Source organism: Cuculus canorus, chromosome 22, assembly GCF_017976375.1.
Source record: "Cuculus canorus isolate bCucCan1 chromosome 22, bCucCan1.pri, whole genome shotgun sequence".
NCBI classification, from domain to species: domain Eukaryota; kingdom Metazoa; phylum Chordata; class Aves; order Cuculiformes; family Cuculidae; genus Cuculus; species Cuculus canorus.
In genome coordinates, this window is record NC_071422.1 from 3,846,285 (window position 1) to 3,987,569 (window position 141,285).

At 51.2% G+C, this 141,285-nt stretch overlaps 4 protein-coding genes across 7 annotated transcripts in view; 1 reads left to right on the forward strand and 3 right to left on the reverse strand.

Moving 5' to 3' along the window:
• The window catches only part of LOC128854320 (AT-rich interactive domain-containing protein 1A-like), a 132,963-nt gene extending 112,644 nt beyond the window's left edge, over positions 1-20,319 (forward strand). Inside the window, exons 34-36 of the mRNA XM_054086730.1 lie at positions 18,759-18,892; positions 18,979-19,088; positions 20,056-20,319. Coding sequence (XP_053942705.1) covers positions 18,759-18,892; positions 18,979-19,088; positions 20,056-20,244 — 433 coding nt within the window. The 3' untranslated portion in view covers positions 20,245-20,319. The remainder of the gene's footprint in view (positions 1-18,758; positions 18,893-18,978; positions 19,089-20,055) is intronic.
• Positions 20,320-24,910: 4,591 nt separating this feature from the next.
• LOC128854321 (AT-rich interactive domain-containing protein 1A-like) lies at positions 24,911-42,660 on the reverse strand. The gene is made up of 9 exons (XM_054086744.1): positions 42,389-42,660; positions 39,403-39,463; positions 33,638-33,829; positions 30,045-30,182; positions 28,161-28,401; positions 27,533-27,677; positions 26,627-26,772; positions 26,431-26,540; positions 24,911-25,263 (listed from the first exon to the last, which is right to left on the reverse strand). Exons 1-9 carry the CDS (start codon positions 42,634-42,636, stop codon positions 25,186-25,188), a joined length of 1,359 nt encoding a protein of 452 aa, XP_053942719.1. The 5' UTR covers positions 42,637-42,660; the 3' UTR covers positions 24,911-25,185.
• A 1,826-nt stretch (positions 42,661-44,486) lies between these two features.
• PIGV (phosphatidylinositol glycan anchor biosynthesis class V) lies at positions 44,487-53,619 on the reverse strand. Of its 3 annotated transcripts, XM_054086743.1 has the most exons (5): positions 53,269-53,343; positions 48,488-48,634; positions 46,929-47,089; positions 45,941-46,100; positions 44,487-44,890 (listed from the first exon to the last, which is right to left on the reverse strand). In XM_054086743.1, the coding sequence occupies exons 2-5, from the start codon at positions 48,572-48,574 to the stop codon at positions 44,591-44,593; spliced, it is 708 nt and encodes a 235-aa protein (XP_053942718.1). In that variant the 5' UTR covers positions 48,575-48,634; positions 53,269-53,343; the 3' UTR covers positions 44,487-44,590. The 3 variants fall into 3 exon arrangements, with proteins under 3 accessions (XP_053942718.1, XP_053942717.1, XP_053942716.1); XM_054086742.1 differs by lacking the exon at positions 53,269-53,343 and adding an exon at positions 53,514-53,619 and having other exon boundaries at positions 44,488-44,890; positions 45,941-47,089; XM_054086741.1 differs by having other exon boundaries at positions 44,489-44,890; positions 45,941-47,089.
• Positions 53,620-56,248: 2,629 nt separating this feature from the next.
• ARID1A (AT-rich interaction domain 1A) lies at positions 56,249-118,182 on the reverse strand. Of its 2 annotated transcripts, XM_054086727.1 has the most exons (21): positions 117,102-118,182; positions 94,085-94,297; positions 92,980-93,438; positions 91,907-92,020; positions 86,050-86,187; positions 76,630-76,870; positions 76,168-76,257; positions 75,309-75,476; positions 74,419-74,734; positions 72,548-72,693; positions 72,352-72,461; positions 69,601-69,810; positions 68,425-68,632; positions 64,512-64,644; positions 64,026-64,198; positions 63,696-63,846; positions 63,407-63,538; positions 63,201-63,297; positions 60,392-61,268; positions 59,970-60,100; positions 56,249-59,230 (listed from the first exon to the last, which is right to left on the reverse strand). In XM_054086727.1, exons 1-21 carry the CDS (start codon positions 118,167-118,169, stop codon positions 57,509-57,511), a joined length of 6,897 nt encoding a protein of 2,298 aa, XP_053942702.1. In that variant the 5' UTR covers positions 118,170-118,182; the 3' UTR covers positions 56,249-57,508. The 2 variants fall into 2 exon arrangements, with proteins under 2 accessions (XP_053942702.1, XP_053942703.1); XM_054086728.1 differs by lacking the exon at positions 86,050-86,187.
• Positions 118,183-141,285: the final 23,103 nt, after the last annotated feature.

Below are 141,285 nucleotides of genomic sequence, written 5' to 3' on the forward strand. Positions count from 1 at the left end.
CATCACTTTACATGTATCAGAACCCCCTGTACACAACTGTGGCTCCAGCTCGTCACTCGGGACAGGCTTTGGTGCCTTTATTGCCGTGTGGGCACTGTTGGGAGGCACAGGAACACCAGAGACTGCAGAAGCAGCCCCTAAGTCAGGATAAAGAGCACAAGGCCCAGTCAGACAACTAAAACTGTCTTAAGACTGATGAACAAGTCTTCAAGGAGGGCAAACCTTCAAAGAAATGTATGTTAAGTCTTACTCCACAGATGGTTGCTATTAAGGAGCAAACAGGAGAGGGGTTAATCACAAAAATTCCACACCACAAAGCCCACGAGGCAAGAGTATTAAATGCCAGAACTACAAACAACTTGGGGAGCAGGCTATGTTAGCCACAGCGAAGGAAAACAAGAGCAACATCAGTCACGCTCACCCAGCGAGATGACAGTGCAGCTTTACCAGCCTTCTCACCCATCCTACTGCATCCTTTAACAGTTAAAGGCATTTTAAAGCCAACAAAGAGATCACAGGACCTCAAGAGCCACACAGCACTGACAGGGGCCAATTCCTCCCCACTGGCCATTGGAATCCACTCTCCAGCTGCACGAAGCAGCCCCGCCAGAAGATCAACACGCGCCAAGCAGCATTACCTGGTACTGCAGCAGGTGAAAGCGGACCCGAACGGGACTGAGCAACGCTGGCAGGAGACCCGACCGGGGATGGGGAGGGTCCTCTGATGCCTGGCAGGTGAGGAGACGTACACGGAGAGAAAGGAGACTCAGCTGGGTTACTCTGCTCTCCTTGAGTGCTGGATATCCCTGACATGCTTACTCCAGGGCTCAGGGCTCCTTCCGTCCCCATGGGGACATCATCTATTGAGCCAGACAGGTCCTACAACACACAGAGAAGCAAATCAAGCCAAAGGAAAAAGACACGGGACTGTGATCTCCCATATCACAAGGAAGAGCGCATTTCTCATAGAGTCATACAATGAGCTGTTCAAGAGCGAGGGTCACCCATGAGGTGTGTGCTTCAGCAGACATGGCACAAGGAGTGGCTCCATATTCCCAGGCTGCAGCAGCGCAGGGGATGTGTGTGACAGAGCACAGGGCTATTGTTCAGGATCCCAGACCACAACTGGCCATCGTACAGCAATTTCCTGATTGAACACTGACCCGCCTTCTCACGCCAGCCCGGCTTGGAAGAACAAGAACCCGTCCACTCTTGAGCAAGACGTCACACATCCCTTCTGCACGTCTCCAGGTGGAAATGAAAGGCTGAGGGTTAGGGGAATCTGTATGAGGTGTGCAGGCACGAAGCAGAGCTGAGCCGCTCGCGACCAGAAGAGAAAGAGGGAATGAGCCCGGCATCGCGCATAGCGCAACGGCACAGGCTCCTGTGAGGCTGCATCGGCAGCTCCACGCAGCAGCATCTTGAAACAGAGGCTGATTGGTGGCAGAGGGCTCTGCGTGGCCCGGATTGGGCCCAGGTGCTGCAGCACGAGGTGGGGAGTTTCCTCCCGGATCACCACGGAGAATTAAGCTCAGTTCAAACTCGGAGAAAGGGGTGGAAGGAGAGAGAAAATTGCCACATGGACAAATAGCTGAGCAACTCGGAGAAACAGGCTGCAACATGAAACACGTCAAAGGGTGTCTGGAAGGGGAGGGTGACTTTGCAAGCGGCAATCCGAGCTCTTCACTGCTGTAGAAATTATTGGTAAAATTACGAATTAAAACAAACACACACACAGCCTTCCCAAGAAACCACACAAAAGTGATGGTCACAATCACACACACAATGATAAGCTCTGGCAGTGAAGCCTCGGCCAGGAAGAAGGGAATTCCAGCTCCCAGTATCACCACACTATGGGAGAGAACCCCGGTGATCGCACCCGGCCCCGGGGCCGCCACCGCCGGCGGGATCTGCCGGTACTCGCAGTCCTTCATGGCGCTGCCGCGCCCGGAACCGGAACCGGAACCGCCCCGAGATACAGCGGGACCGCCCCGAGCAGCGCCCATAAATGGTCAGGCAACGCCTACAAATGGACAAGCCAGGCCTCTCTCCAGGCCACGCCCCCTTCGCCTCGTCGGGCCCCGCCTCTCGCTCGAAACCCATGGCTGCGAACGCACCGTCCGCTCCTCGCCTGGCCACGCCCCTCGGCCAGCCTGGACACGCCCCCTTTGCGCTGATTGCTCTCGCCGCCACTCATCCCTCTGGCTCCGCCCCTTGCCCCGCGTGGCCACGCACTCATTTAACCACGCCCTTCATCCTGACTGGTCCTGCCCTTCACCCGGCGCTGCCAATCACCCGCTTGGCCCCGCCTCCTATTGCCCTCACCTGCCACCTTCCCGAGCCGGCAGTGACCACAGACCCCCCAAACCCATCACCTGACGGCCTAAAGACACGCTGAGGTTTGCCTATTCCCATTGCACTGATGGAGAAAAAAAAGTGGCAGGTTAAAAACTGCAGGAGAGAGCAGAAAGTGAGTCCCCAGCACAGCAAAAAGACCCAAACAGGCTTGTTGATACTTCCAGACCCCAACTATGGGATTGTGCTTCCTAGTGAGCCACACACAAACATTCTGGGATTGCTCGTATCCTCCTCCGGATCCAGAGCATCCACAGCTCCAGCTAAAGCAGCTGGTGGGAGGCACGTTCTCCTGAATCACGGAGCTGCAATCTTATTTTAAGAGAGGGGATACTTCAGACCAGCTGTAAATTCTATTATAGCACATTCACAGCTGCAAATCCTATTAAAGCACTGCGGCAAAAACGGTCCCAGTGCTTTAAATATTCTTTAAAAAGCAGAAAAGAAGCCTCATGGCAGGAATGAGGCAGAAAACAAACAGCTTTGAAAAGTCTGTTCCTGTCACGACTTGACGCACCTCATAATGGAAAGCGTTGAAGTCTACAAAGAGCTCAGCCCGCAACCACTGTGCCGGTAGAGAAGATGGTGCCAGGGCTGGAACAACCCCGGAAAGCACCAATGGAAAAAGGACATGGAAAGGCAGAAACAGGTTAAAAATATTACAGTAGAAAAAGATGCAAAGTCTTAATTCCTATTAGAGAGGTCCTTCTCTCCATGTTCTGCCTCTCCCTTTGCTCTCAGGTACGAATTCTGTGTGGTTCACTCTGGAAACTGGGCTGAAAAAAGGCTGTGAATGGGAACAAAACAGCTGCTGCATAAACGATGGTGTGAGCGGGAACACAAACTGGGCAGGTCTGTACAAAGGCAGTGGAGAGCGATTACCAGCCGGTGGCAGCAGGCGCTCGCCAGAAAGGTCCTGTTCCACCAGCTGGGCCACAGGAGTCCTACTGGGAAAGCTGCTCCTTCTGCATCCCAGAGGCACTTGGAGAGCATCAGGGTGGGCACCTCTTGGTGCTCCTCCAACCTCCAGACGTATCTAAAAACCCGTTCTAACCAGGAAGCCAAAGAAATAGGTGGGAATTTTGGAAGCCCCACTGGCTCAGCGCTGTTCCCATGGGCCTGGGAGCACTGGGACTCGCAGCTGCTTTTGCTCCCCCCCAGTCTCAGCTGCTTCACCTGCACCTGAGCAGAAAGGGGGACGTTTCCATGCCTTGTGATGGCTCACGGCTGTGAACCAACCCTACACTGGAGCCGAGCACAACCTGACGGACAGAGCCCCCAGAGCTGAGGTATCCGTAGAGTCATACAAGAGTTTGGGTTGGAAGGGACATTAAAGATCATCTCGTTCCAACCCTCTGCCATGGGCAGGGACACCTCCCACTGGCTCAGGCTGCCCAAGGCCCATCCAACCTGGCCTGGAACCCCTCCAGGGATGGGGCAGCCACACCTTCCCTGGGCAACCTGGGCCAGGGCCTCAGCACCCTCACGGGGAAGAAATTCTTCCTTCTATCAGCCTCAATCTGCCCCTCTCCAGTCTGTGCCCGTTCCCCCTCGTCCCGGCCCCACAGGCCTTTAGGAACAGCCCCTCTGCAGCTTTCTCGCAGCCCAAGATCAGGCCCAGGCCCAGAGCCGGGAGCCGAGCAGGAGGACGCGCTGCGCTCACTGCCTTTGCTGTCACTGCACCAAATCCCACTCTGGGGAGCGCAGCCCAACATCTGCCGAGGTGCTGGGGACCCACACGCCGGCTCTGCCGCCTCCTTCAGACGGGCACGGCCCTCACGGCCGGGACGAGCTGGAGAACAACCTGGACTGTGGCTGTTTGCTGGAAACGCCCTCCTCTGAGGGGAGAGTCCACACCAGAGTCCCGGCGCTGCTCGGGGCGGTCCCGGTGTCTCTCGGGGCGGTCCCGGTGTATCTCGGGGCGGTTCCGGTTCCGGGCGCGGCGGCGCCATGAAGGACTGCGAGTAGCGGCAGATTCCGCCGGGGGTGGCGGCCCCAGGGCCGGGTGCGATCGCCTCCCCGCCGCCGCCCCGCCTCGGCCCGGTGCCGCCCGCGGGCCCCGCCGCAAGTGGGAGGTGTTCCCGGGCCGCCCCCGGTTGTGCTGCGGCGGGCGGCTCCTGCTGGCCCGGCACAGCGGTGTCTTCGCCCTCACCCTCGGGCTGATCGTGGGCACCAGCGGCCTCTTCTTCGCCTTCGAGTGAGTGCGGGGCTGGGGGCTGGGCCCCCCCGGGGTCGGGATGCTCCGCAGCGCCGGGGCCGTTCCCAGCCCCGAGCCCCGAGCCCCGAGCCCCGTTCCCGATGGGGGAAGCCGGGGGGGGAGCTGGGAACCCCCCCGCGCCGTGGTGGTGGGAGGGGGTGGGATGGGGACCCCTCTGTACCCCCTGTGTGCCCCTCGAAGGACCCTCCCTGTCATCCCGGGACCCCCTTTATCCATCCTCCCCCCCAGGAATCCACCGCTCTCCCATCTCCCACCATAGAAGGTACTCCTTTCTATCCCCCTCATCCCTTGTGAAGAGACCCTCTGCTATCCCCTCTCCTGCCCCCTGATAGTCCCCCCTCCCCTGGGGACCCTCCCACTATCCCTCCATTTCCCCCAAGAGACCCTCTGCTATCCCCCTCAAGGGACATCCCCTGTCCCCCCAAGGTGACCACCTTCTTCCCCCCCAAGGGACTCCCCGCTATCCCCTCTCCTGCCCCCTGATAGTCCCCCCTTCTCCCTCCCTTCTCCCACCCCCCAGATGCCCCCCAGCCCCACTTTGTGGCAGTCACTGCCTCCCCTCTGCCTGCCCTGAGGTGGGTTTATACGGAGGGCAGAGGCCTTCTTTGCTCCTCCTGGCTTGGGGAAGGGGTTTAACATCCCCCCCCAGGATGTCCGTCCCCCCTGGTCTCTAAATCTACACCACCACCACCCAGCACCCCCCCGGTCTCTAAATTCCCCTCAGTCTCCCCTCCTGCTTCCAAGAACCGGTCTGGAATGGCAGCCAGGAAACCCCCCGGGCTGGTGGGGTTTGTCCATAGTGGAGGCAGGACTGAGGTTCCTGCTCGATGCTGAAACCTTTTTGGGTCCTGAGGAGCTCTGGAGCTTTGCCTTGTGGGGAGGAGGCAGCTGCTTCTCCCCGAGCCCCTTTTCCTTTGGGAAAGCTGGTCCAGGGGTGCTCCTGGCTTCTGCATCCCAAGGGAATGGAGAGTGAGAGCACCCCGTTACATCCCTAGAGGAGCTGGGGAAGGAGCACTGTTGGGTTTTGACACCTCGGAGGGTTCCTGCTGTTCCTCCTCTGCATCTCCATCTCCCACCCTTATGATCCCCCTGCAGTTCCCCTCATTGCTCCCCCGAGGAACCCCCACTCTCACCAACCCCCTGCAAGTCACTCCTGTTATCCCTGGACCCCCTTTATCCATTCTCCGCTCCTGAAGGACCCCCATCAACCCCCCAAAATGCAAATGTGATGCAGAGCTTTCCCAGCTTGTGCTTTTGCTGAGCAGAGGCAGTCTCCAGCTCCCTGTCCCTGGTGAATAATCAAGTGCCAGCACAGCCGGTGACAACTTCGTGTCCCTAAAAATGCTCAATGTTGACCTTGAGGAGGAGGAACCTTCTCGTTCTCCTGACAAACGCATGTCAGGTTTCCCTGACCTCTGCCTGGAACACAGACGTGCTGTGTCCTCCCCTGCTGGGATGGGAACGAGTCCCTGGAGCTTGGTGCTGCTGCGGTTACCCTGATTTCTGTAACCCGGACACTTAGAGCAGAGCAGGAACCACCCGTGCGTTTCCAGATGTTGTTGCCCCCTTGTGTTGCGCTCCCTTAGGCACACGGAGATGAGTTGGTGTTACTGGCACTTGAACTCTGCTGCTTTTATGCTCACTATTTCTAAATGGCTTTATTTGCTTGAAGCGTTGGGCCAACAGCGCTTCCTCTTGGCATCGCAGCAGCATTGCCATTGAGCAGAGAAGGGAAAGACCCCAATAACGCTGCAAGGAGCTGACTGGAGTTCCTGGCTGCCCACCCTGCAACGACTCCTGGAGGCTGAGCTGCCTCTGAGCTTCTGGTTAAAATCAAGAGAGCCCGTGCCAATGCCGTCCCCTGCCAGGAAGCCGCTCGGGGTGATGCGGGGCTGGTGCCGGTTTGACCGTTCCTTCTCGCCCTTGCAGACAGCATGGGGACCTCTACTTACCGCCCGCCAGCCCGCACGATGGAAGTGGTCATCAACAAGTATGTGGTGAAACTCAAGTACTGCTACATGTGCAAAATGTTCAGTCCTCCGCGCACCTCACACTGCAGCGTCTGCGACAACTGTGTGGGTAAGCTGGAAAGCGGGAAGGTACTGTGTCTCGTGTGTGTGGCCTGTTCTGTTCCTGGACAGATTGCTTTTGGTTCTTGTGAAGGGAGATACTGAGCAGTCTTTCTTCTTGCCGCTGCAAATGAAAGTGACACCAATGCAGTGGGTCGTTGTCCAAGACTCCGTGTCTCTGCTTTCTCCGTTTCTGGGAGGATTGCGCCATGAATTACTGAGTTCAGTTCTGGAGTCCTCAGGACGGGAAGGACTTGGATCTGTTGGAGTGAGTCCATAGGAGGCCATGGAGATGATCCAAGGGCTGGAGCCCCTCCCGTACAAGTACAGGCTGAGAGAGTTGCGGTTGTTCCGCCTGGAGAAAGGAAGGCTTAGGGGAGACCTTAGAGCAGCTTCCAGTCCCAAAAGGGGCTCCAGGAAAGCTGGGGAGAGGCTCTGGATCAGAGAGGGCAGGGAGAGGACAAGAGGGGATGATTTTGGCCTGAAAGAGGGGAGATTGACGTGAGGTCTTAGGGAGAAATGTTTTGCTGTAAGGGTGGGGAGGCCCTGGCCCAGGTTGCCCAGAGCAGCGGTGGCTGCCCCATCCCTGGAGGGGTTCAAGGCCAGGCTGGATGGGGCTTGGAGCAGCCTGATCTGGTGGGAGGTGTCCTTGCCCATAGCAGGGGTGGAACTGACTGGGCTTTGGGGTCCTTACCAACCCAAACCGTTCTGTGATTCCATGAAATGTGTTTGAAGCCCCACCAAATGCAAGGTTTGGTGCAGGCTCCTCGTTGTCTGTGACCTTGGTGTTGCCAGGCTGGTAGAGCTACCACCACAGCTGTGCTGTAAGGACACATCCTGCAAGCAAAGCACTGTTCAGCGTTAATTGGTTTGAAGAGCATCACCAAGAGTGTTGTTTGGGGAAGCCCTGGGAGCCGAGAGGTGTTAATAGTATCATTACAGAGCTGTGTTTGGCCAGGGAGATCCCATTCCCTGGATGGCTGCTGGGAAAAAGCTTCCTCATCTTGTTTCCACTGCTAGAACTCGGTATCTTTCGTTTGCAGAAGATCTACCCAAAGGACCTATTGGGACAAAGGTGTGGTGGAGGAAAGGAGCAATGTTTAACTGGGCTGGCTTTAAGTTTACAGGAGCACCAGGTAGTTAGAAGTTGGTGGCTGAAGCCATGAGAAACTGTCCTGTATTGCTGTCAGGTTTGGGTATGTCGAGCTTATGGGCGTGAGGCAGAGCAGCCCAGCCTGCTTCTACACTGGGGTGCTTGTTTCCCACAGGGATGGCTGTGAGGAAGGTGACTGCTGGGTGCTAAGTGGTCCCACTGCAAGCTGCGTGTATTGTCTTGCTTATTCTGAGGGACCAGAGGAGGCTGCTGGATATCTTGAGTTTAAAAAAGGAAGAGGCAAAGGCAAAAAGGAAGCCCGCACCTTGATGGGGACGTTGTCAGCCACACTTGTTGTTGAAAGTGCCCTGGTGAAACCCTTTGTGTGCATCAATGTGGTGTTGGCTGTCTGTCTTTTGGGAGCATCTTCATCCACCACAAGAGGATTTTTTGTTTTCTCTGAACTTGAATTTCCTCTCGGCCTCTTCCATCTCTTTAGAACCAGACTGTCGTGGGAAGAGAGGCCATGGAGTACGACCCGGAGCTGGCCCTTCAGGAGGCTATAAAGGGCAGCGGGCTTTGGCTGGGGTGTTGACCTCGGCACAGCCAGTTGCACCTTCAATAGATGAGATGGAAGTGTTCCTCCCTGGAGGATGAGCAGTGTTTCCTCATGAATGAGGATGGAAAGGTCTATGCTTATTTATTGGCTTGAACTGTCTGGACTGGTGGTGGAGGAATTGGAACCACTTGTGCATTGAGTTTTGGGAGATGGGGACAGGCATGGCGAGTGTCTAAAGTGTGAACTTGAGGGGTGAGAGCAACCTGCAGCTGCAGGTAGGGTCAGTGGAGCCCCCTGCGATGCCTATTGGTCGTCGCTGTGTTCTGTGCCCGCCCCCCCAAAGTCAGTTGTGGGCGTTGCCCTGCTACCCTGGGGATGCTCAGGAGGAAGGGGCAGTTAGACTGTCAGTTCGAGTGAGTCTGTCAGGTGGTGTGGTGGTGGCAGCCAGGCTGGTGGTGGTGCATCTGCACAGTTTGGTGGCTGCTTGAAGCCATGCCTCGTACGCGCATGCAGTTTGACTGTGTGTACCCATGGTGCATCTGCAAGAACCGCCGCCATGGGCCAAAGGAGCAGACACAGTCAGGAATTCGTAGACCTCGCACTCCAGGATTATGCAGTCCAAGGCCTGGTACACCGAGACCTCGCACTCCGGGAGCACACAGTCCAAGGCCTCGTACCCCAGAAGCGCATGCACGGAGAGAGCGCTCCGTGGAAGCGCATGCACGGAGAGAGCGCTCCGTGGAAGCGCAGTCTCGGAGAGAGCGCTCCACGGAAGCGCATTCTGGGAGAGAGCGCTCCACGGAAGCGCATTCTGGGAGAGAGCGCTCCACGGAAGCGCATGCACGGAGAGAGCGCTCCGTGGAAGCGCAGTCTCGGAGAGAGCGCACTCCAGAAGCGCAGTCTCGGAGAGAGCGCACTCCAGAAGCGCAGTCTCGGAGAGAGCGCACTCCAGAAGCGCAGTCTCGGAGAAAGCGCACGCCAGAAGCACATTCTCCGAGAGCGCATGCTAAGAGACATCGCGTTGAGAGGATTATCTTGGTCAAGGTACTGGTACCATGGTAGTGCAGGCAGTGTAACTCCAGTAGAGCCATTTGAAGAGTTGGGAGAGGTTTTGGGCTGGGGAAGGGCTGAGAGGTGGGAGGTTGAATCCTGCGCCCGTGGAGACAGTGTGGATGCGGTGTGTTGGTGGTTCTGGATGTTGGGGCTGCCAGGATCTGACCCAGCCTGAGCTCTTGGTAGCTCCGGAGGATGTGGGAGGGACTAGAAATAGCAAAGGTGAGCGCAGCCTCTCCACTTTGAGGGTTGCTTTTTGGAAGCATTTATGCTTGGTTGATCGCGGCTTTTGCAATCAAGACACGGTGTTTTTCCTGTGTTGTTTTCCATTTGCCATGACTCCTGTGTAGAGGTTCCCTGCCTGCCTTGGCATGGTTGGTGTTTCCCAGCAGGTTGAAAGGCACTGGGAAACAGACTGGGAAAGCTGCTGACTTGGAACCCGGGTCCTTTCCCTGAGTCGCTGTTGGTGTCACCAGCCTGTTAAGCTCCTGCTGCTGTCACCAATTTCCAGCTTGTTGAACTTGGTAGAAGGGGTACAGAAGGGTTAGGGAAGGATGGGTGGTTTTATTCTCTCCCCTGATTTCAGTGATTTATATCCAATATGACCATGATTGCAGCTGAATGATTCCTAGGGAAAATGACTCCCCTTTCCCAGCGTTGTCTGTCACTAATACCAGTTTTCTAGCCAACATAGTGATAGGATGAGAGGAAATGGCCTCAAGTGAGAGGGAGAGGGATTCCAGCACGCTGCCCCACCCCTTCGCCTTCCACCTCCACCGCTACGTCACCACAACACAACCACACGTGTGCTCGTAGTGTTGATGTCATTCATTCAGTGCCAAGATTGCTTCAAAACATTCCTTTGGCCCCAGTTCCAACAGGAGTACAGCTGGGATGTGTTAGATTTTAGGCAGTCTGCCCTCAATTTGAGATGAGTTATAAATAGCAGTGCCGACTTCCTTAACTACCCCTCTCCCAGGTAAAATGCAGGTTAATTACTGTGGGAATCAATTAGGGCTTCTCGTGCTTAAACAGCCGGGAATGCTTTGTATTATTTTTTATCAGAAAAAATGGACAACAAATCTGGTCAGGAGAAGATTTCAGACCCAAGGCGAGAGCTTAGGGCTTTTTTATTATATATGAATTTTTGGCCTTTCTATTTTTTGGGGCAGTTGTGGCCAGTACTCACAGTTGCCAGTAATTAAGCGACGCTGATTTGAAACCAGTGAGTTCCATAAGTGGCTTTTTCCTTTTCTTTTTTCTGACATAATAAATACAAATAGGTAATAAGATGATTGGGAAAATCAAAATTGCATTTTTCTGCACTCAATCAGACAGGAGAAGGAAGGAGGTGTCTCTTTGGGGGTGGTGAAGGAGAGGTTTGGCTTGCCAAAAGCTGGGAAGCACTCCTGGTGGCACCGCTTTTACGTACCAAAGAAGATAATGTGGGGAGGGAGGAGATGTCAGTGATCTCAGGTGATACCCACAAGGCGAGGCTTAGGGACAGTTGCTTGGAAGATGTACACAATTTGCATCCCTTGGGGTATGGAAGCTCTGCATTTATGCTCCCATTCAGGAGGAGAGTCACTGTAGTTCTGGGATTCAATCTGCCACCATCAAAGACATGGGTTTTTTAGCTGACCCCCTGAGTGGAAGCTCCTCTTGAGAGCATGGCACAAACCCCTTTGGGTGCATGGCATGGGCTGTGGGGGACAGCAGGGACCGAGGGCTCCTCCAGGCTCCCTCCTCGGGGGTCCTGCAGCCTCCCTCCATGTTTGTCCTTAGCAGCAGCATCTGTGATAACCTGAATGTAGCTTTTTAGTATTGGTATGGAGCAAAATGGAAGCATCCAGCCCAACTGAGTGTGGTCGAGCATCTCAAATCCTCCGCAACAGAGGATTGTCCTGGTGCCACGCACACGGTTGTGTGTTAACAGCTTCCGTAGGGCGGCAAACGCCGTGTTTCCAGGTGTGTCGAGGCTGGAGTGGAGAGGAGGAGGGGACGTGGACCTGGTTCTTCATTGATCTGTGCCATATTCATGCCAATTGAAGGAAGCCTGCTTTGGTTTGCAGGAGTAGCCCCCCTTACCAGCAGCAAGGTGCTTTTCCCACCATCTCCTTTACATTCCCTCCTGTGCTCCTGTTGCCCCACAAGCGCCCCATGAGCTCCCCGTGGCGCCCCTGGTCCCGTCGGTTGGCGCGGGGTGGTTTTCCTGGCAGGCGCAGCAGCCAGCTGGTCAGACAAATGTTTTCAGGGTCTGTGCGTTGGGACTTCAAGCTGTGCTCCCTTGGCAGTTGGGTTGGATTTTCCGAAGTTTAGAGTACTGCATGGACTTTTTTTTTTTTCCCTTCCCCAAGGAGGGTGGATTCTGCAAAGACAACTGAGAAACTGTGGTGGTGTCTGGGCTTCTTTGGGGTTTCCAGCGGGAGCTGGCTCTGTGCTCTTTGCCTGTACAGCCCTGCAGTGCCACTCCTCAAGCACCTGAGCTGAGCAAGAGAGGGTGGATCTGTACAAATACCACCGCGGGGCTGGTTGCAGGAAGGGGTGGTGTAAAAGAGTCCATTGTCCTGGAGATCTGGTGGAAGACAACTAATTGGTATTAGTTAAGTCATCAGGACATCAGCGACCAATCTGTATTCAGTCCGAGATGGGGGTTAAAGACTGTGCCTGGGATTCATTTAGAGGTCACTATGCCCAAACCAGTCCTTGCTTTAGGTGGAAAACTGGCATTTGGAGGTTTGTAGCATTTTCAGGAATTCTGGTGGACTCGTGTCCTGGCCTGGCTCCAGGCAGGGGTAGTGCAGGTCAGGGCGTCCTTGGAAAGTTGCATTCATTCACTCATCGCATCCTGCCTGCTCTGAAACCCAGGACCTGGCTTTCAAGCCTGACAAATTACTTTTTCATGGATCTGGAGAAATTTGATGTAGAAACGTTTATTCTACAAAAGGCCACAGACACAAAGCACGTGTGAAAAAAGGCAAAAGTGGAACTGCAGTCTGGAATGCTGTGGGTGTCAGTGGCTCTGCCCAGTGTTACTGCATCAATATGAGTTAACTGAAACGTGTAAGTGTAAATGAACTGCCTGTAGTGTCTTGGGAGGCCTTGTTATATGTTTCATATATGTTCATATAACATGTTCATATGTTCATATAACATATGTTATATGTTTTATATGTTATATAAGCAGTGTTTCTCGTGAATATTTAAGTTTTCAGCCTAAATTTACCTTGTTATGGACTGTCTGGACACTGAACTACCAGCTACTATGGGGAAAAGCCGCTTACACTGATAATCCATCTTCTTACTGATCCTTCCCTGGTTCTTGCCTGTCCTGTGGCCACAGGAGAGATGTCGGCATTCAATGACTTCTCGTTCGATGTGTTTTGTGAAAGGTCTGTAGGTTCTAGGAAGAGGCAGATGAGCTTCTGCTGCTCTGCACCAACGTGTTGTGAAGCTATAGTAGCCTTCGAGTGTGGAAAGGGGCTTCAGGAAAGCTGGGGAGGGGCTCTTGATCAGGGAGGGCACCGAAGGGACAAGACGGAAGGATTTTAAGCTGAAAGAGGGGGAGATTGAGATGAGATCTTAGAAGAGATGCTTCCCAGAACAGTGGTGGCTGCCCCACTGCTGGAGGTGTTCAAGGCCAGGTTGGATGGGGCTTTGAGCAACCTGACCTAGTGGAAGGAGTTGGGAACTGGATGGGCTTTGAGGTCGATTCCAACCCAAACCATTCTACGATTCTGTGATTCTATGAAGTTTTCTTCTGGGGTTTTGGGATTTTGTGAACAATTCCTGTGTGTAGCTGGATGTACCTCACATGTCACAACTTGCCTTGCAGCCTTCAAGCGCCACAGATCAGATGGGGAGGATGAAGCCTCAGCCGTATGGAGGAACCAACGCCCCCCCACAAGAGCAGGGAGCTCAGGCGGGGCCACAGCAAGGACACGGCTCTCCAGGACAGCCCGACGGGTCACAGACTGCTCAGCAGCAGCAGTCTGCCTCCTCCCAGCAGCGCTTCCTCTCTCCTCAGGTAGGTCTGCTCTGCTTTGTTTCCATCTGTAAGGAATCCTTAAAGAAACTTGGGCAAATCCTTTCCTTTGCGCGTTCATGTTAGTTGAACTAAGGTCAGCGAGCTGGTTGGAATGATGATGGTAGTGACTGTGCTGCCTTCTCTCCTGTGTCGAGAGCTGTATCTCAGAGATGTGGTGGTTGTAACAGGTTAAGCTGTGCTAATGCAGCAGTTTGGAGGACTGGTGTTGTGTAAATGCTGCCGGTTGGCGATAGCAGTCTGAAGGATTTTTGTACTGGAGTGGTTGTGGCTGTGAAAGTTCTCCAAGGGCTGTAGAGAACTGCTTGGATTAGCACAGTAGCAGAGCACAGTTTGCAGAGCAGCACAGAGATGGTGATGGGAGAGTTTGCTCTGAAATGTAAAGCTCTGCTTTAGGGAGGAGAAATAAAGCAGCAAATGCAGGGAATTGAGAAGAAAAGAATGAATCAGTTTTCCTTGTGTATGCGTAAATTGCATTTATTTTCAACAAGGCTTAATAGTGTTTTAATAGTTGTTCCTGGTTGTGTGAAAAGCTAGCTGGGACCTTTCAGCAGATGTTTTAATGCAGGATTAAAATGGATGTTTTAATGTACATGCCTTGTTGTGCCGTGAAGCGCTCAGAGCTGTTGTAAGACCTTAGAAGATCAAGAAGCTAAGTGGGCAGCCTCCCAGGACAGTCCGTGTCTTTCAGGATCTGTAAGAAGGGAAATCCAGAGCATTACTGTTTTGTCATGTTTTAGGGTTCTGCTCCCGGCCCTTGCAGTAGCAGCCTGGTGGCGTTTGTCCTCCTGTGGAACCGTAGGCGTTGCTGCCTTCAACTCTTTGCTGTCTTATTTCCTGTTTTGGGCAAATTCCTCCACAACACAAGAATATACCAGAGCAATTCCAGCAGAGCCTTGATTTTATTCTCATTTGTGATTTTTTTGGTGTTTCTTCTTGTTTCAGGAGTTGTCTCGAGTGTTGCTTGTGTCCCAGGCGTCATCTGCTCCCTCAACGGCTTCCAGCAGAGGGCCAGAAGATATGAACGTGAATCTTCAGTCCAGGCCTTCAGCCCCGTCGGTGAGTGGAAAAGAACCTTTTAGTGGTGAATTTGCTGGTCCCTTCAGGCTCCTTTTGCGCATGGGAATTTCTGCTTCTGTTTGGTTTGGCTTTGGCCTTTTGAGCTTGTCTTCTTGCTTGCCTTGAGCTCGGATTGCCGCTTGCAAAGTCACCCTCACCTTCCAGACACCCCATTGATGTGTTTCATGTTGCAACGTGCTTCTCTGAGTTGCTCAGCTATTTGTCCATGCGGCGATTTTCTCTCCTTCCACCCCTTCGTCTGGGTTTGAACTGAGCTTAATCCTCCCCGTGATCCGGGAGGAAACTTCCCACCCTGTGCGGCAGCACCTGGTCCCAGTCTGGGCCACGCGGAGCCCTCTGCCACCAATCAGCCCCTGTTTTCGAGATGATGCTGCGTGGAGCTGCCGATACAGCCTCACAGGAGCCTGTGCCGACAGTGGGTTGCGCTATGCTCGATGCCGGGCTCATTCCCTGTTTCTATTCTGGTCGCGAGCGGCTCAGCTCTGCTTCGTGCCTGCACACCTCATACAGATTCCCCTAACCCTCAGCCTTTCATTTCCTTAGGATCTAACTTGGTTACGGAGGATACTGAAAAAGAAGATGGCGACCTCCACATGCAAGCAGGCAGAAGGGATGTCTGGAGTCTTGCTTAAGAGTGGACGGGTTCTTGTTCTTCCAAGCCGGCCTGGCGTGAGAAGGCGGGTCAGTGTTTAATCGGCATGTAGGATGGCCAGTTGTGGTCTGGGATCCTGAACAATAGCCCTGTGCTCTGTCACATGCATCCCCTGTGCTGCCACAGCCTGGGAATACGGAGCCACTCCTTGCGCCGTGGCTGCTGAAGCACACACCTCACGGGTGACCCTCGCTTTTGAGCAGCTCATTGCTGTAGAGCAGGGAAATCACTTTTTCACTTCCTTTTTGCTGCTGACTTGATGTCATTGGAGACACTTGAAAAGGTGCCAAAGCCTCTTGTCAGTCCGATGTTGGACACAGTAACCTCAACCTCTTCCCTTTCTATCCAAACTTATCCTGCCAGAGGTCCTGCACCATGCAAGGGAGGGAGAGCCCATGTTAGTGTGACCTTCAGCTGCCGCGTGGGGCAGTCGCAGGGAGAAACGAGGGTGTTTAACTGCAGCTGACAACACTGCGTGTGTTTTAAATGCTGCCACACCTGAGCTTTTGGTTGATGGGAATCATTTTGGGTGAACCAACAGATGTGATCTATCTGGACTCCTGTAAACCTTTGACACCGTCCCCCACAATATTCTTCTCTCTAAACTGGAGTGAGATGGGTTCGATGGGTGGACAGTAGGGTGGATAAGAAACTGGTTGGGTGGTCGTATTGGAAGAGTAGTGGTCAATGGCTCAAAGTCCAGATGGAGATCCGTGATCTCCATCCTCGTGTCCCTCAGGGGTCTTCATTAAGGCTTGTTGGGACAGGACGAGGGGGAGCAGATATAAACTGGAGAGTGGCAGATTTAGACTGGACATTAGGAGGAATTCTTTGACCATGAGAGTAGTGAGACACTGGTCCACATTGCCCAGGGAAGTTGTGGCTGCCCCATCCCTGGAGGTGTTCAAGGCCAGGTTGGATGGGCCTTGGGCAGCCTGATCCAGTGGGAGGTGTCCCTGCCCGTGGCAGAGGGGTTGGAACTAGAGGATCTTTAAGGTCCTTTCCAACCCAAACTCTTCTATGAGTCTTACGAGAAATGCGCTCTTCCTTATGATATGGGAGATCATAGTCCCGTGTCTTTTTCCGTTGGCCTGATCTGTTTCTCTGTGTGTTGCAGGACCTGTCTGGCTCAATAGATGATGTCCCCACGGGGACGGAAGGAGCCCTGAGTCCTGGAGTAAGCACGTCAGGGATATCCAGCAGTCAAGGAGAGCAGAGTAACCCAGCTGAGTCTCCTTTCTCTCCGTGTACGTCTCCTCACCTGCCAGGCATCAGAGGACCCTCCCCATCCCCGGTTGGGTCTCCTGCCAGCGCTGCTCAGGTCCCGTTCAGGGTCCGCTTTCACCTGCTGCAGTACCAGGTAATGCTGCTTGGCGCGTGTTGATCTTCTGGCGGGGCTGCTTTGTGCAGCTGGAGAGTGAATTCCAATGGCCAGTGGGGAGGAATTGGCCCCTGTCAGTACTGTGTGGCTCTTGAGGTCCTGTGATCTCTTTGTTGGCTTTAAAATGCCTTTAACTGTTAAAGGATGCAGGAGGATGGGTGAGAAGGCTGGTAAAGCCTGCACTGTCATCTCGCTGGGTGAGCGTGACTGATGTTGCTCTTGTTTTCCTTCGCTGTGGCTAACATAGCCTGCTCCCCAAGTTGTTTGTAGTTCTGGTATTTAATACTCTTGCCTCGTGGGCTTTGTGGTGTGGAATTTTTGTGATTAACCCCTCTCCTGTTTGCGCTGTAGGCAATCAGATGCCACCCCGGCCACGCAGCGGCCGGTCGGACAGCATCCTGCATCTCTCCGTGCACCCGTCAGGCAGAGCACAAGATCAAGGTATGTGACAGGAGTTAAAAGATTTAGTTGTAATGCAAGGTGTGTGACTAAAAACTACCTGGCCTGATCACACGGATTCTGTGGTGAGGTAGCATTTAAAAGCTGCCCCAGGTTTTTAAACTGGGAGTGTTCAGGCACCTTGCAGTAAATTCAGCTGGTTTTGGTTGTTTGGCCTCTTTACTGTTCCCTCCAGGCTCATAGGGTGGCTTCTAAGATGTTTTCTCTGGCTTCTGACTGGCTTTTCTACAAATGCTGTTTGTCCCTGACCTTAAGCTTCAAGATGAGGGTCGTTGACAACAATATTGCATGTTTTCCCCCTAAGAGAATAAGGTTGATGTGGGCGGAAAGTCAGGTAAAAGCTTCAGTTCTCCTGGCTGAAGGGTGTCACCCTGCAAAGGCAAACTAGCAAATAAAAACCAGCAATGACGAGAAGCCCCGAGGATTTAGGGGGTTGTGCTATCTGGGTTTTTTTCTGGTTAAAACAGGAAATTGGATCCGTTATCTTAGGAGATAACACTGGCTCCTTAATAGCAACCATCTGTTAGTGATCTATAAGTATTTGCTGATAGGAGATTTTTATGGTGATTCATAAACTAACTGGTAGAGCGATGTTTTCTGTGTCTCTGTATCTCCTCAGGAGGGTCTCCTGGGCAGCCAAATAGCAATGAGATGCCCAATGCCAACTATCCGAGTCCGGGAACAGGAGGAAGCCTGAGCCGAAAGAGAGCACAGGAAGCAGCTGCCACTACCGTGCACACGGCTGCCAAGTCCGTCCAGAGCAGGTGAGGAACGAGGTTTCCCCTGGTCCTTTTCCTGTGTCGCATCTCTGTTTCTGAGCTGTGGATGAAATAACCAAAAGTGGAGTAAGACTGAACATACATTTCTTTGAAGGTTTGCCCTCCTTGGAGACTTGTTCATCAGTCTTAAGAGTCTAACGCTTGGACGAGCAAGGTTTTGGAATCCATCATTAATAATATAGTTGGGGAATATTTAATATTCAGGGAGGTGATTCTGCCCCTGTCAGGGAGGTGATTGTGCCCCTGCACTGGTGAGGCTGCCCCTCGAATCGTGTGTTGAGTTATGGGCCCCTCGCTCCAAGAAGGATGTTGAGGCTCTGGAGTGTGTCCAGAGAAGAGCAGCGAAGCTGGGGAAGGGGCTGGAGAACAAGCCTTGCGTGGAGCGGCTGAGGGCCCAGGGGTTGTTTAGCCTGGAGAAGAGGAGGCTGAGGGGAGACCTTATTGCTCTCTACAACTCCCTGAGAGGAGGTTGTAGAGAGGAGGGAGCTGGGCTCTTCTCCTCAGTGATAGGGACAGGACAAGAAGGAATGGCCTCAAGCTGCGCCATGGGGAGGGTCACACTGGATATCAGGAGAAAAATTGTCACCAAAAGGGTCATCGAGCCATGTAAACCATTGAAGGTGGCTGGAGTTCTGCACTGCATCTCTACAAAGAAATTATTTTCACTTAAATGTGCGGAGCTGAGGTGTTTGCAGGTCTGTTCTTCGCAAGCAATGTCTACAATGAAGTTTGTTCTGCGAGTGCAGCAGAACGAGACTGAGGGTGAAACCATTCAGAACTGAACTCCTCTTCCGAACTAGTTTGCATCCCCTTTTCTGTTGAGAAGGAGACTCGAGCTCTAGGGTAGCCGAGCTGTCGGAGAGCACCCACTCTTTGGCCTTTTGCTGGAAAAGGGAGCTGGGGAAAGTCCGTTTTCCACTTTCTTTTCCTTTCTTTGAGCAAACCTGCTTCTTTGGAGGAGAAGATCTTAATGCTCAGCATTTGGGTAAACATCTTTCTTCCTTGATTTCTCTAGGCCTGCTGGTTATCCGAATGTGAACCAAGGAGGAGTGACGGGCACTGGAGCTGCTTCTGGCCAGGGAATTGACAGTCTGGCCCGCATGATGAACCCCCAGGGCCCACCCTGTGCGATGGCTAACAACTCTGCAGGTAAGCCAGGGCCGGCTGTCAGGCATTGCGTTGATTTCATTGTCCCGGACTGAGAATGAGTGTTAAAGATTCTTTTAACTTCCTAGGGATGGCGGCAAGCCCTGAAGTGATAGGCCTTGGGGAGGTCGAATTACCATCTGCATCTAAAACGAAGAATGAGGCAGATGGGACACCAAGCGCAAAATCCAAGTCAAAGGTAAGATGTTTTGGTTTTTTCTCAGGAGTTCCATTCTTTTCAGCATCCAGGGAGATAAAACTGTGACACGGTAACTGGAACAGTGCATCTGTCTGGTAGTGAGTGTGGTTCCTGAGAGAACTTGATTGGGATCCTCCTCCTTACCCTGGAGAGACTTCTTGCTGGAGAGAAGTTGTCCTTGTAGCGTGTGATCTGATTGCTTCTTGCCACTATGATTTTAACTTGATTTGGATGAGCAAGTGGGACACCCTGTTTAGGACTAACGAAATAATGGTCTTGAAATATGTGTTTTGGAGAGGGCTCTGCAGTAAACCACTAAATCCATGTGTTGCAAAGTTCTTCAGGATTTATCAGGGAACAAGGGAGGGGTTTGTTTCTGGCATTCAACCTTTCAGAAATGAAGAGGAGTGTTTCCCAGTCCTTTAGGAGTAATCAGTTATACTTGGAAGAGGAAGGAGAATCCTTCCTGCTGCTTTCAGGGTTGTCTTTTCGATCTACAGGAAAGGAAGAAGCAGGGAGTACAAGTGTTTAATGGATCTTGGTTAACGCTTCAGCACAAACCTCTTTTTTCTGGGAAATACAAGAGAAATGAGGTCTGATGAAATTCCAGGATGTGAAAGTAAATCAGGGCCTGTGTGCAGTCTGGTTTGTGGTGAACGTGTGGTAGAGCTGAGTCTTTCCTACAGGAAAGTCCTTTCTGTGGGCAGACTCCTGCCCCCCGGGCTTCCCTGTCAAATCCACAAGGGAACGACCATCCAGCCGCAAGGAATTGGTCTTGGCTTGTGACACTGAAAGACGGATCCAGCTTTGCGTTGGACAGGACTAACGATGGGACGAGTCTTGCCGTGTCGCAGGCCATGCCGTGGGGCGTATCCTCTGGCTCTGAGCAGCTCTCCCCGCTGAGGTTTGGGTTGCCTGTTTCCGAGTAGATCATCTCCTATCTGTGGTGTTTTTCTTCTCCTTGTAGAATTACAAGCGGCCGAGGGACGACGACTACAGCCCACCCGCCAAGAGGCACAAAGGGGAGATGTGCAACATCCCATATAGCGCCGGGCAGGAGCAGACGCCGCAGCAGCTGCCTCCAGCGCAGAGCCAGGAGCCGAGCCAGCAGCAAACGGCGCAGCCATCTCCGCAGGAGGACCTCCCTAACCAATAGGGGAGCACCTACCCCGCTGCTGGTTTATTTGTTTCTTCGTTTTTGTTTTCTTTCTGATCGAGATTTGAAAAAGTTCCACATGTTAAGAATAAATGTACGTTAAATGTACGTTAATGTACATAATATATAATAAATACTTTACGCCTGTGAGGTGTTTGTCAGGGTTTTTTATGAGCAGGACAGGGAGGTGACTTTGGTGCTGGCAGGTCTTGGTGCTGTGATGATGTAGGTCAGCAAGGCATGGAGAACCTTCAGGGTCCTGTGCTTTGGGGCCGCTTTGGAGGCTGATACCACGTGGTCTGGTTTTGCTTTCTCCCTTTGGTTTGTTTTGGTGATGGAGGCTTTGTTTTGTGCTGTGTAGGCTCAGGTAGGAGCAGATTTGCAGCAGGAGGTGAAGCTGAGGCAGAGACGTGTGGTGCGCAGGGTGGAAAAGGCTCAGAAACCACCAGCCCTGCCTGCCCGCCACGAAGATGCCCACACACACACACACACACACACACGCACACACAGAGCTACCACGTGATGCGTTGCGTCAGGGTCTCGGCAGAGACAGGGTCTCAGTCCTCCAGGATCCACTGCTCAGCAAAACATTCCTCCTCAGATGATGGGAGGTCCCTTACAGTCTGGTCTGGAGGGCCCGCAGGAAGGCGCTATGTGGCAAGGGCGTAAGGAAATAGGGTACAGCTCTCTGGACCGGCAGAGCACATGTGGGTGATGACCTTGAATTGTTGGACATGTCCTTGAGGAGTGAGGAGGCAGGGTGTGGCAGAGCTAAAAAGGAAAGAGAAAACACCAATTAGCGGAGAGCTCGGGGCATGTTAAACTAAAGCTTTAAGGCATCATCGAGTAGCTGAGAGTGTGTGGACCAGCACGGGGACAGCAGAAAGGGTATATAATGCTGCTACTTGCAACAGTAAAGGTCTTTGGCTAACCTCACACCAGAGTCCGTGAATGAATCCCTGCATGGTACTACTGGCCACCTTGGCAGAGGGAACAGCCTGGCAGCAAGAGCGATTGCTGTGCAGAAGGGCAGCATTGGCAACTTGCTGGGCTTCTTGGAGGACAGCCTGGCCGCCACGCAGTTCCAGCAGAGCCAGGCCGGTTTGATGAACATGCAGAACCCACCCTTGGACATGATGCTCGCCCTGGCCAAGGTGGACAAGAACCACTCGGAGTTCACGTTACATGACTCGTGGCTGTTGGACACCTCCGTGTTGCCTTTGATGAACTCTTTGGTTTCACAAGTGATTTGTGAAGTACTGTTTTTAATTGGCCAGTCATGACAGCTGTGGGATCTGAGACCCCGTGTGCGTGTGCGTGAGTGGAGAACTTAGAAACTGACTGTTGCCCTTTATTTATGCAAAACCACCTCAGAATCCACTGTCTGCCCTGCGCTGTCCTGCTTCTCCCTTGGGGAAAGACCTTCCCCCTTCCCTCTCTCTTTCCACTGCTCTTCAAATTTGTCCTGAATCCCTTATTAAAGGAATCAAAGTTCTGTCTACATAGAAGACTTTTTTTTATTTTAACCAAAGTTACTGTCGTTTACAGTGAGTTTGGGGAGAAAAGACGACTTGCCCTGTTATCCCATTGACAGGCACCGCTTTCCTAACTGTTTTTAATGGTAAACTCTGAAGGACAAAAGTGACTGCTGAACTCGGTGAGGTTTTATTGCTGTACATTGAAAGGGAGGCGCCTCCCTCTGAGCTCTGTCAAATGGACCATTTCATCTCCTTTGCATTTTCTTAGACGCGTGGTGTGGACTTCAGAGGAGGGGGTTTCCAGCAAACAGCCACAGTCCAGGTTGTTCCTGTCCAAATCTGCCCATTTCCATGGGTGTTTCACCGAGCCTGGAGCTCTATGGTCAGGCAGTCATAGGAGCCGACTGGCTGAGCCGCACCAGGCTCGGTTAAAGCAAAAGGAGAAGCTTTTCTTTAAAGGCAAAGGGGATTTTTGTTCAAGCAATGCCCTTGTTTTGTCCTGCTCGTCCTCTCCGAGGAAGCTCTTGGTTCCCAGACCCATCCCTGGGCTGTGTTCCTCAGCCTTCCGCTTCCTCCAAATTATGTTCTTTTTCTGAAGGGTCTTTGTAGCAATGGAATTTCTGGAGCTCTTTGCGGGGCAAAATGAGAGTCCTAAAAATGGATTTCTGAGGAGGCAGGAACGGTGCTCGGCGCTTCCTCGGCTTTAAAACTATTGAATAGAAACCAGGTTGGAAGAGAGGAATTCTTCTGGACTGTGCTGTTCTGCCACAGCGTTGATTTAAACGCATCAGAGTAAGTAATTAAGGTCGTTATTATTGGGCAGTCGCCACAGCAGGAGCCTCACGCTGCAGCCCGAGCGCTTCCCCTCAGCCCCGGCCCTGACCGCCCGCCACAAAGATGGCGCCGCGCGGGGTCTGAGGGGAGGGGGGGGGGGTTCGATGTGGGCTCGTGTTCGCTGCGTCCCCGCAGCCGCTCCTCAGCCCCAGCCCCGTCCCTGTTGGCACCGCAGCCGCTGCTGGAGGCTGCGCATCGCCACGGGCCCCTCGGCGGAGCCATCCTGCCCCGCTCCCGGGGTGGGTTGGGCTGGAAGGAACCTCAAACCCCACCCAGTCCCACCCCCTGCCCGGGGCAGGGACACCTCCCCCTGGATGAGGGGCTCCGAGCCCCATCGAGCCTGGCCTGGAACCCCTCCAGGGATGGGGCAGCCCCCACTGCTCTGGGCAGCCTGGGCCAGGGCCTCCCCACCTGAACAGCAAAACATTTCTCCTTAAGATCTCATCTCGATCTCCCCTCTTTCAGCCCCAAGCCGTTCCCCTCATCCTCTCCCTGCCCTTCCTGATCCAGAGCCCCTCCCCAGCTTCCCTGGAGCTCTTTTCAGTCCTGGAAGCTGCTCTAAGGTCTCCCCACAGCCTTCTCTTCTCCAGGCTAAACAACCCCAACTCTCTCAGCCTCTCTCCAGCCCTCAGATCATCTCTGTGGCCTCATATTTTCATTTGTAATTACATTACGATGCTTGAGGTTGCGTATCTCCCATCTCATGAGATCTCTGGGTTTTTTTCTCACCTTTTAAAACGTGGTCAGCACCACCGGAGGCAGAGGTGTGAGCGTTCTGCTTGCGCATCTCCGCCAATGAACCCCCGAGTGCTTCCCGAGCTGCAGAGGCGATGGAGTGATGTAGAGAGGGGGCCTGGAAAAGAGCTACCGCCTTCTGCACCCATTTTCTATTGGAAGATGCTTTTCTCTGGTTCTGTTCCCTCTCCCTTGTACGTCAGCTGCGACAATAACCCCAAATCCAGTAGAACAGGAGGCTTAGCAGTGCTGCAGGGTGAGCATTGCAGTTAGATGCAGCTGCAGCTCAAACACCTGAGTACAGGGACGAGCAGCCTTTCCCTCTCTGGGTCTGTGGGGTTTCGTGCTGGATGTGCTCCAGAGCTGTATTTGGTTCAGGTGTAAATGCAGCAGTTCAGGTGTAAATGCCCCAAAAGAGGCTGTTGGCCCCTTTTCACAGTTTTACAGGCATCCTTGCTGCACAGCCTCTCAGCCCGACTTCTGTGCTCCTCTTGTCCCCTTTGAAACCTGGAAGCCCTCCTCCTGCTCTTGACAGGCCACACGACAACCTCCGCTGCACTTCAATTCTCTCTTCTCTCCGCAGGCTCTGTTCAACCTCCTGCTCCCAGACCACGCTGCAGACGCCTTCTCTCCCCCTCGCCTCTCGGAGCCTGGCCCGTGGGATGTGCTCCTGGAGCGGCTGCTGGGTGGCCTCTCGCGCTGGGATGCGGAGCATTTCCTCTTCATCGCCGAGCAGGGTTACCTGTATGAGCACAACTGCGCTTTCTTCCCGCTGTACCCCCTGAGCCTGCGCGCCGTGGCCGAGGGAGCCCTGTGGCCCCTGCGGCGGCCGCTGCGGCTGCGGAGCCGCCTCCTGCTATCAGCCGTGCTCCTTAATTCCATCTTTTCTGTCCTGGCAGCCGCTGCCCTGTACAAGCTGGGCTGCGTTGTGCCACGCTGTCGCAGGCTGGCTTTCCTCGCTGCTCTTCTCTTCCCCATCAGCCCTGCCAACGTATTTATGGCAGCTGCTTACTCCGAGAGCACGTTCGCCTTCCTGGGATTCGGTGCCATGTGGCAACTGGAGAAGGGACAGAGCTGGCTCAGTGGGCTGCTCTGCGCCAGTGTCTCACCACTCTCACGGTGAAGAAATTCTTGCTTGTATCAAGCCTAAATCTGCCCCTCTGCAGTTTATAACTGTTCCTCCTCGTCCTATCAAGAACCTGGACTTTGGCTGTTTGCTGGAAATCCCCTCCTCTGAAGTCAGAGTCCACACCACGCGTCTAAGAAAATGCAAAGGAGATGAAATGGTGCATTTGACAGAGCTCAAAGGGAGCAGGTCCCTTCCGAGCCTTTTCCACCCTGCGCACCACACGTCTCTGCCTCTGCCTCAGCTTCCCCTCCTGCTGCAAATCTGCTCCTACCCGAGCCTACGCAGCACGAAACAAAGCCTCCATCACCAAAACAAACCAAAGGGACAAAGTAAAGCCAGACCACGTGGTATCAGCCTCCAAAGCGGCCACAAAGCACAGGACCCTGAAGGTTCTCCATGCCTTGCTGACCTACATCATCACAGCACCAAGACCTGCCAGCACCAAAGTCACCTCCCTGTCCTGCTCATAAAAACCCCCCTGACAAACACCTTACCAAGATTTAATGTATATTTATTCTTAACACGTGGAACATCAGGAACTTCAACTGAACCTAGAACTTTTTCACACCTCTATTAGAAAGAAAACGAAAATGAGGAAACAAATAAACTATCAGTTGAGCAGCAGAGTGACGGTCAGCAGCGGAGAAGGTGCTCCCCTACAGGTTATACAGGTCCTGCTGTGGAGATGGCTGCGCCGCTGGCTGCTGGCTCGGCTGCTGGCTCTGCGCTGGAGGCAGCTGCTGCGGCGTCTGCCCCTGCCCGGTGCTATATGGGACGTTGCACATCTCCTTTGTGCCGCTTGGCGGGTGGGCCGTAGTCGCCGTCCATCGGCCGCTTGTAATTCTACAGGGAGAAGAAAAACACCACAGATAGGAGATGATCTACTCGGAAACAGGCAACCCAAACCTCAGTGGGGAGAGCTGCTCAGAGCCAGAGGATACGCCCCATGGCATGGCCTGTGACACGGCAAGACTCGTCCCATCGTTAGTCCTATCCAACGCAAAGCTGGATCCGTCTTTCAGTGTCACAAGCCAAGACCAATTCCTTGCGGCTGGCTGGTCGTTCCCTTGTGGATTTGACAGGGAAGCCTGGGGGGCAGGAGTCTGCCCGCAGAAAGGACTTTCCTGTAGGAAAGACTCAGCTCTACCACACGTTTGTAATTGGTGACTCCTAAAGGATTGGGAAACACTCTTCTCCATTTCTGAATGGTTTATGAATGCCAGAAGTAAAACCCTCACTTGTTCCCTGATTAATCCTGAAGAACCTTTCGGAACCACTATTCCAACACGGATCTGTCCTTGGGACAGTTCAAGCCCAGCCACATCAAGCCTAATTCAATCTTCCTACCCTGAGCACTTCAACAATGTGGTTTTTACCTTCACACTTTGGATTCAAGCCACATGCTGAGTACCTCTTGGTAGGACCTGGGGACTTGGGTAGGTGACCCAAAAGGTCTATCTGCATAGGTACCTTCTCCCCAGTTATTCATGGCCCATAATTGCAACGAGAATGCAGAACTATAGCATGCCGGGCATCTCTCGGGAATTCTAGAGAGGCTTGAACTCGTGAGTCACAAAAAGGGGAGGACACAAAGAATCTGATAGTGAAGTCCCTTTCGTGGTCGCTGGGTCTCTGCAGGGGATGGCAGCCCCACCATCCAGGCTCCTCCACACAACTTCGTAACACATGGATTTAGTGGGTTATTGCAGAGCCCTCTCCAAAACACAGATTTCAAGACCATTATTTCTTTAGTCCAAAACAGGGCGTCCCACTTGCTCATCCAAATCAAGTTTAAATCATAGTTGCAAGAAGCAATCAGATCACACGCTACAAGGACAACTTCTCTCCAGCGAGAAGTCTCTCCAGGGTAAGGAGGAGGAACCCAATCAAGGTCTCTCAGGAACCACACTCACTACCAGACAGATGCCCTGTTCCAGTTACCGTGTCACGGTTTTATCTCCCTGGATGCTGAAAAGAATGGAACTCCTGAGGAAAACCAAAACATCTTACCTTTGACTTGGATTCTGCTTTTCGTGTCCCGTCTGCCTCATTCTTCGTTTTAGATGCAGATGGTAATTCGACCTCCCCAAGGCCTATCATTTCAGGGCTTGCCGCCATCCCTAGGAAGTTAAAAGAATCTTTAACACCCATTTTCAGTCCGGGACAATGAAATCAATGCAATGCCTGACAGCCGGCCCAGGCTTACCTGCGGAGTTGTTAGACACGTTCCCACCCATCGCACAGGGCGGGCCCTGGGGGTTCATCATGCGGGCCAGACAGTTAATTCCCTGGCCAGAAGGAGCTCCAATGCCCGTCATTCCTCCTTGGTTCATGTTGGGATAACCAGGAGGCCTAGAGAAAGCAAGGAAGAAAGATGTTTACCAAAATGCTGAGCATTAAGATCCAAAGAAGCAGGTTTCCTCAAAGGTGCTCCACTACACAGGAAGTGGAGGACTGACTTTCCCCAGAGCCCTTTTCCAGCAAAAGGCCAAAGAGCGGGTGCTCTCCGACAGCTCAGCTACCCCAGAGCTTGAGTCTCCTTCTCAACAGAAAAGGGGATGCAAACTAGTTCGGAAGAGGGAGTTCAGTTCTGAATAGTTTCACCCTCAGTCTCGTTCTGCTGCACTCGCAAAACAAACTTCATTGTAGTCATTGCCTGCGAAGAACAGACCTGCAAACACCTCTGTTCCGCACGTGAAAGCGAGAATCATTTCTCTGTAGAGATGCAGTGCAGAGCTCCCGCCACCTTCAATGGTTTTCATTTCTTTCCTTTTTGATACTCATCACTTCACATGTATCACAACCCCCTGTACACAACTGTGGCTCCAGCTCGTCACTCAGGACACGCTTTGGTGCCTTTATTGCCGTGTGGGCACTGTTGGGAGGCACAGGAACACCAGAGACTGCAGAAGCAGCCCCTAAGTCAGGATAAAGAGCACAAGGCCCAGTCAGACAACTAATACAGTCTTAAGACTGATGAACAAGTCTTCAAGGAGGGCAAACCTTCAAAGAAATGTATGTTCAGTCTTACTCCGCTTTTGGTTATTTCATCCACAGCTCAGAAACAGAGATGCGACACAGGAAAAGGACCAGGGGAAACCTTGTTCCTCACCTGGTCTGGATGGAGTTGGCAGCTGTGTGCATGGCAGCAGCAGCTGCTTCTTGTGCTATCATTGGGTTCAGGCTTCTTCCAATTCCCAGACTGGGATAGTTGGCATTGGACATCTCATTGTGGTTTGGCTGCCCAGGAGAGCCTCCTGACGAGATACAAAGACACAGACAACATCGCTCTACCAGTTAGTTTATGAATCACCATAAAAATCTCCTATCAGCAAATACTTAAAAAAGATCACTAACAGATGGTTGCTATTAAGGAGCAAACAAGAGAGGGGTTAATCACAAGAATTCCACACCACAAAGCCCACGAGGCAAGAGTATTAAACACCAGAACTACAAACAACTTGGGGAGCAGGCTATGTTAGCCACAGCGAAGGAAAACAAGAGCAACATCAGTCACGCTCACCCAGCGAGATGACAGTGCGGCTTTACCAGCCTTCTCACCCATCCTACTGCATCCTTTAACAGTTAAAGGCATTTTAAAGCCAACAAAGAGATCACAGGACCTCAAGAGCCACACAGCACTGACAGGGGCCAATTCCTCCCCACTGGCCATTGGAATTCACTCTCCAGCTGCACGAAGCAGCTCCACCAGAAGATCAACACGCGCCAAGCAGCATTACCTGGTACTGCAGCAGGTGAAAGCGGATCCGAATGGGACTGAGCAACGCTGGCTGGAGACCTGACCGGGGATGGGGAGGGTCCTCTGATGCCTGGCAGGTGAGGAGACGTATGCAGAGAGAAAGGAGACTGAGCTGGGTTACTCTGCTCTCCTTGACTGCTGGATATCCCTGACGTGCTTACTCCAGGACTCAGGGCTCCTTCCGTCCCCACGGGGACATCATCTATTGAGCCAGACAGGTCCTGCAACACACAGAGAAACAGATCAGGCCAAAGGAAAAAGACACGGGACTATGATCTCCCATATCACAAAGAAGAGTGCATTTCTCATAGAGTCATAGAATAGTTACGGTTGGAAGGGATCTTAAAGATCATCCAGTTCCAACCCCTCTGCCACGGGCAGGGACACCTCCCACTGGATCAGGCTGCCCGAAGGCCATCCAACCTTGAACACCTCCAGGGATGGGGCAGCCACACCTTCCCCCGGCAACCTGGGCCAGTGTCTCACCACTCTCATGGTGAAGAAATTCTTGCTAATGTCCAGTCTAAATCTGCCACTCTCCAGTTTTTACCCATTCCCCCTCATCCTGTCCCCACAAGCCTTTATGAACTCCAACTTTCCTGTAGTCCCTTCAAGTACTGGAAGGTCGCTATAAGATCTTCTCTGAGCCTTCTCTTCTCTCAGCTGCTCCAGCCTCTGATCATCTTTATAGCCTCATCTGGACCCGTTCCAACAGCTCCATGTCCTTCTTACGTTCAGGACTCCAGAACTGGACACAATACTCCAGACGAGGTCTCACCGGAGAGGAACAGCTTTTGATGCAGCTCAGGACACGGTTGGTTTCTGGGCTGCAAGTGCACATTGCCAGCTCATGTTGAGCTTCTCATCAACCATCACCCCATAGTCCTTCTCTGCAGGGCTGTTCTCAATCACATCGTCTCCCATCGTCTACTGAAAACAGGGATCGCCCCAACCCAGGTGCAGGACCTTACACTTGGCCTTGCTGAACCTCAAGAGGTTCTCAGAGCCCCACTTCTCCAGTCTGTCCAGGTCCCTCTGGATGACATCCTGTCATTCCAGTGTGGCAACTACACCACCACAAACTTCCTGAGGGTGCACTCAATCTTGATCTCAATATCGTTGATGAAGATATTGAACAGCACCGGTCCCAGTACGGACCCCTGAGGGACACCACTCGTCAGGATCTCCATCTGGACTTTGAGCCATTGACCGCTACTCTTTGAATAAGACCATCCAACCAGTTTCTTATCCACCCTACTGTCCACCCATCGAACCCATCTCACTCCAGTTTAGAGAGAAGAATATTGTGGGGGACGGCGTCAAAGGTTTACAGGAGTCCAGATAGATCACATCTGTTGGTTCACCCAAAATGATTCCCATCAACCAAAAGCTCAGGTGTGGCAGCATTTAAAACACACGCAGTGTTGTCAGCTGCAGTTAAACACCCTCGTTTCTCCCTGCGACTGCCCCACGCGGCAGCTGAAGGTCACACTAACATGGGCTCTCCCTCCCTCGCATGGTGCGGGACCTCTGGCAGGATAAGTTTGGATGGAAAGGGAAGAGGTCGAGGTTACTGTGTCCAACATCGGACTGACAAGAGGCTTTGGCACCTTTTCAAGTGTCTCCAATGACACCAAGTCAGCAGCAAAAAGGAAGTGAAAAAGTGATTTCCCTGCTCTACAGCAATGAGCTGCTCAAAAGCGAGGGTCACCCGTGAGGTGTGTGCTTCAGCAGCCACGGCGCGAGGAGTGGCTCCGTATTCCCAGGCTGTGGCAGCACAGGGGATGCGTGTGACAGAGCACAGGGCTATTGTTCAGGATCCCAGACCACAACTGGTCATCCTACATGCCGATTAAACACTGACCCGCCTTCTCACGCCAGCCCGGCTTGGAAGAACAAGAACCCGTCTTCTCCTGATCAAGACGCCAGACGTCCCCTCTACCCGCCTCCATGCTGAGTTCGGCATCTTCTTTTTCAGTAGCCTCCGTAACCAAATTAGATCCTAAGGAAATGAAAGGCTGAGGGTTAGGGGAATCTGTGTGAGGTGTGCAGGCACGAAGCAGAGCTGAGCCGCTCACGACCAGAACAGAAACAGGGAATGAGCCCGGCATCGAGCATAGCACAACCCACTGTCGGCACAGGCTCCTGTGAGGCTGCATAGGCAGCTCCACGCGGCATCATCTCGAAAGGGACGCTGGTCTGTGGCAAAGGCAGAGGGCTCCCCATGTCCCAGAGGGTGACTTTGCAAGCGGCAATCTGAGCTCTTCATTGCTGTGGAAATCTTTAGTAAAATTACAGATTAAAACAAACACACACACAGCCTTCCCAAGAAACCACACAAAAGTGATGGTCACAATCACACACACAATGATAAGCTCTGGCAGTGAAGCCTCAGCTTTCAGGAAGAAAAGATTTCCAGCTCCCTATATTACCATAATTTGGGACAGAAACCTTCCTTGCCAGCAGAAAGCGCAATTGACTGATCCCGCTAAGCCTGGTGTTCCAGCTCCTGCTCTCCCCAGTGGAGCCCTGGCTGCTGGCAGTTCTCTGCACACCCCCGGTCATGCCCGGGACCCAGCGTGCAGCCACCCTGCTCTGAAACACACACAGCTCTAATCCCTCTCAAGGCAAGCAAGAAGACAAGCTCAAAAGGCCAAAGCCAAACCAAACAGAAGCAGAAATCCTCATGTGGAAAGAGGAGCCTGAAGTAACCAGCAAATTCAACTCTAAATGGTTCTTCTCCCCTCTCCCAAAAGAGATGGTCAAAATGGTCAATTTGGAGCTCAAATGATATCAAGAAAGGGTTCCTTTCCTGGGCTGCCCCTCCCTCGGCAGCACTCAGCTCTCTGCGGCGTTTCTGCCTGTTGCGTCGATTAGTTCCAGGTCAGGGGACGCAGCTGACAGAGCTCAACTTTATTCCACTCCAAGTACCTACAGAGCACACAAGCTGAAGTGACCACTGTGGAAGAAGAGAGAATCCAAACGGTGCTTCCCCAACAGCCTCCCAAATGCCCAAACTCAGAACCTACCTGGCTGAAAAAAGGAAGAGTCAACCAAACACAGACATAGACCACACTGCTGGGGATACGCACAGGAGGGCTCCTTCTGCACCAACCAAACCCCACAACCTCACCCTTCTCCCCTCCCAACAAAACCCAGTTTTGTTAAACCCATACTGTGAAGATCCGAGACCAGGACACACGTTTGGAAGTTAAATCTGGATCAGGAATTTGGTTGCAGTTGGTTATACCCCTTCCTGCCATTGCCAAGACACTTTAGGGCCTGAAACCAGAGATGAACCCAAGTGAAACGCAGCTGGATAAGCACAAGCACTTTCCAAATAGTGCAAAATACTCAGAGTAAAACAATTCCCATTCCACATCCAGATGAAAATAAGTTGCCCAGAGAAGGGATGAGGTTTCTCCCCTTGGACTCTTCTGCTGTTCAAAGTCTGAATATGGGAACATCATCAGGAAAACTTTAGGTAGTGACACAAAAACCACCCCCAGGAAGATACCTGAAGCCCCCCACCCAGAACAACCAACGTGAGGTCTCTCAAGCAGATCCTAACCAAAGAGCAAGAGCTCACAGGACCTGAACAACCTGACATGTCCCCATCCAGATCACCACTTCACGAGATGGAGAAAATTCCCCCTTCACTACTTAAAACTCCAACATTGATGTTGCTGTACAATATTAACATGTAAAGGCCAAAGACTTGGTCTTGTTCTACCAGATCGCAGCTGGAAAGCAAGGAATGAGGAAACACTGGCAAGAATAAGGGCTCCTTTTTTCATTTAGCGGGCAAGAGAAGGCCCAAAAGCACAGCGGGGCCGGCTGAGCTAAAGAGCACCTGGCTGCTGTCTGGGGGGCCCTGCCCCACTGTCTGTAGGGTCACGGAGATGACCTGAGGGGCTGCAGCACCTCCTGTACAAGGACAGGTTGAAAGCATTGGGCTTGTTCAGCCTGGAGAAAGCTCCAGGGAGACCTTAGAGCAGCCTCCAGTACTGAAAGGGGCTCCAGGAAAGCTGTGGAGGGGCTCTGGATCAGGGAGGGAAGGATAGAACAAAGGCAAGCGGGTTTAACCTGAAAACCTGACCCAGTGGCAGGTCTCCCTGCCCATGGCACGGGGTTGGAAATGGTTTTGAGGGCTTTGAGGTCCCTTCTAACCTAAACCATTCCGTGATTCTATGATCCTCAAATACAAATTACTTGGTGATAAAGCCAAGAAAACAAGATGACTGGAAAGAAAGCCTGTTTGAAACAGAAACAAGCTTTACAGCCAAGCTATTCTAAAAGCTGCACTCATTTTGTTGCAAACTTCTATAACACACTATCAAAAACTGGGTGCTATTTAAACATTTAAAGTGGATCAGATTCCCTCATTTCCAGGTTCCTTCACCCTTACAGTGGAGATGGCTCTCTTTTCTTAAACTGTTTGGGAAAGGGAAAACTCAAAAGGGGCCAAATATATTTAACCACAAGGCATAAAACAAACTCCCACTTGGTACTGAGAAAGAGCCACTTCTGCTAAGCAGAGCGACTAATTCCTATCATCTGAGTCAGAGGGCGCTGATTGGTAGGATTCAGGAAGGCTCCATCAACAATGCTGCTGAACAGGACTTCCCACTGTTCTGAGCTAGAGCAATTGCTTCAATTACTTCAGCGGCTTCGCTTTTCCTACGTTCTTCACCAGAAGATGAGTCACAGTAATGCTCTGGATTTCCCTTCTTACAGATCCTGAAAGACACGGACTGTCCTGGGAGGCTGCCCACTTATCTTCTTGATCTTATTCTAAGGTCATATGACATGTCACTCTGAGCGCTTCACGGCACAAACAAGGCATGTACATTAAAACATCCATTTTAATCCTGCATTAAAACATCTGCTGAAAGGTCCCAGCTAGCTTTTCACACAACCAGGAACAACTATTAAAACACTATTAAGCCCTGTTGAAAATAAATGCAATTTACGTATACACAAGGAAAACTGATTCATTCTTTTCTTCTCAATTCCCTGCATTTGCTGCTTTATTTCTCCTCCCTAAAGCAGAGCTTTACATTTCAGAGCAAACTCTCCCATCACCATCTCTGTGCTGCTCTGCAAACTGTGCTCTGCTACTGTGCTCATCCAAGCAGTTCTCTACAGCCCTTGGAGAACTTTCACAGCCACAACCACTCCAGTACAAAAATCCTTCAGACTGCTATCGCCAACCGGCAGCATTTACACGACACTAGTCCTCCAAACTGCTGCATTAGCACAGCTTAACCTGTTACAACCACCACATCTCAGAGATACAGCTCTCGACACAAGAGAGAAGGCAGCACAGTCACTACCATCATCATTCCAACCAGCTCGCTGACCTTAGTTCAACTAACATGAACGCGCAAAGGAAAGGATTTGCCCAAGTTTCTTTAAGAATCCCTCACAGATGGAAACAAAGCAGAGCAGACCTACCTGAGGAGAGAGGAAGCGCTGCTGGGAGGAGGCAGACTGCTGCTGCTGAGCAGTCTGTGACCCGTCGGGCTGTCCTGGAGAGCCGTGTCCTTGCTGTGGCCCCGCCTGAGCTCCCTGCTCTTGTGGGGGGGCGTTGGTTCCTCCATACGGCTGAGGCTTCATCCTCCCCATCTGATCTGTGGCGCTTGAAGGCTGCAAGGCAAGTTGTGACACGTGAGGTACATCCAGCTACACACAGGAATTGTTCACAAAATCCCAAAATCCCAGAAGAAAACTTCATAGAATCACAGAATCGTAGAATGGTTTGGGTTGGAATCGACCTCAAAGCCCATCCAGTTCCCAACTCCTTCCACTAGGTCAGGTTGCTCAAAGCCCCATCCAACCTGGCCTTGAACACCTCCAGCAGTGGGGCAGCCACCACTGCCTTGGAAAGCATCTCTTCTAAGATCTCATCTCAATCTCCCCCTCTTTCAGCTTAAAATCCTTCCGTCTTGTCCCTTCGGTGCCCTCCCTGATCAAGAGCCCCTCCGCAGCTTTCCTGAAGCCCCTTTCCACACTCGAAGGCTACTATAGCTTCACAACACGTTGGTGCAGAGCAGCAGAAGCTCATCTGCCTCTTCCTAGAACCTACAGACCTTTCACAAAACACATCGAACGAGAAGTCATTGAATGCCGACATCTCTCCTGTGGCCACAGGACAGGCAAGAACCAGGGAAGGATCAGTAAGAAAGATGGATTATCAGTGTAAGCGGCTTTTCCCCATAGTAGCTGGTAGTTCAGTGTCCAGACAGTCCATAACAAGGTAAATTTAGGCTGAAAATTTAAATATTCAGAAGAAACACTGCTTCCTTCACATATAACAAGGCCTCCCAAAACACTACAGGCAGTTCATTTACACTTACACGTTTCAATTAACTCATATTGATGCAGTAACACTGGGCAGAGCCACTGACAGCCACAGCGTTCCAGACTGCAGTTCCACTTTTGCCTTTTTTCACACGTGCTTTGTGTCTGTGGCCTTTTGTAGAATAAAGGTTTCTAAATCAAATTTCCCCAGATCCATGAAAAAGTAATTTGTCAGGCTTGAAAGCCAGGTCCTGGGTTTCAGAGCAGGCAGGATGCAATGAGTGAATGAATGCAACTTTCCAAGGACGCCCTGACCTGCACTACCCCTGCCTGGAGCCAGGACAGGACACGAGTCCACCAGAATTCCTGAAAATGCTACAAGCCTCCAAATGCCAGTTTTCCACCTAAAGCAAGGACTGGTTTGGGCATAGTGACCTCTAAATGAATCCCAGGCACAGTCTTTAACCCCCATCTCGGACTGAATACAGATTGGTCACTGATCTCGAGCTTCTCATCGACCAGCACCCCCAGGTCTTTCTCTCCAGTCTGGCCAGAGGATGGGGACCACCCAGCCCCTGGGGCCTGGAAGTCAGCAAGTGGAGAAGATGCTGACCAGTGGCAACGCTGGTTGACAGCATCCTGCAGGCTCAGAGAACCAACTGCTCACTCCCCTGAGGCTGAAGCTGGATGAGACCTCACTGAAGTGAAGAAACGAGGTCTTGCTAGAAGAGAGTGCTCTGCCCTCCTGTCTCCAACCCCTCTGTGCCCAACGGCAAGGGCAAGCAGTCTCCACAGCCAGGGAATCACACAATCATTAAAGTTGCAAAAGACCTCTAAGTTCATCCAGTCCAACCATCAGCCCAGCACCACCGTGCCTGCTCAGCCATGTCCCAGAGTGCCACGTCCACATGGGTTTGGAACCCCTCGAGGGATGGGGACTCCATCGCCGCCCTGGGCAGACTCTGCCAGTAAAGCAGCTTTCCCTGATATCCAATCTAAAACTCCCCTCGAGCAACTTGAGGCCATTTCCTCTCATCCTATCACCACGTTGGCGAGAAAATTGATATTAGTGACAGACAATGCTGGGAAAGGGGAGTCATTTTCCCTAGGAATCATTCAGCTGCAATCATGGTCATATTGGATATAAATCACTGAAATCAGGGGAGAGAATAAAACCACCCATCCTTCCCCAACCCTTCTGTACCCTTTCTACCAAGTTCAACAAGCTGGAAATTGGTGACAGCAGCAGGAGCTTAACAGGCTGGTGACACCAACAGCAACCCAGTAGAAGGACCCGGGTTCCAAGTCAGCAGCTTTCCCAGTCTGTTTCCCAGTACCTTTCAACCTGCTGGGAAACACCAACCATGCCAAGGCAGGCAGGGAACCTCTACACAGGAGTCATGGCAAATGGAAAACGACGCAGGAAAAACACCGTGTCTTGATTGCAAAAGCCATTATCAACCAAGCATTAATGCTTCCAAAAAGCAACCCTCAAAGTGGAGAGGCTGTGCTCACCTTTGCTATTTCTAGTCCCTCCCACATCCTCCGGAGCTACCAAGAGCTCAGGCTGGGTCAGATCCTGGCAGCCCCAACATCCAGAACCACCAACACACCGCATCCACACTGTCTCCACGGGCGCAGGATTCAACCTCCCACCTCTCAGCCCTCCCCCAGCCCAAACCTCTCCCAATTCTTCAAATGGCTCTACTGGAGTTGCACTGCCTGCACTACCATGGTACCAGTACCTTGACCAAGATAATCCTCTGGACGCGATGTCTCTTAGCACGCGCTCTCGGAGTATGTACTCCTGGACTATTTGCTTCTGGAGTACGCACTCTCACAGACTGCACTTCTGGAGTATTTGTTTGTGGAGTGCGTTCTCTCAGAGAATGCGCTTCTGGAGTCTGCGCTCCTGGAGTATGTGTTCTCGAAGTGTGAGCTGCTGGAGTATGCACTCTCAGAGTGTGCACTCCCGGAGTAGGAGGTCTCGGAGTACAAGGTCTCGGAGTGCGTGCTCCCGGAGTGCGAGGTCTCGGTGTACCAGGCCTTGCACTGCGTAATCCCGGAATACGAGGTCTACGAATACCCGACTGTGTCTGCTCCTTCGGCCCATGGCGGCGGTTCTTGCAGATGCACCATGGGTACACACAGTCAAACTGCATGCGCATACGAGGCATGGCTTCAAGCAGTCACCAAACTGTGCAGATGCACCACCACCAGCCTGGCTGCCACCACCACACCACCTGACAGACTCACTCTAACTGACAGTCTAACTGCCCCTTCCTCCTGAGCATCCCCAGGGTAGCAGGGCACAACTGTGACATCACCGGCAACTGACTTTGGGGGGGCGGGCACAGAACACAGCGACACCCAATAGGCATCACAGGGGGCTCCACTGACCCTACCTGCAGCTGCAGGTTGCTCTCACCCCTCAAGTTCACACTTTAGACACTCGCCATGCCTGTCCCCATCTCCCAAAACTCAACGCACAAGTGATTCCAATTCCTCCACCACCAGTCCAGAGCGTTCAAGACAACAAACAAGCATAGACCTTTCCATCCTCATTCATGAGGAAACACTGCTCATCCTCCAGGGAGGAACACTTCCATCTCATCTATTTAAGGTGCAACTGGCTGTGCTGAGGTCAACACCCCAGCCTAAGCCCGCTGCCCTTTATAGCCTCCTGAAGGGCCAGCTCCGGGTCGTACTCCATGGCCTCTCTTCCCACGACAGTCTGGTTCTAAAGAGATGGAAGAGGCCAGGAGGAAATTCAAGTTCAGAGAAAACAAAAAATCCTCTTGTGGTGGATGAAGATGCTCCCAAAAGACAGACAGCCAACACCACATTGATGCACACAAAGGGTTTCACCAGGGCACTTTCAACAACAAGTGTGGCTGACAACGTCCCCATCAAGGTGCGGGCTTCCTTTTTGCCTTTGCCTCTTCCTTTTTTAAACTCAAGAAATCCAGCAGCCTCCTCTGGTCCCTCAGAATAAGCAAGACAATACATGCAGCTTGCAATGGGACCACTTAGCACCCAGCAGTCACCTTCCTCACAGCCATCCCTGTAGGAAACAAGCACCCCAGTGTAGAAGCAGGCTGGGCTGCTCTGCCTCACGCCCATAAGCTCGACATACCCAAACCCGACTTCTGGAATATGAAACAAGCCTGGTTTCAGGGTTACAGACACCCTTTGGAAACTTGGAGGACAAATCTCATTTGATATAAGCCACACTAAAGCAAAATTGCCTCCTCCCTCACCCCTTGAAATCCTAGAATTAACTTAGATTGCGATTCACAACCAAGAGGCCACGTCTCATTGTCATCTCTTTACCCACGGCCAGTGCAGATTCAATTCTTGGTTGCCCAGTTGTTCAGATAACTGACCTCTGCTCAATGGTTTCAGTTCCGCACCCTGGCTCTTCTCACTTTTTCCAGTGGGTCAGAGTTGGACCAAAGACACTTTCTATTCCTCTAATCTCCTGGTAACACCCAGACCTCGGAAAGAGCTGACAGTATCAATGCCGCATACAAAAGGAATACAGGACAGTTTCTCATGGCTTCAGCCACCAACTTCTAACTACCTGGTGCTCCTGTAAACTTAAAGCCAGCCCAGTCAAACATTGCTCCTTTCCTCCACCACACCTTTGTCCCAATAGGTCCTTTGGGTAGATCTTCTGCAAACGAAAGATACCGAGTTCTAGCAGTGGAAACAAGATGAGGAAGCTTTTTCCCAGCAGCCATCCAGGGAATGGGATCTCCCTGGCCAAACACAGCTCTGTAATTATGCTGTTAACACCTCTCAGCTCCCAGGACTACCCCAAATACCACTCCTGGTGATGCTCTTCAAACCAATTAACGCTGAATGGTGCTTTGCTTGCAGGATGTGTCCTTACAGCACATTTTGTTCCTGACTTCTAAAGATGGAGATCTAGTAGGGAATGGAAATGATCCAGCTGTGCTCTTTGACAGAGCCACGCTCCTCACCACACCACATCATCTCACAGCACATCCCACACCACGTATCTCTCTCAGGACCCCAATAGAAGATTTCAATCATCATCACATCTAAAGATGACACGCAATTGGTTTTGCTGGAATCCTCAGGATCTTACTCAGAGGCAAAGAAGTGTGTCCAGCAGGTCGAGGGATGACACTCTGCCTCTCTGTTCTGAGGCTTTATGTGAAGCATTGTGTCAACCCGCATCTGTGGTGGTAGCTCTACCAGCCTGGCAACAGCAAGGTCACAGACAACGAGGAGCCCGCACCAAACCTTGTGTTTGGTGGGGTTTAAAGACATTTCTCAGAATCACAGAATGGTTTGGGTTGGAAAGGACCTCAAAGCCCAGCCAGTTCCACCCCCTGCCATGGGCAAGGACATCTTCCACCAGATCAGGCTGCTCCAAGCCCCATCCAACCTGGCCTGGAACCCCTCCAGGGATGGGGCAGCCACTGCTGCTCTGGGCAGCCTGGGCCAGGGCCTCCCCACCCTCACAGCAAAACATTTCTCCCTAAGACCTCACCTCAATCTCCCCTCTTTCAGCCAAAACCACCCCCCCTCGTCCTATCCCTGCCCTCTCTGATCCAGGGCCTCTCCCCAGCTTTCCTGGAGCCCCTTTCGCGACTGGAAGCTGCTCAATCCTCCTAGAACTGGAGGAAGCAGAGACACGGAGTCTTGGACAGTGAGCCACTGCATTGGTGTCGCTTTCATTTGAACCAATGAGAAGAAAGACTGCTCAGTATCTCCCTTCACAAGAACCAAAAGCAATCTGTCCAGGAACAGAACAGGCCACACACACGAGACACAGCACCTTCCCGCTTTCCAGCTTACCCACACAGTTGTCGCAGACGCTGCAGTGTGAGGGGCGCGGAGGATGGAACATTTTGCACGTGTAGCAGTACTTGAGTTTCACCACATACTTGTTGATGACCACTTCCATCGTGCGGGCTGGCGGGCGGTAAGTAGAGGTCCCCATGCTGCCTGAGGGCATAAAAGCAGCAGAGTTCAAGTGCCCAGTAACACCAACTCATCTGCGTGTGCCTAAGGGAGCGCAATACAAGGAGGCAACAACATCTGGAAACGCACGGGTGGTTCCTGCTCTGCTCTAAGTGTCCGGGTTACTGAAATCAGGGTAACCGCAGCAGCACCAAGCTCCAGGGACTCGTTCCCATCCCAGCAGGGGAGGACACAGCACGTCTGTGCTCCAGGCAGAGGTCAGTAAAAACTGACATGCATTTGTCAGGAGAACGAGAAGGTTCCTCCTCCTCAAAGTCAACATCGAGCATTTTTAGGGACACTAAGTTGTCACCGGGTGTGCTGGCACTTGATTATTCACCGGGGACAGGGAGTTGGAAACTTTCTCTTCTCAGCCAAAGCATAAGCTGGGAAAGCTCTGCATCACATTTGCATTTGGGGGGTGATTCATTTATTGAAGTTACTCTTGAAAAGAGCACCTTTCCAACTCTGAAGGCTTTGAAAATAGAGACGTAACCGTGAGCGTGCTAAGAGGAAAGTTGGTGGGTTACATCCACAGGCCCAGCTGGCACAGCAGGCAGCATCTGCAGCCAGATTGCTGCTTCAAGCACATACAAATAGAAACAGAAATAATTGCTCTGAGGATGTTTGAAAACCATTTTTTGAGTCAGATGGAGGATTATCACTTTGCAACTGTCCTCAGCAGGGCGATTCAAGCCGTCTCACATCAGCTCTGCTAAAGCAGTTCTTACTATGGGTCACATCCACAGATCCGGGATACCCAGGGATGCATCAGAGGACCTTCTTGGCCACCACCAGAAGAGCGTGACAGAGCAGATTTAGACGGGGACAAGCATTAGCATTCTGTTAGGGACCACGACAGCAAAGAAAGCCTTGTGGCACAGCAGGTTCAATGGCCAATCATAATCTTAAAGAGAAAACCTGCCTAAATTCATTACCCTGCCTTCTCACCCCCTGCATTCTGCGGAGCAGGACTCTTCAGACACTGTCAAGAATCGTGATCCGAGATTCCGGCCTCTTTTCCAGAGACTCACCGAGCCCAGAATGTCCATGGCACGCACACACACAGAGGTACAGACCACCTCACACACAGAAGAGGGAACAGAAGTCTCACCAATCCGCTTTTCCAGGTCCCGGAGCAAGATCCCGGGGTCTCTGAAGCTGGTCTGGAGCAGGCAGCTGATGATGAAGAAGAAGAGGAGGGCTGCAATGATGGGGATGGCCAGCGTCAGGTGGCTGGCGAGGAAGGGGCAGCTGTGAAAGAAAAACAAAAGGCATCCTTACCAACCATCGCTCCAGAACTGGCTCTCAGAGACCATGCTGCACACTGAATTACCACAGGGAGAGGGGATGAAGCACCTCTGCTTTGCAAAGACCTTTGGAAAGGTCTTAGCAAGAGCCACCCCAGGAAACACCGGAGCACAATCTCAGAATCGTTAAGACTGGAAAAGACGTCTGAGCTCACCCAGGCCAACCATCAGCCCAGCCCCACGGTATCTGCTAAACCATGTCCCAGACTTCCACATCTACATAGGTTTTGAACCCCTCCAGGGATGGAGATTCCACCACTGCCCTGGGCAGCCTCTGTCAGGGCTTCACCACTCTGCCAGTGAAGAAATTTCTCCTGATATCCAATATAAACCTTTCCCGGCGCAACTTGAAAGCATTTCCTTTTGTCCTATCATTTGTTACTTGGGAGCAGAGCCCAGCACCCACCTGGCTCCAACCTCCTTTCAGGAGCTGCAGAGCCTGATGAGGTCTCCACCTTGAATCCTCTTCTCTGCCTAAACAGCCCCATGTCCTTCAGCCGTTCCTCATAACCTCTGGGCTGCAGACCCTTCCCCAGCTCCGTTCCCTCCTCTGGATGCGCTCCAGCCCCTCAAGGTCTTTATTGGAGTGAGGGGCCCAAAACTGAAACCAAGATTTAGGTGCAGCTTCACCAGTGCCAAGCCCAGGGGAACACTTCCTTCCCTGCTCCTCCCGCCCACACCGTTCCCGATACAAAAAGCACCCGGAAGACAACGTCTTCGGCACAAGGACGGCAGTAGAACCCCTGTATACAATTTCTTTGCCCTTCTGAAGTCCCAGAACTGTGTTTCAGAAGCCAGTCAGCTGCCCCAAAGCCTGGCCACCTTCCACAACAGCATCAAGAGCACCTGCAGAAACACCCCAAGCCAAGCAGGGATCAAAACCAGCGCAAACGCAATCCCATTTGCTCCAACACGCGAAGCTGAGAGAGAACTTGGCTTCGATCCCACACTGCTTCGCTGTCTCTGGATGCTTGTGTGCCCTTCACGGTGCGCCAGATGTTTGGATGAGGATGCTTTCCAGTGCTGGCACTGCTGTGCCAAGCCACCATGGACCTCCGCAGATAATGGCCGCGCCTGGGCTCGCTGTATTGTGACCTGGGGCTGGTTTGCGATTACACACCGGGGACAGGGAGCTGGAGACTTTCTCTGCTCAGCAAAAGCACAAGCTGGGAAAGCTCTGCCTCACATTTGCATTTTGGGGGGTGGATGACAATGGGGGTCCTTCAAGAGCGGAGAATGGATAAAGGGGGGCCTGGAGTGCAGGAGTGCCCTGCGGGGGGTTGTAAGAGAGGCGGTTCCTCGGGAGGGCAATGGGGGGAACAGCAGAGAGGTCTTAAGGGTGTGAGATGGGAGAGCGGTGGATCCCTGGGGGGGAGGATGGATAAAGGGGGTCCCGGGATGACAGGGAGGGTCCTTCGGGGGACACACAGGGGGTACAGAGGGGTCCCCATCCCACCGCCTCCCACCACGACGGCGCGGGGGGGTTCCCAGCTCCCCCCCCGGCTTCCCCCATCGGGAAAGGGGCTCGCGGCTCGGAGCTGGGAACGGCCCCGGCGCTGCGGAGCATCCCGACCCCGGGGGGGCCCAGCCCCGCACTCACTCGAAGGCGAAGAAGAGGCCGCTGGTGCCCACGATCAGCCCGAGGGTGAGGGCGAAGACACCGCTGTGCCGGGCCAGCAGGAGCCGCCCGCCGCAGCACAACCGGGGGCGGCCCGGGAACACCTCCCACTTGCGGCGGGGCCCGCGGGCGGCACCGGGCCGAGGCGGGGCGGCGGCGGGGAGGCGATCGCACCCGGCCCCGGGGCCGCCCCCCCCCGGCGGGATCTGCCGGTACTCGCACTCCTTCATGGCGCCGCCGCGCCCGGAACCGGAACCGCCCCGAGAGACACCAGGACCGCCCCGAGATTCACCGGGACCGCCCCGAGATTCACCGGGACCGCCCCGAGCAGCGCCCATAAATGGACGCCCCCCCCGCCCCTCGGATAGAAAGAGCAGACCACGCCCCAATGAACAAGCCAGGCCTCTCTCCAGGCCCCGCCCCTCGCTGCCACTCATCCCTCTGGCTCCGCCCCTTGCCCCGCATCGCCACGCACTCATTTAACCACGCCCTTCATCCTGACTGGATCCGTCCCGAGATACACCGGGACCGCCCCCTTTGCACCGGCACCACCAGCACCGCCGCACGGACCGGAGCGCCGGTACGGTCTGGCGACGCCTCCAATGCTCAGGGCATGGCCATAAATGGGCAGGCAACGCCCACAAATGGACGCCCCCTCCCATATGGACAGAGCAGACCACGCCCCAATGACAGGCCACGCCCCCAGAGGGTAAGCCCGCTCCTCGTCTGGCCCCGCCCCTCGCTTGAGCCCAATGGCTGCGAACGCACCGCCCTCTCCTCGCTTGGCCCCGCCCCTCGGCCAGCCTGGCCACGCCCCCTGCTCAAACACACCCTTTGCTCTGATTGGTCCCGCCCTTCGCTGCCACTCATCCCTCTGGCTCCGCCTCTGGCCCCGTGTGGCCACGCCCCCTACTGAACCATGCTCTTCGTCCTGATTGGTCCTGCCTTTTATCCGACTCTGCCAATCACCTGCTTGGCCCCGCCTCCTACACATCCTTTCGTCCTGTCTGGCCCCGCCCCTTGCACGCCCACGCCCGGGTTCGCCCCGCCCCTCTCGTCAATCACCTACCTAGCCACGCCCCTTTCTGAACCACGCCCCTCGTCCAGATTGGCCCCTTCCCCAGCAGGGTGCAGCCAATCTCCCCTCTGGCCCCGCCCCCTCGGCCGCCCCCGCCGCTCTGCGCCCTCTGGCGGCCTTGTCTGGCAGCGCCCCCGCCGCCCCGAGCGTCCTCGCGGGGGGGGTTTGGGGCTCGAAGAGACCGGGAACAACCCCAGTGCGACCCCTGCGGGGCATCTTGAGCCAGAGCAGGGCGCTCAGCTTCCCCCAGGAGACACACGAACCCTGATGCAGGAATTAGCCTGGGCTGCACCCGAAGCAGCGTGGGCAGCAGGGAGGGAGGGGATTCTGCCCCTCTGTTCCTCTCCTGGGACACCTCAGCTGGAGTATTGTGTCCAGTTCCGGAATCCTCAACGTAAGAAGAAGATGGAGCTGTCAGAATGGATCCAGAGGACGCTACAAGGATGATCCGAGTGCTGGAGAAACTCCCATGCGAGGACAGGCTGAGAGTTGTTCAGCCTGGAGAAGAGAAGGCTCTGAGGAGACCTTAGAGCAGCTTCCAGTGCCTGAAGGGGCTCCAGGAAAGCTGGAGAGGGGCTGTTCACAAAGGCTCGTGGGGACAGGACGAGGGGCAATGGGTATAAACTGGAGAGGGGCAGATTTAGTGTTGATATAAGCAAGAACTTCTTCACTATGAGAGTGCTGAGACACTGGCGAGGTTGCCCAGGGAAGTTGTGGCTGCCCCATCCCTGGAGGTGTTCCAGGCCAGGTTGGATGGGCCTTGGGCAGCCTGAGCCAGTGGGAGGTGTCCCTGCCTGTGGCAGGAGGTTGGAACTGGATGATCTTTAAGGTCTCTTCCAACCCAAACTATTCTCTGATTCTATGATCCTATCCAGCAGAGATGGGGGCAGGATGCATCCCAGTTGAGAACAAGCGCGTTGGGGGACACAGCCAGGCAGCACAGCCCCGTCCACATGCGGTAACACGGGGTAATCTGTCTGTGACGGAGAGAACAGCATCCCTGCGCACACACCAGGCGTCAGCAAAAGTGACCTTTAATTCCAGGCAGTGCTTCTGCCCCATCTGCCCCCAAATAGACCCAAAACAGAATGAAATCCAGTTCCCAGCTACGTCCATGGCAGGCAGTTGCAGTGCAGGGCCAGTCCCAGCAACCAGTAGCCTAGAAAGAATCCGATAATGCATTTGCTGAGGGGTGTAATTAACCTAAAGTTCAGCAGCAGCCTCACAACAGGGTTCTCAGGAGTTCTTTTCCCACTGGGTTTGCCCAGGAGACATTTCTCAGAGCGCGGTGCCACGGTTTGGCTGTTGGTGCCTTTGCTCCAGAGCAAAGGTTCGTATTCCTGAAGCAGGTGAGCGGAGAACCAGTACAGGACGGGAGAGGAGGAGCCCAGGAACCGGGTCAGCACCTGAAGACAACAAGAACAGAACATTCCATCAACTGAAGGTCTCCGATGGCGACCAGCCCTGATCCGAAAGCATGGAAGGAGGCATCTCTGAGATAACGGGGCTGAAGCAGTTCACGGTGCTGGATTATTACATTGAAATGAAACACTGGCTTTACTTATCACATCCGTTCCCAGGTTCTGGACAATCATGGAAGTGAATTGTCACCATTTTGCTGAAAATCTTGTCACATCCAGCCCAGGGCTGGCACAGGCAGCAGCTTCCCAGGAGATCTGAATCTCACTCCTCAATTATTTCTCACCTGGGACCCTAAACAGAGCCTCAAACACTTTTTAAGGAGTGGCGCCAGACTCCGTGTTCTCTCCCTGCCACCCATGAAGCTCAGCCCAACATAGAATCACCAGGTTCGAAAAGACCTCTGAGATCATCCAGTCCAACCAACATAACAACCTGGATCCTTGTCCTCCAGCAGCCGATGAGCAGGGCCTGATCCCCATCCCAGTGTCCACATCGCACCGAGCAGTAGATGTGGAACTAACTAGCAGATCAGTGGAAATCAGTGGAACTAACTGGCTTGGAATCATAGAATCACAGAACCAGTGAGGCTGGAAAAGACCTCTAAGCTCATCCAGTCCAACCATCAGCCCAATCCCACCGTGCCCACTAAACCATGTCCCAAAGTGCCACGTCTACATGCTTTCTGAACCCCCCCAGGGATAGAGACTCCCCCCCTGCACTGGGCAGCCTCTTCCAGGGCTTCACCACTCTGTCAGTAAAGGCATTTTTCCTAATATCCAATCTAAACCTTCTCTGGCACAACCTGAAGCCATTTCGTCTCATCCCATCCCTACTTAGTTGGGAGAAGAGACCAGCAATAGGCTAACCCACTGGCTTTGGAGACTCTCTGTGGGAGGAGCTCAGAAAGAGGGAAGGCAAAGCTTTCCGTTTGCGTTATGCTGTGCTGCCCAGCAGCTGGAGCAACTTCCAGCTGTGCCCATCGCTGCCGCGACCACCACATTCCATCTCCCCGTGGGTTGCTATCAACATCCTACCTGCACGTGCATGCAGAAGAATCCAAACACCAAGAGGACAGTGGCATGGACCACGTAGACAAAGACAGCAGGGCAGCAAAATCCACCTCTTGGTTTATCCTCCTCTTCGCTCTTTCTTCTCTGTAGACCAAGAGTCAGGCACTGCCGGGGGTTGGCGGTGCTGTAGGTCCAGGCAGCCCAGGAGCCCAGGATTGTGACAGGCAAAGCAAGCAAGAAGTTTGGTATCTGCCTGAGCTCAAAATACCTTAGAAAGCCCACATTCCAGTAAACGTCTTGGATATAGGAATAAACCACAGGGAATTGCTGGGAGCACCAAGGGGGTTTAACCCCATGTGTGGCTCCAAGACGATAGCCCTTATCCAGAGCCAGCTGTCGCAGCGGCTTGGGCACAGCCTGCTCCGGGCCAGCGCTGGGACCACAGAACCTCACATAGGCGTAATACTGAAACAAAGCAAACGGCAGCACAACCCCAGCACACATCCCAACTGCTGAAGCTGCCGTGCTAAGGAGTTGCTTCCAGAACTTCCTTAGCGATCCTGAACCCACCTGGAGCTGAAAGGCAAAGTTTTTACTATGGGAGTAGAGCAAGAAGCCGGCATTAACAATCCCGTTGGCACGCGCCCCAGAAGCAAGGGAGAAGAGCAGCCCACTGAGCCAGCTCTGCCCCTTCTCCAGTTGCCACATGGCACCGAATCCCAGGAAGGCGAACGTGCTCTCGGAGTAAGCAGCTGCCATAAATACGTTGGCAGGGCTGATGGAGAAGAGAAGAGCAGCGAGGAAAGCCAGCCTGTGACAGCGCAGCACAACGCAGCCCAGCTTGTACAGGGCAGCGGCTGCCAGGACAGAAAAGAGGGAATTAAGGAGCACGGCTGATAGCAGGAGGCGGCTCCGCAGCCGCAGTGGCCGCCGCAGGGGCCACAGGGCTCCCTCGGCCACGGCGCGCAGGCTCAGGGGGTACAGCGGGAAGAAAGCGCAGTTGTGCTCGTACAGGTAACCCCGCTCGGCGATGAAGAGGAAATGCTCCGCATCCCAGCGCGAGAGGCCACCCAGCAGCCGCTCCAGGAGCACATCCCACGGGCCAGGCTCCGAGAGGCGAGGGGGAGAGAAGGCGTCTGCAGCGTGGTCTGGGAGCAGGAGGTTGAACAGAGCCTGCGGAGAGAAGAGAGAATTGAAGTGCAGCGGAGGTTGTCGTGTGGCCTGTCGAGAGCAGGAGGAGGGCTTCCAGGTTTCAAAGGGGACAAGAGGAGCACAGAAGTCGGGCTGAGAGGCTGTGCAGCAAGTATGCCTGTAAAACTGTGAAAAGGGGCCAACAGCCTCTTTTGGGGCATTTACACCTGAACTGCTGCATTTACACCTGAACCAAATACAGCTCTGGAGCACATCCAGCACGAAACCCCACAGACCCAGAGAGGGAAAGGCTGCTCGTCCCTGTACTCAGGTGTTTGAGCTGCAGCTGCATCTAACTGCAATGCTCACCCTGCAGCACTGCTAAGCCTCCTGTTCTACTGGATTTGGCGTTATTGTCGCAGCTGACGTACAAGGGAGAGGGAACAGAACCAGAGAAAAGCATCTTCCAATAGAAAATGGGTGCAGAAGGCAGTAGCTCTTTTCCAGGCCCCCTCTCTACATCACTCCATCGCCTCTGCAGCTCAGGAAGCACTCAGGGGTTCATTGGCGGAGATGCGCAAGCAGAACGCTCACACCTCTGCCTCCGGTGGTGCTCACCACGTTATAAAGGCGAGAAAAAAACCCCAGAGATCTCATGAGATGGGAGATACGCAACCTCATGCATCGTAATGTAATTACAAATGAAAATATGTTTAAAGAGAACCCAAAACCTCGAGCGGTTAAGTTGTGTCGCTTAATTCCCCAGGGATTGGGATGAGTCTCCTGCAATGAACCCAGCTCTGGCAGAGAAAAGGCCCTGCTGAACAAACTGGGACTAAACGCCGTACAAAGCTGTCGCTTTACCACCACGCACACATCTGGTCTAGCCAGGCCTCTGGCATTGGTAACACGGAGTCTTTCGTCCCAGCGGAGGGTTCCGCTCAGCCCTGCCCAGCGGTGACCGGGGTTGCCCCCAGCTGCCAGCTGGCCGGTGGCCCTGCTCCTGCGGAAGGGCTTTCCCAGGCTGATTCCCTTTCCGGAGAGCCAGGGCTGCAGCGGGACTCTGCGCTGCGCACAGGTAGGAGGGAGGGAGCTGCCAAACCCTCCCTGTGCTCAGAGGACGTCATCTCTGGGAATGAGATTTGGGAGGAATGTGCAGGAGGGGATTATTGTTCCTTTTCTGGGGATAAACAGACACTTCAGCCTCTTGTGTTGCCAATCCGGGCGCAAAAGCAGCGCAGCTTACAAGAAAATGGATGGAATTGTACTTCACAGCAGCCTGTGACCCTGGATGCCGCTGGTCTGCTGGTTCTCCAGAGGAGAAGATGGTTTCCCAGCCAAGCAGAACCAGTGAGCTCGGGCTGCAAAGGGCAGGACCGAGGAGAGAAACCTCAGAGCAGGAACCAACCGAGACTGCAGCATCTTTGGTTCAGGACTCGCCTGCAGCAGAAGTGTCAGGGCCCTGCAGCGCACCGCAAACCACACCACCTCCCGGAGGCGAGGGTCTTGCCCGCTCACTGCCTCCATTCCAAGCTTGGAAGTTGCCTCAGTTGGTCACCGGGAAATTCTCCCTCTGGTTTTGGAAACCTGAAAAACAGAGAGCATCTGGTTTCAGCCACGATGGTGAAGGATGCACCTTTATTTACTATTGGGCACTTCAAAGGGCTGCAAGTCTCTACGAACAAGAAAGTCACTGATGAAAGAGATCACAGATCTGGGAGGTGACGCAGAAAACCTCACTGATATTGTTCCTATTCCAAAAACTTCTCCTAACTCTTTAGCCTTAGCCAGGATGCAGAGGAGGAGCGGTTATAACACACGCACTCAGCCCAATTCTCCCTCAGCATAAATCCCAGCCGCAGCCGGGCTCAGCGGGCTCTGCAGCAACGCCAGCAGCTCCAGCCAGGGCTCCAAGCAGCCACACTCGCATTCAAGCTCCCATGTGCTGAATGGGATTCAAACCTTTTTGATTTTTGGAATAGAGACAGAATCCAAGTGTGGACTCTGAGCGTAACATCCATAGGAGCAGTTGGCCGGGGCTCACAGTCAGCCAGACGCTGCCAGGGATGCTCGCTCCTGCTCACTGCCTGGCCTTTGCTCCTGGGAAGAACGGCTTTGCGCAGCTGCCTCTGTGGCACCAACCCCACAGCTCCGTCAGAGCAAGGCTGAGGTGCCTTCCTGGATACGAAGGCTTCCCCTCAGCCTTTCCAGTGACCAGAGGCAGCATCCCCAGGACATGCTGGAGAAGTGAGCTCATGCGAACCTCATGTGGTTCAGCAAGGCCAAGCGCAAGGTCCTACACCTGCGTCAGGGCAATCCCCAGTTTCGATCCAGGACGGGGGATGATGTGATTGAGAGCAGCCCTGAGGAGAAGGACTTGGGGTGCTGGTTGATGAGAAGCTCGACACGAGCCGGCAACGTGTGCTCACAGCCCAGAAACCAACCGTGTCCTGGGCTGCATCCAAAGCAGTGTGGGCAGCACGGAGGGAGGGGATTCTGCTCCTCTGTTCCTCTCTGGTGAGACCTCATCTGCAATACTGCATCTAGTTCTGGAATCCTCATCAAAAGAAGGAGATGGAGCTGCTGTAACAGATCCAGAGGAGGCTACAAGGATGATCCGAGGGCTGGAGCACCTCCCATACGAGGACAGGCTGAGAGAGTTGGGGTTGTTCAGCCTGGAGAAGAGAATGCTCCAGAGAGATGTTTCAACGACCTTCCAGTACCTGAAGAGGCTCCAGGAAAGCTGGAGAGGGACTGTTTACAGAGGCTTGTGGTAATAGGACGAGGGGCAATGGGTTATAAACTGGAGAGGGGCAGATTTAGACTGGACATAAGGAAGAGTTTCTTCACCATGAGAGTGGTGAGGCCCTGTAACAGGTTGCCCAAGTTGTAGCTGCCCCATCCCTGGAGGGGTTCAAGGCCAGGTTGGATGGGCCTTGGGCAGCCTGAGCCAGTGGGAGGTGTCCCTGGCCACGGCAGGGGGTTGGAACTGGATGGGCTTTAAGGTCCCTTCCAACCCAAACTATTCTATGATTCTATTTGATGTGACTCTTACACCAACCCAGCCTCTCCCGCTGCTATTTCCCAGTATTCTGGGTCCTGGTCTGCAGAGCAAGAGCATCTGCCTATGGAGCAAACAGTGGATGCTAAGGTGCCTCTTCCCTACAGACTTCACCTACGAGACTTAAACTCCTTAGTGGAATCTCACTGCTTTCCTCCCTGTGTATTCTTGAAAACTGCTGGCCCCGAGCCATGGAGAGCAGGCAGTTTCTGTCATGCAGTGTTTGAAGATAACATATTTCTTCCGTTGTTTCCCCAGCCACCAACTGTCTTTCGGTTTGAGAAACGGAAGCCCCACAGCTCTCACTGGGTTCCAGTGACACCACATCCTGCGCTGTTCCCCACCTGCCACCTTCCTGATCCGGCAGTGACCACAGACCCCCAAACCAATCACCTAACGACCTGCTGAGGTTTTCCTATTCCCAGTTTACTGATGGAGAAAAAAAACTGGCAGGTTAAAAACTGCAGGAGAGAGCAGAAAGCGAGTCCCCAGCACAGCAAAAAGACCCAAACAGGCTTGTTGATACTTCCAGACCCCAACTACGGGATTGTGCTTCCTAGTGAGCCACACACAAACATTCTGGGATTGCTCGTATCCTCCTCCGGATCCAGAGCATCCACAGCTCCAGCTAAAGCAGCTGGTGGGAGGCACGTTCTCCTGAATCACGGAGCTGCAATCTTATTTTAAGAGAGGGGATACTTCAGACCAGCTGTAAATTCTATTATAGCACATTCACAGCTGCAAATCCTATTAAAGCGCCGCGGCAAAAACGGTCCCGGTGCTTTAAATATTCTTTAAAAAGCAGAAAAGAAGCCTCGTGGCAGGAATGAGGCTGAAAACAAACAGCTTTGAAAAACCTGTTCCTGTCACGACTCGATGCACCTCGCAACGGAAAGCAGCGAAGTCTACAAAGCTCAGCCCGCAACCACTGTGCCGGTAGAGAAGATGGTGGCAGGGCTGGAACAACCCTGGAAAGCACCAATGGAAAAGGACACGGAAAGGCAGAAACAGGTTAAAAATATTACAGTAGAAAAAGATGCAAAGTCTTAATTCCTATTAGAGAGGTCCTTCTCTCCATGTTCTCCATCTCCCTTTGCTCTCAGGTATGAATTCTGTGTGGTTCACTCTGGAAACTGGGCTGAAAAAAGGCTGTGAATGGGAACAAAACAGCTGCTGCATAAACGATGGTGTGAGCGGGAACACAAACTGGGCAGGTCTGTACAAAGGCAGTGGAGAGCGATTACCAGCCGGTGGCAGCAGGCGCTCGCCAGAAAGGTCCTGTTCCACCAGCTGGGCCACAGGAGTCCTACTGGGAAAGCTGCTCCTTCTGCATCCCAGAGGCACTTGGAGAGCATCAGGGTGGGCACCTCTTGGTGCTCCTCCAACCTCCAGACGTGTCTAAAAACCCGTTCTAACCAGGAAGCCAAAGAAATAAGTGGGGAATTTTGGAAGCCCCACTGGCTCAGCGCTGTTCCCATGGGCCTGGGAGCACTGGGACTCGCAGCTGCTTTTGCTCCCACCCAGTCTCAGCTGCTTCACCTGCACCTGAGCAGAAAGGGGGACGTTTCCATGCCTTGTGATGGCTCACGGCTGTGAACCAACCCTACACTGGAGCCGAGCACAACCTGACGGACAGAGCCCCCAGAGCTGAGGTATCCGTAGAGTCATAGAATAGTTTGGGTTGGAAGGGACGTTAAAGATCATCTCGTTCCACCCTCTGCCATGCGCAGGGACACCTCCCACTGGCTCAGGCTGCCCAAGGCCCATCCAACCTGGCCTGGAACCCCTCCAGGGATGGGGCAGCCACACCTTCCCTGGGCAACCTGGGCCAGTGTCTCAGCACCCTCACGGGGAAGAAATTCTTCCTTCTATCAGCCTCAATCTGCCCCTCTCCAGTCTGTGCCCGTTCCCCCTCGTCCCGGCCCCAAAGGCCTTTAGGAACAGCCCCTCTGCAGCTTTCTCGCAGCCCAAGATCAGGCCCAGGCCCAGAGCCGGGAGCCGAGCGGGAGGACGCGCTGCGCTCACTGCCTTTGCTGTCACTGCACCAAATCCCACTCTGGGGAGTGCAGCCCAACATCTGCCGAGGTGCTGGGGACCCACACGCCGGCTCTGCCGCCTCCTTCAGACGGGCACGGCCCTCACGGCCGGGACGAGCTGGAGAAGTGAGCTTGTGCAAACCTCGTCAGGTTCAACAAGGAGAAGTGCGAGGTCCTGTGCTGCGCTCAGGGCAAACCCTCCGTATCGAGACAGGCTGGGGATGAAGGGATTGGGAATGGCTCTGAGAAGGACCTCGGGGTCCCGGTGGGTGAGAAGCTCAACATGAGCTGCAGTGTGTGCTTCCAGCCCAGAAACCAGCCGTGTCCTGGGCTGCATCCAGAGCAGTTGTAGCAGCAGACGAGGGAGGGGATTCTGACCCTCTGCTCCGCTCTGGGGAGACCAAACCTGGAGCCCTGTGTCCAGTTCTGGAGTCCTCAGCGCAGGGAGGACATGGAGCTGTTGGAGCGAGTCCAGAGGAGGTCACAGAGATGATCTGAGGGCTGGAGAGAGGCTGAGAGAGCTGTGGTTGTTCAGCCTGGAGAAGAGACGGCTGTGGGGAGACCTTAGAGCAGCTTCCAGGACTGAAAAGAGCTCCAGGGAAGCTGGGGAGGGGCTCTGGATCAGGAAGGGCAGGGAGAGGATGAGGGGAACGGTTTGGGGCTGAAAGAGGGGAGATTGAGATGAGATCTTAAGGAGAAATGTTTTGCTGTGAGGGTGGGGAGGCCCTGGCCCAGGCTGCCCAGAGCAGTGGGGGCTGCCCCATCCCTGGAGGGGTTCCAGGCCAGGCTCGATGGGCCTCGGAGCCCCTCATCCAGGGGGAGGTGTCCCTGCCCCGGGCAGGGGGTGGGACTGGGTGGTCTTTGAGGTCCCTTCCGGCCCAACGCACCCCGGGAGCGGGGCAGGATGGCTCCGCCGAGGGGCCCGTGGCGATGCGCAGCCTCCAGCAGCGGCTGCGGTGCCAACAGGGACGGGGCTGGGGCTGAGGAGCGGCTGCGGGAACGCAGCGAACACGGAGCCCACATCGAAGGCCCCCACTCGGCCCGCGCGCTCCCCCCGCCCCTCGGAGGGGGCGTGGCCACATCCGAGCGCCGTCCCGCCCCTCGCTCCCCTTCTTCCCCCCAACCTGAGCGCGCGGCTCCCGCGCCGGCTCCATCGCCGCCGCTACCGCTTCCGGCCGCGCCTCTTCTTCGCGCGCGCGCACCGCGTCACGTAGTAGCCCTGTGTGTGCGTGCGCGGCGCCATCTTTGTGATGGGCGGCGCCATCTTTGTGGCGGGCGGTCAGGGCCGGGACTGAGGGGACCCGCTCGGGCTGCAGCGTGAGGCTCCTGCTGTGGCGACTGTCCGTTAATAACGACGCTAATTACTTACTCCGCTGCGTTTTCCCTCCAGGTCTCGTCCACCTGGCGAGGCAGGCGGCAGGCTGTGCTGTTGCAGCACACCGAGGCGTCATGGAGTGGTTTGGGTTGGAAGGGACCTCAAAGCCCACCCAGTTCCACCCCCTGCCCGGGGCAGGGACACCTCCCACTGGATCAGGGGCTCCGAGCCCCATCCAACCTGGCCAGGAGCAGCCAGGCCTTGTGCCCAAAGCGCCCACAGCCCCCACAGACAGCAGCCCCTGAGCTGGGCTCAGACCCACTCCGCTTTACTCCATTGCTGGGAAAAGCAGCGAGTGGGATCAGAGAGAGGAATGCTGGCAGAGAGGGAAAAGTGGGTATAGAGCAGGTCCAAGCATCAAGGAGTGGAATTGAGAGACCTGGGGCTGTTGAGGCTGGAGAGGAGGAGGCTGAGGGCAGAGCACATGGTTCTCTGCAGCTCCTGGAAAGTAGGTAGGAGCCAGGTGGGTGCTGGGTTCTTCTGCCAAGTAGCAATCGACAGGACGAGAGGAAATGGCCTCAGGTTGTGCCAGGGGAGGTATATGTTGGCTATTGGGAAAGGTTTCTTTACTGACACAGAGGTGAAGCCCTGGCAGAGGCTGCCCAGGGCAGTGGTACGGTCTCCCTCCCTGGAGGGGGCCTACAAGAAAGCTGGAGAGGGACTCTTCGTAAAGGCTTGTAGTAATAGGATGGGGGCAATGGGTATAAACTGGAGAGGGGCAGATTTAGGCTTGATATAAAGAATTTCCTCACCATGAGAGTGGTGAGGCCCTGGAACAGGTTGCCCAGGGAAGCTGTGGCTGCCCCATCTCTGGAGGGGTTCCAGGTCAGGTTGGATGGGCCTTGGGCAGCCTGAGCCAGTGGGAGGTGTCCCTGCCCATGGCAGGTGTTGGAACTGGATAGGCTTTAAGGTCCCTTCCAACCCAAACTATTTTATGATTCCAAAATACACGTAGACATGGCAGGACATGGTTTAGTGGGCACAGTGGGGTTGTGCTGACAGTGGGACTGGCTGGGCTTAGAGGTCTTTTCCAACCTAAATGATTCTGAGATTCCACAATTTCGGAGCAGCCAAGTAGAGATCAGGAGTGGCTCTTACAATAGAGATGCACAGCGCCCTGTCATCCCACTCATTCCTCTTCTAACCCTTTCAGATGTGTAAGGTGTGCCTGGGGAAGCAGAATCGCACCCTCAGAGCAACTGTACAAATACTGCAGAAAAGGACAGTTAGGACAAGTGGTGGTTCTCTCCCTCCCAAGTGCCCTCTCCACTCATGATTAAATCCACCACAACATGGAACAGCTACACAGAAGTGGCCCAGGAAGGTGACCAGCAGAGCAAGGACACAGATCAAGTGGAGCCAAGTCCAGAGGATGCCACAAAGATGATCCAAGAACTGGAGCAACTCCTGGACTAGAACACACACAGAGTTGGCAGTGCTCAGCCTCAACAAGGCTCCAGGGAGACCTTAGAGCAGCTTCCAGTAACAAAAGGGGCTCTAGATCAGGGAGTGCAGGGATAGGATGAGGGGAAAGGTTTTCAGCTGAAAGCGAGGAGATTTGAGATGAAATCCTAGGAAGAAATGTTTTGCTGTGAGGGTGGGGAGGCCCTGGCCCAGGCTGCCCAGAGCAGTGGTGGCTGCCCCATCCTTGGAGGGGTTCCAGGCCAGGTTGAATGGGGCTTGGAGCCCCTGATCCAGGGGGAAGTGTCCCTGCCCATGGGGTTGGAACTGGATGGGCTTTGAGGTCCCTTCCAACCATTTCATGATCCTGTGATTCTCCAGCCTCGGTTCTTTCTGTTAAAAGTAAACCAAGATTTTTACATTATCAGACTAAGCAGAACTCCCTGGGGTACAGATCTAAATGATTGGAGAAGTGCTTAAATCAACACTTGCAGAACAGCACAGTCCAGAAGAATTCCTCTCTTCCAACCTGGTTTCCATTCAATAGTTTTAAAGCCGAGGAACCACCGAGCACCGTTCCTGCCTCCTCAGAAATCCATTTTTAGGACTCTCATTTTGCCCCGCAAAGAGCTCCAGAAATTCCATTGCTACAAAGACCCTTCAGAAAAAGAACATAACTTGGAGGAACCGGAAGGCTGAGGAGCACAGCCCAGGGATGGGTCTGGGAACCAAGAGCTTCCTCGGAGAGGACGAGCAGGACAAAACAAGGGCATTGCTTGAACAAAAATCCCCTTTGCCTTTAAAGAAAAGCTTCTCCTTTTGCTTTAACCGAGCCTGGTGCGGCTCAGCCAGTCGGCTCCTATGACTGCCTGACCATTGAGCTCCAGGCTCGGTGAAACACCCATGGAAATGGGCAGATTTGGACAGGAAGAACCTGGACTTTGGCTGTTGGCTGGAAACCCCCTCCTCTGAAGTCCACACCACGCGTCTAAGAAAATGCAAAGGAGATGAAATGGTCCATTTGACAGAGCTCAAAGGGAGCCGGTCCCTTCCAAGCCTTTTCCACCCTGCGCACCACACGTCTCTGCCTCAGCTTCCCCTCCTGCTGCAAATCCGCGCCTACAGCAGCACAAAACAAAGCCTCCATCACCAGAACAAGCCAAAGGGAGAAAGCAAAACCAGACCGCGTGGTATCAGCCTCCAAAGCGGCCCCAAAGCACAGGACCCTGAAGGTTCTCCATGCGTTGCTGACCTACATCATCACAGCACCAAGACCTGCCAGCACCAAAGTCACCTCCCTGTCCTGCTCATAAAAAAAACCCTTACAAACATCTTACCAAGATTTAATGTACATTTATTCTTAACACGTGGAACATATAGTATAAAGATTTCATACTGAATAAATGATATTCATTAAGCCAAAAAAGGAAAAAAGGGAGGAATTTACATCAAGTTTTTAGCTACATCGTCTGAAATACAAATATGCAGAATTCATCACTGAAAAATCTCAATTGTGTTTCTTCATCAGGAACTTCAACTGAACCTAGAACTTTTTCACACCTCGATTAGAAAGAAAACAAAAACCAGGAAAAAAATAAACTATCAGTTGATTGGCTGCTGAGACAGCAATGACTTTATACACAGAGACCTGTACAGCATCCTCCAGGGAGGGATGTCTGGCAAGAGATTAAATAATTGTGTCTCGCTTTTGCAGGTCATCAACTCGGTAACTCGTCATACTATAAAGGGGGAGGAGAGGGGGACAAAACTGCAGGGGATCTCAGGGGATGTGCAATGTACAACGTCATAGATATATACACACGTGGCAGCGCTCGGGCTGCGGCTAAAGGTTAAAACCAGTTCTAAGAGGTGATCTCAGGGTTATTCATACAATCAAGGAGGAAGAAGAGAAAGAGGTCAGGGTGTTGTAGGTTCACACATGATACTTTGGGGGAAAAGCCTTTTTTTTCTTTTTTTCTCCTCAACATTAACTAAAAACATCTTTAAAAACTACAGCTTGCTGCTGATCCAGCGGTTTTTGTTTTGTTTTTTTTTTCCATGTGAGACATTATTACAGTATGTTTACAGTTTAAGGTGTACAGTACATGGAGTTCTACACGCTACTGCACAGGCCTCCCTCGGACAAGGTCTGTTCACCACCGGTAACGTCTTGGTTCCTGCAAGATTGTGAATGTACAGCGATAAAACCACACCGAGTTCAGCAGTCACTTTTGTCCTTCAGAGTTTACCATTAAAAACAGTTAGGAAAGCGGTGCCTGTCAATGGGATAACAGGGCAAGTCGTTTTTTTTTCCCCAAACTCACTGTAAACGACAGTAACTTTGGTTAAAATAAAAAAAAGTCTTCTATGTAGACAGAACTTTGTCTCCTTTAATAAGGGATTCAGGACAAATTTGAAGGGCAGGGGAAAGGGAGAGGGAAGGGGGAAGGTCTTTCCCCAAGGGAGAAGCAGGACAGCGCAGGGCAGACAGTGGATTCTGAGGTGGTTTTGCATAAATAAAGGGCAACAGTCAGTTTCTAAGTTCTCCACTCACGCACACGCACACGGGGTCTCGGATCCCACAGCTGTCATGACTGGCCAATTAAAAACAGTACTTCACAAATCACTTGTGAAACCAAAGAGTTCATCAAAGGCGACACGGAGATGTCCAACAGCCGCGACTCGTATAACGTGAACTCCGAGTGGTTCTCGTCCACCTTGGCCAGGGCGAGCAGCGCCCGAGCGGCTCGGCGCATCATGTCCACGCTCGTCGACTCAAAGGGTGGGTTCTGCATGTGCATCAAACCGGCCTGGCTCTGCTGGAACTGCGTGGCGGCCAGGCTGTCCTCCAAGAAGCCCAGCAAGTTGCCAATGCTGCCCTTCTGCACAGCAATCGCTCTTGCTGCCAGGCTGTCCCCCTGTGCCAAGTTGGCCAGTAGTACCACAGCCATCTCTCGACACACCGGGTTCTTTCTGTCACTAAGGAACCGCACCAGGGTGCTGTACAGCTTCTCCAAGCGACTGAAAGGGGGAGTTGCAAGAATCAAATCCACATTGTTGTCCTGGATGCTGAGTTTGCTGAGTGTTTCCAAAACCAGTCGCTGAGGGGAGAGGACAGCGTTGGGCCCCAGTGTCGGGAAGGGGTCCTGGGCCTCTGCGGATGGACACACCGCCCAATGGAGGAGTCCATCCAGGATCGGCAAACAGATGCTTTCCGGGTAAGGGGAGAGGTCCAGCTGGCCAGAAATGTTGGCGAGTGTGACCAGTGTATTTTCACGCAGCATCTCCAAGCAGTCCCACCACCACTCCACCTTGTTGCAGCTCACCCCTTGGTCCTGCTCCTCCTCTTTCTCGTAGGTCAGGGGTGCCTGCTTGCGTTCTGGGTGCTTGTGGTGTAAGAGAATCAACTTCCCTAGAATCAGCAGCAGCCCGGGATGTTTGGACATTTCAAAGTCATTGCCCGGCACAAACGATAAACTCCTGATGATGTTCGAGACGCAGATGCAGCGCTTTGCCAGAGAGTCCTGCCAGTCCAGGATGGTGCAGAGCGGCGTCTCGTCCTTACTGTGAGGTTCATCCTCCAGGATTTTGATGTTCCTGTGGCTCTGAGCCGGACTAATGCCAAAGGGAAACTTGCTTTCCTTCTCCGTTTCCAAAGCTTTGACCTCTTCCTCCTCCCCAGACAGGGAGCCCGGACGCGCTGAAAGCATATCGTCCATGGTGGCAGTTATCCTCTTCTCCGAGGAACTGTCGGAGGGAGGATTTTCTCCTTCCCTAGTGCTTGGATTGCTCTCAGCTGCTGAACGTTTCCTTGAGACCGAGTTGCAGGAAGCTCGTTTGTGAATCAAAGGTAGCTCCATCTTGCTCTCAAAGTGGGTCTGGATGTGCTCGGTGGTGTCCCCACCGCCGATCCGCCAGTGCAGCAGCCCGCTTTCAAACTCCTGCACTCGCCCCAGCTTGTCTGAATAATCTACCACAAACGGGTCGTTTTTGTGCACGACCTTGATTGGAAGCTTGTCAAATTTACTCACTAGTTTTTCCTCATTGATCTCTAGAGGGGCTTTGTCCTTGCTGGAAAACGCAGCCTCCTCTTCTTCCTCATCCTCTTCTTCATCCTCACAGTTCAGGCTCCGTGGTTCATCATCCTCCTCCCCTTCTTCCTGAGAAGAAGCTGAAGATTTGCAGAACCTTTCGGGATCTAATAGTGTTCTTTGCCCTGGGTCTCCCACTTCATATTCCCTCAGGATTCCAAAGATCTCGATCAGGCAGCGCCGGAAATACTCCACCAAGAGTTCCAGCAAGCCTGGCAGCTACAAGGGAGAAGAAAGACAGGAGGTGAAGCACAGAAGGAAACAGCAACCAGAAAACAACTTAGGCTAATATGAGCAACTGGAAAAGCAGAGCATAAACAACTAAGGATTTACGCAGCGATGGTAATTTATGGGTTCTTTACTCTGAGAAAGGGAACAGAAGCACAACCAGCTGCCCCCGTGCACACACACACACGTGCTCTCAGCTGCATCTCTCTGCTGGTTAACACACAGGGAGGCAAAGGGGAGAACAAAGCCGAAGAGTCATTAGAGTATGGCCCAGTAGTTTTTACAAGAGCCATGTAGCAACCAGGTGAGACAGGCTGGCCCCTCCAGATTGGCCTCCAGCCTCCCTGCGCACCATCCTGGGGGAAAGAGAGCCAGAGGTGCACACAAACACTATCAACAACTGAAAACGCAAGCATCATCTAGCACTCTCACTGAAAAATCTATTATGGCGTCCCCGCCGTTACCCACTTCCTCCGTTCCGGAGGCAACACATTTCAGCAGAGAGGACAACACACAACCTCACACACCAACACACAAATTACATGGGCCAGCACATAACCAGCACGCAGCTACCCAGATCCGTGCTCTCCTTCCTCAGCTCACGTGCTCCGCAGGCACAGGGAGGTCCAGGAGTCTGGGAGGGCGTGAGCTGCTTATTGCCATCACGCTGACAGAAAGCCCTACAGCACTCGCACTTCAAAGAGCTGCATCAGAGAGCATCTGCACCCACCTGGCTGAGGTTGAAGGTCATTATGCTGTTGTCATCATAGAGCAGGATGTTTATGGTATCTAAGGCCCACGTACTTTCAGCTAACAGCCCAGACTTCAGAGACATCATCACTCTCCAGGCTTCAGGAGTTCCTGTAACACAAACACATGATACTTCCAGCTCCTGAAGTTGAAGAACAAAAAGGAGATACTCGATATCTCTTTTTGGACCCGTGAAAAGCAAGAGCCTATTTAAGGTGATGCAGAGACTGCATACACCAGCAATCTCTCTGCAGACAATGCCAAAACAGTGGCTGAAAACACAACTGATCTGCAAAACCAAAATTCTTTCCAAGCCAGCAGAGCCTTTCCTCCTTGCCAAAGCGCAACACAGTGCCCATCCCTTCCACACGCGCAAGGAGAAAAGCAGGAGTTTCCTCTTACCAATATCTTTTGCTGTCAGCCGTCTCCTCTGCTTCAATACAGGTTGTGTCGCTTCTACTGATCCCGGAGGGAAGGTGATGTCTCGTCGGATCATGGGAGGCTGTACAGCTGCTGGTGTTATGTGCGAGGCGGGGACTGGCGGTCCTGCCTTCTGCATTTTCATCCCCGAGTGCAGGAATGGAGATTTACTGGGAGAAGTGCGATTCTCCAGAGGTCTGGGCAGAGGTGCTGGGTTGGATACCTGAGGAATGTGATTCTGCATGCTGGGGGGGGCCTGGTAGTTAGACTGGGGGGGCCTGGTCATGGGGGGCACGGGGGCAGAGGGCCCACCATACGGAGGCTGCCGGTTCCCGTGGGAAGGCCATGGTCCCTCATGGTTGACCCTCTGCTCTGAATGCAGAATTTCATCTGTTCGAGTCACTCCGTGATACGCAGGCCCCTGGGGCGCAGAGCCGGTGCTCTGCCGGTTTGGATAGCTGTACCCTATTTCGTTACGCCCTTGCCACATGGCGCCTTGCTGCGGGCCCTCCGGAGCAGACTGTAAGGGACCTCCCATCATCTGAGGAGGCATGTTTTGCTGAGCAGTGGAGCCTGGAGGAGCCGAGACCCTGTCTCTGCCGAATTGGAAAGGGAACTGGTTCTGCGGCCCTCCGGCAGAGCGACGGTCAGCAGCAGGGTAGGTGCTCCCGTACTGGTTATACAGGTCCTGCTGTGGAGATGGCTGCGCCGTTGGCTGCTGGCTCGGCTGCTGGCTCTGCGCTGGAGGCAGCTGCTGCGGCGTCTGCCCCTGCCCCGCGCTATATGGGACATTGTACATCTCCCCTTCGTGCCTCTTGGCGGGTGGGCCGTAGTTGCCGTCCATCGGCCGCTTGTAATTCTACAGGGAGAAGAAAAACACCACAGATAGGAGATTATCTACTCGGAAACAGGCAACCCAAACCTCAGCGGGGAGAGCTGCTCAGAGCCAGAGGATACGCCCCACGGCATGGCCTGTGACACGGCAAGACTCGTCCCATCGTTAGTCCTATCCAACGCAAAGCTGGATCCGTCTTGCAGTGTCACAAGCCAAGACCAATTCCTTGCGGCTGGATGGTTGTTCCCTTGCGGATTTGACAGGGAAGCCTTGGGGGCAGGAGTCTGCCCACAGAAAGGACTTTCCTGTAGGAAAGACTCAGCTCTACCACACGTTCACCACAAACCAGACTGTGCACAGGCCCCGATTTCCTTTCACATCCTGGAATTTCATCAGACCTCATTTCTCTCGTATTTCCCAGAAAACGGAGGTTTCTGCTGAAGCATTAACCAAGATCCATTAAACACTTGTACTCCCTGCTTCTTCCTTTCCTGTAGATTCAAAAGACAACCCTGAAAGGAGCAGGAACGATTCTCCCTCCTCTTCCTTTTAAGTGCAAATGAAGAAAACAGTCAATCGCTGAGATAGAATTAAAACCTGAGCTCTCTCTTGCCTCCAAAGGTCGATCAAGCTGCTACACAGACTCCTCGGAAGCTCCACGGTCATGACTGGCTTCAGATGGAGCTCTAGGGCTTCAAAGATGCCGAGTGCCAGAGTAACTCGAACTCTTGGCTCGGAGCCCTGTGGCTCTGGTTGCAGAGCCAAACTGCAGAGCAGTTGGAATTATTCTTAGCACAGCTCAGCAAGTGCCCTCTCCATGCTCTCCTAAACCAGAGGACTCAAAATTATCAGGAAAACGTTACGGGTCTTGGCACGGATACAAAGAGCAAGTCATATGTAAGGATTATTGAAAGAGATTTATGTTCATTCGAACTCTGTCCTGAAACAAACCTGCTGGTTTTGGGAACAAGGAGGAGGAGGCAGCAGGGCGGTCAGGAGTGGAGGCAGGTCTGGAGCCTCTGCCTGCAGGTTCAGCAAGGCAAAGACAACAAAAAGCCCTGCGTTGTGGTACAGAATGATCCACAGTTCCCCTAAACGACCAAGGACTGACTCCAACCTTATCCCATCATCCCTTGGGTCCAAAGCATTATAGAACCGTGATGGAGTTTGGGAAGTTCCAGAGGGGCTGAGGAGCCCCAATAAAGCTTCCTGACCTCCTGCTGCCTGACCAGAGCATGTGCACCTGCCAACTACACAGCCTCCATTCTCAGAACATTGTTTCGCTAACATAGCACTGGGAATGCTAATTAAAGCTTATTTAAACTATTTGGAAACTGGGAAAAAAAAATAGTCTCCCATATCAAGCACTTAATTCTACACATTTATAAAGCAAGCACAGAGCCCCGAGATTTTTCATCCTCCCCCTTACACAAGCTGAGCTGGACATGGAGAGGTAAGAGCGCGTCCAGAGAAGGGAATGGGGCTGGGGAAGGGTCTGGAGAACAAGTTTTATGAGGAACAGCTGAGGGACCTGAGGCTGCTCAGCCTGGGGAAGAGAGCTCATCAGTCTGCAGCTCCTGGAAAGGAGGCTGGAGCCAGGCGGGTGCTGGGCTCTTCTCACAAGTAACAAGCGAAGGAATAAGAGAAAATGGCCTCAAGCTGTACCAGGGGAGGCTTAGATTGGATATTAGGTAAAATTTCTTTACCAATGGAGTGGTGAAGCCTTGGCAAAGGCTGCCGAGGGCAGTGGTGGAGTCTCCATCCCTGGAGGGGTTCAAAAAGCATGTGGACTTGACACTTGGGCCATGGTTTAGCAGGCACGGTGGGGCTGGGCTGACGGTTGGACTAGATGAGCTAAGAGGTCTTTTCCAACCATAAAGATTCTATGATTCTAAGAAATTTCACAGATTCTTCTATCCCTCCGTTCAAGAAATGAGAAGCTTGCCAAGAACTCACCTGCTGCTGCTGTTGATACATGGTGGTTTGCTGGCTAGGGAAGGGGTTGCCGGAGGATGTGCCTTGAGTGGAGAATTGATTGCCATAGGAATCATGTCTGGAGAAGAAAGAGAGGCATTACTTGTGTGACCACATGCACGCAACACTCACAAGTCCCAGAGCTCCCGAACTGGGCCAACCTGCTGGTGGGAACACCCCACACAGACCTTTGCTGCTGCTGCTGCTGCTGTGGGTAGCGGCTGGGAGAGTACATCCCTGACTCCGGGGTGGAAGGCATGATGTTAGGCTGCGGAGTTCCGCTTGCTAAGCTGCCCTCAGGTCCCATGCCAGGCTCCGTCCTACAGGGAAGGGAACACAAAGACCCCACACATCCACTTGAATTCGCCCTCACTCCTCAAATGGAAAAAGACCATCAGAAAAGTCACAATGTGAGGCAAAAGCCATCGTTTCACGGGGGTCAAGCAAATTGGGATCTCATAAGGTTTAAGCACTCACCTCACTCTGTCGTAAGGACCTCCGTAGGAATAGTGTTGCCGCTGTCCCATGGCCATATTACCCATCCCTGGGCCTGCAGCACGATTGTAAGGGTCACCCATACCACTGTTGGGGCCCTGCCCTGAGGACATGAAGGGATCACTTCCTGGAGCTGAAACATGGAAAGAACCACCAATAAACACATCTTTCTAACACAGAGGTAGACAGGTCCTGTCTTCTGGGGAAGGAGGGCAAGCAGAAGGTCTCCTACAGCACATTCCAGCATACAGCCAGATACAGGGATTAGCACTCAAGGAGAAGAGGGAATAGAGCACACGAGGACCTCCTCACCTTTCCTCATACTGCTGTAAGGATCTTTATTTGGCTCGTAAGACATGCGACCCATCATGTCGGAGGTATTCATGCTGGGCTGGTACCCTGGATTTGGAGTCATGGAGTTCCGCTTTTGGAACGTAGGATCACTACCATCAGCAAAGGCATCCTGAAGGCCCACCGAGTTACTCCTGATCAAAAAACCACAAGGGGATTATAAAGGTCCACCATGCTCCTCGGGATCCCTTTCCCCGCATGTTTCTCCTCAGGTGTTGCTGTCCCCTACGACCACAGTCACGCTCCCCCCAACAGACATGAAGAACTGCCCTTCTACAATACTGCTCTCAACCCCAATCCCAAAAGGAATCACTATTCTCACACAGATCCAGAGTCAACGGTGTTGCTGCGAGCCATTAACAAAGCAGTAAAGCCACGGAGCCCCACCAGAAGAGCCGTCTGTGGTAGGGACCCTGCAGCACCCTCACAGTCACACTGGTTTCATACCTGATGCCTGGCAAAGGGGGCATCTGGCTGTGTGGCGTAGAAGCTGGAGTTGGTGGCTTTAAGTCTCCTCCTTCTGCCATGGAGCTGCTGGTGGACTGAGGCGTCTGAGGGCCCTGCATTGAGCCTGAACCCGCTGCAAGAACAGAGATGCATGAGCAGCTTTGCACCCTATGGATGCAACTCAGAACATCAGCCTCAAGAGCAGAGAGCCCTCCAAGAGACAGAGATGAAACGTAGCCAAATAAGTCCAAGGAGCTCAACGCTGCAAGGACAACCTGGGCCAGACTTCCCAGAAGAACCATGCGCAGTAACAAAGCTGAGAGGATGCGTTTGTGCTCATCATGGCTTCGTTATTAACCATGTTCCCTTTCACACAATGTGCCACCACCATGGCACTGTGTCGTGCCGCCCAGGCTATCTCACTTCGAAGGCTGATGCTCTACATGCAGCGATTACCATGCTTCTTGCCAAGTGACCACCACTGACCCATCACCTTCACGTTCTCTTTCTACTGAGAAAGAAGGCAGGTTTGAGACCCCTCCTGGAAGTCCCACCATCTTTCTAGTGATGGAAACTCCAGGATGAAAGTTGAAGTCACCAAGTTAACTCTGAACAAGACTCTGCCCTTCGAGAGGGGTTAATTCATACAGGTTAATTCAAGCACCACTCCCAAGGATTCCTGGAACAAGGAATGCCGGAGAGGCCGGATCTTTCACTGAACAACCAAACCCGTCCAGCAAGTTCCCTGGCTCCATACTGGTTGCTTGACACTACAGTAGGCTATCATGAAAAATCCCAAGCCATCATGCGTGATCCAGCTGTGCCACTGACTCGAGGAGCTCTCCCTGCCCCTGGATTGCTGTGACACTGTCAACTCTCAGGTTCATACGCTCCTCACAGCTGGCAAGAGCTGAACTCTTAATTAATGTTTCCATTAGTTACCATCCCCAGTACCCGATATCCCTGGGCTTCAGCCCTGCTGGTTGATGAGTCATTTCAGCTATTCATTAAAATCCACCGAGGTCATGTCCAGGCCATGTTTGTTTACACCCCACCTTCCTGGCACCCTGTCCTCTTCTTCACGACTCCCTCCCAGCCCGGGGAGGTCTTGGGAGAAGGAAGAGGCAAGCTCAGCGGGGAGTTTCATTCATGGGCCCTCCCTGCCGTTCTCCTCCCCTCGTCGGCAGTGGTTCAGCTCCACTCGCTTCCCCCAGGAATTTGCCGTTTGTAACGCTGGCATCGGCAGGAAGAGGCCTCGAGACATTCCCCGCGTCGCTGCCATTTGGTGTTTGTCCCCACCCCCTGCCGTCCCTCCCACTCACAAATTCACACACAGTTGGAGCCAGGCCAGTTCCATGCTCTGGGAATTAAAACCCAACGGCAGACTGATTACGCCTCCTCTGGGGACACACCACAGTTTGCGAGCAGGAACCCAAGCTGGGCTGCAGGAAACCCGTGCCACGTGCCCGTGCGGCAGCACCCGGCCCAGCCAAGGCCTTTCTGTAAACACTTTCAGTTTTGGAGGGTTATGAACGCACACCACACGGAAAACAGCTTCAGCACCAAAAGCTCTACCCAGAGCGTTGTCCTGCAAGGCCTTTAGATGCTCTGCAGCCTCAAAAAGTGGCCAACGTGGAATCACACAATGTGATCCTCAGTTCACAAAGTTCAAGTGCCAGAACAGGCCAGAATGAAGCAAAACCAACACCAATGGATTAGAACGTCTGCAAGAAGCAGAGATATCTGCACGGGATGACTCAGCCCTTCATCCAAGTGATAGGACTTCACAATAATGGAACGGTTTGGGCTGGAAAAGACCTCAAAGCTCATCCAGTTCCACCCCCCTGCCGTGGGCAGGGGCACCTTCCACTGGATCAGGGGCTCCAAGCCCCATCCAACCTGGCCTTAAACCCCTCCAGGGATGGGGCAGCCACCACGGCTCTGGGCAACGTGGGCCAAGGCACCCCTGACCCTCAGAGGAAAACATTTACTCCTCATCCTATACATGCACTCCTTGATTAAGAGCTGTTGTCCACTTGGCTTTCAAACAGGGAAGTTATTCCCCAGTAAGGGCAATCCATTGGGTGACGGGTGTCTGTGTGTGCAGGTCTGGAGGACATTGTTTCAGCAGAAACTCAGCAACCCCAGAAGAGCAGTGCCTGCTGGGACTCAGTGCTCCTCTACGGCTCTGAAGTCTCGAGGTGAGGTTGAGAAAGCGATTTGTGTTGTGCACTAACGCCCTCTGTTCCTGCTGATCCAGGGGAGAAAGAGAGGAGGAAAAAGGAAGAGGATGAATGTGGACTGATAGAGCTTAAAGGATCAGAGCAGCCCTCCAGTCCTGAAAGGGGCTCGAAGAAAGCTGGGGAGGGGCTCTTGATCAGGGAGTGTGGGGATAGGACGAGGGGGAACGGTTCACAGATCACCTGCACCACAGCCCTCAATGGCAGAGTCACCACCTTCACACACCCCTGTATTGGCTAAAACAAAACAAAACATGATGCACCATCTCATCCATCCTGACAGGCACCCCGTTCTACTAGAAGTTTTAACCAGCATCCTCCAAGTGCCAGGCCTCTGCAAATAAACTCCAAATGCTTTGAACATCTTTGTTCACTGCCTGGTATCTCAGAGGGTAAGGAAGGTTTTGGAAGGAGGTGGGGATGGATCTGTAGTCTAGTTTAAGCAGGAATTGGACACTGCTTTAGACAGGTCGGCCTGATGACATACGAGTTGCTTTATCTCACGAAATACACTGGGGTTGGAGCTACACCAGGACAGGCTTCCTGATGAGCAAAACAACACGACTTAGTTCTTTATAAAAACCACCACTCTAACTGAGCAGATAAATGTGGTTGCCAACAGAATATTCGGACAAGCACGCTGTCGATCAAGGGCTTAGCAGGGCTGAAACACAACTGCAGCACAATCAAAAAAGGGTTCATTATTCCCCTTCCTCAGGAGCCAGACAAAGATGATGTTGCGTTTCTGAACCAAAAAGGCATTTTTTGCAAACATTACAGGAACTTCCAAGCAGATAAAGTTTATTTCACCTATAGGAACAGGCTCCTAACCAGAAAAAAAAAGCATCCGAAGGTTTTACTTAGAAAACAAACTAGAAAACTGAAGCTCAAAGGGTTGACAAGTTCAGCATTGATTCAAGTTGTGAACCTAATGCAAATGAAACAGAACGGATCAAACTTCCTGAAGACTAAAGAGCACAGCAGGCACTGTTGGCCTGCACCTCTTCTTCTCTTCCTTTTATTTCCTTTTATTAACACTATGCTTAAATATTGCAAAACTAAAGTCTCCCACCGAATCTGAAACAGAAGAAGTTCATTTTAAAAGGCTTGAATTCTAGAGCATCCAACCTATAATAGGTTCATGGAGCTCTCTGGGCACAAAGCTTCCAGGTCCTCGATGTGTTCTGCTGAAGAGACAGCAGTAACTCATGAGGAAGGTGAACACACACCCACATTGGGTGTGTATTCCCAGAAAGTCACACTTGCATAGTTCAAGTGAGCACAACTTTTCCAGCCAGTTCCTAAAGCAAAGCAGTGGCAACAAGAGCTGCTGCTGGGATACGCAGGCATCTCCAGACTTCTCTCTCCACCAGACTCTCACAGGGCAGTGATGCTAAGGACAGAGGTGTGAGTGTACAGGTATGTTTACCTTTTCCCTACGGAGGTGGGACACGCACAAACTGAACTGTCCCAAGAACTCTGGCTTATTTGCAGGTATCGTTCACTCCCACATTACACAAGTATTTAATCTACACAATCAGAGCACATCTAATTAGAAACAGACACTAAGGCTTTCGGAGGTCTGGCCTGCAGCACGTGCATGGGGTGCACACTGCCAGAGCTCATCGGGCTCAAACATCCATTGCACACCCTAAACCTAAGCCTAAACTCACCTGGAGACGGAGGCTGGATCTTCGTCTGAGACTTCTTTGAATCGGCAGCTGCAAAGATATCCGGAGGGGGGTCTTCACCTCGCTCAATCTTGCACTCGAAGGCATACAGACACTGGATGTACTGCTTCTTCAAAGAACTAGCTGCACTGCTGGACGTGCCCACGTTGAGATTGGTGGCTAACTCACGCCATTTCTTGTTTTTGTTGACCTGCACAACCAAGCAAGAGGCTCTAAACTCAACATTTCGGCTCCTTCTCCTCCAATACATTTTCCAGGAAGAAATCAACACTTCCCAGCTAAAAGAAAGGATGCTCTAAGGGCTAAGCAAGGCAGACACAGTCACGTTCAATCCCAGAACTAGCAGTAAACTCTATTCCTCACCTAGATCACTCCTAGACCTAGAGCTCACTCTTTGAACGGGGACAAACTGCAAATCAAATGAGCCATGAGGTCAGCTGACAGCCAGATGCAAAGTCAAAGGCAGCATCACACATCTTTGCACTGGGCAAAGCAGGGGAAAAAGCACTTGAATTGAATCTCCCCACAGTCTGCTCTCAATCAGACAATGGGAGAGCAGACACTTTGCTCACTTCAGTCATAAAATCATAGGATGGTTCGGGTTGGAAGGGACCTCAAAGCCCAGCCAGTCTCACACCCTGCCATGGGCAGGGACACCTCCCACTGGTTCAGGGGCTCCAAGCCCCATCCAACCTGGCCTGGAACCCCTCCAGGGATGGGGCAGCCACCACTGCTCTGGGCAGCCTGGGCCACGGCCTCCCCACCCTCACAGCAAAACATTTCTCCCCAAGATATCATCTCAATCTCCCTTCTTTCAGCTGAAAACTGTGCCTCCTCATCCTATTCTCCGCACTCCCGGATCAAGAGCCCCTCCCCAGCTTTCCTAGAGCCACTCTGGGTACTGGAAGCTGCTCTAAACTCTCCCTGGAGCCTTCTCTCTCCAGGCTGAAAAACTCAGCATATGAAGGAAGCATTAAAAAGCTTTTTTTAAGTTATTATTATTAGCATTAATTAAAAAAAATAAAATGAAAATAAACAGATAAATGGGAAGCCATGGCTACCACCAAGCTACAAAGCTAACTTTGAATCATGTTGCCCATTGACTCGGTGCCTGCCAGAGACAGCAGGCAGCTCTGACTACAACTACTGGTCACCCACCTGAGTCAGTCCTCCGATCTCCTTCACTGAGATGTAGAGCCGGTAAAGGTCCAAGGGTTTTCTGCCCACCGCTGGGAGGTTTGTCATGCCCATGGCCTTCTCTTCAGTAAAGGCCAGGTAACGATCTACCCAGAGCTTCCTCTCTGGCTCACCACCCAGCTCGTAGAGTTTGGTGATCTTCTCATTGGTTGTGGTAGAGGAACTGGACTTCTAGGAGAAGGAAAGAGATACCAGGACTGAGCAGCACAAACCCAGCTGGCTTACAGCTGAGAGGGTTTCAAAAAGGCATTCAGGTAAGAGCTCCAAGTTCTGCTCAAGAACAGCTTTATATCAGACCTACACTTGTATCAGACATATGTCAGGCACGTATTATTCAATACGGGTATCACAAAAATCAGCTGCTACTCAAGGAATCTACAGAACACGTGTTTTCAAAAGTGAAAGGCTTCAGGAATGCCACAGAAACCAAACAAAACTCAAGAAGGCTTTGCAGAGAGCCACCTCTTTGTCCTATCCTTTGTTGTCTCATTTGCTAAATATAGGAGAAAACATTTAATTCGATTGCAAATGAGATTCCCCCTGGCTACTGCACTCTGCCAGGGTGAAAGCTGCCTCTGGTCAGCCTCTTCTCCCACTTAAGGGAGAGATGCACGCCTCAAAGCAAAACTAAGATTTGAGGCACCTGTTTGAGGAATGTGTGTGAGGGGTCCCCCAAAGGCTCTTGCCTTGCCTGCTCACTGACAGAAGGGCAGGAATCTCCTGCTGCCCCGCTAGGACACTGCAATGGGAGGGACCTCAAAGCCCATCCAGTTCCAACCCCGTGCCATGGACAGGACACCTCCCACTGGATTAGGGGCTCCAAGCCCCATCCAACCTGGCCTGGAACCCCTCCAGGGATGGGGCAGCCACGACCATAATCCATTTCACCATCTGCATCACAAACATGTAAAGGCAGAAATCATTTTGACTTTCCAAACGATTACTCAAAGAACTTGCAAAGTAGAATTGAACTTCAAATCTGATGATGTTTTAAGTAAACCCTGAGGCCCAAGACTGACCATAATCGTTAGCAGATGAGATAATCATTGAATAGCGCAGGCCAGGAAGACAGAACAACCTTTATTTGTAGCTCCTGGCATCTCCATCCAGGCCCTTGTTTGTCATAAATAGGAAGCTGGAGAGGAGCTCTTGGTCAGGGAGTACAGGGATAGGATGAGGGGAAACAGTTTGAAGGTGAAAGAGGGGAGATTTCGATCAGATCTTAGGAAGAAAAGCTTTCCTGGGAGGGTGGGGAGGTTCTGGCCCAGGTTGCCCAGAAAAGCCATAGCTGCCCCATCCCTGGAGGTGTTCAAGGCCAGGTTGGATGGGGCTTGGAGCAGCCTGATCCAATGAGAGGTGTCCCTGCCCACGGCAGAGGGCTGGAACTGGATAAGCTTTGAGGTCCCTTTCAACCCAAACTATTCCATGATTCTATGATAGTCAGAGGCCAGAACACATGAGCAGAAGAGGTGAGAGATCCTCTCCATGTTCTTGCAGACTGCTGGTAGCACAGCTATCAAACTTTCAGAGCGTTTGTTGTCCTTCGAGTAGCGAAAGTAGAGATTATGGGCTCAGAAACTGCTTTTTTTTTTTCTGATTCTTTTGAGACTGGGAGCAGCAATGCAAAGAAAAACACTCCCTGAAGAACTTGTTTGCCTCCCTCTTCTGGCTTTAAAATAGGATTAGTAAGAGGTTTGTTTGGGAAACAACTGTAACACTTCAGAGTCCCACCTCCCAGCTGAGAGGTGATAACTGAGCAGCTCTGAGCCTACACCAGAAACAAACCCCGGGTTGTTTACACTCCTTTTGGCAGTTTCACTTTGGCAGGTGATAATTCTTAATACTGAATCATTTTCCAAGTGTAATTGATTAATCCTAAAGGACTGGGAAACACTCTTCTCCATTTCTGAATGGTTTATGAATGCCAGAAGCAAAACCCTCACTTGTTGCCTGGTAAATCCTTAAGAACCTCTTGGAACCATCATTCCAAGACAGATCTGTCCTTGGGACAGTTCAAGCCCAGCCACATCAAGCCTAATTCAATCTTCCTACCCTGAGCACTTCAACAATGTGGTTTTTACCTTCACACTTGGATTCAAGCCACATGCTGTGTAGCTCTTTGTAGGACCTGGGGACTTGGGTAGGTGACCCAAAAGGTCCATCTGCGTAGGTACCTTCTCCCCAGTTATTCATGGCCCATATTTGCAACGAGAATGCAGAAATATAGCGTACCGGGCATCTCTCGGGAATTCTTGAGAGGCTTGAACTCATGAGTCACTAACAGGGGAGGACACAAGGAATCTGATAGTGAAGTCCCTTTCGTGGTCGCTGGGTCTCTGCAGGGGATGGCAGCCCCACCATCCAGGCTCCTCCACACAACTTCGTAACACATGGATTTAGTGGGTTATTGCAGAGCCCTCTCCAAAACACATATTTCAAGACTACTATTTCTTTAGTCCAAAACAGGGTGTCCCACTTGCTCATCCAAATCAAGTTTAAATCATAGTGGCAAGAAGCAATCAGATCACACGCTACAAGGACAACTTCTCTCCAGCGAGAAGTCTCTCCAGGGTAAGGAGGAGGAACCCAATCAAGGTCTCTCAGGAACCACACTCACTACCAGACAGATGCACTGTTCCAGTTACCATGTCAGTTTTATCTCCCTGGATGCTGAAAAGAATGGAACTCTTGAGAAAAACCAAAACATTTTACCTTTGACTTGGATTCTGCTTTTGGCGTCCCGTCTGCCTTATTGTTCATTTTAGTTGCAGGTGTTAACTTGACCTCCCCAAGGCCTATCATTTCAGGGCTTGCCGCCATCCCTAGGAAGTTAAAAGAATCTTTAACACCCATTTTCAGTCTGGGACAATGAAATCAATGCAATGCCTGACAGTCGGCCCCGGCTTACCTGCGGAGTTGTTAGCCATGTTCCCACCCATCGGATAGGGTGGGCCCTGGGGGTTCATCATGCCAGCCATACTGTTAATTCCTTGGCCATAAGGAGGTCCAGTGCCCATCATTCCTCCTTGGTTCATGTTGGGATAACCAGGAGGCCTAGAGAAAGCAAGGAAGAAAAAAGATGTTTACCCAAATACCGAGCATTAAGATCTTCTCCTCCAAAGAAGCAGGTTTGCTCAAAGGTGCTCCACTACACAGGAAGTGGAGGACTGACTTTCCCCAGCTCCCTTTTCCAGCAAAAGGCCAAAGAGCGGGTGCTCTCCGACAGCTCAGCTACCCCAGAGCTTGAGTCTCCTTCTCAACAGAAAAGGGGATGCAAACTAGTTCGGAAGAGGGAGTTCAGTTCTGAGTGTTTTCACCCTCAGTCTCATTCTGCTGCACTCGCAAAACAAACTTCATTGTAGTCATTGCCTGCAAAGAACAGACCTGCAAACACCTCTGCTCCGCACATGAAAGTGAGAATCATTTCTCTGTAGAGATGCAGTGCAGAGCTCCCGCCACCTTTGATGGTTTTCATTTCTTTCCTTTTTGATACTCATCAGTTTACATATATCAGAACCCCCCGTACACAACTGTGGCTCCAGCTCGTCACTCAGGACACGCTTTGGTGCTTTTATTGCCGTGTGGGCACTGTTGGGAGGCACAGGAACACCAGAGACTGCAGAAGCAGCCCCTAAGTCAGGATAAAGAGCACAAGGCCCAGTCAGACAACTAAAGGAACAGCTTTACTGGGGGAACCCAAATTACACCAAGTTCATAGTTCTCTGCTAGGCCACACACACCTACTCTGAAACGTGCAATAAAAAAACCCAAACCACCATAGAAAGCAGTTGCAAAGTCCAGTGCTGCATCCCAGCTCCCGTTCCCGCAGCTCCTCATCAAGGCCCCAAGAAGTTCCCTGCACTGAACTGAATGCCTTGTTCAGACACACACAGATGGAGTCATGGGTTTTACCACACACGCAGCGTCTTGTAAATCGTTAATGTAACGAAGACAATCAGAAAGTGAAAACAACTAGCGGGACCTCAGAGTTAGACAGGTTTCATAGAACCATAGAATCACTAGGTTGGAAAAGCCCTTTTAGATCATCGAATCCAAACATTCCCATCTGCCACTAAACCATTTCCCTGAGCACCTCGTCTACCTGTCCTTTAAACATCTCCAGGGATGGGGACTCCACCACCTCCCTGGGCAGCCTCTGCCACGGCTCGATGACCCTTTCTGCAAAACATTTTTCTCCCGATATCCAGTGTGACCCTCCCCTGGCGCAGCTTGAGGCCATTCCCTCTTGTCCTGTCCCTGTCACTGAGGAGAAGAGCCCAGAACCCTCCCTCTCTACAACCTCCTCTCAGGGAGTTCTAGAGAGCAATAAGGTCTCCCCTCAGCCTCCTCTTCTCCAGGCTAAACAACCCCAGGGCCCTCAGCCGCTCCCTGTAAGACTTGTTCTCCAGCCCCTTCCCCAGCTTTGCTGCTCTTCTCTGGACACACTCCAGAGCCTCAACATCCTTCTTGGAGCGAGGGGCCCTCAACACACGATTCGAGGGGCAGCCTCACCAGTGCAGGGGCACAATCACCTCCCTGACAGGGCCAGAATCACCTCCCTGAATATTAAATATTCCCCAACTATATTATTAATGATGGATTCCAAAACCCTGCTCGTCCAAGCGTTAGACTCTTAAGACCGACGAAGAAGTCTCCAAGGAGGGCAAACCTTCAAAGAAATGTATGTTCAGTCTTACTCTACTTTTGGGTTATTTCATGCACAGCTCAGAAACGGAGATGCGACACAGGAAAAGGACCAGGGGAAACCTCGTTCCTCACCTGGTCTGGATGGAGTTGGCAGCTGCATGCATGGCAGCGGCGGCTGCTTCTTGTGCTTTGCGATTCATGCCAGCGGGCGGGGGGCACATCCCTGTCCCCACCTGTGGCGGAATATTTGCCATGTTGGGTCCGTAGGGTCTGTTCCCCATGGCAGCGTGGCTCATCCTCCCCGGAGGCAGCCCGCTGTATGGCGGCACACCCGTCTGCCCGTGCATCTGGCTCCCTGCTCCCATTGGGTTCAGGCTTCCTCCCATTCCCGGACTGGGATAGTTGGCATTGGACATCGCATTGTAGTTTGGCTGCCTAGGATAGCCTCCTAAGGAGATAAAAAGAGACAGACAACATCGCTCTACCCGTTAGTTTATGAATAAAAATGAAAAACCATAAAAATCTTCCATCAGCAAATATTTAAAGATCACTAACAGATGAGGGGGAGTGTTAACACCTCAACAAAAAGTCAAAGTGCTTGGATAGAAGCCACATAAAATGTGTTTTGACATAGCCAAGCAGCAATATTGATTCCAAAGCTGCCTGAAACTCTCAACTGAGCCCAGGATGGGATGTGAAAAGCTCACTCAACCCTTTTCAAAACATACACCACTCCATTTCCTTCCCCTCCAAAGAAAACCAGCCCTTCTTCTCTATCACATTGGACACATGACCTCTTTTGAAATGAGGAGGAAGGCTCCAACACTTAGAACTACACCTAGCCCTGAAACCATCATATTTAATCCGCCTCAACACATACAAAGCACAGTTCCTTCCAGCTCAGAAGGAGCACGCTGTTTTCTATTACCCACACGTGAAGCAGGGGACAAATAAAACCAGTTTATCAAAGACAAGACTGCAATACAGGCAGGCCTTTTGTATTTGCTGAGCTCAGTTCTCACCTTGAGGTCCGTACTGCCCACCCTGGGGTCCGTAGCTTCCCATGGAATTCTGCTGGTACGGCCCCATTCCAGCGTGCATCTGTCCTCCAGAAGACTGACGGGGAGATAAGGCTGAGCCAGGCTGGGGTGAGCTGTACTGGGGCATCTGAGGGTTCCTCTGCAGGTAACCTGGTCACCGGGGGAGAGGAGCAAACAGTTATTAGTGCAAAGTATCCAGAGGTGCCACTGGACACATTCTTAGGTAACAGCAGCCCCTTAGACCCACTCACAAAAGCCTTTCAGCAGCAGCCCAGACAGATTCTACAGTGGTTGCTATTAAGGAGCCAGTGTTACCTGCTAAGATAACAGATCCAATTTCCTGTTTTAACCAGAAAAAAAACCCTTAATGTCACAGGAGCAGACAGCACGACTCTCTAAATCCTGGGGGCTTCTCGTCGTTGCTGGTTTTCATTTGCTTGTTTGCCTTTGCAGGGTGACACCCTTCAGCCAGGAGAACTGAAGCTTTACCCAACTTTCCTCCCACATCAACCTTATTCTCTTAGCGGGAAAACACGCAATATTGTTGTCAATGCCCCTTCATTTTGAAGCTGAAGGTCAGGGACAAACAGCATTTGTAGAAAAGCCAGTCAGAAGCCAGAGAAAACACCTTAGAAGCCACCCTATGAGCCTGGAGGGAACAGTAAAGAGGCCAAACAACCAAAACCAGCTGAATTTACTGCAAGGTACCTAAACAATCCCAGTTTAAAAACCTGGGCAGCTTTTAAATGCTACCTCACCACAGAATCCGTGTGATCAGGCCAGGTAGTTTTCAGTCACACACCAAGCTTTCCAATTAAATCTTTTAACTCATGTCACATACCTCGATCTTGCGCTATGCTTGACTGGTTCATGGAAGGATGCAGGATGCTGTCCGACTGGCCGCTGGGTGGTCGGGGTGGCATCTGATTGCCTACAGCGCAAACAGGAGAGGGGTTAATCACAAAAATTCCACACCACAAAGCCCACGAGGCAAGAGTATCAAATGCCAGAACTACAAACAACTTGGGGAGCAGGCTATGTTAGCCACAGCGAAGGAAAACAAGAGCAACATCAGTCACGCTCACCCAGCGAGATGACAGTGCGGCTTTACCAGCCTTCTCACCCATCCTACTGCATCCTTTAACAGTTAAAGGCATTTTAAAGCCAACAAAGGAGATCACAGGACCTCAAGAGCCACACAGTACTGACAGGGGCCAATTCCTCCCCACTGGCCATTGGAATTCACTCTGCAGCTGCACGAAGCAGCCCTGCCACAAGATCAACACACACCAAGCAGCATTACCTGGTACTGCAGCAGGTGAAAGCGGACCCGAACGGGACTGAGCAACGCTGGCAGGAGACCCGACCGGGGATGGGGAGGGTCCTCTGATGCCTGGCAGGTGAGGAGACGTATGCGGAGAGAAAGGAGACTGAGCTGGGTTACTCTGCTCTCCTTGACTGCTGGATATCCCTGACGTGCTTACTCCAGGACTCAGGGCTCCTTCCGTCCCCATGGGGAGATCATCTATTGAGCCAGACAGGTCCTGCAACACACAGAGAAACAGATCAGGCCAAAGGAAAAAAAGACATGGGACTGTGATCTCCCATATCACTAAGAAAGAGTGCGTTTCTCCCTTAGGGATGCTACAAATAAAAATCAATGAACTCCGTTTGTGTTATTGTCAGTAACGAAGGCTGCTGCAGACGCCGGTAACTGCCAAACGTGTCTTATCCTGCTGTCTCCAAACTGAAGAGTTCCCTAGCCAGTTTGCCGAGTGCTTGCCGACGGTCCACACAACCCGCTGATTCTCCTACTTGCTTCTTTTAATTCAGTTTAGAGGCAAGAAATTAAAGAACGCATCAACAATACACGTAAAACTGCAAACAGAAGAGACTGTCCACGTGATAATGGCTTGGAAGCAAAACAGGGCTCAGCCTCTGAAAGACAGAAAACTCGTGCCTCACCATAATTAATTCATAAACCTCAGATGAGCGGCAAAACTACTCACTGGAGATGGATAAAAACAAACTAAACAGAGATTTAAAAGAAAACCATAAAACACTCTTCAGGGTTCCCGCTTTCCTTTCTTCAAAGACAGCAAAAATTAGCAGTTGCAACATCAGCCGAGTTCAGCATTTCACAGAGGCAAGGCTAGAAAACACCTTTCCTACCATGTGTATATACCCTGAAGGAGAAAAGCATCAAATAAACTTAGGGAAATTAAAACCTCCAATTGCCACAGGAGCAACTGCAAGGCGATGGCACCAAATATCAGCTGGCAAGTCTCAAAAAACAGGGATACTTCCCAGATGATGGTTGGCAGCTCCAACACGTGCAATAATAAGGTTCAGCAGCATCTCAGGCTTGGCCAAGACAGAGGAAGCAGTGGAGAACTTCAATGGAAAGCTGGGAAATCACAACTATTCCAGTGATGCAATAAAATCTCTGCCACAGAGTCAAAGGATGAAGAAGTGGGAGACCAAACGTTCCCAGGACTTCACCTGTCCTTCCCACGTCTTTCAGGGTGATCAATCTCAGATCTGAACCATTCCAGACTCAGCCCCAAATTTCAGATCAACTCCCTCCACACAAGAATCCAGCTGACCAGCAAGAACAGAGTCAATACCATTTAAACATCAAGCAGAAAGGCCGAGCCAACTGATAAATAGCTTGGACACCCTGGTCTCATTTACACTGACTGGATAATGCCTTGTTTAGCAGCAGTTCGGATAACATTTTCCCAGCTTCGTGTGGTGCAGGAGGAGCCGGGACACAAGATACTGCAAACTTAGCCTGCGATGAGCCCTATCACTCTGCAACACCTGCCTGCCAGGTGATGTGTGAAAAGGCTCTGGCAGAGCATCCCCAGCATCTAGGCTGGAGAACAGCACCTCATCACATCCTAGAAAGTGAAGAACTGGACTTAGAGAAGAATAAAATATTACCCAAGAGATATCCAAACGTCTCATCACACTTGTTGGACAGACAGTGACACTGGGATGGACAAAGGGCAGAGCCCGGCATCAGCTGCATCACATCCCATTGAGTGAAATTTGATCAAAATGCTTCTAACAAACACTGGCAAATACTACATTCGAGCTGAAAATGCCAGTCTGTCAGTGGGGTGACTTAGTGCATCGCCTGTCCTTCCTCTCTTTCATTACTGCTTCTGTTAGAGAGATCACTTCCAGCATGGCCGTCTCGGAGGTAGATCTGCTCAAGCATTACCTTCCTAGAAAAAGAGAGATTCATTTTCTTTCAATGAAGGCTAAAAAACTGCAGAAAAAGCTTAAAAAGAGCATCTAAGATCTCTTGCCATTTTCACTGCCTTTCCATTTTAACATCAAAAATGTTGCTCATTTACGCAGCTCCTTGGTTTTTTTCCTCCCAGTCAACTTGGACAAAACTCACATTCCTCCTGTGGAAACCATTGGAAGTGGGAGAAAAGAGACAGCATTTCCAACATTTTGCATTAAAAAGCAACAACCGACACAAACAACTGAGAGCAAATCACACCTCTCCCTGGGACTCGCTGCACCTAACTTCTGCCACTGGAGTGAGATCCACCTCTCAACTCCCCTCTAAGTCAGCGAGGGGATCGGAACATCCAGAAGCCAATTCAGTCCAAGCTAAAAGGAGATGGAAAAAACAGTATTTCCCTTAAATACATTAAGGTATTTTTAGCCTGAATCACCAAATGCGGTTTTCACCATCACTGAAACAAAGCTGGAAGCCAAACTCCTTTGCAGGAGATTTTAAAATCTCCACCCCTACGAGCGTATGGCATTTCAGAGCAGTCAAACCTTCAGCCCAGAGGGGCAGAGCCCAAAGCTACGGAGATGAGAGATTTCTACACCCAGAGGAGAAAACGCATTATAAATATATACCTAAGAAAATATCATCGTGAAAGGACGAATACAGAGCAAGGGTGCAAGGTGAAACGTGAACTTTCCCTTCCATTAGCAGGAGCGACCTGCTTCTCCAAGAGCCCAAGGAGAAGGTTTGCCTCCAGGATCTGGGGAGTCACTGGAATTGGGAATATTCATACATGAACCAGGCAGAACGAGGGGATACAGCTTAGTAAGGCTAAGCAGGAGAAGATCTGCAAGATGTAAAGTGAAGCAATGCTAAAAACTGTTTGAAAATTAACTTCTAGCCCACTAGATAACGACCTTTAAAGCTGATCTTTTCAAGCTTGCTTAGGCATCAAACCTTAACCCAAGTACTGCGAGTAACTTAAAAACGTTGTCTTAATTAAACAGGTTAATATGCGGTTGCTTTAGACATGTAAGCGAGGGACCCCTGCTTTGCTAGCACACCATCACAGACCTCGCACCCAGGAAACACCGGCTTTTCAGCTATGAGACTGCAGATTACCAGATTAAACAAGTTAGAACTGAATTACCTGTCAACCTTTCTGTGATGTTCGGAAATGAATTGAAACAGGACCATAAAAACCAACTTGTGAAGTGACTTTCACCTCTAAAGATCGGTAAGTTCTATACATTCAAACAATAAAGCCATTTCCCAGCAAAGACACCGGCACAGCAGTGTTTACCGAGTGTGCTATCCAGCAGGACCGAGTTTCTTGGAAGCAACACTAATGCAAGGGGAAGGTGAGAAGCCAGGACTGGAATGCCTAAAAGCAACCAGCACATCCATAAGGGACTCTTTTCCATCTATCAAGTAACTTTCTTCCCCATCTATGAAGTAATTTTCCCAGGATGCCAACCATCAAGGCACAAAGTGCAGTTTTTAACCAAACCTGAAGGGCTCCATCCAGGTCCTCTATCCCATCTACTCAAGCGCACCACGTGCATGGGGAAATAGAACTCATGGCTATCCATAAAATGGTCTGTAGAGAAACAGAGAAGCCTTTAAAACAGAGAAAATCTCATTGAAATCACGGAGTCCCGCTGCCGTCAGCGGGTTCTGGACCGAGCCCAAGAAGAGAAGGCCAGCGAGGTTTTATTTGCCTCCCACGAAGAATCAGGAGGGGACCTGGAACGAGACAGCGGCCCCAGGAGAAGGGCTCTCCTCTCCCCTCCTCCCGCCAGCGCGGCCAATCGAGCTGAGCTGGGAGGTGAGGCTCCACAGCAGTAACTCTGCCAACTTGAAGGAAACCTCGCGGTCTGGAGAATTTCCTCACGTGTTTCCAATGTGTTTTTTATGCATTTTATTGCTCATCTGCCATGCAGATCAAAAATACTGGAGGGATTCCAACTATTTCACACAGAATCTCACACTCCAGGCTGGCTGCAGCCCCAAAGCCTGAGTTTCTTCACTTGAAATACTGCCCAGTGTTATTTTGGGATGTGACCTGATAGCGGAAGCCCACGGGGACCCTGAAACGATAACCGTTCCAGCTGCGATTGGTTGCCCAGCGCTGGCTGATGCCAGCACGGGTTTGTCAGTGCTGCTGACAAACAGGGACTCGGCAGCTAACACCTCCTTTTCACACCACAACAAAACCATGCCTGGAATCACACAATCCGGTACCCAACAGAGGAGGCAGGGAGTTCATCTGTCACAGGGAAAGGGTTGCAAGTCCTGGCACGACCAACCCAAGGGAGCCTGATGCTGGAAACAGCCAAGTTTCTTTTCTATGAGAAGAGCAACCACCATTTCGCTATCTGATACCAGCTGGTTTGTTAAACAGATGAAACAACAAGAAATACTTCAGATCAAAATCTCAGAGGAGAAGAGTTTGAAGGCTCTGCTCCAGCCCATCCCACCGAGCTGGAACAGTGGGAAGACTGAGTAGAAAGCAAAGGGATCTCCTCGCTGGGGCCTGCAGCCTTCCTTGCCCATCTCCAGGCTAAGAGTGGATGGAGAAGGGAGGAGCCGGACCGCGGTGGTTGCAGGCACTGTCAGATCACTAGATAGCACTCAAGGAAATTATGATTGGGAGACAAGCATGTGGTGGAAGTTATAAATTCCGTAAGGCCAGTTGTTTCCATACAGACACTCACAAGCAAGACCAGAGAACAATGGCTAAGTTTATTCCCCGATTCTTTCTGAAAGGAAAAAAGCTTCTTCATTGCCTCTGACTAATTGAAACACCTACTTTCTATTACAATTTCATTTTCACTGCAGTTTCTTTTCCACTCAATTCAACAACTATCAACACTTGGAAATCACAAGCTTGTCCTTTCCTTCCCCTTTATTTCCACACCCAAAATACCTCAATCCCCTCCATCACAAATTGCACAGCTGACTGGCAGCAATTTTGGGGAAATGGGTGGACTCGTTTCTCCTTTTAAGGCACAGAAAATGGAATCCTGCATCTCATGCCTCACAAAACACTATCTCTAAACACAAAGTGACATGGAAATCTTGCCATGCTCTATCTACACCAAACTTCTCATCCAAGGCAAAACCTGGCAAAGCTGACCTGAGATTTCCACTGATCATGGAATGTTTCAAGTTGGAAAGGACCTCAAAGCCCATCCAGTTACAACCACCTGCCACGGGCAGGGACACCTCCCACTGGATCAAGGGCTCCAAGCCCCATCCAACCTGGCCTGGAACCCCTCCAGGGATGGGGCAGCCACCACTGCTCTGGGCAACCTGGGCCAGGGCCTCCCCACCCTCACAGCAAAACATTTCTCCCCAAAATCTCATCTCAATCTCCCCTCTTGCAGCTGAAAACCACTTGCCCTCATTCTATCCCTGCCCTCTCTGATCCAGAGCTCCTCCCCAGCTTTCCTGGAGCCCCTTTCAGTCCTGGAAGCTGCTCTAAGGTCTCCTCGCAGCCTTCTCTTCTCCAGGCTGAACAACCCCAACTCTCTCAGCCTGTCCTGGTATGGGAGGTGCTCCAGCCCTCGGATCATCTCCATGGCCTCCTCTGGACTCACTCCAATAGATCCATGTCCTTCCTGTGCTGAAGAAGATGATCACTGCTGCACAGGACACTTCTGTGCGTTATGGAACATTATAAATCCATGGCTTTGCCTCTTCTCTTGCACCTCCCACTCAAAATAGGACAGGATCACCAGCTGGAAGGACAAAGGGATTTCATGCTACAAAACCAGTGGGTTTGGCCCCTCAGATACATCCATGGAAGTTCGAGCTCTGATCTGAAGAAGGACCACAAGTGAATAACTACAAATCAGAGTTCTTGGGTTCTGCACGAAGCTCTTCTGGAGGGAACCCCAAGATCCTGGATACAAACCCCCAACATGCACAACAACATTCAGAACCCATCACACACCACTTACTCATCGAAGCAACCCTTTGGTAAAGGAAGCAAGCACTCAACTTTTACTACTTCAAGGGAAAAACACGTACCCACTAAAACAAATATCAGGAAGGTAACACTATCAAGGCTGCAGCCTCTGCTTGGTGGAGCCCATGTTCCCTTCCCTGACAAGGATTTTAAGCTCCTTGCAGGCAGCAGCATTGACAATCACAAACCTAAGATGGGGACTAGAACATGCGAGAGAGATTTGTGCAGTCTCCTTGCTCAAAAAAGAAGCCAAGAAGCTCATTCTTCCAGGCTGGCTTCAGACAAACTGGTGGAAGCTGCTGGCTGTAGCTGCACTGCAGGAAAAAGAGCGTTTGGGAAGGAGGCTGCCGGGAGGAGGGGCCGAGCGGCACACCAGAAATTTCACTCAGATTGCAAAAATAAGCTGCTGTTCTAACCCACCTCAGTAAACTGAGGCGAGTCTGGTTGTTTGGCAGAAAGCAGGTACAGAATAAAAAGGGAGGACGGGAGAAGGAAGCGCTGCTGGCGTTACTACATTCCTGCAAGGGGAAACCTTGCAGAACAGCCAGCTCTGCTACCGCAGCAGCCATTGATTTTTCAGAGGTCGATACTCCACTCCCACAGATCCGCTCGGCAGAAGCTTTAATCACATCTCCAGCTCCTGCCCCGTGCCGCTCCTCTCCTTTGCTTCCCCCCCAAATAAAATTTAAAACAAAAAAGGTGGTGAGGGGGAAGGGGGCTTTCCTCCCCCTCCGACCACCGACAGATTCTGTGCAGAGGAGAGATTCAAGCGCTGTGGTTGCAGCACTAAGCACAGACGGAACAACGTGATTCATCCACAGAACAAGATGTCGCTGAAGGGAAAACCCAGCCTGTGGAAGGCTGGCGTTCCCACTTGGAGAGCATGGGCTGCTGAGGTCTTCTGCAGGACCCTGGGAGATGCAGCAGCAAAGCTCCCCAGAAGAGAGTATCCACTTAACCCTTTGAAAGATGCTCAGCTTCTAAAAAGTGTTCCCAGGTTTATCTAAATATAACACAAAGTGTTCCAAGCAGCAGCTTCTGAAGGGGCATTAGACCAGATGACCTTTCAAGGTCCCTTCCAACCCAAAGCATTCTATGATTCCAAATTCTGGAGTCTTGCTTGACAGAACAGTGTCACCTTGGCTAACACAGATGGTGACTTGGCCGCCAAGTAGTGGTGTTGCCACCCAAAAATGTAAAACCTCAGGCTTCAACAGGAACGTTGATCCTAAAACAAGTTGCAGGGAAGAGGCAGGAAAGACCCAAGGCACAATGAGCAGCAACACCACAGCAGCACAGTCATGGAACAGTTTGGGTTGGAAGGGACCTCAAAGCCCATCCAGTTCCACCCCTGCCATGGGCAGGGACACCTCCCACTGGATCAGGGGCTCCAAGCCCCATCCAACCTGGCCTGGAACCCCTCCAGGGATGGGGCAGCCATCACTGCTCTGGGCAACCTGGGCCAGGGCCTCCCCACCCTCACAGCAAAACATTTCTCCCTAAGATCTCATCTCAATCGCCCCTCTTTCAATTTAAAACCATCACCCCCTGTCCTACCCCTGCATTCCCGAGATGCTCTCAGCAGCACCATTTTTTGGGAGAGTGCTGGGGACACACAGGGAGAGCAGGACTGAGAAGTCCATCGCATCCGTCAGGAAGGCTGCTCAGACATCAGTCCTTGGGAAGGAAAGTGCCTGTCTGAGATGACAGTGGGTCCAAGACTACAGACCACAGTCGCTTCTTTAAAGAGCTCTTCTCTTCCTTCTAAAGGTTTTTAAGTACCCCACTTCACTCAGAGGACAAACCTCGGACCATTCGCAATGCTACATCACCAAAGAGGCAAGAAACTCCCCCTTAATCCTACTCACAAGCAGTGCTTCCTCCGGAAGGCACTTTCCCATCTCCAAAGTGTTCAATTTAGACTCCAAAGCATTTAGTCACGGCGGCATGCGGTTGTGCCACCATGCCAACCACACTAGCTCGGGTGGGCAAAGAACTGGAGCAAAGGCAAGAGGCTGAATAATCACAAATTTAAACAGGCCTCTGCTTAGGCCAACACTTGGGATTTTAAGACAACTGCGCTTTTGGTATTGTTACCTGTCTCTTTGAAACAGCTGAGTGATAGAATTCCTAAAAAAGCAAGAGGAAGGAAGATTTTAGGAGAGAACAAGGTTTCTAAGGCACTAGACATAGATTGCTGGCAGTGGCAGAGGGCTCTGCACAGCCCAGACCGGGCCTGGGTGCTGCAGCCTGATGGATCTGGCAGTCCTTTCACTGGAAAAAGCTGCTGACAAGAGAGCTGGAAGCTGGCAGGTCCTTTCCAAAGTCCTCCCAAAGCAGGAGGAGGGAGGCAGCGATGGAGCAACCTGAGGGGCTACAGCTGAGCCCCAGACACTGCCAGCTGGGGCGGCTCTGGAGAAACACTTGTGTTCATGGATTTGACCACAAAATTACACCTGTACCCACCTCCTGCTGATCCAAAGAGTACAGAGAAACTGCAAACATTAGGAAAGAACTAAGGGAATTCTCCTCTCACCCTGGCTCACAGTGGTGAGCGTGCACGGGAAGAGGCAGCATAACCATGGAAACCTGGCCCATACCAGACACTGATGTATGCCCAGTGCTACCCTTGGGTCAGGGTGCCAGAACAGTCAATTCCTAAAGCTGGCTCCTTCTCCCTCCTCTCCCTTCTCTCCATACACATCTCTATTTTCTCGTGTAAAACTCTATTCAAAATCATAATAGAACCCAGTTACACAACTCCTCCTCCAATTACTCGGCCTTGTTTGAAATCACGGCATGAACCTTGGACTCACAAGGGCACAGGCACCAGCCCATCCGAGAAGCACAGCCGCTGCGGGAGGGAGCAGAGCGGCCAAGCCCTGGGCCCCTGCCATGCCTCACATTCGAGTGTCATGTGGAAGCAGCTTTCTCCATGGCATTTATGATCATGCACGTCTCCAAGACGAGTCAATCCAGCCCGTCAAAAGGAAAATGATTCCCACAAACCAAAAGCTCAGGTGTGGCAGCATTTAAAACACAGGCAGTGTTGTCAGCTGCAGTTAAACACCCTCGTTTCTCCCTGCGACTGCCCCACGCGGCAGCTGAAGGTCACACGAACATGGGCTCTCCCTCCCTCGCATGGCGCAGGACCTCTGGCAGGATAAGTTTGGATGGAAAGGGAAGAGGTCGAGGTTATAGTGTCCAACATCAGACTGATGGGAGGCTTCTGCACCTTTTCAAGTGTCTCCAATGACACCAAGTCAGCAGCAAAAGGAAGTGAAAAAGTGATTTCCCTGCTCAACAACAACGAGCTGCTCAAGAGCGAGGGTCACCCGTGAGGTGTGTGCTTCAGCAGCCACAGCGCAAGGAGTGGCTCCGTATTCCCAGGCTGCGGCAGCGCAGGGGATGCGTGTGACAGAGCACAGGGCTATTGTTCAGGATCTGAGACCAGAACTGGTCATCCTACAGCAATTTCCTGATTAAACACTGACCCGCCTTCTCATGCCAGATGGGCTTGAAAGAACAAGAACCCGTCCTCTCCTGAGCAAGACGCCAGACGTCTCTGCTGCCCACCTCCATGTGGAGGTCGCCGTCTTCTTTCTCAGTAGTCCCCGTACCCGAAATCGATCCTAAGGAAATGAAAGGCTGGGGGTTAGGGGAATCTGTGTGAGGCGTGCAGGCAGGAAGCAGAGCTGAGCCGCTCGCGACCAGAATAGAAACAGGAAACGAGCCCGGCATCGAGCATAGCGCAACCCGCTGTCGGCACAGGCTCCTGTGAGGCTGCATCGGCAGCTCCACGAAGCATCATCTCAAAAAGGATGCTGATCGGTGGCAGAGGCAGAGGGCTCTGCGTGGCCTGGATTGGGCCCAGGTGCCGCAGCACGAGGTGGGGAGTTTCCTCCCGGAGCACCACGGAGGATTAAGCTCAGTTCAAACCCGGAGGAAGGGGTGGGAGGAGAAAAAATTGCCACATGGACAAATAGCTGAGCAACTCGGAGAAGCACGTTGCAACGTGAAACACGTCAATGGGGCGTCTGGAAGGTGAGGGTGACTTTGCAAGCGGCAATCCGAGCTCTTCACCGCTGTAGAAATTATTGGTAAAATTAAGAATTAAAACAAACACATACACAGCCTTCCCAAGAAACCACACAAAAGTGATGGTCACAATCACACACACAATGATAAGCTCTGGCAGTGAAGCCTCAGCCAGGAAGAAAAGATTTCCAACTCCCAATATCACCATAATTTGGGACAGAAACCTTCCGTATCAGCACAGAGCACAATTGACTGATCCCGCTAAGCCTGGTGTTCCAGGTGCTGTGCTCCCCAGTGGAGCCCTGGCTGCTGGCAGTTCTCTGCACATCCCCGGTCATGCCCGGGACCCAGCGTGCAGCCACCTGCTCTGAAACGCACACAGCTCTAATCCCTCTCAAGGCGAGCAAGAAGACAAGCTCAAAAGGCCAAAGCCAAACCAAACAGAAGCAGAAATTCTCATGTGGAAAGAGGAGTCTGAAGTAACCAGCAAATTCAACTCTAAATGGTTCTTCTCCCCTCTCCCAAAAGAGATGGTCAAAATGGTCAATTTGGAGCTCAAATGATATCAAGAAAGGGTTCCTTTCCTGGGCTGCCCCTCCCTCGGCAGCACTCAGCTCTCTGCGGCGTTTCTGCCTGTTGCGTCGATTAGTTCCAGGTCAGGGGACGCAGCTGACAGAGCTCAACTTTATTCCACTCCAAGTACCTACAGAGCACACAAGCTGAAGTGACCACTGTGGAAGAAGAGAGAATCCAAACGGTGCTTCCCCAACAGCCTCCCGAATGCCCAAACTCAGAACCTACCTGGCTGAAAAAAGGAAGAGTCAACCAAACACAGACACAGACCACACTGCTGGGGATACGCACAGGAGGGCTCCTTCTGCACCAGCCAAACCCCACAGCCTCACCCTTCTCCCCTCCCCACAAAACCCAGTTTTGTTAAACCCATACTGTGAAGATCTGAGACCAGGACACACGTTTGGAAGTTAAATCTGGATCAGGAATTTGGTTGCAGTTGGTTATACCCCTTCCTGCCATTGCCAAGACACTTTAGGGCCTGAAACCAGAGATGAACCCAAGTGAAACACAGCTGGATAAGCACAAGCACTTTCCAAATAGTGCAAAATACTCAGAGTAAAACAATTCCCATTCCACATCCAGATGAAAATAAGTTGCCCAGAGAAGGGATGAGGTTTATCCCTCAGGCCAAAACAAACCAAGGACTCTCTGGGGTGGGAATTCCAAAACTTCCATACAAGCTGCCCCAGTGTGCTTCATTCGCCGCAACAAAAACTCAAATGCAATCCTGCTCTTTCAGGACCTCCAGAACACTGCCAGCATCCACCCTCCTGGTTTGGCCAGAAATCCCATCCCATGCAGGACCTTTCCCATCGAAAGGAAAGGTTTATTTCTAAAGTTTATTTCCACAGTGAGGGAAACTTCAGAGAAATCCCAGAAGATGGAGTGAAAAGCAAACACAAGCCAGTAGTCACTGGTATCAAATTGGTTTTGCGTTATAAACATCTTTTGCAGCCAGCCTGGTTGTCCTAACGCCACAGCCATCAACCTCTGCGGTGGGGAAGGGGCAAAGAGTCTGGTGCAGCAACCACTGCCTTGACGCTCTACTCCACATCCACCTCGTAGACACCAGGAACTCTCACACTCAGCCCCTTCCAGGCAGCCCGGAAAAGACAGGGAGACTGGAGCAAGATACCGACCTGTTGCCTGTTCCATAATGAGACACAAAATTCCTCCCAACAAGCCTAGAACTCCAGAGATCTTGGATTGCAAATCAGTTCTGCTATCAAACCCAAATGGATGTCCTAGCACCCTATTTGCTTCCCTCGTATCTGCTGCCAGCGCCTTCCACGTCTGAGCAGAAGGCAATTAACAGCTGGAAATATTTGACTCCTACAGACTCCAAACCCAAGCCTCAAAAGGTAAAGGCACCAAATTAACTGGATACGACTCACCAGGAAGAATCTTTGCTAAGGAGAAGAGACTAGGGAATCTCTTGGGAGAAACAGATTCTATACTAAGGATTACTGTTCCTCGGTTACACCCAGACACAAAAGAACACACTTCTCCCATACACAACAGCAATCTCAGTTCAGTTCAGCTGCAATCCTGACAGAGCCTCCCGAGGGAACAGCAAATCCTTCCCCAAGCGTGCTACAGGAAAAGAGCTGCAGCCGGGACACTCGCATGGATGCACTGCTCTTTGAGAGGCACCAGGGAGTCCAAGTTTGCAGCAGCGTTAACCCCAAAAACACAGCAAGGATCTTCCTCAGAGAGGGAACAAACCAGGAAACGTTTCAGCCAGAACAGCCAACAACATGAGCAGAAATGGGAGACCAGACGTTTTGCTACTTGCAGACAATGCATTTGAGAACTCAGTAATTTGACTCTTCTGCTGTTCAAAGTCCGAATATGGGAACATCATCAGGAAAAACTTTTAGTAACACAAAAACCACCCCCAGGAAGATACCTGAAGCCCCCCACCCAGAACAACCAACATGAGCAGATCCTAACCAAAGAGCAAGAGCTCACAGGACCTGAACAACCTGACACGCCCCCATCCAGGTCACCACCTCCTGAGATGGAGAAAGTCCCCCGTTCGCTACTTAAAACTCCAACGTTAATGTTGCTGTACAATATTAACATGTAAAGGCCAAAGACTCGCAGAGGCACCGGGCACATTAATTTAACGCTTCCTAAGTACCTAAAAAGCAGCAATCTCCTTTCCCTGCTGGAGCCGATCCATGTTTAATTAAAGATGATGGATGGCACAACTCACCCTGATTCCAAGATACCCAGTGAGCTATTCTGAGGCTTGGAAAAGGGCTCACAACTCCACAAAAAAAAACCTAAAAGCCCACAAACCAACTATGCTTCTGTAAGTCATACAGAAGAGCAAAACAGGGATGCAGAAATCCTCCCGAGTAGGATAAAACTTTCCATATCAGACAGACTGAGCAATCTAAGGAAGGTAAAAAGAAATTGATGGCATCCTTCCCCACAGCTCTTTTGTTTCTAAGCATCCACACGCCAAATTTCATGGAAGAGACTGATGTCTGAAACACAGTTGGCTGCCACACACCTCGCAGGTCATCCCTTCCAACCCTTCCACAACATCACCCTCTGATCCGTTCCTCCATTTACAGACTAGAGTTGGTCTTGTTCTACCACATCACAGCTGGAGGGCAAGGAATGAGGAAACACGGGCAAGAATAAGGGGGAGTTGCTGCAGAGGGGCTCCTTTTTTCATTTAGTGGGCAAGAGAAGGCCCAAAAGCACAGCGCGGCCGCGTGAGCTAAAGAGCACCTGGCTGCTGTCTGCCCCACTGTCTGTAGGGTCACAGAGATGACCTGAGGGGCTGCAGCACCTCCTGTACAAGGACAGGTTGAAAGCGTTGGGCTTGTTCAGCCTGAAGAAGGCTCCAGGGAGACCTTAGAGCAGCCTCCAGTACTGAAAGGGGCTCCAGGAAAGCTGGGGAGGGGCTCTGGATCAGGGAGGGAAGGATAGAATGAGGGAAAGCGGGTTTAAACTGAAAACCTGACCCAGTGGCAGGTCTCCCTGCCCATGGCACGGGGTTGGAATTGGTTTTGAGGGCTTTGAGGTCCCTTCCAACCCAAACCACTCCATGATTCTATGATCCTTAAATGCAAATTATTTGGTGATAAAGCCAAGAAAACAAGATGACTGGAAAGAAAGCCTGTTTGAAACAGAAACAAGCTTTACGGCCAAGCTATTCTAAAAGCTGGACTCATTTTGTTGCAAACTTCTATAGCACACTATCAAAAACTGGGCGATATTTAAACATTTAAAGTGGATCAGATTCCCTCATTTCCAGGTTCCTTCACCCTTACAGTGGAGATGGCTCTCTTTTCTTAAACTGTTTGGGAAAGGGAAAACTCAAAAGGGGCCAAATATATTTAACCACAAGGCATAAAAACTCCCACTTGGTACTGGGAAGGAGCCACTTCTGCTAAGCAGAGCGACTAATTCCTATAATCTGAGTCAGAGGGCGCTGATTGGTAGGATTCAGGAAGGCTCCATCAACAATGCTGCTGAACAGGACTTCCCACCGTTCTGAGCTAGAGCAATTGCTTCAGTTACTTCAGCGGCTTCGCTTTTCCTACGTTCTTCACCAGAAGATGGGTCACATAGAAGAACTTGTGGAGAGGCAGACTGGAAAGAAACAAGCTATTTAAAAGGATTTTTTTTTTCCCCAGGCCTCAGAACAAATTAAATCTTTGTAATCAGGGTCCAAAAGGCAAAAAAAAAAAAATGAAGAAAAAGAAAGAAAGAAACAACCCACAACTACTCCCTATTAAGTGGTCAGAACTAGAATCACTTTGTATTTGGGGTGACAATTTGTACCCACACTCCAAAGGAGTTATTTCAAGGGGCTCAAAACAAAGCCCTTCTCATTGCCAAGAGTGAAAATAAATTTGCTATGTACACAGCTCGCTCTCCTCTGCCCAATCCAACTGCAGCTCTGAAACTCGAGCCGGTGCCGAAACACAAAAATAAAAGCTCACTCACTTTCTACTAGTTACTATGAAAGAAATCAGCAAAATCAGAACTTGACAGCTCAAAACTCATCCTCTGCGGCAGAGGCAGAGACCAGCTTGTGCAAACTGATCACACTTTTAATCCTGCTCTGCATCCTTGGTGAAGTTTTTACCCAAAGTTAAACTACCTGAACACCAGGCACCAACCTCACAGCCAGATGTTCACCGTACACACAGCAAGCGGATTTAGGATGTAGAAGACTTAATTCTCCTTTTGCCAAGGAAGGCACTACCTGGGACTGGTCTTCCTCACTCTGGGTACTAAGAAACTTGTCTTCTTCACCAATTGTTCAGTCAGATTGAGCCAAAGCAGCTGAAACCAGCAGGACAAGGATCCAGCGCCACCACAAGGGAACCACACGGCCACTCGTTACCCACCGCTGCGACAGCGGGCTGAAGGAACCCGAGAGCAGAACATAAAACGTAGACGCCATCCCCACAGGTCAGGGCCTACTCCAACAGCAGTCAGGTACTTCAGACACTGCAAACAAAGCTCAAACACCGGCTTAGCTCAAAGACACAGACCAGAGTGTTCAGGGTTAAACTTTACTTGCAAATCCATTACCTCTGTAAATTACATTTAATCTCCAGTGGGAAGCCAGAAGCTAATGACTTAGTAAAAAGCATAGGCAGCCTCCATCATTCCCATTTCCATGTAGAATACTACCAGTGCTAATTTATCCTGCTGTGCTTCTGATTGCCCTCACCCCATTCACTTCCAGATCAGCTCCCCACTCACCGGCAGGCTAGAAGGCCTGGACTGAAGATTCAAGTTCATATCTTCTTGCCCTTTACTGGAAGCCATCGAGGGAGCAGACGATGCCTGGGACCCAAACGAGTCTTGAGATAACTCCTGAAACAGCAAGAAACACCAAAAAAAACCACAAATGGGAATAAAATCGAGGCTCTGCTGGAATCGCTCTGGTATATTCTCGTGTTGTGGAGGAATTTGCCCAAAACAGGAAATAAGACAGCAAGAGTTGAAGACAGCAACACCTACAGTTCCACAGGAGGACAAACGCCACCAGGCTGCTACTGCAAGGGCCGGGAGCAGAACCCTAAAACATGACAAAACAGTAATGCTCTGGATTTCCCTTCTTACAGATCCTGAAAGACACGGACTGTCCTGGGAGGCTGCCCACTTAGCTTCTTGATCTTCTAAGGTCTTACAACAGCTCTGAGCGCTTCACGGCACAAACAAGGCATGTACATTAAAACATCCATTTTAATCCTGCATTAAAACATCTGCTGAAAGGTCCCAGCTAGCTTTTCACACAACCAGGAACAACTATTAAAACACTATTAAGCCTTGTTGAAAATAAATGCAATTTACGTATACATAAAGAAAACTGATTCATTCTTTTCTCCTCAATTCCCTGCATTTGCTGCTTTATTTCTCCTCCCTAAAGCAGAGCTTTACATTTCAGAGCAAACTCTCCCATCACCATCTCTGTGCTGCTCTGCAAACTGTGCTCTGCTACTGTGCTAATCCAAGCAGTTCTCTACAGCCCTTGGAGAACTTTCACAGCCACAACCACTCCAGTACAAAAATCCTTCAGACTGCTATCGCCAACCGGCAGCATTTACACAACACCAGTCCTCCAAACTGCTGCATTAGCACAGCTTAACCTGTTACAACCACCACATCTCTGAGATACAGCTCTCGACACAAGAGAGAAGGCAGCACAGTCACTACCATCATCATTCCAACCAGCTCGCTGACCTGTAGTTCAACTAACGCACAAAGGAAAGGATTTGCCCAAGTTTCTTTAAGGATTCCTTACAGATGGAAACAAAGCAGAGCAGACCTACCTGAGGAGGGGGGAAGCGCTGCTGGGAGTAGGCAGACTGCTGCTGCTGTGCCTGTGACGGAGGGTATGAGGATGACTGCTGAGAAAGAACCGAGGAAGCCGTCTGCTGAGTTTGCTGCTGCTGCTGGTAGGGTGACTGCGACTGCTGCTGCGAGTAGGGAGGCTGGCTCTGAGGATGCTGCTGGGCTGCGGATTGCTGCTGGGGATACGGAGTCGGGGACTGCTGATGGGATGGCTGGGACTGCTGCTGTGAGTAGGCAGGCTGCGATGTCTGAAGTTGCGAAGGCTGAGACTGAGGCTGTTGCTGCTGCTGATATGAAGGCTGAGAGTGAGGGGTCTGGGAGGGAGGCTGCTGGGAATACGGAGGCTGCTGCTGCGGGTGAGGGCTTTGCTGGTTGTAATAGGGAGTCTGGCTTTGCTGCCCATATGCACTGGGGCCCTGCTGTCCATAAGGAGGAATCTGCAAATGAGGAGGCAAGAATTCTATCAGTTATGAAGGTATTTTATGTACACAAAGATCATGCTCAAGGAGTAAAATATTAAGGGACTGGAGCAGAACAGTTTACTGGGAATGCCACCTCCTACACAAGGAAACTTCACAGACAACAGCAAAAGACACCATTATTCTCAGCAGTAGAAGAACTCTGATAGGCACCGTAACTAAGTTTTTAGAGATCCCTATGTGACCACCCTTCCATGACAGTAACATCGAAAGGCAAGGCTGCTTGCTCCAAAAAACAAGGCAGCCTTTTGAATCCTGCCCGTAGTCCAGCAGGAGCCACTTGGATCCAACCTGGAAGTGCTTTATTCTGTAAAGCACAGCTCTGTCTTTAACAGAACACAGTGGCAAGAGTATCTTGCTTCCCTCACTGTTTATTTTCCCTCGTTAGATTCACTGCTCTGCTCCTGCTGCTTCTGGAAGCAAGGATTCCGCAGGTCCTGATGCATCCATCACACCTGGATCCAGATGTGGTGCCATAAAGAAATGCCATTTTACCCAAGGAACCAAAACTCCAACCCTGGCCCTGTTAGTCCCTTTGAGCACTTTGCTGCTCTCCCATCTGCCCCTGCTGTGAACAGAGACTACAAAAGTTAAGGTGCTCTACCTGCTGTGCATATGAGAGGCTGCCCATTGTACTTTGTGTCCTGCTTTGCATTCCCATGGGATATCTCTGAGGAGTCTGTGGCCCATAGGGCTGTCCTGGATAGCCGTGTCCTTGCTGTGGCCCCGCCTGAGGTCCCTGCTGTTGTGTGTAGGGGTTGGTTCCTCCATACGGCTGAGGCCTCATCTTCCCCATCTGATCCATGGGGCTTGAAGACTGCAAGGCAAGTTGTGACACGTGAGGTACATCCAGCTACACATAAGAATCGTTCACAAAATCACAAAACCCCAGAAGAAAACTTCATAGAATCACAGAATCGTAGAATGGTTTGGGTTGGAAGGGACCTCAAAGCCCATCCAGTTCCCAACCCCTTCCACTAGGTCAGATTGCTCAAAGCCCCATCCAACCTGGTCTTGAACACCTTGAGCGATGGGACAGCCAACAATGCTCTGGGAAGCATCTCTTCTAAGATCTCATCTCAATCTTCCCCCCTCTTTCAGCTTAAAACCCTTCCCCTCGTCCTTTCCCTGCCCTCCCTGATCAAGAGCCCCTCCACAGCTTTCATGAAGCCCCTTTCCACACTCAAAGGCTACTATAGCTTCACAACACGTTGGTGCAGAGCAGCAGAAGCTCATCTGCCTCTTCTCAGGCACTGAACCCCACAGCCACGTGCTGAATTACAGGATTCACACTGCCCTTCCAAACCTACAGACCTTTCACAAAACACATCGAACGAGAAGTCATTGAATGCTGAAATCTCTCCTGTGGCCACAGGACAGGCAAGAACCAGGGAAGGATCAGTAAGAAAGATGGATTATCAGTGTAAGCGGCTTTTCCCCATAGTAGCTGGTAGTTCAGTGTCCAGACAGTCCATAACAAGGTAAATTTAGGCTGAAAACTTAAATATTCAGAAGAAACACTGCTTCCTTCACATATAACAAGGCCTCCCAAAACACTACAGGCAGTTCATTTACACTTACACGTTTCAATTAACTCATATTGATGCAGTAACACTGGGCAGAGCCACTGACAGCCACAGCGTTCCAGACTGCAGTTCCACTTTTGCCTTTTTTCACACGTGCTTTGTGTCTGTGGCCTTTTGTAGAATAAAGGTTTCTAAATCAAATTTCCCCAGATCCATGAAAAAGTAATTTGTCAGGCTTGAAAGCCAGGTCCTGGGTTTCAGAGCAGGCAGGATGCGATGAGTGAATGAATGCAACTTTCCAAGGACTCCCTGACCTGCACTACCCCTGCCTGGAGCCAGGACAGGACACGAGTCCACCAGAATTCCTGAAAATGCTATAAACCTCCAAATGCCAGTTTTCCACCTAAAGCAAGGACTGGTTTGGGCATAGTGACCTCTAAATGAATCCCAGGCACAGTCTTTAACCCCCATCTCAGACTGAATACAGATTGGTCGCTGATGTCCTGATGACTTAACTAATACCAATTAGTTGTCTTCCACCAGATCTCCAGGACAATGGACTCTTTTACACCACCCCTTCCTGCAACCAGCCCCGCGGTGGTATTTGTACAGATCCACCCTCTCTTGCTCAGCTCAGGTGCTTGAGGAGTGGCACTGCAGGGCTGTACAGGCAAAGAGCACAGAGCCAGCTCCCGCTGGAAACCCCAAAGAAGCCCAGACACCACCACAGTTTCTCAGTTGTCTTTGCAGAATCCACCCTCCTTGGGGAAGGGAAAAAAAAAAAGTCCATGCAGTGTGCTAAACTTTGGAAAATCCAACCCAGCTGCCAAGGGAGCACAGCTTGAAGTCCCAACGCACAGACCCTGAAAACATTTGTCTGACCAGCTGGCTGCTGCGCCTGCCAGGAAAACCGCCCCGCGCCAACCGACGGGACCAGGGGCGCCACGGGGAGCTCATGGGGCGCTTGTGGGGCAACAGGAGCACAGGAGGGAATGTAAAGGAGATGGTGGGAAAAGCACCTTGCTGCTGGTAAGGGGGGCTACTCCTGCAAACCAAAGCAGGCTTCCTTCAATTGGCATGAATATGGCACAGATCAATGAAGAACCAGGTCCACGTCCCCTCCTCCTCTCCACTCCAGCCTCGACACACCTGGAAACACGGCGTTTGCCGCCCTATGGAAGCTGTTCACACATGACCGTGTGCGTGGCACCAGGACAATCCTCTGTTGCGGAGGATTTGAGATGCTCGGCCACACTCAGTTGGGCTGGACGCTTCCCTTTTGGTCCATACCAATACTAAAAAGCTACATTCAGGTTATCACAGATGCTGCTGCTAAGGACAAACATGGAGGGAGGCTGCAGGACCTCCGAGGAGGGAGCCTGGAGGAGCCCTCGATCCCTGCCGTCCCCCACAGCCCATGCCATGCACCCAAAGGGGTTTGTGCCATGCTCTCAAGAGGAGCTTCCACTCAGGGGGTCAGGGAAAAAAAAAATGTCTTTGATGGTGGTAGATTGATCCCAGAACTACAGTGACTCTCCTCCTGAATGGGAGCATAAATGCAGAGCTTCCATACCCCAAGGGATGCAAATTGTACATCTTCCAAGCAACTGTCCCTAAGCCTCGCCTTGTGGGTATCACCTGAGATCACTGACATCTCTCTCCACATCTTCTTTGATATGTAAAAGCGGTGCCACCAGGAGTGCTTCCCAGCTTTTGGCAAGCCAAACCTCTCCTTCACCACCCCCAAACAGACACCTCCTCCCTTCTCCACCTCCTTCCTTCTCCCATCTGATCAAGTGCAGCTTTGGGGTTACTCACTAAGCATTTTAACATCTTTTCCATTTGTTATTTGCTTCCTCCTGGTTGTTGCCTCGCCTCACAGCCCACTAACAAGGGCATCGTCTCAAATACAGTCCTGGGCTTTTAACTTTCGTTTCTTTAATACACACACACCCCACATGCTGCATTCTCTGCATAGATTTTCTTGTCTGTGGTCACCCACAAATCTTAACCATATCTTCAGGAAGGAGAGAAACAAAGTGAAGATCCACTTTTCCTTGACTCCTAAAGGAAGCATGACGACTGTTCAAAAATTTCAAGAAACACTGGAACTGTTTATACAGCCATTAAAAAAAAAAAAAAAATCAAGAGAAAAGAAAAAAAACCCAAACATATTTCCAGGCTGTGACCAAACCATCACCTTGATTGCTCAGTGTAGAAGTACACAACACGCTTCCCAACAGTGCTGCTTGGAGCGCTTCCACAAGGCCCTAGCGCACACAGGATGCTAAAAACACACACGAAGAGCATCACTCCAAATCACAGCCCGATAGATCAAGTTCCACAAACAGAAGAAATTATCCGCTAATGAAGGAATTATTTCCATACACACACTCCTAACTTGCTGCAAACCAATAGGTTCATTTGTGCTTCCTGTATGTTGCAAATGCTGCAACACATTGTTTCTTCATTCAACATCTCCTATCAAAGACATCACCTCTCTTGCTGATGGAGCTTTAACTGCTCTCCTCGTCACAGTGGTGCTCTGGTTTAAGGAACTTACCATCAGGAAGCCGTCTTGAATCCACTATCCCAATCCTTTTAGGCAATTTAACTACACGTGCCTCCAGAAGAGAGCAGTCAAAGTTGAACCACAGCAAAGTGTGGATCAATCCAAGAGTTCACGCAAAGACTCTGGGGGAAGCAGAGGTGCCAGGCTGCTCCTTTGTCCGCCCAGATTACGGGAGGTGGGTAAGCCGAAAGGAAGCGACACTTGTTCGCTTGCGAAAACGCTTCAGGATAAATAAGGAAATACCAAACTCCGACTGCAAAAGGCTGGAGATTCTTCTCAGGACCGATACATGGGAAATCCTTTCAATAGGGAACCGCAGGAGTAGATTACTGTGATTACACTTCAAAAGCAAAGGCCCTGCCACAGAGAGACATAATTGAGAGCAAGTGTTGCTCCTTGATCACTGAAGTCCAGACCCCCTGCTTGCACCTCCTTGCATTCAGAGGAATTGCTTCTATTCTCCCTCCACCCTTGCCATCTCTGCTGTTTTCTCACACTGCCGAGTACTAAAACCTGGCAAAACAGAGACCTACCACCAGTGCAACTTCCAGAAGCAAAGTTGTTTGGTACTGTATGTAAACTCCACACCAGCGCTCCAGAGAAATGGCCAAGCTCCCGGGAAAATAACATATTTCTCATGGCAGGGGGTTGGAACTGGATGGGCTTTAAAGTCCCTTCCAACCCAAACTATTCTATGATACTATGATTTCTAGACAAAGAGCCTGTAACAGCAAGCCCAAAGTGAGCTTGAACTGCAGAGTTCAAAAGCTCTCAATTCACTCTGTGTGAAGTAAGGGGTGTCAGACCTCCAAAACCAAAACAGCACCCTGAAAAGCAGCTGTTCTTCAAAACAGTGCCGGGGTTTTCCCAACAGAAAAAAAAGCTTCCAAGCAGAGCATACCCAGCTGAAGAGAAATTTGGCCTCTTGAAAGAACAGTTTGGTTCAGTTGGAGGGGACTGGTTTAACGGTCCCAGCAGGAAAATGAGTAAAGGGAAGCAGCAAATTCCACTTTGGAAGCAAAAGCCAACCATCGCTGTACAGAAAAATGCAATTCTGATTTTCCCAATCATCTTACTATCTACTCATATTTATTACATCAGAAAAAGAAAAGGAAAAAAGATATTTACAGAACTCACTAGTTTCTAATCAGCGTCACTTAATTATTGGCAACTGTGAGTACTGGCCACAACTGCCCCAAAAAATAGAAAGGCCAAAAATTCATATATTAAAAAAAAAAAGCCCTAACCTCTCACCTTGGGTCTGAAATCTTCTCCTGACCAGACCTGTCATCCATTTTTTCTGATAAAAAATAATACAAAGCATTCCCGGCTGTTTAAGCGCGAGAAGCCCTAATTGATTCCCACAGTAATTAACCTGCATTTTACCTCGGAGAGTGGTAGTTAAGGAAGTCGGCACTGCTATTTATAACTCATCTCAAATTGAGGGCAGACTGCCTAAAATCTAACACATCCCAGCTGTACTCCTGTTTGAACTGGGGCCAAGGGAATTTTTTAAAGCAATCTTGGCACTGAATGAATGACACCAACAGTACGAGCGCGCGTGTGGTTGTGTTGTGGTGACGTAGCGGTGGAGGTGGAAGGCAAAGGGGGGGCAGCGTGCCGGAATCCCTCTCCCGAGCCTGGAATCCCTCTCCCGAGCCCGCTCTCAAGGCTCGGCCACAGATGCATCATCGGAGCCGCCCACCAAGAAGCAAACACAGGAAACGTCTTTTCCTGTGGAACGCCTTGAAGTGAGAAGCACATGGCTAATCTGCATAAAAGCAAAGCCACGCTCCTGCCAGGAAGGTTACTGCTTGGAATCTCTGGCCGTGGAGCCCGGCTGCCTGTGAGGACTTGGACCTGTGCCCAATAACCCAGAAAGAGCCGGGAACAGATGGGCAAGGACCCCGGCAGAAACAGCACCGCGCACGTGATGCGCCACATGGCCCCGCCAGCGCAAACTATTGTTTGAGTGCTGGTACAAAGACGAGCAAAGCTGAGCCCTGTGAATCTGGCAGCTGCTTCCCTACCATCGTCAGTCTGGCTGGAGGATGGGGACCACCCAAACCCCGGGGCCTGGAAGTCGGCAAGTGGAGAAGATGCTGACCAGTGGCAACGCTGGTTGACAGCATCCTGCAGGCTCAGAGAACCAACTGCTCACTCCCCTGAGGCTGAAGCTGGATGAGACCTCACTGAAGTGAAGAAACGAGGTCTTGCTAGAAGAGAGTGCTCTGCTCTCCTCTCTCCAACCCCTCTGTGCCCAACGGCAAGGGCAAGCAGTCTCCACAGCCAGGGAATCACACAATCATTAAAGTTGCAAAAGACCTCTAAGTTCATCCAGTCCAACCATCAGCCCAGCACTACCATACCTGATCAGCCATGTCCCAGAGTGCCACGTCTACATGGGTTTGGAACCCCTCGAGGCACGGGGACTCCATCGCCGCCCTGGGCAGACTCTGCCAGTAAAGAAGCTTTCCCTGATATCCAATCTAAAACTCCCCTCGAGCAACTTGAGGCCATTTCCTCTCATCCTATCACCACGTTGGCTAGAAAATTGATATTAGTGACAGACAATGCTGGGAAAGGGGAGTCATTTTCCCTAGGAATCATTCAGCTGCAGTCATGGTCATATTGGATATAAATCATTGAAATCAGGGGACAGAATAAAACCACCCATCCTTCCCCAACCCTTCTGTACCCTTTCTACCAAGTTCAACAAGCTGGAAATTGGTGACAGCAGCAGGACCTTAACAGGCTGGTGACACCAACAGCAACCCAGTAGAAGGACCCGGGTTCCAAGTCAGCAGCTTTCCCAGTTTGTTTCCCAGTGCCTTTCAACCTGCTGGGAAACACCAACCATGCCAAGGCAGGCAGGGAACCTCTACACAGGAGTCATGGCAAATGGAAAACAACGCAGGAAAAACACCGTGTCTTGATTGCAAAAGCCATTATCAACCAAGCATTAATGCTTCCAAAAAGCAACCCTCAAAGTGGAGAGGCTGTGCTCACCTTTGCTATTTCTAGTCCCTCCCACATCCTCTGGAGCTACCAAGAGCTCAGGCTGGGTCAGATCCCGGCAGCCCCAACATCCAGAACCACCAACACACCGCATCCACACTGTCTCCACGGGCGCAGGATTCAACCTCCCACCTCTCAGCCCACCCCCAGCCCAAACCTCTCCCAACTCTTCAAATGGCTCTACTGGAGTTACACTGCCTGCACTACCATGGTACCAGTACCTTGACCAAGATAATCCTCCGGACACGGTATCTCACAGTACGCGCTCTCGAAGAATGCGTTCCCGGAGTGACAGGTCTTGGAGTGTGAAGCCTCCAAATAGCTGGCAGGATGTGCCTACGAGGCATGGCTTCAAGCAGGCACCAAACCTCACAGACGCACCACCACCAGCCTGGCTGCCACCACCACACCAAGTAAGAGACTCTCTCTAACTGACAGTCTTGACAGCCCCTTCCTCCTGAGCATCCTCAGGGTAGCACGGCAATGCCATGACATCATCGGCAACTGACTTCAGGGGGTCGGGCACAGAACACAGCGACGTCCAACAGGCATCGCAGGGGGCTCCACTGACCCTACCTGCAGCTGCAGGTTGCTCTCACCCCTCAAGTTCACACTTTAGACACTCGCCATGCCTGTCCCCATCTCCCAAAACTCAACGCACAAGTGGTTCCAATTCCTCCACCACCAGTCCAGAGCGTTCAAGACAACAAACAAGCATAGACCTTTCCATCCTCATTCATGAGGAAACACTGCTCATCCTCCAGGGAGCAACACTTCCCTCTCATCTATTTAAGGTGCAACTGGCTGTGCTGAGGTCAACACCCCAGCCTGAGCCCGCTGCCCTTTATAGCCTCCTGAAGGGCCAGCTCCGGGTCGTACTCCATGGCCTCTCTTCCCACGACAGTCTGGTTCTAAAGAGATGGAAGAGGCCAGGAGGAAATTAAAGTTCAGAGAAAACAAACAATCCTCCTGTGGTGGATGAAGATGCTCCCAAAAGACAGACAGCCAACACCACATTGATGCACACAAAGGGTTTCACCAGGGCACTTTCAACAACAAGTGTGGCTGACAACGTCCCCATCAACGTGCGGGCTTCCTTTTTGCCTTTGCCCCTTCCTTTTTTAAACTCAAGAAATCCACCGGCCTCCTCTGGTCCCTCAGAACAAGCAAGACAATAGATGCCTTTGGAAGCTTGGAGAACAAATCTCTTTTGATATAAGTTACACTAAAGCAAAATTCCCTCCTCCCTCACCCCTTGAAATCCTAGAATTAACTTAGATTGCGATTCACAACCAAGAGGCCACGTCTCATTGTCATCTCTTTACCCACGGCCAGTGCAGATTCAATTCTTGGTTGCCCAGTTGTTCAGATAACTGACCTCTGCTCAACGGTTTCAGTTCTGCACCCTGGCTCTTCTCACTTTTTCCAGTGGGTCAGAGTTGGACCAAAGACACTTTCTATTCCTCTAATCTCCTGGTAACACCCAGACCTCAGAAAGAGCTGACAGTATCAATGCCGCATACAAAAGGAACACAGGACAGTTTCTCATGGCTTCAGCCACCAACTTCTAACTACCTGGTGCTCCTGTAAACTTAAAGCCAGCCCAGTTAAACATTGCTCCTTTCCTCCACCACACCTTTGCCCCACTAGGTCCTTTGGGTAGATCTTCTGCAAACGAAAGATACCGAGTTCTAGCAGTGGAAACAAGATGAGGAAGCTTTCTCCCAGCAGCCATCCAGGGAATGGGATCTCCCTGGCCAAACACAGCTCTGTAATTATGCTATTAACACCTCTCAGCTCCCAGGACTTCCCCAAACACCACTCCTGGTGATGCTCTTCAAACCAACTAACAATGACTGGTGCTTTGCTTGCAGGATGTGTCCTTACAGCACATTTTGTTCCTGACTTCTAAAGATGGAGATTTGGTAGGGAAGGGAAATGAAACCCCCACTTTGATCCCTCACTGGGAACAACCTGATGGGAGCACAATGTTCCTGCCCCAGGACCTGCAGGGCGCTGGGTGTCCTGGGTTTTTCAGGGTTGGAAGGCGCTGAGCCTGCCTGTGCTTTAACAAAGCATGTTTGCTGATCTCATCTTTCCTTCCTAGCCTGGCTTTAAGCCCTCCTTAACAAATTCAACAAATCCAGCTTATGGAGGTGCTGGATTTCAGCTCCTTCCCTCAGCCAGCTGTGCTCTCTGACATAGCCACAATCCCCACCACACCACATCATCTCAGAGCACATCTCACGCCATGTATCTCTCTCAGGATCCCGACAGAAGATTTCAATTATTATCACATCCAAAGATGACACACAACTGGTTTTCTGGAATCCTCAGGATCTAACTCAGCAGCAAAGAAGTATGTCCAGCATGTCGCGGGAAGAGATTCTGCCCCTCTATCATGAGGCCTCACGTGGAGTCTTGTGTCCAGTTCTGGAATTCTTAGCATAAGAAGGATATAGAGCTGTCAGAACGGGTCCAGAGGAGGCTACAAAGATGATCAAAAGGACAGAGCACCGCCCATCCAAGGGCAGGCTGAGAAAGTTGGGGTTGTTCAGCCTGGAGAAGAGAAGGCTCCGAGGAGACCTTAGAGTGACCTTCCAGTACTTGAAAGGGGCTCCAGAAAAGCTGGGGAGGGACTGTTTACAATGGCTTGTATGATGGGATGAGGGGCAATGGGTATAAACTGGAGAGGGGCAGATTTAGACTGGACATAAGGAAGAACTTCTTCACCATAAGAGTGGTGAGGCCCTGGCCCAGGTTGCCCAGGGAAGCTGTGGCTGCCCCATCCCTGGAGGGGTTCAAGGCCAGACTGGATGGGTCTTGGGCAGCCTGAGCCAGTGGGAGGTGTCCCTACCCATGGCAGAGGGGTGGAACTGGATGATCTTCAAGGTCCCTTCCAACCCAAACTATTCTACGATTCTATGATTTAGATGAGATCTCAGGAAGAAACGTTTTCCTGTGGGGGTGGGGAGGCCCTGGCCCAGGGTGCCCAGAGCAGTGGTGGCTGCCCCATCCCTGGAAGGGTTCAAGGCTGAATTGCATGGGCTTTGATGTCCCTTCCAACCCAAACCACTCGATCGTCGCCAATAAGTTCAACTTACATTTAAGCACAACAACATGATTTCCTCCTCACCACATACACTATTTCCTCGCTCTCAGACCACAGCTCACCGTAGCAGCACACTGCTCAGCTAAGATTTCCACAGTGCCACTGTTGGCTCCTCCCAAAACCTAAGCAACACCAAGATGTAAAGAAAACTGCATCTCCGCTCCACGGGAGATGATCCCAAGAAACATGCAATAGTTGTAATGAAGTGGTGTTCCTTTTAAGATGGAAAGTAACTTCCTTCCTGAATATTAAATCAGGCTTTAAGTTTAGCCAACCTCCTACGTCTCCTCTAATGAACTGGAGGCAAGTCAACAAAAAGACGGGTAAGTGTCTCATTACAGCATTTTCGTTCCAGCCCTACTTACACACTGGAAGGAGCGAGCAAGCTCATGTTGTACCACAGAACGGGGCCCAGGCCAAGAGTAAGCCATAAAAAAAGCGAGAGGAGGAAGGGCTAGGATGGAAGAGCAGAATTATACTGTCACCACTACTTAAGTGATCTAATTTCCATCAGGAAGAGAGGAGCTGTTCCAGATTGCTGGCAAGACACAAAATATTCGCACTAAGCACTCCAGAAGCCCAGTAAACACATTGAGACGACTGCGACCTGTGGCAAACTCCAGACAAGCAGCTAATTCCCCATAACCCCCACTTCCTTTAAAACAAGCTATGCTGATCTCACAGACAGATGTCTTTTGTTACCGAACAAGGTGGACCTCTTCCAAAACTTGAGGCCTGAAGGAAGACCCAATGCAACAGGGTCACTGGAGTTTACTTTCCAGAACAAAGTTAGTTTTATCAATTCATTAAAAGCTCTTTCTGCACAGAAATGCCACGAGTCCTGGTGCATGATCAGGAGTTAAGGCATCTCCAGCACAATCTCCTGGCTTTCCAAAACCCATTCCTTTCTATCTCTTTATCCATGAAATGCAGCATTGCAGGTTTCTACCCACTCGTGTCTGTCTGAAAGCTCAAGTCTGTATTTGAATATCTCATCGCTTTGCAAATTTGTCTCATTTTACACCAGAATAAACGGTAGCTGAACAGACTCAACCAGACAAACAAATCCCCATGACCTCTTACCACGCTGGGGTGGTAGAGGCACACCCCAGAGACACCTCTGGATCAGGACAGGGCTCCAGTGATTCAGCTCCACAGCACACTAAGATGGAGGAGGACGCAGTTACGCTCATGGAAAGAAGAGGTATGGCTGTTGGAGGCTACCTCGTCTGAGCAGGCAGAGCTCCACCTCGCCCGGAGCGGCCGCCTGCTTTAGTAAGAGCTGCGTGTCAGGGCCTGCAGTTTCCACCAGCCGCGTTACAGAATCGAGCAGGCTCTCCCTTGCTTTTGCAGAACAAATGAATTGATTTAAAAGCATGTATAATGCATGCTAGAGGAAGATCAAGATAATCCAAGAAAGCCGAGTTTTGGAACGATCTGTGGAAGAGACAGGCAATCCACGTTTAAGTCAGTCTGAAGCCCTGTGGTCCATCACTTCCCAGGCCCTGGATTCAAGCTCAGGATCTGGCAGTGGACATCACCTCTCTGCAATGGGGTAGCACAGCTCAGCCCAACACCACACCCTTACTGCAGCCAGGAGCGCAGGGTGATGACTATGGCAAGAGCATCTCCAGCAGACCTCAGCTACAGCGCAGGAGCTGATCTTCATGGCACATTTTGTACGTCACTGGGGTCAGCCCTGGTGTCACCTCATTAGGAAGCAGCTTATTCCACTCTAAACCCTGTCCAGCCTTTCTCACCCCCACCACATTCCATTCCATAGGAGGGATCCGACAGGATACAAGGGAAAGCTTTGTTTTGCTAATAAGAACAAGAAACATTATTTCCCTTCTCCTTACAGCAGCTGACAAATTCGGATGCTATTTTTGTGGATTTTATTGAGCCTTCTCTTATTTTAGCCTTAAAATTCAGCCGTCAAGACTCCGCTTCAGTCCCATGCAACCAAAAATATTTAAAACTGCAGTAATGACAAGTTACCATCTGCATTCACCAAGGATGCGCTCGGGAACTTCGCAGCGAGCAACAAACCATCTCCAGTATTTATACCCAACGGATCTATTTGCATCCAGAAAGCAGAGCCGCTGTCGTGCCTGTGCCAGTAAGAGGCCGGGGGAGATGAGAAGACTACGTAGGCAAGAAACTGGAAGCTGCAGCCAAGCCAGCTCCCAGACAGCAGTGAAGATGCACTATCAGAGCCTTCACCAAGCCAACGGTGTCGAGATTCAGGTTCATTACACTTGGCAAGCCTGACACAAATCCCAGCCTCACAATGCACAAGGTTACTGTTATTTAAAAATAATGATTAAAAGAATAAGAAGGGCTGATAAGGAAAATGGTGAAAAGCTTTTTAGCAGGGCCTGTAGCAACACGGCAAGGGATCACAGTTTTAAAAGAAAAGAAGAGAAGTTTAGACTAGATCTTAGGAAGAACTTTTTCATGCTGAGGGTGGGGAGGCCCTGGCGGTTGCCCCATCCCTGGAGGGGTTCAAGGCCAGGTTGGATGGGGCTTGGAGCCCCTGATCCAGAGGGAGGTGGCCCTGCCAAGAGCAGGGTGTGGAACTGGATGATCTGTAGAGGTCCCTTCCAACCCAAACCAGTCTATGACTTTATAATAATAAACCCACCAGCCCTCAGTGTGGTTTTTGAGGTCTGGGTCCACAACCCCACACTTGCTTCTGTCTTTGGGCTTTTATTCCATCTATGCACAAAAAAAATCCATCTTTCTGTCCAGTAAATTGAACAACATGGGGAGTTGCTTAGCAAGTTGCAAGCAGTGTGTGCCGGCAGCTGGTGAGAAGATAGAGAAATCCTTAACTGTGCCAATGCCATGGGGGGAGGAGGAACAGCCAACACTGCAAAGGCTTCACTGGTTTCAGGAACAGGTATAACAAGAAACTGTAAGACAACTCATAAGAGAAAAGGAAGATGAGACATGACTGCACCCTGACAGCAGCGACAACTCTGAACAGTTTACTGCCATTTACAGAGCGATTGGGTTTAAAGCGAACCTTAACACGTGCTCACTGTTGGCTGTTGCCTTGACACAGTGCACTTTGAGCACACTCTGCATCCATCATTAAAGCCGTCAAATCTGCACTCTAAAGCGCAGCAGCAAATCATACCGTGATCTCCTGATATAATGCACCTAATGAGTTATCCGTGAACGTGCGGACAACAGGTACAGCACCTTGCTCCAGAGAAGGAAGGTGATGGTGAAGGGCCAAAACACGAAACCTGAAAGCTGGGAAATATCATAGAACACGAATCACTTCATCTGATTTTAATTCCCGACACCAAATCAGCATAGAGCTTTTCAAAGGAAATCTTGTCCTCGATTGCAAGGGAATGAATCATAATTAAGACAGAAACAAGCTTTTGCAATGTTGTTGGGCGCTGTGAACCCAACCGGAAGGCCAGAGACGGCGCTTTAGAAATATCCCTCAACTAGAGGCAGGTGGGATAATTTGGGATAGGTCTCTCTGCACATCCAAAAGCAGAGAGCAGACAGCCAGACATTTTGCTTCTCCTCCAGAGCATGAGCTGGGTAAGGGTGCTTTTTATCCCATTTCTCATCCACACTCAGGACACTCCTCACCTGAAAGCCTCTTCCCCATCAACGCGCCCTCTTCCAGGGCAGCTGCATTCTACCCACAAGCAGCCAAACCCAGCATTTCCAACACAAAGAGTTTTCATAAACCCAAAGAAAACTCTTCCAGGTGTAAATCCATCTCCAGAGAGAACGCACAATCCCATAGTGATAACACGGACCTCAATTTTGAGAGATATGGCTCTGAGCACCCACTCTGAATACCTCCCATGCACTCAGCTGCTGGATGCAGAGGCAAAGAGAGGCTTCCAAGACATGGAGAACCTCGCTGGTCCATAACAATAAACCGAAAGGTGAGGAGAGACTTCGATGCTTAAATGCTTCCTACCCCAACACAGTCCAGTTAATCAATTAACAGTTGGAGTTCATGATTCATGATCTTTGAGGTCTTTCCAACCTTAATGATTTTGTAGCCCAACACAACCTAAAAAAAAAACCAACAAAAAAAGAATGTTCCAATCTGTCACACCCAACAGCTGCCCTGAATCCTTTCCAGGTGATCTAAACCACTACAATTGCCACAAGCGTCCCATGCAACAGTAAGCAAATGAATCTGGGGGTTTTAAACAAAAAATACCCCCCTCACCCACCCCAGCACACAGGGCAAGACTCCAGAACTCTCAGACCACCAACAGCACACGCAGTCACAGCACAAGAAATGGAGTTTCTGAGAACACAAGATCACACTCAAACTGGTCTGGAACAGGAAATCTTTTCCGTTATCAGCAATGCCAACCACAAAGTCAGAGATATTTCACCTAAAGGAAAAAAAATATCAATTTTTAATCAATTCCAGCATTTCCACCATTTCATCAATGCATCTTCTACACAGAGGTGAGAACTCCTCCAACCATTTCACAAGGAATGAGGCTGAGGGAAGACCACCTCCAGCCTGGCACCGGTTTAATTATTTACATACAGTTAATGAATATCGGATTCTCCTCCTAAACCTGCACAGGGTGCATAGTCCTCCCATCACTTGGACTTTAAATCTATCACCAGACTGCGAAGTATGAAACTCCAAACAAGCCTACTGGAAGGATTCCACGCAGAGTGAGCTTGGGCAGCTGCGGGACTCTGGTAGAATTCTGGGTGGCAAAGCAGGACAATCGACAATTTAACTGGCAAGTTTCTCCTGAAGAACCAGTGGACGGGCAGAAAGGAACCCATCTAAAAGCAGTCACCGCACACTTCTGCCCCTGCTCTCCATACCCAGGGAGACCAACAATAAGCATGGACAGAGATGAAGGCAGCTCCATGGCATTGGTCAACCAAGGCAGCTACGTCACATTGGTTGCTGCCTGCCTCATTCTCCACTACAACTGATCCTGCCCTGCAGCAGGACCTTTCGAATCCGGATCCAGCCCTCTGCTCAACAGGAAAAATAGTCATCCTCAAAGGCAACACAGGCAGTGGAGGAACAGCAGGGATTCTGCAGGCAGCACAGACCACGCTGCACGTTCTCCTCACCAAAATGTTCAAATTCAGTACCACAAACCCAAACCAGAATGGCCATTTCCAGAGCAGGTCCTCTGCCCTCATCTGCGCTGGTGCTTCTTCAAACACAGGAACGCTGCCGAAACCACCACTCTGGACACCAATAGCATCAAACTACAAACCCACTGACAATCGGAGTCAGCCGTGTCACACACTGGGCTGAGCGTATCCAGATCTTGGCCCTGGCCTGGGCAGGCGCCCGGAGATGCAGCCGCAGCTGTATCCCAAGCACAGGATTTAAAGCATTCCTGTTCAGTTATTCACAGGCAGGATGCCAGGACAGAGCTGACATCAGAGGGGAAATGGTAATTTTCAGTGTTTCTCTCAGTCAAACCTGAATGAAATTTCACCAGTGAGAGGAGGGGGAAACTACTTGTTCAACCCAGTCGTTTCTTCCTGAGGGGGAATTCCAGAGTCCTTCAAACTCCACGAATTTCCCTGTGAGAAGAGGCGCAGGATCTCTCAGAATGCAAAACCACGGCTACATCAGCCCACGGTCTGGCACCGGTGACGACCAAAACGCTCTCTCCTCTCAGCCACAGCTCAGCTATCACCATCACATCCCACCAAAACCAGTGTTCTCCAGTCCCTGCTGGTTCACCACAGGGCTACATGCACCCACAAACCACCAGCACGAGCAGAGCAGACACTGCCTGCACCAGGGTCCTTCCAGCATCTCTAAGAACGCTTTCCCATACAGAACTTGTAGCTTCCTGGGATAGTTTGGGCACAATATTACTTATCCAGGAGGAAAAGAAGTTACTCAAGTTGAATAAGAGTGGAAAAAAAAAGAACAGAAAGTTAGTTGTCCTAGAAACGGTTTTAATTCCTACAGCTAATTCAGAGAAATGACACACTGGTTATCACACGATCGCCAATAACTAACACAGCAGTAGTTATTTCAGAGTTATTTATACAAACTAATTTTTCATGGGAACATCATAGGAATTAACACACATCTCCGTCTCCACCCTCTCATCAAGAAATGTCTTCACTATGTGTACAGAATGACCTGATCCCCTTTACTTTTGGGGGAAAGAAAAAAGGAGTAGAAGTGGGTAGAAGCAAGTAAAGAACTTGATTAAAAATCATATTCTGGCTACAGCTATTTTACTCTGAACATTTAAAACAAAAAAATTACATGCTGAGAAATCCTGCAGTAGTTTTTAAATCAAGTTTACCTACCATTACTGAGCATCCTCTCCATTTCCCTACAGAAAACTCGTGTCTACGTTGTGTAAATACTTACTGAGCTGCCCCTTAGACTCAGATATGCTCCGGAAAGAACACGGCAGCAAACCTGGAAACGCTCTTCTCATTGGACTCCAAATCCCCCCAAAATGCTCAAGTTGCCCAACTGAACTGCTGAGTTACAACATTGGGAGCGCAGGTGCACAGTACGAACCGGGAACCCCTCCCTCATCCATATGTAACACACATCATCATCATCTGATTAAAGCACTACAGGAATATGCACATGAGCTCAGTCCGGAGAGAAGCAGCTCCTCCTGTTCCAGCCCGGCTGCTTTTGCCCAATGAGCCTCCGAGGCCCGAGTGCTGCTGCTCTGAGCGCAGAACTCCATTAAAAGGGTCTTAACAAGATACCCAGTTAAAACCAAATACCCTGGAGGAGAGATGGTCTTGTGCTTAAAGCACGGGATGAGACCCAGAAGACCTCCATTCCACTCTCTGCCCCGTACCACACCTAGTGCCTCACCTTGGCAAGTTCCCACATCGGAATCTCAGCAGCTTCCACTGAAAAACAGTCGGTGTAGGAACTTCAGACCCCACATTCCTCCTTTACGTACCAGGGCAAAACAAGAGTTTGCCTGAATCCTGGCTTCTACAGAATTCCAGCCTTGAGAACAAGCATACGTTCAATACAGCAGAGATGACATTACATTTATGATTGGAATTTCACTGGAATCAATATATAACCTCGGCATGTTCTTCCCAAGCCCATGGAAACCACCCATGGTCTCTTCATGCAACCAACTCCTCTGCTTTCCCAGCCACTAAAACGAGAAGCAAAAACGAATCAGCTCCTCCCATGTCATCCAGGAGCAGGTGGAGAGCAGGGACCCAGACAGAAACCACGTCAGTTTTGGTCCAGCGTGCCAAGAAAAACAGCTTTTTTCCTCCAATCCCTCCTGTCATTCACTCCTTGTTGGAGATTTACAGCTTTGGCTACAGACTTCCAGTATAGTTTTACCACCGCATATGCGTAACCTCCAGATAAATTCAAGGCTGAACTTCCTGAAACCAGCACACGACAATCAAAAAAACCCAAAACTTTTGCACGACTTCACCTCAAAACTGGTTTTCTTTCCCAGGAATAATATTTCCCTTATTTTCTCCACCAGAACAAAAGCGAAGATAGTATTTTGCACTCTCATTTTAAGGACCCTTCCAGAAGGCAAAGCAAGGAGCTGGAACAACACCACCAAATACTGACGAGCTTATCTTTTTCATTCACACACCCCCCCACGACGCTTGCTGCCTTCGGTTTCAGCTTCGCTACCGCTGCTACTCGAGAGTTTCAAACATTCTTGGCAGGAACTGGGCAGCGGCACGCTGATGAGCTACTCCTCAGAGCAATCTATCACACAGGAGTTGCCATTCAAAACCAAAATCAAACCGACTAGACAAAGAAGTTCAAATACACAAGAGTAAAAACCGGAAAGGGCATCTTTCTCCTCTAATATTTTAATTACTGAGATGACAGGTTCAGATTCATAGGGTAAAAAACTGGATTTCCAAGTCGGTGGTGTTCCTTTGAAAAGAGTAGGAGGAAAAATGGTGGAAAAGCACTGTAAGATGTAGGAGATAAAACACCTGCGTTATTTAGCCTAATTTTAGGCATTAGTTTCTCATGGAAGGAAAGCCACTGGCTTTTTTAACATGGGCCTCATGTAAGAGCCTCCACAGGGTCTTGCGCAACACTTCTGTACTGAGGTGTTCATGGACAGTGCTCTCAAATGGGACTATGGAAAAAACCCAAAGTATTATGAACATACCACACTTAGCAGAACAGTAAGACACAGCTACATGACAGAATATTGCCTCTCCTACTTCCCCTCACCCCAGTTTCCAGTATTATTTAAGAATAGGGAAGAGGATGTGCCCATTTGCTGAGCAGGCGCTTCTGGAAACAGAAGTTGTAGCAGGTAAAAAGGACTGTTTTAAGAAACCACTGAGTATTTCAGCCAAGAAAAGAAAAGGCAAAAAGTCAAACATACAGCATTTCAGAAATCGCATTGCTGTCTTGCAACCAACAATGTGATTACAAGAAGGACCATGCGCAAACCCTCCCTCAGCTGGGAAAACAAATGATGACTGACAGCAACGCATTTACACTTAGTAAAAGGCAGGTGGGAAGCCTGGAGAACTGAAAGCTGAAAGAGGGAAAATTGAGATGGGATCTTATGAAGACAAATGTTTTCCTGTGAGTGTGGGGAGGCCTTGGCCCAGGTTGCCCCAAGAAGTGGTGGCTGCCCCATCCCTGGAGGGGTTCGAAGCCAGTTTGGATGGGGCTTGGAGCAACTGGATCCAGTGGGAGGTGTTCCTGCCCATGGCAAGGGGTGGAATTGGATGGGCTTCGAGGTCCCTTTCAACCCAAACCAGTCCATGACTATGCACCCCATTTCACAGAGGAAAACTGCACTACACAACAATCCAGTGGATTGTCCCAATGAACTGGTGGTGACAAAGGCAGGGAAAAGTGAGATCCAGTTGAGAGTTAGAACTGAGGTTCGCCGTCCTGTATCTTACATGCATCCTGCCAGGGAACATCGGTCACCTCCAAATCAAGCATCAGGAAGTCAGTATTTCAGAAAACAGGAGATTGTAACAAAAACAAGCAACCCCCAGTTCACTTCCAACTAGCACTGCCTATTCGAAAAGGTAAAAACCTTTAGTGTCCACACTGGGATTTACCAGATCTTGACAAAAGAATTAAACCAAACACAATTTTCTTGCTTTTTCTAAAACAGAGAAGGTCCAAAATCACTCACTCGGCGCAGGCCCTACCCCAGAAAAACATGTCCCACTCTCCTTTTCCCTTGGGAAGACACTGTGCACAACACCTCGCATGCAACCCAACGCTCCTAACATTACGATGCTAAGCAAGGAAAAACCTGGTGATACAAACCAACAGGAGCCAGGTCTCAATTTCTGATTCCAAGATATCACAGCTCATTGGCAGCACGGAGCCATTCGGTGCCAATTCAGTTTAAAAAAAACCACACATTTTCACCAACATTTTTCATGCCTCACTTGCAGCTAAAGTTGAGATCTAAGTCAACAAAAAATAGCTATTGTATGGCAACAGGCCCAAAAGCAGCTTTTTTTATTAGCATATGATTTTTAAATTGCATTTCCTGAACTTACACTGAAGGCCCAGAGATGCCCGTGCACTCACGAGGAGGTTATCCAAGACGGCAGTGTTTAATGCGATCCAAAGGCATCTCCCATTACAGGAGATGTAGGGAAAGCACATACCAGGTGAAATGCCCATCCATTAAAGGGACGGAAGTCCTTTCTCTTAAGCAGCTTCCCTTAAGTCCCAGGACACTGGGAAAGCCAGCATATCATTCAGGTGAAGGAGGTGGAAACAAACCCACAACAGAGGTGGAAAAACTGAAAACATAAGATCCCTCGCCTGGTTCTCACAAGTCATTCCTGGAGAAAACCACAGATTTCCCATCCCACAAGCTGTAGAAGAGCTCTTCGGATCTCTTCCTCCTACTCCACATTTCCCAGCTATGAAAGTCATCAGAAAAAAAAATGCCAAGTTGTCTCTGGCAGTGGAGGCTCACCTGCCTCCACGCTCCCGAGACCAGCCAGAGCAAACCTCTGCACAGGGACCACACTCTCGGTTTATCGCCCAAAACATTCTACCCAAACAATTCCCAGAGACTACTTCGCCTTTCCAAATGAGCACTGGGATGAAACTATGGCATCATCCATTAACCACAAAAAGCACAAAGAATTAAAGGCACTTTCCTGTACAGTCCCATTCCCAAAACCTCACAATTTACTATCCCAAAGATTCCTGACGGGAGGAACCCCGCGCTCTTCCCACATCATCTTCTCCAAGCCTGCACCAGGAGATGCTTCTCCTGCCAGTGTTTGGTCAGATGGATTACATTCCCCTCTCCAATTACACTCTCCTCGGCTCTCCCAGAGTTTCTCAGAAGTTGGGTGTAAAGTACCCACTCTCTTCACCACTGCACAAGACAAAGAAGAAACACAAAGCTTTAAATTCATCCAATCTAGGGAATTTAGCAGAGTACACAGTGAAAGGAGGCTGTTAATTTAGGACTGGAGTGTTATTATTAATCAACCATTTCTGGTGGGCAGCACAGATGACATGGTGAAGCTTTTTTCATGTCTGTTCTTTCCTTTTTTTCCAGCAGGAAAAAAAGTGAACTGTCGGTTTGAGCCAAATAATCCTTGGCACAAAAAGGATTTGGGGGGGGAATTGTTTGGTTTCTGGGGTGGGGAGGTTGATTGTTCAACTTTTTAGGTAGTCCAAATAGTGTATGTAAAGTTCAACTAGCTCTCAGAACAGCTATTCATTAATAATTCCAGTTTATGGGACAAGTTACTCAGATATCATTAATACCCCATATATCAGCAGCTCGTGGAATCAAGGCAAATTCACTTTCCAAGACAAAATAACCACCTTTTACAAATTCCCATCAGAACACCGACAAAGATACACTTTTGTCAGATATGCTGTAATAAAATATCTGAAAAAAGTTCAACCTGACACCGTATTTTAGCACAGATTTTATTTAAACTCCAATTTTTCAGGATACAAAAAAATCTCTCCAAGTAAACACCCTGACATCTGCCTGAACGTTCTGCAGGTAAACACAAACATCTGCCTGCGGAGAGAAATCTTCGCTGGTGATAATCGAACACTCGCTACCAGTCACCGCTGGACACTTTGAATGACCACGGCTGAGATAATATCCGCTCTCCAAGAATACACTATTTCAATTTGACAGAAAAGACAATTAAGTAGTTCAAGACGCTGAAGGAGACATTGGCTTCGGTAATCAAGGAACAAAAATGAAGCAGCTTTCAGATCGACACAAGTACTGAGCCAAGAAGGGAAACTCCGGAGGCTGCGTGTCACACTATGCGGCATCAAATGTCTCCCACCCAGGGCCTGAAGTTAGAGCAAAGTACACACAGTGAAAAGGGAAGTCTGTCCGTCCCACGCGAGGGCTCAGAGATGCACGCCTAAACACAAAGTAACCTGGGTTTGATGAAAGTTTCCAGATTGGATCCCAGTACCTCTGCTTCCAATATCTAAAATGTCTGATATGTGTGCTGTACTGCTTTCTCCTCTGCAGCCGCATTTCCAAGCAGGCAATGCTACACGCAACCATAAACGTATTTCTCAGGCCCTGTTTGTCCCATTTGCCCTCCTTCAAAAGGTGAAGGGTGCTGACACCGCAGAGCCTGACCCCAACCAACATCCCATCGTCTGTAACACATCCCTTTATTCTCAGGGGATAGAGATGCTACCAGTGCTTACTCAAAGTACATCAAAACGTGCCCCGAGACACGCAGCCAGAGGCCCAGGCCTGTCCTAAGTTAAAGCTCCATTGAATGGAAATGGATAATTGACCATTTTTGGTGTTTCGGTCCCAACTTTGGGTTTGGTTGTTTGGTTTTCCTCCTTCTTTATGCTGTAACACCCCCCAGAGTCCCCCACATTCGCCATCTCATAAAGAATCCAAACAGCCCTAGTCTTGAAAAGGCCCAAACTTAGCCAGGAACAAACGCATCCTCAGATCCATCAAAGAAATCATTTATACCAAAGGGAAAGTCACATAACCAAAATAAACAGCAAGCCCATTGTGCAGTGCAGCCCTGCCACTGTTCCGACAACACAGACTCTATTCCAGGCTGGATAAAACCATCGCAAGCAAAATAAACCCAAGGTACAAATAAAATGCCATCGCCTCGGCTTTTGTTCGGGGCACAATGCTGGCTGTCCAGGGTTCCCAACCGCCTCAAGGTCACGGTTGGTTCCGAGGATGGAGAGGAGGAGGATGAGGAAGGCAGCGACCGTGCTGCCCGTGGGTCCAGGGCTGGCGGAGAAGCGGAGCATGGAAGTTTATGAGCTCATCAGGATGGTTGTGCCATTACATCAGAGGCAATTATAAATGGCCAAGAGCAGGCGAGGGGAGCCAATCAGATCACAGATAGGATGTCAACCTAAGACCAACTGTCTCCTGGCTTTGACAGAAGGATTTTTACCTCCATAATTCAAATCCCAAACCAAAGCCATCCGCGCTCACTGCTCCCACCACCCAGCCGCTCTCCCAGCTGCACGCCCCAATCCCAGCGCCAAGATGACCCCAAACCATGTCCGACAGACCCCGGAGGGACCCCAACCAGGGGTGCAGGACCCCCACTCCTCCTCCTCCTCTTTCCTGGGGGGGAGACAGGGCCATGGCGGCCCTGGGGCCACCCGTTGACCGCTGCCCCCCTCCCAGTCACCCTTCGCTGAGGTTTCAGGCTTGCAACCCCCTTCATCCTTTCAGCATGGGGGGCTCAGACCTGCCCTCCCCCCGTGCACTGGAGCCCCCCACCCTCCTCGCACCAGAGGCTCAGACCTGCAACCCCCCATGCACTGAAGCCCCCCCCCCCCCCCCCACTTGAGGCTCCAACCCGAACCCCCTCATCCCACCTTTTCCACACACGGGGGGCTCAAACCTGCACACACACTCCTCCCTTGCACGGGAGCTCAAGCTTGAAACTACCCCCCCCGCACCTCGAGCTGAAGATTGCAAATCCCACCCCCCCCCCCCCCTTCGAGGTCAAACTTGCAATCCCCGCCATGAGCTCAAGCTTTCAGCCACCCCCCAAGCTCAAGCTTACAAACCCTCCCATGGGCTCAAGCTTTCACCACTCCCCGAGCTCAAGCTCGCAAACCCCTCCACAGGCTCAAGCCTACAACCACCCCCCCTGCACCTCCAGCTCAAGCTTGCAACCCCCCCTCGCTCCCCGGAGCCCCCCAGCCGCCCCTCACCGGGGTCTCAGCCCCGCTCCCCCCCCGCCCCATGAGCCCCCTTCGAGGTGGGGAAGCCCGTCACGCGCTCGCCCCGCACAAAGGCGCCGCAAAGGGAGGGAGGAAGGGAAGGCGTCGAGGCAGCCATTTTAGAGAGCGAGCAGGCCCAGACAATGGCAGCTCTCCCCGCCGTGCAGGGGGGGTTCCCCGGCCGCGTGTCCCCCCCCTCCCCGGTACCTGCTGGCTCCGGGCGAGGCTCTGTCCGCTGCCGCCGGGGCTGACGGGCGCGTGGTGGCTCCGCGGCGGCGCCCAGCCCTGGCTGCCGCCCCCGCCGTACTGCGAGACCATCTCGGCGGCCGCCGGGCCCTTGGCGGCGCCTCCTGCCCCGTCCTGCTGCCCGCCGCTATAGTCGCCCCCGGGGTACCCTTGGTAGCCACGGGCGGAGCTGGGGGAGGTGAGGAGCTGGTTGAGGGTAGGGGTGGCGGTGGGCTGCGGGGTGGCTCCCCCTCCTCCTCCGGAGGGTCCCATCCCCCCGAAGCGCTGCTGCTGCTGCTGTTGGAAAGCGGTAGCGACCGGGGACTTGGCGGTGGCGACCGGAGCGGAGCCCCGGGGGGAGCTCAGGGCGTAGGCTTGGTGGGAAGAAGGAGGAGGAGGAGGAGGAGGCGGGTAGGAAGCGGCGCTGCGCCCGACGGCGGCGGCGTAGTAAGAGTTGTACTGGTGGTTGGAAGAAGAAGAAGAAGAAGAAGAGGAGGAAGAAGAGGAGGAGAAGCCGTGCTCGTGCGAGTTCTGCGGTGGAGGGGGCGGCGGGTAGGGCTGCTCCAGGCCCCCGCTCTGCAGCGCTGCCATGCCAGGGCTTTGTTGTCCGCCATGTTGGGGGAACGCAGCCTGCGCGCCGCGGCCGAACGCGGCCCCGAACCCGTAGGCGGGCGGCGGGGGCAGCGCGGCCGCGGGCAGCGCGGGGGGAGGCGGCTGCGACGCCCCCGCCCCGTCGCTGCCGCCGCCGCCGCCACCCCCGGGCGGCTCCGGGAGGGCATTGTTCAGGGTGGCGGCGCCGGGCCTGGCGCCCGCGTTGCCGTTCGAGTTCTTCAGGTCGGGTTCGCCCCCTCCGTTGCTTTCCGAACCGTCCTGAAGCTCTTGTTTCCCCGCCGTCTCTTCGCTTTCCGAACGCTTCTCCGACGCTTCGCCCCCCGCCTCCTCCGGGGGACAATCCCGCTGCTGCTGCTGCTGCGCCTCCGCTTTCTTCAGCTCGGATGGAGCCGGGGCGCCCAGGCTGCTGGCGGCGGCGGGGGCGACCTGAGCTGCCATCGTCCACCCCCCCTCCCCGCCCAGCCGCCCCCCCCGGCCCCGGACCGGCGCCCCCCCCACCGCCCTCCCCGCCCCGAGCGCCGCTCCCCTCCCTGCCTGGCCGGGCCGAGGCCGCGCTGCTCTGCTGCTCCCCGCTCAGGCGGCGGCGGGCTCTTCAGGGCAGCGGGGGCTCATTCCCCCCCGGGCTCGGGGCTGGCGAGGCGGGGAGGGCTCGGCTGGGCTGGGCTTCCCGGGGCCGGGCCCCGCTGTACCTCCTCGGTTGCAGCCGGCGGAGAAAGGGGAGGAGGAGGAGGGAAGGGGGGGGGGGGGAGGAGGAGGAAAAAGGGGGGTCGGGGGGGACCCGGGACGGGGGCTCCCGGTGCGGGAAGAGGCGGGAGGGAGGGAAGGGAAGGGGGGAACGCGGCGGGCGGGCGGGCGCCGTCCCCGGGCTGGGCGAGCGGCGCGGCGGCTCCCGACTCCGTAGCGCCGAGCGGGGCTCAGGCCGACACGAGGCTCAGCTCTGCCATTTTACCCAGCGCCGCGGCCGCCTGGCAAACCCGGAGCGGAGCTGCGCGGGGCCGGACCGGAGCCTGTTTGCTCCCCACACTTCTCCCCCCACCACCACCCCCCCCCCCGCTCCACCACCACTTCCATTCCACTCCACCCCACCCCACCCCCCCCGCACAAAGGAGGAGCGGGGCCGGCCCCGGCCGCTGGCGGCGCGGCGAGGAGCGGGCGCTGCCGCTCGCAAAACCCGCGCCGGATCCGCCGAGCCGGGACCGGAGTGCGCGGCGGGGAGTGTGTGTGGGGGGAAAGAACTGGAGCGGACTGGAAGGGGGCAAAGGGATGGGGACTGGGACACGAGGGGGGGACTGGAGCGGATGGGGAGGCAAAGGGATGGGGATGGGACATGGAGGGGGGGAAACTGGAGCGGATTGGGAGGGGGCAAAGGGATGGGGATGGGACGCAGGGGGGGAACTGGAGCGATTTGGGGGGGCAAAGGGATGAGGATGGGGCACTGGGGGGGGGGAGATGATGGGGGGGGCTGCAGCTCTGGAAGCGGTGTGCGGCGGGGGGGGGCGGGTTTAGGGTTTGTGTGTGAACCGGACCGGATTGAGGCTAGGAACTGGAGCGGATTGGGAGGGGCAAAGGGATTTGGGGGGGGGGGGGGAAGCGGAGAGGGACGGGGGTGCAGTGAGTGAGGGGGGTGTGAACCGGAGCAGATTGGGGCTGAGAACTGGAGCGGATCGGGGGGGGGGGGGGCAGATTGGAGGGGCAAAACCAGAATGAAGTGAAGGGGGCGAACTGGAGCAGACAGGGACTGGGAACTGGAGCAGAGTGAACCCGAGTGGACAGGAGTGGGAAGTGGAGCAGATTTGGGGGGGGGGGGCAGCAACCGGGGGTTGGGAACCGGAGCGGATGGTGGCTGGGAATGGGAGTGGGGCAGGAGGCTGCGGCCCAGGGGGTGAGGGGGGACACACACGGACAAGACTGGGGAAACTGGAGTGAATTGGGGGGGGTTGCAGCAAGCTGGAGTTGGGATCTGGATCAGAGCGGGGGGGGGGGCATTGGCATGGACTGGGAAGCTGGAGTGCATTGAGGTGGGGGGCTGGGAACGGGAGCAGCTTGGGGGGCAGAGGGAAGCATCCTGCGTCTGGGGAGGCAGTGGTTTGGGGGTGCAAAGCGGAGCTGGGAACCGGAGCAGATGGGGGGATGGCAGCGTCCCGGGGGTGGGAAGCAGGCAGACAGCAGGGGGAGCCGGTGGCTCTGGGGCAGAGGGGCAGCGTCCCGGCCTCCCTTACCTCACCAGGGCACTTCCAGGGCCACCAGGTGATGTCTTCCAGCGGGAACCCTCCAGTTGGCAGCCACTGGGTCAGGGAGAGGGGCAGTGGGTTAACCAAGAGCCTCTTCTTTGTCCCTAGAAATTCCATTTAGAATTAAGCTTCGCAAACTCTTAGCGGTTGTCATTTCCTCTCCCGCTGGTTGTGTCCCTCTGGAAAAGGCATTGGCGGCGCGCCAGAACTACAACTGCACACACGGACATCCAAGAAAGTCCGGTCCCGCTCCTGGCAAAGAGGGTGGCAACGGGCACGGAACCAGGAGCTCCCTCTGGGCTGGATGAGGAGGACCAAAACCACCCAAACGTGTCCAGACACAAGACGTTGAGCAACGGGATGGGATGCTCCGGCGATCCCAAAGGGTTACACAGTGCCAAAGCCCCCCCCCGGCTGTCAAACAGTGGCCTGGGAATTGGGACATGCTCTTCTGCAACCATTTCAGACCTGGTTTCCCACCTCTTCCATCCCTACAGCCCTTCCAAAAGTAGGAAGAAGGAGGAGAGAAATGCACCTGGACCTCTGTCCCAGTCACAGCCTGTCCTGCACCGGTGGGTTCTGGAGCTGAATGGTTTATTTCAAGTGGTTTCCTGCCTATGGCACAGGGGTTGGAACTGGATGGTCTTTAAGGTCCTTTCCAACCCAATCTGCTCTATGATTCTGTGGGTGTGGGCCTGCAGCGGAGCATGGGGGACACAAAAAGATGAGTTATCCGGCTTATAAAAACCAATTCTAATTGGTTTTTCCAACCCAAATCCAATTAGGACTGGTAAAAATGGCAGTGGTACAGTTTCGATCACGGCCTGGTGCCTGAATCCGGACAGCCAAGGGTTTGGGTGTGGAAATGGAATATGGAAATGTTTGGAAAAGGAAAGTTTTAAGTAAATACAACTTGAAGGAGAGAGAGAAACCATCAGCCAGCCATGGGTGGAAACTCCAAAGATGCTTCTGAGGTCCAGGCTGCTCTTTTAGAACATCACCTTGAAGCAAAAAAAAATCATAGAATCATAGAATAGTTTGGGTTGGAAGGGACCTTAAAGATTATCCAGTTCCAACCGCCCTGCCATGGGACAGAAGGAACCTGTTAGAGGGGAAAAAGCACAGGGAAAAAAAACACAGGGCCTGGCCTATGTCTAAGAATCCATGGATGCACTGCAAGGAATCCCATTTTAACGCTGGTGGCAGTGGGAAAATGGGAATCCAGAGCAAGAGGCAAGGTGACGCGCAGGACTGAATCAGTGCCGGTGCTGCGTGCCCTTATGGATGAATTGGAGATTCCGGTGCCTACTGCTGTCAACCCAACCCTCATGCTCGGTATAAAAGTTGCAATATAAAATATTTATCATCTAGAACGCAGGTGGTGGAACAAAGGGGTTTATTCCAAAGCTGGAAGGTGGGAGGGGAGGCGGGACAGGGCAATAAAGAGCAACATTTTACATGTATTCTAGAGTAATAAAGTGCCCTGTGGGCTCCCAAAGACAGACAGAGTTGGCCTTTCACAGTCTTTACAGTGCAGTCTGCATCGCGGAGCAGATTCCATCTCCACAAATTGGTCAGTCGGTCCTTCAAAGGTAATAAATTATGGCATCGCTATTGCGATAGCGCGTGAAGGCTGGAGCCCCAGGACGGTGCTGGAATCTCACATGGGAGGCTCCGGGGCTTTAGTGATACCTGTGCAGACCGCAAAACAGCAGAGATACTCTTCTTCAGGAGAGTCTGAAAAGTGTGGAACGTGCTAGAACAAAAAGTCAACCTACATGCTCGCTTCAGAGGCGCCTCTGTTGTTTGCTCAAACCCTGGGGTCTGGCAAGAGGAAGACACAGAGGGAGAAACTGCTTCAACACGTCAGGCCGGGCCCACAAAGTGAGGCCCAGGGGCTTTATTGATGTCTATGGTGGCACCACAGCACCAAAACGCTCTTCTCCAGGTGCTTCATTGATGCTAAACTTAACACAACTGGAGCGAATTCCGCTCTTTAATCCCAAAACTGCCTTGAGCAACCATCTCCTAACCTACAGACTATGTCAGGAAGCAAAGCCCCGCTGTCTACCTGAGCACCACCAAAAGGGTAACGACTCCGGTTCCACAGCTTTGGTTTCCGCCAGAGAAAGGCTCTGCGCTCTCTACGTGTGTCAGTCTTTCAGAGTCATCTTCAAGGAGCGCGATGGCAGACTGGGAAACCTGGTGTTGATTGTAATGTGAAAAGCAGCCTGGATTCCCCACCACCCACACAAAGAGGAGACGCTCACTTTACCAAATGTTTGTGAAAGCTGAAGCAGATTTTGGAATACGCCTCATCAATGAGACCCTGGCACTTTACTAAGGCGGAATCCGATGAAATCCCAGCTACGGGGTTTGGGAAGCAGAGGCCAGTAGGGTTCTTAACATTTCCATCTCACAGCTGAAAATCCTCCCGCCAGTCATGTCACCCCATGTTGGAACTTTTCCCACCCTGCTGGATCCACCATCGTGGAACCAGACTGGACTTCTCCTTATGATGCACCACACTCCTTTCCCAGCCTGTTGGAACCACCACCACGGAACCAGACTGGACTTCTCCTTATGATGCACCACACTCTTCCCACCCTGCTGGATCCACCACCACAGAACCAGACTGGACTTTTCCTTGTGATGTACTACACTCTTTTCCCAGCCTGCTGGATCCACCATCGTGGAACCAGACTGGACTTCTCCTTATGATGCACCACACTCCTTTCCCAGCCTGTTGGAACCACCACCACGGAACTAGACTGGACTTCTCCTTATGATGCACCACACTCTTCCCACCCTGCTGGATCCACCACCACAGAACCAGACTGGACTTCTCCTTATGATGCACCACACTCTTTTCCCAGCCCGTTGGAACCACCATCATGGAACTAAACTAGACGTTTCTTTGCGATGCACAACACTTTTCCCAGCCTGCATGATCCACCACCACGGAACCAGACTGGACTTCTCCTTATGATGCACCACACTCTTCCCAGCTTGCTGGATCCACCATCGTGGAAACAGACTGGACTTTTCCTTGTGATGTACTACACTCTTTTCCCAGCCTTTTGGAACCACTATTGCAGAACCAGACTGGACTTCTCTTTGCAATTCATCACACTCTTTTCCCAGCCTGTTGGATCCACCACCACAGAACCAGACTGGACTTCTCTTTGCGATGCACCACACTCTTCCCAGCCTGCTGGATCCACCATCGTGGAACCAGACTGGACTTTTCCTTATGATGCACCACACTCTTTTCCCAGCCCGTTGGAACCACCATCATGGAACCAAACTAGACGTTTCTTTGCGATGCACAACACTTTTCCCAGCCTGCGTGATCCCTGCACGCAGCACTCCTCTCTTCCCCGTCTCCCTAAGTGCTGAGCACGCGTTCCTCGCCGTCAGCCTGCTCAGATAGGCTGGGGACCAGCTCCAACGCTCACATGGCACTGCAGGCCACCACCACCACCGCTAGGTTGGCTCCTCCCGACTGGAAGTCTCCTTCATGAAGGTGGCCACGCCATTTAACCCAACACCAAGGTGGTTGAGGAAACCTGGTCTAGATTAAGAGGACCAGAAACAGGAGTAGTGTCCCCCCCCTTGGAAAAAAAACCCAAGTTCTGCCAGCTGTGTGATGGCAAATATGGACTGAATCGTTGACATGGAAACCGGACTGAAGTCAGCCGCGCTCCCTCACGCTCAGCACACACAAGTTATCATTATCCCCAGCTTTCCAACTTGCTACAAACGCGGACTGGATTAGCGCTTCGGGAGCTGGGCAGAGTTGCTGTACTAAAAGTATTTAAGCGGCGCCACGGAGCCGGGGACGAAAGGAGCTGAGGAGCGGTGGCTGTAGTTGGGTGAGGAAGGATGCTCTTCCATTTCCCCCCCCCCCAAAAGGCACAGGATGCTGAGATATGCAGACTGGACCCAAGAACAAGAGACCCATCCATTATAATCCATGGAGCGCGCTGTAAAATATGGAATGGAGTGAGGAAAAGTGCTCTGCTGCTCCTCAGCTTATCCCAGAGCTTATCCCAGAGCAGTTTTGCTAAAGAAAATCATTTCCAGCCCATTCTGTTCAGTATTTTAGCCACATCTAGGTGAAGCGCTCTCATTGCAGCTCCATAGCCACTAAATGAGTATTAATTGTATTATTTGTTGGCCGTGAGTGGGCAACGTGCTGGGCACGGTGCGAGATTTATCCTCCCAGGGTCAGGATGTGCCGAGGCCGATGCCCAGGGCAGAGGGATTCCAGCAGAAAGCAACTCAACACAAGTCTGAACCCCACAACCCCATCCCCACGTGAGTCCGAGACCCACACGAATCTGAGGTCCTCCAACCGCTGCCCCCCACAAATCTGAGATCCCACGACCACTGACCCACGTGAGTCTTGAGGTCCCACGCGAGTCCGAGCCCCACAAATCTGAGGTCCCACAACTGCTGCCTCACAAGAGCCCAAACATCCATGCCCCCAACCCCATGTGAGTCCGAGCCCCACACAAATCTGAGGTTCTCCAACCGCTGCCCCCCACAAATCTGAGATCCCATGACACTGACCCACGTGAGTCTGAGGTCCCACGGGTGTCTGAGCCCCATACGAGTCCGAGCCACACAAATTTGAGGTCCCACAACCACTGTCCTACAAGGGTCCAAACCCCCATGCCCCCAACCCCACGTGAGTCCGAGCCCCACACAAATCTGAGGTCCCACAACCACTGTCCCAAGTGAATCTGAGGTCCCACGTGCATCTGACGTCCCCACTACCGCTGTCCCACAAAAGCCTGAGGTCCCACAACCACTGTCCCACACAAGCCTGAGGTCCCACACATGTCCCTGGTCCCCCGTGAGTCCACGCTGCGCAAATCTCAGCTCCCACAACCGCTGCCCCACAAAAGTCCAAACCCCCATTCCCTCAACCCCACATGAGTCTGAGCCCCACACAAATCTGAGGTCCCACAACAGCGTTCCGTCGCGAGTTTGAGGTCCCACACGAGTCTCTGGCTCCACATAAGTCCAAACCACACCAATCTGAGCCCCCACGACCACTGATCCTCTCGAGTCCGAGCCCTCCGCCCCAGCCCCGTGTGAGTCCGAGCCCCACACCAATCAGGTCCCACAAGAGTCCAAAGAGGTCCGTGGCCTCAAGATGATTCCAATCCACCCGTGTCCCCCATCCCTCGCGACTTTAGGAGTGGGACAGGAGGAAGTTTTGGGGCACACGTGCAGGGATTCGATGCTGATGGAGCAGAGCATCTCTCACCCATCACTGAAAAACACAAAAGCTGGAGCTGGAATTTGGGAATTCCAGAGAGAATTGGTGGGAAAAGAGGAGACGAAAACAAGAATAAATTGTGGGGGAGGAAGGCGGGGGGGGACAGAGCAAGGCGTGTTTATGTGATGCAGAAGGGAGAGCGGTGCGGGATGCGGAGCCCCCGCAGATCCCGGTGCTGGGAGAAGGGAGAGAAAATCTACTTGAAAAAAAAAGGGGGGGGGGGGAATAAAAGGGAAAAAAAGATAAAAGGGAAAAAAAAAAGGTAAAAGGGAAAAAAAGGTAAAAGGGAAAAAAGAAAAGGGAAAAAAGATAAAAGGGGAAAAAAGATAAAAGGGGAAAAAGAAAAGGGGAAAAAGAAAAGGGGAAGAAAGAAAAGGAAAAAGAAAAGGAAAAAAGAAAAGGAAAAAAGAAAAGGGAAAAATGAAAAGGGGAAAAAAGAAAAGGAAAAAAGAAAAGGGGGGAAGAAAAGGGAAAAAAGATAAGGGGGGGAAAGAAAAGGGAAAAAAGATAAGGGGAAAAAAGAAAAGGGAAAAAAGAAAAGGGGGAAAAAAGGGAAAAAAGATAAGGGAAAAAAGAAAAGGGAAAAAGAAAGAAAAGGGAAAAAAGAAAAGGAAAAACGGAAAGGGAAAAAAGAAAAAGGGAAAAAGAAAAGGGAAAAAAGTTAAAAAAAAAATGGAAAAAAAGGGGGGGGGAGGGAATTAAAAGGAAGCAAAGGCGGAGTTCCTCGAAAGCCCCGCAGCGGTGGGAGCCGCCGGCGCTGCTCCGCTGCCGCCCCGCAGCCTTTGGGGGGGGGCGGTGGCAGCGCCCCGAGCCCGCAGGGGTTAAAAACCCCGGAGAGGAGAAAGCCTTCAACTCCAGGCTTGGGTTTTCCCAGCGAAGCACAAACTCTTTTTGCCTCTGTTGGGAGAACTTAAGAGTGGGAAAAGCGGGAATTCCGGGCTCAGCCCGCAGGCTCGCAGCTCCCACCCCCGGCTGCTGCTTCCCGTGCAAAAATAAACCCTCTTCCCGTGGAATTGTGCCCTCCTGGAGGGTATTTGTGGGGAGGTTCGGGTCCGGGGCAGGGGGAGGCTCGGCGGAGGCGGAGGAGAGGCAGGAGATGGGTTTTTTCCATCAGGGATGCAGCCCCGGCTCTGCCATTTTAGCGAGCGGGGAGGGAAGCTGCTCCCTGCGGGCTGGATCGGGAACGGAGCCTTTTGTTCCCGGCAAGTTGAGCAGGAGAGAGAGTTGGGAGCCTGCTGGAAAGGAAAAACCAACCCAGCGGAGGAATAAAATGGAGGGAGGTGGGGAGAGAAGAGACTCCCGGGTTGGAGCTGCAGATCCCTTCGAGCCTGGGAAGGAGCGAGAGACCCGAGGACACGCGGGATAGGAGGAACGTGGAATTTTCCGAGGGGTTCACAGCCTGCCCTGCTCCTTTTGCCAAGATTTTCTCTCCTCTCGCTAAAGGGTGCCTCCTAGAGACTCCCGGAGAGCCGCCTCGGAGAGCACCCGGGGGCTTAGGGCACTTTAATCTAAATAATTAGAGGTTAAGGACACTTTGCTTAGAAATTAAGGGGAGATTTGGAAAGCAGATGCAACTTTAGGTTCCCCCATCTCTCCCTTCCATGTCCCTTTCTCCCCAATAAGCACTGAAACCGGGAGCACGTGCAACTTTAGGTACCCTCATCCCTCCTTTCCACGTCCTCTTGTCCCTGGTAAGCATTGAAACACTAAGAGCAGATGCAACCCTAGGTACCCCCATCCCTCCTTTCCATGTCCCTTTCTCCCCAGTAAGCGTTGAAGCACCAAGAGCAGATGCACCCTTAGGTACCCCCATCCCTCCTTTCCATATCCTCTTGTCCCCAGTAAGCATTGAAACACTAAGAGCAAATGCAACCCCAGATACCCCCAACCCTCCTTTCCACGTCCTCTTGTTCCCGATAAGCGTTGAAACACTAAGAGCAGATGCAACCCTAGATACCCTCATCCCTCCTTTCCATGTCCCTTTCTTCCCAGGAGGTGTTGAAACACCACACATGACCATCATCTCTGAACAGGGTGAAAACCAACTAAAAGACCCCCCACTCTCCCCATTTAATGCTTGCACACGTATCCAATACATCCAATATCCACAATAAACAACTGGGTTTGCCTCCCTGATCCTTTACTCCAGAGCCACCCGTGCTCTTTGCGTGGATATAGACCCAAAAATGCCAAACTGCAATGGACTTGTCTGAGTTAACCCTCAACCTGCTGAGGGTTGAGTGATGGAGATTAACCTCACGCTGTAAAAGCAAAACCTGGTTTGAGAGAGTAGTTTGTACGAAGACTACCGTCGGACCTCTGGAAAACACCCATCGCTTCAGCTGTCGTCCGCCAACGGCGGAGCAGAACTTTAATCCCTTCGTTATTTGTATGCTGGGTGGTGGATTCGAAAAGCAAGAGGGCTGCGGAGGAGTGGAGCTCGCTTTGCGCACAGGTTTTGAGGTTAGTGCGGTGTTCTGAAAACACTGCTGGATTAACAACGCGCATCACCTTCTGTGTCCACCGGTGGGAGGGAGCTGCGACAGCGAGACACTGCGTGCCAAATCCTAGGTCAGGGTCTGAATGTGCTTTTCCAGTCCGGCCACGAGGGATGGAGAGCCTCACTGGGGGGGGAAATAATTCAAATAACCACTTTAGTAGAATCATAGAATAATTAGGGTTGGAAGGGACCTTAAAGAACATCTCATTCCAAACCCCATGCTGCTCAGTGGCTGCTGGGGAGGGGAAATGCTCTTGGGTCAGGAAAATCAAATGGGAAGGGAGGACCAGTTGGCTGGAAAGGGCCTTGTAGTGCGAATTCCAGCCTGAGAACCAACTGCACAGTTCCACCCCAGCCAGGCACAGCGCAAGCCGGGCACCCTGCACTCATGTACCACTGCTGGGGACGTAGAATCAGAGAATAATTAGGGTTGGAAGGGACTTTAAAGATCATCCAGTTCCAACCCCTCTGCCATGGGCAGGGACACCTCCCACTGGATCAGGTGCCCAAGGCCCATCCAACCTGGCCTTGAACCCCTCCAGGGATGGGGCAGCCACACCTTCCCTGGGCAACCTGGGCCAGGGCCTCCCCACTCTCATGGGGAAGAAATTCCTCCTTACGTCCAGTCTAAATCTGCCCCTCTCCAGTTTATACCCATTCCTCCTTGTCTTATCCCCACAAGCCTTTATGGTTTCTCTCCAGCTTTCCTGGAGCCCCTTCAGGTACTGGAAGGTCGCTATAAGGTCTCCTCTGAGCCTCTGACATCTAACACCAGGTTTCCAAACCCAACGTGTTGGGCTCTCCTAAAATCCCAGGAGCCCCTGGCTCAGCAGCTCCCGGGCGCAGGGATGGGGTGATGGGCTGGAGCGGAGCATCCTGCATCCGCTCCTCCATGGCTTCTCCTGGCGTGTTTAATAAACCCGCCTCGCCAGCGGGGACCCGTGGAGGGCCTGTAAAAGTTTAATAGGGAATGTCGTCAAGCGGCACACAGGAACTTCAGTTCATCACGGCTTTATGGTGGCATTAACTTTTACATATTTGTCAGTAATTAACAACACAGCTGCTAAAAGAGGATTGAAAGGTGATTCCCGCTCTCCTTTTTCCTCCTTCCCTAAAATGGTGCAGATCTCATTTACCCCCCAACAGGACCCACAGACAGCGGTGACAGGAACAGCACAGCGGGAAAACATATTCATCCCATATTTATCCCTATGCATCAATAAAGCGGCAATTAAAATAAAGATTATTTTGCTATCATCCTTTTTAGTTGTTTTCTCCCTGCTCCCCAACTTTGTTTCACTGAAGCAGAGACAGAAACCTTCGCCTGCAGTCGATGCTGCCTTCTTTTTTTTTTAAGCGGAGCCCAGATGCTGGTCAGGATTAAGGTTACACCAAACACATTCTACATTGCCATTTTCCAAACAGAATGAAGCAGATGGAAAAGATGGAAGAGGATACGGCAGGGAACGGAGCACGGCTGAAAACTGCAAGCCCTGCACTAACGCCGGAGAGGAGCGAGCTCGGATGCTGGGAGAGAGAGAAAAACCAGGCGCAGTGGCTGCCGATTGCATCCCTCCCGTGTAAAATGAGTATTTTTAATTAAACAGCTAATTCGTGCTTTAAACCTTATATATGACATAGGAAAAGCCGATTCAGCTGACATTGTTGACCGAGGTCTCCTTAGATGGTCCTAGAAGATGCAAAAGCCACCGGAGTACTTAAGGATATGTGAAATTATAAACATCAGCAGTGGCGGCGATTTTAAGCATATACTCCCTTAAAGTTAACCACGCACTCAGCACTTTGCAGGATCTACCCCTGATACTCATAGCATCTCTCAGCTCAAGAAAAAAGAGTATCCATACCTCCAAGAAAACAAAGAAAATCTGCTTTTAGGAAGGATGAAAGATCCTTTTTGGCTGCTGACAGATACCAGTGCTGGGATCTCAGACCATACTGAAATAAAATCTCTAGGGGAAGTTAGCTGAATCCATGGCTATTTGTAAAATACCACTGTTCGGCAAATTCATTCGTGCATTTTATGTGGAATTCTACAGTAGCTGAGTTTATCCGGCACTGTGATTTCAGATGTGCTTCGAAAATTTCTCATAAAACTGGATTTTAGGAGCTTTTTGTTGATGTTACACAGGCAGGCGTGCGATCCAGAGGAAGAACACACGAACTATTAAATATTCATGCTATGGGGAGAACACTTAGTAATGTCCCTTATTTCAGATGTGCAAAGGCAGGCACAAGTAACGGAGAGAAAAATGGAATAAAACAAAACCATTGTGATATTCCACATAAACAAGGTGCTGACCAGCTCGGAAACATTGGATCGTGGAAGGGTCAGAGAGAAATTCTACTCGTCTACCTTTCCACAGTCATTCGTAAATGTGTATTTCAAAATCCTAATTCTATAATCTAACCTCTATGCGGAGTTTGAAGACCTTACATGAGCACAGGAGGCTGCGTGCAGGGGTGTGCAAGGGCAAGGTCCGACACCTGCATCAGGGCAATCCCTGATTTCAATCCAGGACGGGGGATGATGTGATTGAGAGCAGCTCTGAGGAGAAGGACTTGGGGTGATGGTTGATGAGGAGCTCGACATGAGCCACAACGTGTGCTCACAGCCCAGAAACCAACCGTGTCCTGAGCTGCATCCAAAGCAGCGTGGGCAGCAGGGAGGGATTCTGCCCCGCTGTTCCTCTCTGGGGAGACCTCATCTGGAGTATTGTGTCCAGTTCTGGAGTCCTCAATGTAAGAAGGAGATGGAGCTGTTGGAATAGGTCCAGAGGAGTCTACAAAGATGACACAAGGGCTGGAGCACCTTCCATAGGAGGACAGGCTGAGAGAGTTGGGGTTGTTCAGCCTGGAGAAGAGAAGGATCTCAGAGCGACCTTCCAGTACCTGAAGGGGGCTGCAGGAAAGCTGGGGATGGGCTGTTTACAAAGGCTTGTGGGGACAGAACGAGGGGCAATGGGTATAAACTGGAGAGGGGCAGATTTAGACTGGACATTAGGAAGAATTTCTTCACCATGAGAGTGGGGAGGCCCTGAACAGGTTGCCCAGGGAAGTTGTGGCTGCCCCATCCCTGGAGGGGTTCCAGGCCAGGTTGGATGGGCCTTGGGCAGCCTGATCCAGTGGGAGGTGTCCCTGCCCGTGGCAGGGGGTTGGAACTGGATGATCTTTAAGGTCCCTTCCAACCCAAACTATTCTGTGATTCTATAATTCTATGATTCTATGTGACCGATTTTCTGCCTTTACTGCCCCCATCCCGTAACCCTGCTCCAACGGGCATGGCCCAAAAATGAGATTCCTGGTTTCGCAAGTACGTACCTCGGTGGCGTTTGTATCAGAAACATAAATGTGATCATCCTCAGACCAACCTCACTAGAACTTTTGGAATTCAGGGCTGTAACTGTGAAACAAGGACATTTTGATCTGTGCAAAGGCCCACAAACCGTAGGGCTCTGACTTCTTTATGAAGGCTGATACAATCACGCCCACCTTCAGTAAAACAAAAGCGTTGGTCAGAACTGTTTGCTTTCTCTGCAAAACATAATCCTGAGCTCAAGACACGCTGAAGAATCATAAAAAGGATATAATTTTCAAATATTTATGCAAAAATTGAGTATATCTGGCAAAAAACAATCCTGAAACACCAAACACTGGTGGGTTGTTGCTTACATTTCTATCTTTATAATTACATATCTGAGGAAAACATCTTCAGAGAGATTCATATTCATGTTGGTATGGAGTGCAACTACATATGTTATGAATTAAAGTATTTAAAAATGCTAATTTTTTGCACCTTCAGGAACCGCAGTTCATGGCCTGGGTTTTCCAGTGCCATGAGTTCATGTGATTACTGAGCACTGCAGCCTTCCCAAGGCAATCCTGACCCTCTGGAGTCACTGACATCCTATCATATTGTTTTACTTTGTTTTGTCTGTTCTTAGACTGCATTTTCTTAAAGATTAGAGCACATATGTGTGAGTGGAGTAGGCAGTGCGCTTCACTTTCTGTTTAAACACAGGAATGACAGCAGTGAATAACACTGAAGCAGCACAAGGACCATAACTTCTGGCTGTCCCTGACTGGGGTTGCCAAGGGCTGTAATGAACCAGCAGTCACACAGGATCACAGAATCATAGGATGGTTTGGGTTGGAAGCGACCTTAAAGCCCATCCAGTTCCAACTCTGCCATGGGCAGGGACACCTCCCACTGGATCAGGGGCTCCAAGCCCCATCCAACCTGGCCTGGAACCCCTCCAGGGATGGGGCAGCCACCGCTGCTCTGGGCAACCTGGGCCAGGGCCTCCCCACCCTCATAGCGAAGAAATTCCTCCTTATGTCCAGTCTAAATCTGCCCCTCTCCAGTTTATACTCATTAATGGAGCATAACAGTGTCCTGGATCGTTAGTTCATGGAATCATAGAATCATAGAACGGTTTGGGTTGGAAGGGACCTCAAAGCCCATCCAGTTCCACCTCCTGCCATGGGCAGGGACACCTGATGAAAATGAGTGAATTTTTATCTACCACCTCTTGGGGTACAAAAATATTCTCAAATTGACATTCTAACATGAGGAGAAAGGAAAAAAAAACAACAAAAGCAAGCAAAAAACTTGGGAGGCCATATCCAGACAACTAGAGATGTAAAACTTCAGTTACTTTTCCCTGGAGGGGAAAAGATGTGGAGAAAAATAAGCAGATAAATGCAACATATGTTTTAGAAAGGTGATCGTGGCAGAGAGATCTGATGTCTGTCTTTGATAAGCAAGCAGATTTTTCTCCGTAAAGGGAAACAAGAGTTGATCTCACCCGCATAAAATTCAGTAGCGTATTTGATCTGGTGCCACATATGAAAATATGAGTTAAACTTGAAAGGATGAAGGTTAGTGCAAGAAGAGTTTTGTGGGTACAAAATGGCTAAAAAACTCTGCTGAGGTGCACTGAATTGGGAATTTTGGGCTGGAGAGTGAGAGCTCCTCCAGCACCGGGCTCGGAACTGGGGCTGTTTATTGCTTTTAAATGACATTAGCAGAAGGAATTGAAGGAAGAGTGTTTGTATAACCAGTTATTGACTGAAACATCAGTACAGGAGACTGGAATATTCTAGATGAAGAACCACAAGAGTTTCTGGAACAGCGCAGGACTCCTGAGGAATGGACTGGCACCTCCCATCTGAGGACAGGCTGAGAAAGTTGGGGTTGTTCAACCTGGAGAAGAGAAGGCTCCATGGAGACCTTGGAGCAGCTTCCAGGACTGAAAGGGGCTCCAGGAAATCTGGGAAGGGACTGTTTACAAAGGCTTGTGGTGATGGGACGAGGGGCAATGGGTATAAACTGGAGAGGGGCAGATTTAGACTGGACATAAGGAGGAATTTCCTCACCATGAGAGTGCTGAGACACTGGCCCAGGTTGCCCAGGGAAGGTGTGGCTGCCCCATCCCTGGAGGGGTTCCAGGCCAGGTTGGATGGGCCTTGGGCAGCCTGAGCCAGTGGGAGGTGTCCCTGCCCATGGCAGAGGGTGGAACCGGATGATCTTTAAGGTCCCATAGAATTCTATGATTCTATGATTCTATGACTAGTGGAATACGGTAATAAGATTAATGCAAATCACACGGCTGTTCACCCAGGGCCTAACAGCCAAAATTCTTGTAAATGTGGAATTCATCACAGCGAATAGAGAAGGATGACAATGTAGAACATTATTTAGTCACCGAAATGACTAAACATTCACAGACATGAAGATCTATGTAATCTGAAGACCAGGTAAGGCACATCCAGCTCTCTTTCAGAACCCTGAGTAGTTTATACTCGCGAATGACATGTCAAAATGGGCACGGCCATAGAAAAAGCCTCCTAAGGTGGTTGTAAGAGCAAAGGAACTATCACTAAAGTTTGATTTCAGCTAACTCCCACAAAAGAAAGGTTGGTTTGTACAAATAGATCGTGACTTGAACACAGGTATTTAAACAAGAGGGTTGTGTTGGCACCAAATCAACATAAAAGCCTGAGGACACTTAAGATAAAAGTTTGAAAAGAATGTCTTATTATTAGAAAAAAAATAGATTTAAGGAGATCCTTCTACTAAGGCTTTCCAGGCTGAAAGGAACTAACCAATTTTATGCTGGACCTTGATGTCAGTAAGACAAAACGAGATATAATTGCCTGCAAAAGTCTGGCAGCCAAGGAAGGCTCCTCAAGCCCAGTGTTCAGAAAGTCCCTGCAGAGGGGACAACCCATACCAGAGCCCCTTTGGAAACTCACTTGCAACCTGGTCCCACCAGGATCCATGAAGAAGATGCTTGTGGGTGGTTTATGGGGCAAAGTTGGAGGTTTGTTTATTGTCACTGTGGAAGACGGAGGTTCAGGGGAGAACCGATATCTTTCCCATTCATTTCCCTGCTCTGCGTTGGTGAAATGAGAGGCAAATCTCTTTGCAATGTCATGAAGATACGTTTGTGGTGGTTAACAAGTATTCAGATACTACAGTTAAAGCATCACAAAAATCCATTATGATTAGGAACTCCGTATTTCCTGCAGCAGTTGAATTATATGCAATAAATAAAATACATAAGCAAACATTGAATTACAAGGATAAAAGGAAAATCTGAACCAAAAAAATGCATTGAATGAGACAGGGTTTGAGAAGGCAGGTTATATGATTTGATTTATAATTAGGGACCACGTCATAGTGGCAGGAATGGGATTAAGATGGGCAAAAGTGTAAGAAGCGTACGCAGGAAAACTGAACACTCTGCTCAGTTCCCTGTTAAATTCATCTGGGTCACAAAGCGTAAAGAAGCATGAAATACAGAGAGCGAACAACACGTAGGCTGCCCCAGCCCTGCACTACGCACAAGCTCAGCAAATTCTCCGTGTCAGACCGTGCTTGGAGAACGAAGCAGCGATCCTTGTTGTAGCCGAGCCTACCCACACCCCAGCAGAGCAACGGTCCTCCAGCAGTTCTCCTTCAGAGAACTGCTGAAAAAAACAAGCTCTTCCAAGAGTAAACCTTTCCAAAAAGCCAGAGTATGGCACCTCCCCAGAAGACTGGAGGTGTTCAAGGCCAGGTTGGATGGGGCTATGAGGAACCCGACCCAGTGGGAGGTGTTTGGGTTTGGAACTGGATGGGCTTTGAGGTCCCTTCAAACCATTCCATGATTCTCTGAAGATTAGGAGAGGCTCACACCACATTTCTAGTTTTTGGTAATGGCTTTTTGTTTCCATGATAAATAATATCACCAGGAATATGTATCACCTATTTCTTTCTGTCCAAGGTCTCTTAATCTCTCCAGCTAGAACATACCTGCCTTAGCAATGCTTTTCTTTAGCAAACAAACCACTGCTGCCCTCCTTGGTACCTTCTCTTCTTAACTGTGTGATCACTGGGGATGGTTTTTATGATTTCAAACCCAAGGAGTCCTGTGCTGTCAGAGACTCCTTCTTTCTATCCATCACCTCTTCATGGTTCTATAAACAATAACAGGCAGGAGCGCAAAGCCAAAAAGCAGCTTCAGTTTGGTGTTTTGTTTTTTTTTCCTTATTTTTGTTTTTCTTTTTTCAGTGTTCTGAGCAGATAACTGCATGAAAGACCAAGAGGACACCTCATAGCCATAAATTTTAGCTTCATGGCATCAATGTTCTGGACAAAATCAGAATCCCATAATTTTTCTATTGTTTTCTTCTTTTCATGTGCCTTTCAGATTAAACTTGGGTTCATTTCAACTCTAGCAACTATGTCTATGATTTTTTTAAAGGGTCAAAGTTATTCTGCTCGCGTTGTGAATAGCAGGACTACGAAAAAGGTTAGCAAAAAAATTATAATCTACAACTCTCGTACTATAACTGTTCTTTCCCATTTGCAAGCAAACATTCCTATTGCAGCTCATATTAACACTTTTAGGAAAGTAACACTTTCTGAGTAGCCATAGAATCATGGAATCATTCAAGTTGGAAAAGATGTCTCAGCTTATCGAGTCCAATCATCAGCCCAACCCCACCGTGTCAACTAAACCATGTCCCCAAGTGCCACAGCTGCACAGTCTTTGAATTCCTCCAGGGATGGAGACTCCCCCACTGCCCTGGGCAGCCTCTGCCAGGGCTTCAACGCTCTGTCAGTAAAGAAATCTTTCCTAATACCCAATCTAAACTCCTCTGGTGCAATCTGATGCCATTTTCTCTTGTCCCATCATTGGTTACTTGGCAGAAGAGCCCCACACCCACTTCACCACAACCTCCTTTCCAGGAGCTGCAGAGAGCGATGAGGTCTCCCTTCACCCTCCTCTTCTCCAGACTGAACACTCGGTTCTCTCAGCTGCTCCTGTGTTCCAGACCCTTCCCCAGCTTGGCTGCTCTTCTTTGCACAAAACACGTTATAATTTCCATCCAATATTGAAAACTAACATTGCCTCACAATTCCTCTTCCACTGGCAGGCTGACACACTCGGAGTTCACAAGAACAGAGCATTCCAAACGCCTCCTCAGATCTTTATCTCTCCCTTGTCATGACGACATTTCCAGTAGACTTTTCCTGTCACCAAGGATGGAGAGATGAGGATGCACAAGGAGGTGAGTAACTCCGTGGCCAGCCGTGCTGCACTGAAGAATCCAGTGGTCATAATGGCTCACAAACTGAATTTGAGTCAATATGATAAAGATAATACATGGCAGAAATCTTTTGTAAGGCAGCTTTATGTAGGACACCCATCGTGTTCAACTCAGCGTTGGTAAAATCTCAGCTGGAATATTGTATCCATTTTCAGGTACTACATGAAAAAAATAAACCCAGATACAAACCAACTGGAAAGAGCACAAAGAGCGTAACAAGAATGCTGGAAGGCTGAGGAAACCCCAAGAACAAATTGAAATACTGGATTTGCTTAATCAAAGACGAGAGAGCTCGTGAGACTTGAGAGGAAACAAAATACCAATGGTCCCCTTTGTTACAGGAGAGGTCAGCAATGTTCATGTCCACTGGAAGTAGGATAGGTAACAGCCTTAACTCGCAGTAAGATTTGCTAAATCACAGAATCACAGAATCACCAGGTTGGAAAGGACCCACTGGATCATGGAGTCCAACCATTCCTAACACTCCCTAAACCATGTCCCTCAGCACTTCATCCACCCGTAAAGTAACAGAAGTGATGTTTAAACAAAGAAAACATTGGTATGGGAAGTTGTAGGATGCCCTGCATGTCAGATTTTTTTAAGGACAGGATAGACCAACATCTGTATGGGATGCAGATAAACATCTCTCTTGTCTCAGAGTGGGGATGGGACCTCATGGCCTCCTGATGTCTCAAGAGCTATATTTATTATCATAGCAAATACAGGAAGAAAAATACTGTTAAGAAAGCAATATTTCAATTAGAAAGTGGACTTTCAGATGAAGACCACACCGTTCTGGGCCATCTCTGGCCACCATTTCAGGAAGTTAACTGCAGGACTTTCTTGCAACTTCCAGCTCCAGAGAAGATCAGGGAGTGCGTTAAGTGCATCACTTATGCAAATACATCTATGTTTAAAGTTTATGAGGCATTTCAGATTAAATGCTTCTTGCGTTATTACTTTGTTAAGCCAAACTACTTCGATACACTTCTGTTGAAGATAGTCACTGAGCCGCACCTCAGCAGTGAGCCATCACCTATAGCAATTGTTAATAAAGTCACCGTTTCTGTGATTAATTTGCTTCACTCGCTCTCGTTCACAAGACCATAGTTTTAACTTATGAAATGGCTGCTTTGCAGAGGCCCTTTCATTGGTCATCCATAACATGGGAAGAGCCTTTCCATCCCTCGCTTCTACCCACCTTTTGGTATCCACCCCTGCCTCTTGCAGACGTCGTGCAAACCAACGCAAGCTCAAGTTTCTACGGAGCCTGTTCGGAAGAAGTTTCATAACATCATTCTATACCCATTCACTGGTAAATCACTTACATTGATGAGCCAGGCCCTGTACAACTATTAAGAAGTTGTTCTCTCTGTTCATAAATTCTTTCTCCCAGCCTGGCAGATCATGTTTATTCCTTGAACCCAAATAACCTTTATTTGATTCACAGACTGTACCTGGGAAAAGTTCTCGGTGATTTCTTATGCGTTGCCAAGCTATATGACACAGGAGATCAGCACCTTCTTCAGAAACATGCATTAAAAAAGACCCAGGACAATATCCCTGACACAAAGTTGGACAGTTTTCAGTTGGAAGCGAGCAGAAATGATGCTCTTCCACAGATGGCAATGGGCTTCTGTCTGTTCAGGAAAGACTCTGTTTTGTATTCTGGCTCTGCAGCTGAGATCCAGACAGATTTCTAGGAATGCAGTTTTGGCATCCTGTTGTCTGGCTGCCGCTACTGGGAATCCCAGTTCTGCACCAGTACCCTGTGCCATTAGTCACTGCTGGCTGCCTACACCCAGACACAGCACACCATTGAGAAACAGCTCCGGAGAAATCCTGTACGGAAGTAGAAGGTTGATGACACCTTCTCTTTGTCCATTTCTTTCATCATCAAAGCAGCAAAAGCTCCTGGAAGCCCCAGAACCAAATCTTTCCACCTGTGCAACCTCACAGGAATACACATTGCGATGGATTTACCAGTTTCTTCTCCATGCAGCCTTGCAGCATGTTGATGAAGTGCTGAGGGACACGGTTTAGGGAGTGTTAGGAATGGTTGGACTCCATGATCCAATGGGTCCTTTCCAACCTGGTGATTCTGTGATTCTGTGAAACAGAAATTGCACAGGCCAAAAAAAAGGATGGATACCAAGAGAAAAGGAATAGGAGTTTTTCAGGTTGACCCAAGAGGATTCCCAAGTTCCTGAGAATTCCCTGCCAGCACGTGGTGAAGAACATCCACACAGCTGAGTAGCAAACGCCACTCCGTGGGATAACTGCCCAGAATACTCTGAGAGGTAAATTAATACAAGAAAGAACCGTGCACCCGATTAACAGCGAAAATACCTTAAATCAGCATAACAAAGTGAGGTGAGAGTACTTGTGCTCAATATCGTTAAATAGCTGTAATTAGATCAAACAAACGAGATTGATGTATCATCCCTTTGTAGACATGGCCTTGAAAGGCAGGTCAGGAGCTAAGTTCGGTAAAACAGTTTCAGCGCTGCGGCTTTTATCTAACAAGCACAGCCACACACTCACACAAAAGTAAATACCACTCAGAATAACTGCTGAATTCCAAAGAATAAGAGTTTATAGGGAAAACCACTTTCTTTAATAATAACCTTAACTTTTGTCAGTAATAAAAGTCTCCCAGCTGATTTGAGAATACACCTTTTAGATAAACAATGTACGAAATTCTGGTGACAAACTCACTTGTGTCAAGGCATTGGAAGGTCTTTATTGAGTTGCTCTCTCATCAGTTAAGGCGTCTACGCAGAAAGGGTGAATTCTAATTTGCTCTGTTCTTTCAGAACCTTTTAATTAAATCATAAGAAAATAAGGTAGAACGACGTTGCATGAAATGTGGTTACTGAATTTCAGCGACGAGCAAAACATAAGGTGACAGATGGTATGAAGAGGATCTCTGTGAAGAAATGTAAATAGTAGGGAACCTCACCAAATCAAAAAGCTAAGGCAGAACTGAAAGCGCCTGCAGGACCCCTGGGAGAGCAGAGGAGAGAGAGCAACAACTGAGCTGAAATATGTCAGACTTTCTTCACTCCGAAATGACAAAACACCACCGGGAAGCTCTGCTCCAGCAGAAGGAAAGATCCATAGTGACTTGGGGAATTGAGGCCGTTGTGAAGACTCACAGAATCACAGAATCACCAGGTTGGAAAGGACCCATTGGATCATCGAGTCCAACCATTCCTAACACTCCCTTGAACCATGTCCCTCAGCACTTCATCCACCCGTTCCTTAAACACCTCCAGGGAAGGTGACTCGACCCCCTCCCTGGGCAGCTGTTCCAGTGCCCAATGACTCTTTCTGTGAAGAATTTTTTTCTGATATCCAACCTGAACCTCCCCTGGCGGAGCTTGAGGCCATTCCCCCTTGTCCTGTCCCCTGTCCCTTGGGAGAAGAGCCCAGCTCCCTCCTCTCCACAACCTCCTCTCAGGTAGTTGTAGAGAGTAATAAGGTCTCCCCTCAGCCTCCTCTTCTCCAGGCTAAACAACCCCAGCTCTCTCAGCCGCTCCTCGTAAGACTTAAAGTATATATGGAAAAAGTGGAGGAAACACGGACAGAATTTGCAGGTGCCAGCAAAAATATTCATCAGATACTCTTTGAGTCAATCCTCAACCCCCAACTATTTCAGAATTGTAATCAACAAGTAATGAAGACATTGTAAAAGGGATAATGGTAGAAAATAATCTTGTATTGAGTAAAGACAAGTTGAATTGTTTAAATTAGGCAGAAGACCAAACAAAGAGCAGCTTGGCAACTAATCAGAAGAGTTCTGATCATCGGAAACAGCCGCAGCGTTACGATGGGGTTAGGAAAAGACGTAGCCTATGCGTGAGCATCATTTGGTACAGAACCCGTTCTCCAACTCAGAAGAGTTACTGCGGGTGCACGGGTTGCTGTCTGGCAGCCCTGTCTGCTGTGATAAAGCCTGATAAATTAGTGAGTCCATGATGATCTATCTGTGTATCATGGCAAAAGTCCTGGTAGAGACCAAGAAGGCCTTTCTAATCCTTTGATAAAAACATTACGAATAACAAGCCAGTACCGTTAAATGGAAACCACAAACACCGCTGTAACGAGAGGATATTTCAGAGCGAAGGGAGCCATGCTGAGAGGACAACAGAAATTCAGTGGAATAGTTGGAAAACAGTAATTATTCTAAATGTTTCTATTTTGAATATTTGTTAAAATTGAGGAAAAGAAGCAGTTGCTTCCTCGTTTCCTGCAGGATTTCGCAAGCCTCAGACAGGCCTGTGAAACACATCACTAACTGATGAAGTTGCTAGAATTAATCTCAGTGAATATTCTACCAAATACGGGAGGCAGGGGGAAGGAGAAGCTGGCGACCTGGTGTTACAGAAGCACCTGCATTCAGAATCTGAAGAGTGTTTTCCTTCTTTGTTTGCATCAAAGCATATCATCATCCTAAAGATGTCTTTACACGACCACCTCAAACTGAAAAGCCAGAAACTGCCGTAAGAGGAGAAGGATACTGAAATACAAAGGGGCAGAAGTTGGGTGACAAGTCCCAGGGACTGCAAAGAGGAATGGCAGGACCACAGGTTTTGTTATCGTGTCTGTTTACTGATCACCAAAGGTTAAACTCAGGTGATAAAACTTGGGAAGGTGAAGAGCTGCTGGTTTCTGAAGCAGCTCTTCCATGGATCAGCAGAGAACACCTCATCGGTGTCAGTAAGTAACATTCAGTAAGTAACTCTGGAGTGTGTCCAGAGAAGAGCAACGAAGCTGGTGAGGGGCTGGAGAACGTCTGACGAGGAGCGGCTGAGAGAGCTGGGGTTGTTTAGCCTGGAGAAGAGGAGGCTGAGGGGAGACCTTATTGCTCTCTACAACTGCCTGAAAGGAGGTTGTGGAGAGGAGGGAGCT

What these genes read in the sequence shown, in the direction of transcription:
- LOC128854321 (XM_054086744.1), bottom strand. Translation starts at nt 42,636, where the DNA reads ATGAAGGAGTGCGAGTACCGGCAGATCCCGCCGGGGGGGGGCGGCCCC. An exon ending in ATGGAAGTGGTCATCAACAA is followed by an intron (nt 33,830 to 39,402) that starts GTATGTGGTGAA and finishes CTTGCCTTGCAG; the next exon opens with CCTTCAAGCGCCACAGATCA. An exon ending in TTCACCTGCTGCAGTACCAG is followed by an intron (nt 27,678 to 28,160) that starts GTAATGCTGCTT and finishes GTATCTCGTCAG; the next exon opens with GAGGCTCTCCTGGGCAGCCA.
- PIGV (XM_054086742.1), bottom strand. Translation starts at nt 48,574, where the DNA reads ATGGAGGCAGTGAGCGGGCAAGACCCTCGCCTCCGGGAGGTGGTGTGG. An exon ending in CCCTGACACTTCTGCTGCAG is followed by an intron (nt 47,090 to 48,487) that starts GCGAGTCCTGAA and finishes TTCTCTCCGCAG; the next exon opens with GCTCTGTTCAACCTCCTGCT. An exon ending in TCTTCTGCATGCACGTGCAG is followed by an intron (nt 44,891 to 45,940) that starts GTAGGATGTTGA and finishes TGTTGTCTTCAG; the next exon opens with GTGCTGACCCGGTTCCTGGG.
- ARID1A (XM_054086727.1), bottom strand. Translation starts at nt 118,169, where the DNA reads ATGGCAGCTCAGGTCGCCCCCGCCGCCGCCAGCAGCCTGGGCGCCCCG. An exon ending in GATCCAGCCTCCGTCTCCAG is followed by an intron (nt 64,645 to 68,424) that starts GTGAGTTTAGGC and finishes CTGTTCTTGCAG; the next exon opens with CGGGTTCAGGCTCAATGCAG. An exon ending in GGTCCTTACGACAGAGTGAG is followed by an intron (nt 63,539 to 63,695) that starts GTGAGTGCTTAA and finishes CCTTCCCTGTAG; the next exon opens with GACGGAGCCTGGCATGGGAC.